Raw genomic sequence first — 101,939 nt, 5'->3', positions numbered from 1 at the left:
TTCTTGTGAGAAGAAACTATGTAGTAGTTATATAATATGATATGTGTTAGTAGAAAGTCTCTGATGTTTTTATTTATCCATGCAAAGTACTGTTGGGAAATGCAGTGGGGGTCTCGCTCTCGCCCCTTCCTGCCTACGCACCCGATGCAGGAGCTTCTCCTCGCACTCAAAGCCGCCGCCGTTTGGAACCGCGCGTCCTGCCTGCATGGCCAGGGGTTGTGCGCGACGGGATCGAGGGGAACCGGCGTGCGTTGTTCTCAGTGGTGGGTTCGGTGTGTGGATCGATTCGGTATCGGTGCTGCCGAATCAGCGACTGCGCACGTTGCCGAATCAGCGACGACGTACGGTAGCTGGGGTCTAGGGACACGGTACATGAGATGCATGGTGCAGCACACGAGGGCACGTACGGCGCACAAGAGAGTGCCGGGGCGCGCGGGCCGGCGGGTGACGTCGTCGTCGTCCTCTCTGCATTTTCCTGCTCCGTTTGAACAAGAGAGTTTTTGCATGTTATTAGCGTGATCACATGAACTAACAGCAGGAGCTAGATGCCATCCAGCTGAGATATGCCGCAGTGTGTCAACAAGCCAACCGTATATATCGTCCTTCCTCCCCAGTTGGGTCAACAAGACTACATCAGCAGGAGAGGAATGCAAAAAATAACAAGGCAATGCATGACAATATAGAATACACCAGAGACTTCAGTTCCACTACACACCCAGTACTACCAAAGTGTCCATGCTAAAGTACAGTAGCTGGAAGGCAAACACACGACTAGGAAATACATCAGGCGACTGACTTTATTACACCAAATAGCAGAGTTCATGCGGAAGCACGTAGCTGAAAGGCAACAACGCACGGCAGCACGACACGGGGATACATCAGAAACTTTAAGGGGGCGTTTTCTTCCCGTGTCTTATTTTTAGCACGTGTCACATCGAATGTTTAGATACTAATTAGGAGTAGTAAACGTAGACTATTTACAAAACCAATTACATAAGTGGAATCTAAACGGCGAGACGAATCTATTAAGCCTAATTAAGCCTAATTAATCCATCATTAGCAAATATTTACTGTAGCAACACATTGTCAAATCATGGACTAATTAAGCTTAATAGATTCGTCTCGCCGTTTAGATTCGTCTTATGTAATGGGTTTTGTAAATAGTCTACATTTAATACTCCTAATTAGTATCTAAACATTCGATGTGACAGGTGCTAAAGTTTAGCAAGCGGAAGAAAACAGGCCCTAACTTCTTTTCCAGTACACTGAACAGCGGAGTTCGCACGAAAGTAGTGGCTAGCTAGCTGCAAGTGTTCCAAGCTCAAGAGGGATAGACGGGGACAGGAGGGATGGGAGGATTGATAGGTGTGAGATGAGGAGAGGTAGGCGTGAAGGAAAGAATATTGCGAGGTAGGAATTCATCTTCAAGCGAAAAGTCTTGCAAGGTCAAGAAGACTTGGCTTTTAGCTGGATGAGAAATACCCACCGGAGCAAAGAGAGGCGAACGGCTATGGAAGAGAGCGGAGGGCATAGGGTGTGGTAGAAGAAGCTCGGTGAGGATAGCGCCGTCACAGAACAGCAGCGCCGCGGCGCTCGCAGCTGGGGCGAGGCTTCAGCCGCTTCCGCTTCTTCCTGCTGCTGGTCGCCCTCAGGCGCCCCGTGGAGGCTGCAGCAGCCGGAGACGGATCGCCGGCGGCCGGGAAGCTTGGGCAGCAGACCGGGAGGAAGCGGTGGCGGTGGTTGGAGCCAGGCATTTTGGTGGCTAGAGGAGAGGAGAGGGAGAGGGGAGAAGAAGAGGTGTGGCAAGAACGGTGGAGAAGAAGGGCTGGCCTCCCTTTATATAGCGAGGAAGAGAGGGAGGAGTAATGGCCGGGGACGGGGAGGGAGGCAAAAGGGAGGAAGCAGGCGTCCGGTTAAGAAATGCCTCCCTGCACTAGTTCTCTCCCTGTCTTTTCTTGAAAGAAAAAAAAGGAGGAGAAATGGTCCACGGCACTGGCCTACAACCAAAGTTCAGGACGGGTAAAAGAATCATGTGATTCTTCAGTCCTTTTTACTGTCTTGAAATCCCGTGGAGGATGTTACCCTGTTACCGCATGCACAACCCACAGTTGCACCTTCAAAAGCATAAACAAATTCTACTAATATCACAGATATATACTGCATGTTACCATCTACCACCAAGCAAATTTTGAGCTTGAACAAATACCTGTGCAGGGAGAAATAAAAAAGAGAAATCAAACATGAAAAGAAAACAGGTAGTGGATGCAAAGGTTGTGTAGATCATGCATGGGTCCGATAGTGCTCACCATTGCTATTTACAAGCTTTTCTCTCTCTTTTTTTCTTTCTTACTATAATATAGATTGTGGTGAGAATCTTAGTTATTGCCTGCATTGAGAGAAACGGATCGTATATCTCCAAATGGTAGAGCTAGCTGATTGGGAGGTCTTAATCAAGAGCTGGACTGTGCGACTGTTCTAGCAATATAATGTGGAACGAAAGAGGTGGGAGGTCGTTGAGCTAAATGACCATCAGTACCCTGCACAGTTACATGATCTATCTTCGATTCAGCTATTGCATGGTACATGGCTATTAGTACCAAGCACAAGCTAAGGGTGCGTTTGGTTCCAGGGATAAATTGGGAATTCCACTTCATCCCGCATTTGATTTGGAGACAGGTGAGACGAGAACATCCCTACGAGGGAATATACCGCAAAGATTTGGGACGGGCTCGTCCCACTTCAACGCCGTCACCTCCCGTCGGACAGGCGAGGGAGCAAGGGCGAGCGTGAAGGGCCGGCGGCGGGCGAGCTCCATGGTGCCCTCCATGGCCGGCGGGAGCGAGCTCCAGGCGAGCAGAGGCCCATGGCAGCGAGCTCCGGCGAGCTTGATCTCGACGACAGCGGAGTGAATTGAGTCGGCGGCGGCGGCGGCCATGAAAGGTGGAGGCAGGCACGGGCGTGCTAGCGCGAGCGAGCTGGAGCTCTGCCACGGCCAGCGCGGGCGAGCTGGGGCTGGATGGAGAAGATGGGGATGGAAGAAGATAATTGAAAAAAAATAGATAGACAATGACAAATGGGGTCCACTTCTAGATGACAGGTGGGGTCTATTTACTGTCGCTAACGATGTCAAAATCATCATCCATCCCAACCTCTCAATCCCTCGTACCAAACAAAGAATTGGAATGGACTCATCCTTCTCAATCAAATACGAAAATGGAACGTCACATCCCTAAAAATGAGGATGGAATCATCCCATCCTATCCCGTCTCCAAACCAAACGCACCTTAAAGGGACAGAAGGAACGCCCAATAAGTTGTTGAATCGTCGAGACAGCCCTTAATTCCTCACTTGGATCGCGTACGTAAAGGTGGAACAGAGCGGCCTGCTGGCAGGATGTGAAGCTAGCAGCCCTGCGTGCCTGTGCCTCTTTATGGGCACGGCAACAAAACGCCTTTCATCCCGGCCGGGCCGGCCGGACGGCGACGCCGTTCGAGCCGCTTGGACTCGCACGCGCCGTCGCCAGCCGGATCGGAGGAGGATTATAGCTAGCGTGACTGCACTGTACACCGGCCGGCACCCTGCGCGTTCGAGTTATGGCGAATGAAACAGGCAAATGGGAGCGTTTCAATTCATGGGGTCCCAGGACCCAGCAGGGTCCCTGCTGCTCTCCATTTACGTGCAGCAACAACGAGCGGATCTGCCGCGTGTTTTAATTTCGAATCCCCCTCCTCTTCCCCGTGGTTTTTCGCGCGTACGTTGGGGGAACGTTGAGCAGATATAACAGATAGCTGTTGCACGGCTAGTTTGCATTATTGTGCGTGCGCGTGCTTGCACCAACATGCCCAACGAACGGTGGCCACATGCATCTTGTTGGGGCTGCCATGGTGAGATCTTGCCAACTAGGGAGTGGTCATCCACGCACCATTTCTGGCAGTAGTCGTAGCAGAAAAGCCTTGCAGACCAGCCAGAAAATGTTGCTGTACTCGGCACCCAAACCGCTCGACGGACGGTGGTTGCCAAATCGGCCATGCCCAACACGGGACTCTAGGGTACCGGACCAATCTCCATACCTTGCTGAATTACTGTGTGCATGACTGGTACGAGATCGAGTAACAGCGTTGGATCGTATCATTGCAAGTTCATAGCTGTAGAGTACTACTGGTCTACTGGAAGAGGTGTGCGAGCATGGGCGATGGGCCGTATGGAAAAGAAAAGGATTGTCTGCTGCGATCCAGCTGCCGTGACTTGTGAGTTGTGACTCTTCAGGGGTTTGAACCTTGAAGCAGTGTGGTTACAGCGTCCGGTAAAGGCCGGTACTGCCTGCAGTCGTATATGCATGGTCACACATCAGGCCACCAGGATCGGAGGCTCAGAGCTATAGTAGGATGCTGCCTTGGAAAGCTACTCCCTCTCTACCACTCAGCTAGCTAGCTACTGGCTAGCTAGTACATACTAGCTGGTGCATCACATCACATCTATTTGCTACAAACTCACGCAACTACAGCAACCGGAGCAGGCAGGAGAGAGAGAGGGAGGGAGAGAGGGAGAGGGAGAGGGAGAGGGAGAGAGTCGATCTCAGTGCATGCATGCCAGTGACAGCACTAATGTAGATGGATAGGGGGTGAGAATCGATCGATGAGCTAATGAAGAGGCCCCCAAGTTTGGGGGGTAGGGGTAGATGTGAGCGTGGATCGCCTGCATTTTGACTTGCACCTTTCTGCTGGCAGCATGCATAGGGTTCGCAAAAGTTACACAACCAAGCAACACGCACTAGCAGCGTCTACTGCTGCAAGTATACACAGCGCCCTGCGCTCCGTGCAAAAGTAAATGCGACCGTCGATGGATGGCCGGCCGGGGCGCCATTGCCCATCGGATAGCTATGATGAGAGCGGTGAGCCCCTCCTTCAATGCATGCCCCTCCCCCACCCCCACTCCTGTGTGCGCGACTGCATGCATTGCATGCACTGCGCTGCCTTGCATTTACGCGCCCGCTGGTCTCTCTCATGCACACCCACAGACACAGACACACAGGACCGGCCATTGCCCGTTCCAAGAGAGAGTGTCTTGCTCACTCTCACTCCCTCTCAGCAGTCAGACACACACACCCATACACATGCACGCACAGAGCTCGCTAGCCCAAGCACAGCCATGCCATCCATCCAAGTTGCAGCGTGGTGTGACTCTCATTGCATTGTCTGCTGCGTTTAATTACCTTGGCTTTCAAAACCGATCATCGAATCCATGGGGACCTGCTGGCAGTGATGATCTTGCATTTACAGAGTCACAGTAACAGGGATATACGGGCACGCAGCGAGCAAGCTAGTAGGGAGCGTTGCGAACAACGACGCCGATCGCAATCTCTGCCGGCCAAATTGCATTGAATGCCCGACGCTGAAGGGTTGGCATGAGATTTTACGGGCCGGCCGGGGTACTGCGTGTGCATGCCTGGTACCTGCGTGCTCATTCATTTGGTCATCTGGTCCGTGGTCAATTGCTCCCTTTCCAGACCGTACGTGCATGGCTTTTGCCGTACCAGCTGGCCATGCATGGACGCATGCTAACTGTGACCGAGGCCGATCCTGCTTCATGAGCACGTACGACGTGCATACTATAGGACCTAGCTACAGCTTAAGGCCGGCCTCATGAAAAGTTTCTCATTATGTGCCAATCATGCATGTTTTGCTAGGCCGGTGCCCGGTGCTGCATGCAGCGAAAGACACATGATGCAGCAATAATTTGATCTCAAAAGCAGGCCATGCCATTGCCATATTGCTGCCATTCTTGCATGTGCTTGAGTGCTCGCTCATCAGCGATCGTCAACATTTGACCTTTCTAGTAATTCCTAGATGCCGCAGTAGATATAGCTCCGATCCTGTCCTGCGCAGCACCAAGAACAATGTCGTCCGTACATACTTGTCACTTTAATTAAGCTCATTTAGGAAGACCTACGACAAGAAGCTTAGCGTTCATTTTGTCCCCCGTACGTAAGCAATATTGGTTTTTCTTTGCTGTCCGGGGGGAGCTTTTTACTCTTTTTTTTCCAGCCGTGCGTCTTTACCAGGCTGTTTTAAGTTGTATTTTAAGTTTTTATTTATCCTCTTCTAATAAAAATTGGGTAAAAATCTTGTCGTTCGTTAAGAAAAAAAAATATAATATTTGGAGATCACAAAATGCATGCCGCGCGCACGTGTAGACGTAGTTCCATCCATAATTTGAGTGAGATGCAGATACCAAAGCTGCTCGACATACCACCTGTGTATGCATGCGCGCACTAGTCGTCGATCGTGCTACGTACGTGCCACTGTGCATCGCACTTCCTTCTCGCTGTCAGAGAAAAAACGAGCGAGATCATCCATGCGGGCCATGGCCCATCGTCGTCGCCGCAGCTCTCTTTTCCCGGGCCTCGATCCCTCGCTCCTCTCACATCGCATCGCCGCTAGCGCTGCGCCTGCTGCATTATGCACGCTTCGGCGCCTCGCCGTACGTACGAGCGCCGGCATGCCTTTCGGCTTCTTCCATGCAGCAGGCGGCAGAAAAGCTACTACTAGTAGCTTCTTCTCTCCCTGCCGGCCGGCCTGCTGCGCGCGCGCGCCGGCCACCGCCGGCCACGACGTGACAACACACGACGCATCTGCTGATCTGCACGCACGCACGCATGACGGATCGGTGGATTGGTGGATGGATTGGATGCTTCATGCATGCATGCATGGATCGGATCGATCGGATGGTTCTTCGATTCGGCGCGACGCAGCCAAGGAGGATACATATCGCACTCCAGAGATCGGCGCAAAGGCCAACCAGATCCAGAAGAACCAGGAGGACCTGCTGCGCTGCGCCTACGTACTCCTACCTAGCTCTCTCGCCTCCTGCTCCGCTCACTGCTCTAGGCTTCTCTAGAGTACGTGTAGCATGCAGTGCTCTAGCATAGCATACCCGTGTACACCGCCAGGTGCCCAGGTGTGTGTGAGTGGCGACAGATCCCAGTGCTGGCCGCGGCTTCCTAGACTGGGAAAAGATCGTGCGTGCAGGTGCACCACGTAACGCTGTACGCATGCACATCCTCGATCGGGGTGCAGTGCATGGCTGCATGCGCTTTGCTCCTGCAAAGCTATGGCCGCTAGCTAGTCTAGCCTAGCTACAGCTAGGAGCTAGACTATGCTTGTGCTGTTGTGCAAGCTCCGGCGTGTGCGCGCGCGATCAGCCGATGCCGATCAGAGGGCGGTTGCGCCTCATTACTGCACGTGCCTACGTACGCCGCAACGCAAGCAGGGAAGCACGTCGATCTGCACGGGCACGGCCGGCCGTTTTGTTTGTTGGGCGGTTGCTAGCTGCTCGAGATGGACGGTACATGCGTTCGTGTTGGGACGAACAGATCGAACAGTGCATGCTGGAGTAATGGAGCTAGTGCGAGCGCGAGCGTGCGTGCCGTGCGTTTGCTGGCCGGGGTTGCAAGGACACGCCCTACCCTATCGCGTCGCGGCGCTCTCGAAGTTCTCGATGGATCGATCTCCTTCCTTGTAACATCACTTCCTTGACAACACCGCATGGCGGGACCAGGGGATATTCACTTCCCTTTGGGTCGATCGTGAGGTCCGATCCATCACGAGTGTTCTTTGCTAGCGTGGTGCGCGCACTCCTACGTATACCGGCACGTAATAGCTACGCTCTGCTGGCGGTCGGATTTTATTGTGTGGACTGATAATATTTTTGTCGTGAAAATGGTCCTCGATCATAATGTTTTATCTGTGCTCTCTTTTTTTACCCCAAAAGGGACGTGTAATGCGGGATATATATTTCTCAACCGAGAGGACATGTCTCCAGTGTATTGATAAATTAAATTAGGGCGTGGGATGCGCAAATCGCACCATCAAGTTTTGATGTGGCTAAAATCGCACCAATCAACTATTTGATAGGGTTAAATTTATCCTGACAAAATTATGCATTTATGTTTTTTTTGCATTTACTATGACAAATACGATTTTTATAGGATAACAAGGTTGCATATGGGCTATGGCATGGTGGATTGGGGAGGGGGGGGGGCTAAGCCCCCTACACCTGTACCCGCTGAATCTCAATGGAGAGAAAGAAAGCGGGGGGAGCTAGGGAGATGAAGTGGAAGAAGAGGAGGGGTAGAATGAAGAAGGGAGATGAGTCCCGTAGTTTACTACTCAATCCTATATCCAGTTCTCACAAAACATGCAACGCTTATTTTTTGGAACTATTCTATTTGAAATTATTTAAAAATTAAACCCCTAGCTAATAACCAAAATTAATTACCTACTACTCTCTCATTTTTCAATACTTCAACATAATACTCATATAGACGTGTACTTATCTTTGTCAAGTGGTGATTGATTTTTAATTAGTAATTACTCTATACACTTTTTCATCCACATTCACACTTTTTTTCATTTAGTATCGCACCTCCATGCATTGTGTTTAGCATAAAATTAATATTTTTCATCACTTCCTCACATACATATATAAATGGTCTACATGATGACACTCATCATGCATGTATACCTTAACTTAGTATTTCTATATTAACAATGACATAAATAGGTAATTTAGAATCATATATTAGTTTATTTTTGGACATTTCTGTATGATGCACATAAAGATAACAACATATACATGGGTAACATTGATACAAATTAGAATGACATTTTAAGTTATGCTTTATAATGATGTGCATGAGTAAATTGGATGAAGATTACGGGATTACTTTATATTATTTTTTATAATTGTAGATCTTGTTAATTTAAATATAGGTTTAGGGTTTATTTTAGAATATCTTCATAATGATAGTGGTGGCTAACTTTTTAGAAAATATAATGGACTAGTGACTATGGTTATTTGAGTTTATATGATTGATGTTTCTGATTTTTGTGAGAATTTCTAAGATTTATCTTTTCTGGTTCTAGCGTGTTGTGAGAACCAATGTGGAGTTTCCAATGGAAAAAAAATATGACCACATTGCTAAAAACTATTATCTTATGCTACCTCTCATTGATTAAATATTCAAACACAATACATATATTAAATATTCAAACATAATTTATATATGGATATATACTTTAAGAACCAATGCGGAGTCTCCAATGGATATATGACCACACTGCTAAAAACTATTATATTAAGCTACCTCTCATTTATTAAGTATTCAATACATATATAGATATATACTTATTATCATCATCCGATTGTGATAGATTTTAGTTAGTAATTACTATGTAACATTTTCATCCATATTTATAATTTTTAAGTTTTCACTTTGCATCGCAAATATGCGCTTGGATTTGTTTAATGGACTCTAAGTTTGAGCTATAATTTTAACATAGAAATCTATATTCTCATTACTTCCTCTATATTTTTATAAATAGTGACACACCATACGTATATTACTTAATTATTATATCATATATGAATAGCGTAAGAAAGAGAAAAATTTAGAATAATATATTTGTGTATATTTTTAATTAAGGTGCTTTGGATTAAAATTTAAGCTTACCTCATGTTATTTTAATAATAGATGCAAATTTATGGGGTTACTTTAAGATAGTGTTTGGTTCATGCTAAGGTAACGTAAATGCAAAGAGAATCAGATTATAGTATATTTGGTGGCGGAATGGGTGATTACCCTCTTTCTTTGGTTGCACTCTGGTAATGTTATCATATTATAGTGAGGTGTTGTATTTGATTACGGTGAGGGAGGAAGGATAACAATCTTGTATAGGTAAGAGATTCGATTACAGTGTCAATTGATTACAAATCACCGCAAACAAACATCCGTAACGGGATTTGTTACCAAACCAAACACCATCTTAAGTTTTTTGTAAGTATCAGTAGTGGGCAATTTAATTTCACATTTAAGGGGTTATTTTAAATTATTTTTATAATGATATAAGTGGATAATTTTGATGAAAATCAGGAGGTTACTTTAGTTTATTTATATAATGGTAGAGGTGGGTAATTTAGATATAGATTTAGGGGGTTACTTTAGGCTATTTTTATAATGATATAGGTGGGTAATTTTTTAGAAAATATAATAGATCCAACTGATTGATGATTGATGGCCACATGTTTTGCTTTTTTTTTAGAATTTCTAGGATTTCTCTTTTTTTAGAGTGTCTCCCTAGGATCCTAGTAGATGGCTTCATCAGTCTTCAATTAGTAATAGTAAGATTGTTGCTTATAATTCTTATAGGGATCGTGTTACTATTCAGCCTGCTCGATAGTCAGCACAGAATCATTATTTGTTTGTTTTACTTTTGACCTTCATTCGCCCATGGTGTGTACCCTCGTTCTTTCTGTTTTAATCAAAATTTCAGTGAAATATTTAAATTAAGCTACATCATGTTTGTAGTCTATATTGTGAAATTTAGTTATTTATTAAACAAATATTTCGTAGACTCTATATTTAGGTATTTCATTAAGTAAGATAGAAATCAAGTTACGAATTTTCGACAAAGTTTCATTTTACATTTTATTTAATTATGCTTTGTATAGACTTTTTTTTCCATCACACTGTACAAACGAGGACACTCATTTTGACTGAAAGTTAAGTACCCAACGGAGGGATAAGGGTACCCACGGGTTCTCACCGACCAGGTTATTGGTCAGCCCTGATAGGTGGACCCGCCCGACCATGCCGTGTCGTGCGGGCTAAGTCACGAAGATACGTGGAGCACAAGCTTAGAGGCCGGGCGAACGGATTCTACCCGGATATCGCAGGATACTTGTTGTAGTCCGACTAAGATTGCTTTCCATGTAACAACCGACTAGAATTACATCCTATCCGACTTGTAACCCTAGGTCGTCAGCCTATATAAGGCTGCCAGAGACACCCCCCGATGGTAACACACCTCAATTCTTCACGGCACATACCAGCAATACAATCCACCAGAACATAGGACGTAAGGTATTACTCTCTGGAGGCCTGAACCTGTCTAAATCTTGCATCTCTGTGTTAGCATTCGAGTTATTGGTCTTGCGATCTCCCCCGCCTACAAATCTACCACCTAGGCACCCTCTTGGTGGACTGCCGGTCACTAAATCTGAGAGTTGGCACGCCAGGTAGGGGTGATCATGAGATCCTCCCTAGCGAGCTCGATGGCATCCCGCTCCGGCATGATCTTTCCTGAGAGCATGAAGGACTTCCTCGCCAACCCGATCCAGCGTCGCTTTGGAAGCATGTCGTGGATTCCGACTCCACTGCCAACTCCACCAGCTCGGCATCCGTCGGATCTACATTGACGGAGCAAGGTCTTCACCTGAGGATCATCACGCCGCTCACTCTGTAGGTCGACAATCTCTCTCTCTCTCTCTCAGAGAGGGTCCAGCACACCCTCGCGGCTACCCGCCCACCCATGAACCTCCGACCTCGTCGTGGGGCTAGATCGCATCAGTAGCACCATTGCTGAGTGCATCAATCTCTTCGAGGCGGCATTATGCCCCGGAAGGTTGGGCCAGGGCCCCTCCCGTGCCCCTTTCGGCCTCAAGAACTCGGCTGCTGTGTTTTCCCAAGAACTCACGCAGTCGTTTCAGATCCAATATGCTGACCCAACAAAACCGACACAATTTGTGGACTACGGCGAGTTCCAGGTCCCTCGCTTCGCCTTAACACTGAACCCTTACGGTGAGGGCGACGACGGAAGCTCTACGTCACTAGATCGGGAAGTCTTCGCCGTCTCCGCTGACGAACCTTCCCATAACAGTGAAACCTCCTCTCAGGAGGAAGGGTGCAACGAAAGGAACCGAGACCGTGGCAGACGCGGCAATAGGAACAGGCACGACAGGGGGGCGCACCTCGCGTCCTGCCGGCACCAAACGGCAGTGACAATGGCAACCAAGGAGACACTCGAGGTCGGCGCAGGCATCCCAACCCTTTTCACGGCGATTTACCCATAACTGACGAGGGCCGCTCGCAGGAGAGGTCAGCTGGAGCCCATCCCGGAAGAGGTGGAGCGGTCACACAGCAACGACCACCAACCTTTAATCGCCAATAGCAAAGCCCGATAAATAAACAATAGCTGTAGTTTGAGCCTGTTTAGTTGCTAACCGTATCTTGCCACGTACGCCACACTTTGCTCGTGCCACAATCTTTTAGGCATGCATTTGGTTTACTCTATAACTACGTAGTCTCCTACCCACTCATGTTTCATGCAAAGCTTTTTTTTTTCAGAGGCGTGGTAATTAACCAACTATCAATTTGCTTGCCAACTAAGGTTGGGTATGAAAATACGAGGCTGGAACTGAAACGACGCGCGAGATGGCGGCCAGCCGCTTGGAAAATCTGAAAGTCCCGAAATGGCTTGGTGTTCAACGGGAAGATCAACACGACATGTGCTTGTATTCGCGCCATTGCAGCAGACCTCGACCTCTGGATTCACCGCACCAAGACGCGCGGCGGACATTGCCTAGCTCAACATGTGGAGCTCGTTGCTTTGTAGTACAGCTTAGCTAACACCTCTCCTACTCTCTTTGTCCTACCTTTACAAAACTTGTATGCAACAACTTGGCATATCAACATAATGTTCAGGTCGGCTCCTTATCTGCCCTAGACCCTTAAAAAAAACTTTGGGCTCCTCTCGTTACGGGCGATGGCCACATGCCCACAGCACAGCGCGGTGGGTGCGTGCGGCATCCGTCCTCCGCCGTCACCGGCTCCTCAAGGCAGCAGCGTGCCGCGCCCGGTCGAGAAGGTGGAGTTCTTTTGAGCGCAACGCGCGTCGTGCCGTGCGAGACTGTGAGTGTGTGACACGCTCTCGGAGCTGCCTGGTGAAGGTGAAGTGCTGGCGCGCTTCTTCCTAGCGTCGTCGCGGTGTGGATAGAGGCGTGCGGGAAGCAAAAGAATCGAGTGGATGGAGGAAGGCCGCCACGCACGCACGGCCCGGCAAAAGAACAGGGCTGACAGTACACTGGGCTGCCACGAGGGGGGTTGCGGGCTGATGGTGCCATCGGGCCATCAGGCCATTCCATTGAGGGGGAAAAAAACGTGACGAGCAACCTGTTAAGTGGCAATGGCAAGAAACCCCAATGACGTAACACACGAGCAAATGGGAAGCGAAATCTTGTACTGGCACTACACATGCTACAGCCATTTTTCTTGCAAAATTCAGGGCAACAGCATCCTGAAGGATGATGGATGCATCATACAGGCGGCGGCGGCAGGTCGAGGAGGAGCCAGAACCCGACGCAGCCGTCGGAGTTGAGGTTCTCCTGGATGGCCAGGAAGTGGAGGCCGCCGCAGGCCTTCTTGGCCGCCTCCCAGGCCTCCGCCTCCTGCGTCGCCGCGGGGGTCTTCTCGTACCCGGAGTAGATGTACCGCGTCGACACCCCCGCCGACAGGATCAGGCTCCCCCTGCCCGTGTCCACCTCCATCGCGCAGATCTCCAGACCGTTCATCCACGCTGAAAATGTATGAGAAAACAAAAAAGATGACACAGCGAACTAGCTAGAGCGCAGGTGTAATTCTTCGAGATTGTCTCTCTTCAACTTTCCAGAATGCAGTTCAAGTGCAGTTTATTACTTCTCCAGAATCAGATACATGTATATAGTTTACCACTTAACCAAGAATTGATGCATCCTAGTGCAAAATCAAGTAAAAAGGTTGCACATATGACATGCCAAAACTTGGAAATATAAACATGTGAGACCATCTCATATGCCATGCCAAAACTTGCCTAGGTGTACAAGAACTAATCTCCATTTGAACGCTCAACATCGCAGAAAGTTACCCAGCTGCATTGCATAGTTCAACAAGATCATAGCAATCGAAGCGACCAACTGATACATGAGTGCTACTTAGAAGACTTCAGGCTTTTTACTGACAGAGAAAAGTTATACACATCATAATCTTATAGTCTATGTATGAGTTATGACTATAAATTTTACGGATCATATGTATTTGCAATCAAGCATTGATCATGAAAATAAAAAATCAATGTCAGTTTGCTACAGCATTTCGACTGCGCTGGGAGCTCCAGATTGCTTGTTAATTTCTGTGTACCTTGGCAGCACATTGTCATCTTCTAAACAAAGAATGTGGCATTTGGCGTTGGCTGAATATTCGGTACGAACTTACCAGCTAGAGGCTTGGCGCGAGACGATTCCACGGCTACACCAGGGACCAACGTGCTGTCATCAAGCTCAAACCCCAGCAGGTCCAAATCGAGCCCCGCACCAAATGCGTACCTCCTCTCCAGTGATTCCACCTCCTCTCTTACAGCTGCAGATCGAAGAAGAAGAACAATCACAATCATGGTCTAATGATCAAGGCTAAGCACGGTGAAAATTTAAATCGAGCTGCCGACCGGAGAAGGGGAGCTGCACGAACGCCCACTTGTCCCCGACGAGGTTCTCCGGGAGCGTGGTGGGGAACGGGTTGTCGAGCGCGAGCAGCGGCCTGGTTCCGGCCTGGAACCCCGGGTGGCGGCTGTACACGGCCTCGTACCGCTCGTCCAGCCACAGCAGCAGCGACACGCACCGCCGGCTCGGCACGGCCTTCAGGCCCAGCTCGCCGCACGCGCGGGTGATGATGGTCTGCATCTGCGACCGGAAGAAGCGGACGCGGTCGGGGAGCGGCACGCCCAGCGCCTCCGGCACGGAGGCCAGCGCGTCGCGGAGCGTCACGCTGTTGATGGCGTTGTTGGGGAAGTAGCGGGTGAACTGGAGCGAGAGCGTGGCGTCGCAGACCACGAGCTCCCACACCTTCTTGCCGCGCGCGTCGAGGATGGGACGCGAGCAGAAGTCCAGCTCCCACTCCCGGATCGCCTCCGGGTCCGCGTCGGGGTCCAGGTAGCACACCTCCGCCTGCGGGTCCAGCTCCTCATCCTCGTCCTCGTCGTAGGTCTCAGCGGGCTCCGCATCTTCTTCGACGGTGTCGGACGCGGCGGAGGCGGCGGTGGAGCTCTCGGAGGAGATGGACCGGCACCGGCACGGCCGCCGCGGCGATGGGCTGACCGGAACAATCGTGCGGCGGCGTGCGTGCGGGAGGGACCGCGCAGAGAGGGAGACCGTGGTGGGTCTCCCTGGAGGGTTAGGGAGCGGGAGGCTCCGGCGCAGGGCGAGGCCGTGCCCGGCGACGATGGCGGTGGCGGTCGTCATGCCGCGCGCGGGCGCCCACGGCCACACGCAGAAGCTAACGTTGCTGGTGGCGTCGCGCCGCGCGGCGTGCCACCCACCAAGCAGTGTGATCTGTTCTCTTCCGTTTGGGCCGTGGGCCGGCCCAAGCCCACGAAGAAGCCGAACAGGATAACGACGACGACCTCATGGAACGGAAAGGGAAAAAAACTAGAGGGTGGAAGACGACGGCGTCCGGACACCATAGAAATAGAGAGGAGGGGAGAGGAGAGGTGGAGGCGGGCAGCACCAAGAATGGCGTGCTCCACCAGTCTCTGCTTCTCGGCGTCGATTCCTCCTCCTCCAGCCTCTTGCTCTTCCGGCTCCTCCCGCTTCCTCGCAATCCAGCATGTCTCCTCTGCCCCGTCCTTGTTCAGGTATGCTCTGGTTTCTTGTTGCCATGTCCCCATTGATGCAGTATTTGCTCTTAATCAATTCATTGCTCCAAATCCCAAATTAAGGTGCTACATGGTTTCAGATGTTATTCTTTCTAGTGATCAGGATGTTGTATACTTGTATTTGTTTCTTACTTTCTTATGCTAGCCCACAGGGCCACACGAACTTAGGAATTTCATTTTTGCACGCTGGTTGAGCAGTTGAACTTTCTCACTGGGGTTGGCAAGTGTCCAGGAGAATAGTACTTTTAAATTGTATCAGTTGGTTTGACTTGTGTGCTGTGCTGATGGCTATGCTCTGGCTGTGGTTTAGTGTAACATCATTAGTACTTGCATTGGCTTAACTGACCTCTGAGTTATATGTTTTTTCTCTCATAGATGGGCAATCCAATACAAGCAATCGGGGCATACATTACATCGGAGAAGCCACGTGCTGGCCTTTGCTAGTGCAGATGTATGCATCAGGCTTTTTGAGTAGGCCAATCTATTTTTGAGTGTTGGAGTACGCTCAGGGTTGGTAGGGCTATGACATTAATAGTACAAATAATGTTTCCTGAACTCTTTATGTGATTTTGATTTTTTTTAGTTATTAGATCAAGGTTTAGTTCTGTTAAGGCCTACTATCCTAATCAGGATGCCATAATGCCTTAGCACTCTTGATTTCATTATGGCATACTAACCCTGGGGAAAGTTATTCAACTTTTTTTAGTGCCAGTTGCTGCATCCTTATTCTATAGTATATTCTTTCTTGGTTGCTCAACTGCTTTTGTCCAAATGAATCAGGCACCACAAGGCAAAAGAAACTCAGGTGCTAATGTTGTGATGGTTGATCCACTGGAAGCTAAGCGTCTAGCTGCTAAACAGATGCAAGAAATTAGGGCCAAAGAAAAGCTGAAGGTGCATTGTTGCTATATTAGACTGTATCATTCTTTAGATTAAATCAATCGTATCTGCTAAAGGAAGGAATCTTCAGGATAAGGGAAAATATCTCTCTTTTGTTTGCACCAATAGTTGGTGATAAAATGGTGAAGCTAGCCTTTTCCCTGTTCATGTGGTCCTGCAATTTCCCCATTCCTGATTTAATTCTTTGAGCAGGCGAAAATGTCATTGCATATTGTGCAGTTGAGGCACCTAACCTAATTGTAAAAAGATATGCAACATGATTTACCTAGTGGACTGTCAGTTGCAGTATTCACATGGATATGCCATATGTGTTATAACTTATATCAGAGATGTTGAAAATCCTTTGTGATACAAGATAGATATGTGTTTATTATTTCCTAAGATAGTAGTTCCACTTTCTGTTAACAAATAGCCATTTTCTCATACAATATCACTAATTAGTCTTAGTTTGTCCTTGAAAACCCATATGTTGCACTTCCCTTCTGAATTCCAAGATCGGTCTATATTCTATATTACTTCATTGTGTTTTGTTACTCTTCAAATTTCAACTGTGGTCTGTTTTTGCAGAGGCGACGTCAAGCAGAAGCGATTAACGGCGCGTTGGCAATGATAGGACTGACTGCTGGATTGGTACTGGAAGGTCAGACAGGAAAGGGTATCTTGGGCCAGGTATTAAGCTGACTGTATGAGGAACTCGGTTTGTAGTATATGCAAGTTTTTTTTATCATAACAGATAACTTAATTTGAGAAATATTATAATGGATAAATGTGATATGTGATGCTAAATGGTTAATTACTTAGAAATTAGAATGTTAATCACAGTTGTACACTACTGATATGTGACTTCGTGCTCATCAATCCCTGCAGCTAGCTGGATATTTGGCGGCTATTTCTAGTTTATTTGAGCAATAGAGGATCATGTTTGGAGATTTATTTTCACATTCCTTGGACACAACAGCTCGTCTGAATCTATTTACTGGATCCATCCAATTTTTTTGGGAGTTAATCCTAGCTGGCTGTGCAATAACACACCCAGATTTGTATGTTTATCAAGCGCTATAGCATGGGCTGAACATTAATATACAGTATAACAGATTTATTCAATGTACCCCAACAATTTCTGATGATGATATTTAGCAGCTGCTAAAGAGCAGTCCTACTCTTGCTTCAGACTCATGCTTCAATGTGAAATGTTCATGTCATCGAGAACTATTTTTCTTCTTTTACCCAAACCATTGAGGTTGTAGTGGAGATGTGGCTTGTAATTAGAAAGTTATGATTGGTTGCTTGTATATACTGTGCTTATGACATCTGCGATGGGAGTGATGAATCTATTGCCTACGCGTGACTTGGTCTCATTTTCAAGGTGTGGGTAGTTCAAGTGTTATTTTGGTATGTCTTCTTGTTGGTTGTGTTCGAGTGTCCGTATTATGTTGTGAAGTTATTGTCCCAATGGAGGCTATTGGTGCAGATTATTTTTGCATGCTACCTGCTACATTTTTTTTTGATGAATTTCTTTTAAATGTTTTATCCAAGAGGGAAGCACTTTAATTTGAGATTGATGACTTGCGAGTTCTTTTTTCCGTACTTCGGTGAATTTGGTTTGAACAAATTCATCTGAATATCTTATACGTTGACAAAATGATGGTTGTAAGAAAGTTTCATTTTATCACTTTGGTCTCATGTGTTTATCTACATCTGGAATTGTTATTATAAACAAGAATACCATCTAGAGCAAAGTACTTCCATACTATGTGGTCATGCTCATGACTCATGATTTGATGTTTACTGGTTCATTCCTTCACTGCTTGCACCTTTTAAATGAATATGAAACTGAATATCTGATTTGCCATCCATAATAGTTGTGTTTGTAACTGCAAGCTAAAAACAGGTATACATTTGATGAGCATGTATATGTCCCTCACATCGATCGCTTTAGGATCCGTCAATGAAACATGGCAGTGGCACATCTTTGAGGATCTGTTTTTACTGGCAGAAAGAGCTGAGCATGTGTGGTACAGATTCACGAGATTACGTGCTTTAGAAGGCTCAGCATGCGCAATTAGCCGGTTTGTTGTGCTCACCTTTAACCAAGTGAGCAAAATAATTCTTTTAACACAATACATGGAGCATGGAAAAACGTGATGTTATCTTAAACTTGCACGAATAAAGAACAGGAAAACAGAATTCTAGAACGTTAATGATATCAAGTTCACCGTTAAATGTAGGAGAGCCCAACGTTCCGGTGACAATTTCCACAGCACATACATGCACGTATTTCAAGACAAAAATATTTGAAGCACTCATTTGTATGAATGTACATCAAAACTCAATGACAAACGCTTTATCGAAACTCAATCCCCCCATACAACTTCCAGAAGATTGGAGCCCCACGTTTCGCATCCATACCATCTGGGCTTCCTGCTATGCAAAGTTCAAAAAAGGAAATGTAAGCAACTGAAACTTGGAAGACATGAAAAAGGGAGAGCTTGACTTTCTGAAAATGAGGGATGGTACAATTTCAGTTCAAAAGATACATATTGCATTCAAAAACAAAAAAAAAGTCCACCAAGATAAGCTATGACTAACCTCCGAACAAATAGGCGTGCTCTGCTAGGGTCCAACACTCCAACCAACCAGCTTAGAGCACTGCTAACAAACATGCAATGACCAATGATGTTGTGCTCTAATATCATGATACCCTCACCATAAAGGAAATGCACACATAAGACCAGAATGCTTCCAAAAGTTCGCCTTCTCAAAAGCACATTAACAGAGTCACATGGAGTATGCACTAAAACAAGACTTGAACATGTAAAATTACCGCTCATGGGCCCATGCCTCCAAGCATTCCACTCATCTCTTTTGATCACATCTGTTTGATCTGAGACTGCAAATGCGGTGAGAGGACCCGCTGGATATTCATGTTACCTTTTCTTGGGAACCTTGAGCCTTTTCCTCTTACCTAGATTTAAGCTAGCCACTCATACTCTTCCAGCATGTCCATGACATCCTTGACGGGACAAATGCAGCCTAGTCAATACCTACTGTTCATAAGATTTTTGGTTAAATTTAGCCTGGTTTCCTAAGGATATTGCTGAAAGTCAAAACTTATTTGCAATTTTCAAGGGCACATCATGTTGCTTCTGAAACTTGCATCATCTCTTCAAATGTGTGAGGAGCAGAATGTATCATGCTTTTAGCGCTAGCAAGGCACTATCACAGAAATGCAGCAGAATGTATCATGCTTTTAGCGCTAGAACTTGCAGCCTTGCAGGCAATCTATGGCAAACAGTAACACTCAAACATAGATTGATCCGTAGCTTTACTATTCCAAGTTAACTCTGCAGCCATTATTATATTCCAAACCAATCAAGAAGCTTCAATTGATTACCAAATAAATTAAAGAAGCTTCAGTTGATTGCCAAGATCATCGGTTCAGGTTGAAGTTTCCAACGCATGCATGCACAATAATTCCTGATGAGCTAGAGATTACTAAAAGAAACTCAAAGCACCAAGACCTTTCAAGCAAGTTGGACACATATGATGGTGCCTGAAATGACAAGTACAAACAGAAAGCATGCAAAATCAGAGGAAGTATTACTCATCAACAATTTCTTCTTTCTAGTTCTCAACTAACCCTGACCAAGACTAAAACCAACCTTGAATTGCACTCATCAAGTACACATCGAACAGGTAAAAGCATCATGCCAATTCGACAATTACCAGGAAAGTTTCAAGGACTGTTCTCACGTGTTGTCAGAAATGCTGCCCAAATCGATGCCTACAGCCCAAGCCACGGCATTTCACACCACTCAGAGAAAAGGATAAATGTTCAAGAGCAATAATTGCAAGCCAAGTAAACTATGTCACTAATGCATATCTATAGAAGAACCCCCACTTTCAGCATCCTGCCATGATTATTTGCCATGCTAGTTTATCCTTGTATCTTAATTGCAGTTGCAAAGATGGAATGATCAGACAGGGCAGCAACAAAGATGATGTATAGAAGAATAGCACAGGTAGGCAGAACGCTAGAACAAGAACAATTTAGAGGTCCATCCTAATCAGGAACATGCCAGTTATTTACTTGAGGAACTTTCCATACATCTTTTTTTCCATAATTGTGCAGCTGAAGAGAAAGTTCAGTAACATTTACAAGCTCTCAACCTGACAAATTTCTAACAATCCATAGTAGGTGCTAAAATCATCTAACTGGGGCCATATATTCTATTGCTGACAGCTCTAGAATTTAAAGTACTCTACATATGATTTAGCACTTATCAAACCTGCAAGAGGTAAATGAATCAAATACCAGTTTGCAGCCTGCACATCTCTACCAGCTTGCTGCATTACTAAAATATATCCCACCGAGACATTCATGCCAAACATTGCAAATGAATCCTCTTCCATATGAACAGTCCCTGCAACGAAATAGAGCATTGTTGTGAGGAATAAAAGAAGATGATTTGCAATAAAACATTAGCAGGATACAATGATCAGACAACCTGCTAGTATTGTTGCAGAAATAATCGAAGAGGAGATGCAACTGCACTTCTATCCCTAGATGGAAAAAACTGCTAAGGCTTCACAATCTCCTCCTGAAACTCTCTTCCTTGTCAGCATACAGAGATGTTGCAAAGGCAAAGGTTTAAAAGGGTAGCAAGGCAATGCTCTTCCTACAGCCAGTCACCAGATTGATAAGATCTAGAAGGGGAAACCTTTGAAGAAAACGGAAGGCGGCACCTCCTATGAATACATGGGTGGTGGCTGGGTTTGTGCAGGTGAGATTGTGGAGCAGGAACCCCCCAGGGGATACGCCATGTCGTCGGCCCCTAAGTCGAAGCTCCACTCCGATGGCCCAAGCCGCCGGATGTGTCGGAGGTGAAGCATCAGCTATGCAGCATCACGGAGACTGTTGTCAGGTCCCATGGGGGAGAGGCAAATTCCAATAAAATCATTAGGGAATATTTAGAACAGTGAGAAGATTGTACCTTAATCGAGGAGAGGTTGTTGTTGCCGACTGGATGACTGTCTCCTGCGGTAGTAGTAGCATCGTAGATGAGATGGGGACGGGGATGGCGATGCACCGAGGCGGGCCACACTGCCACAGTCGCATCCTCTTGGTGCATCACCGACCGCGCGGCCGTGCCCTTCCGCCATGAACGCCGCCGACAGCAAGAGGATCTAGGGGACATCGGAAGGGGCCGGCGTGAAGAGGCCACATCGCCAAGGCCTAGCGGCCGCCCCGCCTCCTCTTGGCCCCGTGTGTCGCCGCCGCCACTAAGCCGATGCAGCTGGAGGGAGGCTAGCGCATAGAGGTCGCCCCGCGCAGCCTTGCTCCAACAACCTGGCATGGTCGCGGACGCGCTTTGTCCCAGCCGTGCCGCCTCCTCGGGGCGAACCGGCACTGCTGCGCCGCCTCGCTCCGTCCGGCCACGCAGCGCGCCTGCCTGGTGGGGCGAGGAGGACGTTCGGGATCTGGAGATGCAGCGCGTGCAGGGGCAGTATGGAGAGGAGGAGCACGAGAGGCCGCGGGCGGGATGGGTGGGAGAGCTCGGCGGAGATGGAGCCGTCGGGGGAGATGGCGAGGGAGCCGGCGGCGCGTCGAGCGAGTGCGTGGTGCGGGTCCGCGCGCGCTTGCAGAAGGTCGGGGGAGGTCACGGCAAGGAGGAGGAGCGGCGGCCGGCGGGGGGCGGGGCCGGTGGCGGATGGGTGGACCTGGGTACTGGAGGGCGGCGGGTGCGGCGGCTAGTTTGGGGCGTGGGTGAGGCGGAGAGGGGAGGAGAGGAAGCGAGCGGAGGGAGGAGCGTATCGGACGGCTCACGATCTCGTTTTGGCGGACCGAAACGTGATACTGCGATGTTTTGTCGCCTTACCAGGTTTTTAAGCTGCAGGGAAAATGAATCCATTAGGAGTGTGATTGGTTCCATGTATCTAGGCCAACCAGGTTCTTCAGATGCAAGGTGTTGATGATTGTTTGTTCGTATTGGCCTTTGGTTCTCCAGATGCAAGGTGTTGATGATTGGTTGTCCGGACTGGTCTTTGGTCTAGCTCATGGGGTGTAAAAAGGATCTTCCAGCGGCTCCGCAGATACAAGAGAAATGAGCGTTTTTGTCACCCAGGCTCGCGCGAGAGCAGCGGGCGCATGGACCTGTGTAAAAACTAACTCGTCGTACATATATGAAGGCAACCAATCAATGTCTCCTTTCATCCAGTTGAAACGAACCAGCAAACCAATCACGCTGGTATTGCATGCGCCGGAACTGGCCAACCATGGCCTGGCTCTCTCGTGCAAGCCAGGCTCACTGGGGAAGCCAACCAATCACCCCTAGATAATGATCCCACTCATCCAGAATTAGAAAAGATTTCTTTGAAACATACCTAGTAATAGGTTTGCGTATCATTACGAGGGTTACGTTTCAAGACTAGAGTTTGAAATATTTTGGAAGGAATGCATATATTGTGTAAGCAAGAGCAATGAGGGTGCTAAACAACTTGTTTCGGAAAATTTCAATTAGGGATGTCACGTCAACCCGCGAACTCTAGCAAGACCAAGTCTAAGTGGGCACAGGGCAACACTTTTACTAGAAAATATTACATACTAAACACAAATAAAATATTGCTGCTAATCTAAATTAGCACATGGTTCGTTGTTCCTTCTGCTTCGAGATTGATATCTCTATCTTAGTTCCGTAGTATGGAGCTTTTCCTAAAACATCACCTGCATGAAATTTTGAAATTTAGAGGAACTTTGATGTTAAATTCTTGATAAACTCTAACATGTGTTCAAGCAATTGGATATCCCTTGCTCAATTAACACACAAAGAAGAGGAATGAGTGGCATGTTAAAAATGGGGTTTAGGAGTTTGTTGAGTTTAGAGAGGGTATTATGACAAGACAACCGCAAGGCAAGGTGGCAAAGGTCGTCTGCTCGTCACTAATCCTACTACTCAGTAACTAATCCTACTATGACGCTCCCAACACAGATCTTGGCTAACCTTCTCACTCCATGGCACCATCCAACTAGTGGTCCACTGCAAACTCACGACCGATTGTGATTCATACTGGTGTTTCGAGAATAAGCATTAGTGGCGCACAATAGAAAAAGAAAGATGAAAGAAAAAAGTAACTCCAGTGAATTTAAATGTTTTTATTGACTAAATGGAGGTGAAATCAAGGGTTTGATCAATATTATCACTTATTTAATAATAAAATGGATAAGTTTTTCCACGATCCTTCAATATGAATTGGTTACTGCTAAATGTCTGTATAGTTTTTAAATGAAAAATGTACAATTGCTAATTGTTATAATACACTTTGAACTTTTATATTCTCGTTGAAATGCAGATCAGCCCTTGTACTTACTCTCCTTTTTCTGCTGGCAAAAGTGAAAAAGGCTAAGGAAATCATCTTTTCCCACCAAACCCAGAATTCCGAAAATGACCCTGACTCGTCAACCCGAATCCACCTAAAATTACGCTTCCCTGCCCTCCCCTCTTCTCCTCTGGCTGCGGCTCGAACTTAAACCCTAGAGCCGCTCCCCCGGCCGCCCTCGCGACCCCAAATCTCAAATCACCCGGAGGGAGCACGCGCTCGAAGGCAAGTATGCTTCAGATCCCCCATTGCTTCTGCTTCCTAGGCGAGCGCCTCTCGATTTTCGTCTCCGTTTCGACCTAATCCATGAGAAATTTGGGGGTTTCCTCGGTGGAGCTTAGTGGTTGCTGCTGCGCCTTGGAGCGGATTTGAGAGATTTTTTGTTGAAATTTCTTTGCCCCTGCAGGGTTTCGCTCATGGCTCGCGTCTACGTGGGGAACCTGGATCCGCGCGTCACGGCGCGGGAGATCGAGGACGAGTTCCGCACGTTCGGGGTTCTGAGGAGGTGAGATGCAGTGCCTTTGCTCGAAAGTGCTAAGCTTCTTTTTCTTAAATTTTGGATGGCGGAAGTGCTAAGCTAGTGCTACTGCGCATATGGTTTTCCCGAGTCGTCTATATGGTACTGTACTACTGTAGTACTGTTAATAGCCTATAGGACTGTATGAGCTTCCTTGTTCTTTCCTTTGCCTTACAAGGATGATAAGTAGTTTGTGGCTTTGGGTATTGTATAGTTTTGCACCGAGGGTGCCAGTGGTACAACAGCAATACAGCAGCCAGTTGCCCACTTATGTGATATAGAAATAAGTAAGGCTAATGTGGTGGAGTGATTCAACACCAGTTGCGTATGTATTTAGTTTGTTGAGTAGAACATGTTTTAGTAGAGTTGAGGCTGTTTCTTATGAACCTTTTTTCAGTAATGCATATCTACTGTTTGAGAAATAGAAGGGAAAAGTGGGATTACTATGTGCACATGTGAAGCACATGGAGCACCTGTAAGGCCTAGTTTGTTAGGGCTTGGTGTTTTGAGGGTTCTGCATGATAAGTTAGCAAGTGCGGTTTTAACTTATCAGTACATATGGGGCTTGGCCTTATCTATTTAGCCTCGCTAGTAGCTCCGTTCAGGTTGTACTAAGCTTAAGACGAACTTTCAGTGCAGACTTGCAAACCCACTTCATGTTTGCTGCTTCCTTAGTCAGTTACTGAGTTGCAGACGTACTTGAGCTTCTTTTCTTTTAAGAGGCTTGTGATTGTCCTTTTATGTAATGCTAGGGCTCCTTTTTAAAGATTAGAGGGCACCTTTTGCTCATTCAGTGAGCTAGCATTAAAGTTATTGTTATGCTGCATGTGAATAAAAAGAACATAGTAGAAAGTACTAGGTGAACATTACGAGTAAGGTGGAATGAACTTGAATTACGATGATAGGGCAAAAGTTGGAACTGTGCAAGTAGGCTAGTAGTTCTGGAGTGCATCCAACATGGCAACATAACAACATTATCTTTTGACCTAGGAATTTATGCCTACAATTTATAAATAAAAGTAAACTGCAGTTGATGTAATAATAGATGATACTCCTCTCATGAAATTAATCCAGAATCACATTTCCTCAATACTCCCTCCACTTGAAATTACAAGACTTATTTCATTTAGTTAGGGCAAGCCATTGACCAACAATTACTCTATTAATTGATAGTTTTTGTGACACAGAATTGATGTCATTAGATTCATATTAGAAAATAGTTACTTATGATTATACAGAGTGATATGTACCTCTGTGCAGATGGGTTATATGTTGACTTATGCAACGATAGGTATATATTCAGAGTGGGAGGATTCCATGAAAGGGTTATGTATGTCTTGTTAAATGTATCAGGTAGTTTTTCTTGCATTTGCATGCCGAAGTGTTATTTCTTGGTTGCTGTTGATTGAGAGTATACTAAGTCAAAAACTTCGATTGTAAAGATTTTTTGTTTGTATGCCATTTTTTATCTTAATTCAGTATTAGATATTTTGTACGTTACATGATTAGAGGAATTCACTTGTACTGATTTTTTTTCAATGCAGTGTATGGGTTGCTAGAAAACCACCAGGATTTGCCTTCATTGACTTTGATGACCGTAGGGATGCACAAGATGCCATTCGTGAATTGGATGGTAATAATCAAGGATGTCTATTTGTTATTTGTATTTTATAAAGACCTTGCCCTTTGCTGTACATCTTTCTCATGGTTAATTTATTCCATTTTTCTGGCAGCAGGTAGTTTTGTTATGAAGAACACTTTTTAATTTTAATTAAAATGTTTTCCTTTATCTCCTCACTTATTTGTAGTATATGATAAAACTTAGACAATAGGGTAACTGCATGTGATTTCCAGCACTTATCACTCTTTGGTAGGAAGTTGCATCTCCAATAAAGTGGTAGCTTATGCAAGGTCAAGTTCTGAAAAAATACTGAGTGCACCTGCTTTTGTGGGTTCTAATGGCATTGGGGTGCTACAATAAATTTGCTTGTATAGTCTTTTCTTCTAGCAAGTGATTTTTTCGTTGGGTCCTTTGGTTCCTTGCTTCTTCTAACAGCTAGCAAGTAAATAGTATTGTTACAAAATTTAATCTGTACTGTTCAGTTACTATACATCTATACTTGATGGTCCCATATGTATTTCTGCTTTGTTGCCTTCTAAGAAGTTAATTGTTGCTCATGTCATGACATGGGAGGAAATTGTCTTTGGCAATATTTGTGCCTGCATTATGATACCTGGCAGTTATATTTCTACCAGGAAATGTACTGGTATCCATTATATGAACTTAGTGAAAAACATAGTGATAACAAGCCAAACTTATAGCATGAGTGGGATGTTTTATATCTTGGTGCTGCCTATATTACCAATGCATGTGTTTACTAGTGACACTCATGTCCTGTCCTGCAAAATGAATACAATTGCGTGACTCTAAAAGCTGCTTGAGTTATCTTAAATTACTAATCTACTACTCTTGAGAAGAATGTTTCAACCATTTTCATTTCTGTTAGTGATTGAACTAGTTTTTACCCTTTAGCTACTGTTATAGTCATATATTTCAACAATTCATGATTTTGTGCATATACTTTTGTCAATTCGTGTTTGATAGGTAAGAATGGATGGAGGGTTGAGCTGTCAACCAAAGCTGGTGGTGGACGTGGCCGGGACCGTAATGGTTCTGATATGAAGTGCTATGAGTGTGGTGAAACTGGTCACTTTGCTCGCGAATGTCGCTTACGGATTGGTTCCGGAGGCTTGGGTACTGGAAGGCGCCGCAGCCGAAGTCCTAGATATCGCAGTCGTAGCCGCAGCCGCAGCCGCAGCCCAAGATATCGGAGGAGCCCAAGCTACGGCAGAAGGTCATAACACCAATCCCACCTTATGCATTCATTCTACTATTCAATAGCTTTTGATAAGGATTCTTCAGAAAAACACCACCTAGAAAATCTAAAACGATGTCTATTTGAGCACAAAACCCAATTCCTAAACGGCATCTGTTTAATAACGGAGGGAATATGAGGTAATGGCTTCAAATACAATTTGTGTGGAGATGTGCAAGGGTTTTCTGCACATCTCCGGTTTTGTGTTTGTTGACCAGTCTAGTCATAGCTATGCTTTCGCTTTGTGCAATTTGCTTAGCAATTCAACTAATACAATTTGTGTGGAGATGTGCAAGGGTTTTCTGCACATCTCCGGTTTTGTGTTTGTTGACCAGTCTAGTCATAGCTATGCTTCCCCTTTTTGCAATTTGCTTAGCAATTCAACTAATACAATTTGTGTGGAGATGTGCAAGGGTTTTCTGCACATCTCCGGTTTTGTGTTTTCTGACCAGCCTAGTCGTAGCTATGTTTTCGCTTTTTGCAATTTGCTTAGCGATTCAACTAGCCCCTTGTACTCACTGATATTTTAATAAGATAGTAGGAAAAATAAAAATGGCATGTGGGAAGAAGCATGGAGATTAGAAAAGTGTATGTCTAGGGATACTGTTGCTTCTGAATTTAAATGACTAGACTAGACTAGATGTATTCGTCACATTCTTTCATAAGGCTACCATGATGTTGATCCAAAGCTTCAAAGGCTGCTTCTTTGCTCTGTTAACTTCAATACAGAGCCTGACTTGCTGTATCATGTTCAACAATGCATTCTTAGTTTGGTTCTTTATCATGCATTGGTACTCTTGCAGCTGTTACGCTGGCCAATGTCGTAACGTTGTATTGCACGATGTCTTGTTGCCACATTACCTGCCTTTTCAACGAGTTAATTTTGTGGTCATATCTGAAAAAGAAACTTGCATGTTTCAGGAGCTACAGCCCACGGGATCGTTCTCCTAGGAGGCGGAGTGACAGCAGGTCTCCACCGCCACCTCGTGCACGGAGTCTCAGCAGGTCACCTCCACCAGCTCGAGCGCGCAGCTACAGCAAGTCGCCACCTCCACCACCTCCGCGGAACAACAGCAGATCGCCACCGCCAGCCCGTGACCTGAGCAGGTCGCCACCACCACCTCCTGCCAGGAGGAGCTATAGCAGGTCCCCAGGCCAGCAGCCCCAGCGCGATGAGTCCCCATACGGCAATGGCAATGATGCGTGAGATCCTTAGCTGCTCCAAGATGCTGGGAAAATGTTAGGGGCCCCAGCATGTTTTTGCCCGGGCGCATCGGTACAACTTATGTAATTCTATAGGATTCAAAGTCTTGCATTTTTATCGTTTCAGTGTTTTTCGTTTCCTGGGAGGACACCGCTGCTGATACAATTGTGGAGGCAGGAGCCTATAACGTTTCTGTTTCGAGTTTTGACTGCATGACTCTGGCCGCTTGTAGTTGTCAAGACAAAGATCTGGTTCCTATGAGATTTGTATTCCTAGATTGCTTGGAATTTGGACAAATTGCTTATCTTGTGCGATGTGTTAACAAATGTTTGGAGCTGAAGCCCAGCAGTTGGCTCGTGATTTCAGAGGGTCACTGCCATGTGGTAGCAAACTAGCAAGGCAGGAACAGCGGGAGATTGTGTCAAAACTGACGCTGCTCACGGCAGGTACCGGTAGCTAGCGGTGGCAGCGACGAGACACCGGTGTCGCCGTTCGGCATGGCACCAGCAGTCACGGGGAACAAGCAGATCTTTCAGTCACGGGTGGCGCTCCAGGACTCTGCCCCATCAGCCCATGGCCCTTCTCCATCTGCAAGTTGCCAAAAGGTTGCCGCACCCGCATTGGAGGACTTTGGATGTGCGCCCGTGTCGAGCGTGCCACTTGTTAAGGAAAAGTCCAGCACAGTGGTTGTCCTAACCCCGGCTCGGCGGCTAGCCGCAACTTCACAGGCACCAACTGACGGCTGAAAAGGATCCATTCATCCAGCCTAATTCCATTGCCCAAATCAGAAGTTTACCTGCGATCTCGTTTGGGAAAGGTAACTGCTCCGCACCTCACCGTTTCACTTCACGTGCTCTGACGTGTCGATTCATTGCTCCACCTTCCCCCTTGTTCGCAAGAAACTGAACAATCTTCCTAATGAGAGGTCAAATTGCTGCACTGTTGGGGGCACTGACGCATGAACAACGAAGTTTTCAGGTTGAAGATGCACTCATGCAAAAGAGAAACACAAACACCTCTAGATGGATAATGTACAAGGCTGGATTACAGAGACGGTGAGGAGGATTGCATGCGTTCCGTGCGAATGCGATTGAGTTCGTGCAGTGCATCGAACTACTGTACAATTATTCATGCTACACGGAGCGCGCGCGTCGCATGCGTTCAGATCCATTCAGAGTCGGCAAAATTAGCGAGGTCGTCGCCGGGGAGCGGAAGAGAGGGGTCGGGGCGGCCGCCGCCGGGTCGCCGTCCGTCTCTCCCTCAGCAGAAGGACGGGACGACGCCGTCGGACGCCGCGGGCGCCGACACCGCGGGGGAGAAGCACGCCCCCTCCTCGTGCTCCAGCGCCTCGTCCTCGGCCTCCGCGGAGCAGCGCTTGGCGAAGCGGCCCTTGATGCGCGGCCGCGTCTCGGCGTAGGCCTTGCGGGACGCGTACCGGATGGTCTTGTCGAACCGCCGGTTCTTGCGCTTCTCACGGTACCGCATCAGACGCGCCTCCCGCTCCTTCCCCCTGCTCACCACCGGCACCGCCGGCCCGCCCGCCGCCAGCGCGTCCGGCACAACCGCCACCTCCGACGACGAGACCTGCAATAAGCGGTTGAAGGCGTCCACATTATCCCCAAGTCCACTCAAAGAAGCCACTTTTTTGGGAGGACGAATCTCGAATTGAACCATTTCGCGGTGTTTGCTGAGGATCTAGAAATCATAGCACAGCCGCGAGGCTTACGCTGTGGTTCATGGAGTGGTCGGGGTAGAAGAAGCCGCCGGCGGCGATGTCCAGCTCGGGCGGCGCGACCGGCACGCCGATGGCCTTGATGCCGTCCATGGACCGGGCGAAGTCCAGGTCGACGCCGAGGTACCCGTCGGAGTCCGCGAAGAACGCATCGGTGGCGGCGGCGCTGTCCTCGTGGCTGTTGTCGGGCTCGGGGAGGAGCCAGGAGGCGGCCTCGGCCTCGTTGCTCCCGTCGTCGTCCGCCCCCACCTCCCCCTGTGCATGGGCCCCCGCGGCGGCCGCGGCGGCGAAGGCCGGGGACGGGAACGGCTGCGGCGCGTCGGCGAGCGCGCCGAAGAAGGGCGCGACGGGGACCCGCTCGTGTCGGCGCGCGAGCGGGTTCGCCGAGTGGATGTCGGCGTCGCAGGCGGCGCAGAGCGCGGCGGCGTCGGCGCGGCACGTGACGGCGGCGGGGGCGTGCTCGCAGACCTCGCAGAGCCAGACGCGCGCGTGGCGCGACCCGGCGCCGTGCGCGCGGGCGTCGCACCCGGGGCACAGGAACGCACCGTCCGCGCGGCAGTGCAGCCGCGCCGGCTCCGCCGCGCACGCGTCGCAGGGCCGCGCGCCAACCACGCCCCAGTACCCCACCGCCGGCTTCTGCTCCAGCTCCAGCTCCAGCTCCGCCGCGGCGTCCATGCCTCTGCTCACGGTTCTGCTCTTCTCCGCTCCGGGTGCGTCACGAGCGAGACACTGCTGCGGGTGTCACGGAGTCTTGGGGGGGTTTTGCGTCGGAAATGGTTGGTCTCGGGGGCGTTAGGTGCCCGCCCGGCGCAGCGGGCGTTTTGAGGGGTCGGCCGGCACGTGGAGGTGCTGGCGGCCACGAGCTGGGCGGCCAGTGGACCGGCGTCCCGTCGCTGTCTCGCCGGGCCACCCACCTTTGTTCGTTTGTCCGATGGTGCTAGATACGAGTACTTCGCTAGCAACTAGATTAGCGGAGTTGCTAATCGTCACTGTAAAATGACCTCTAAGGTAAGCGGCTCCTCCTCCGCCTCCACTGTCAGGCTCCTGTAGCGTTAGAGCTGAAGAAGGAAAAAACTGGTTCCATCGGCTCCTCCTTGATCCGTGAGAGGGAAGGAGAGGAGAGAGAAGAATAGCTCCTATGAATAGTGTTGCTGCTACAGTGTGTGGACAATGTAATGTAGAAGGAGTTGGAGTTGTTCGGAGCCGCACCAAACTGACCTTAAATTCGATACCAACGTAAGACGCCTTCAATCTAAGAGCAGCTCCAACGCCGGGGAAGTATCAACACCTATTAAAGATTTTTCCTCTTAATCTATGTTCCTCTTAATTCATGTTTCACATTAAGTCATTGGTTGAACAGCACATCCACTGCATGTAAAGTATATTTCGAAAGGAGGAAATCTTCAAAAGTATATTATGATCAAAGTTTCTCTTCTCAATAAATTATTAATTGTCATTAAAATCAACATTATTTTAAAAGATATTTTGAATAAATTCCATGTAATTTGAACTTTGCAATAAATTATTTATTCCTACATGATGAACCTAATTTTAAAGGTATTTTCAATAGAAAGAGATGTAATTTGATCTTTCTTGAAAGTAAATTTGATGCTGTTAAAATAAACATCCCCGCTCGCTTCTACTTTTTCCATGTTTGTGGCTGCAGCAGCTGCTGCATGCCAGCCGCTCGGCTGCAGCCAAGTACTCCTTTTTTTTTTTCTTCACATTCAGTTTGAGCATTTTGCATCTGTACACATTTTACTGCAGCAGCTGCAACTCGGCTGCTGCTGCTGCAACTGCAGCACCGCCTAACAGGCTGTTAGTGTTCGTCCATAGAGACTTTGAGTTTTTCTCTGAGTGCACACAAATTTTCTTGTTGTCCTGGCCCTCTTCAACCTCAATCCAACTCCAAATGGCCTGTTCGCTTCAGCTTATTCAGCCGGCTTATCAGCCACCAAACAGTGTTTTTCTCTCACAATAAATCAGCCGTTTCAGCTTTTCAGCCGGCTTATAAGCTGAAGCGAACAGACCCTGAGGTACATCTCTATCTCACAATAAATCAGCCGTTTCAGCTTTTCAGCCGGCTTATTCATCCTTTCACCACTTCTTCTTCTTTGTATCTTTATCATCTTCTTTCTTAACTCAAGTGGTTTCTCTGAAACCCTCCTGCTTCAGTTCTCTCTGGTACATCTCTATTTCTAGATTCATCATAAGAGATAATTTTATATATAATTAGATTTATCACCGTGCTAACTTGCTGAGATGTGTAACCACCTCTACTCTAGCGTAGCCAGATCTTGTAGTTGATGGTATTTCAACAACCTCGTTGTCCACTCCACATCCAACACGATCTTGTGGCCACTATAACTTTTTCTCTGAGCCTAGTAATTTGAAGAAGCCTCGCCAAACGACATCTCTTTTTCCCCAATTAGCCAAGTGTTTCGGGCTCTCATCACTCTAAGAGATTTAGAGCCTGTATGGAGATCCCAACTAATTTTTAGCTACTAAAAATTAACTCTAGGTGCTCCAAATGGGAGGGCTAAAAAGGTAGACTAAAGATTAGCTAGATATTAGTCAATTAGCTCTTTCACTGCAGCTAAAAGTTGCTAAAAGCAACTAAAAGTAGCCAAAGGATGGAAAATGATCCAAACATCCCACCTCCAACCCTATCCATAGCTGTGGGACCATTCCAAAAGGAAGGGCATGATAGTCTTTGCTTTGTACCCGGCTAATGTTTAGGGGGTATTTGGATCCATGGACTAATTTTTAGTCCGGGGTCACATTGGATGTTTGTATACCAATTGGAAGGACTAATTATAAAACTAATGGCATGAGCCGTGGCTAATTCGCGAGACAAATCTATTAAACCTAATTAATCCATGATTAGCACATATTTAACCATGAACTAATTAGGCTTAATAGATTCGTCTCGCGAATTAGTCTTCATTTATACAATTAATTTTGTAATTAATTTATATTTAATACTTCTAATTAGTATCTAAACATTCAATAGGATAGGGACTAAACTTTAATCCCTATCTCCAAACGGAGCCTTAGTCCACGTATCTAAACAAGTTGGACTAATTTTTAACTACTAGCCAGCTAATTTTTAGTCCTATTTTAGTTCCAGACTATCCAAATAGGGTCTTACTTTTGAGCAAACGGGTGGAGAGCTGCATGTTATAAACACTCGAGGGATTTATTAGATTCACTTTCCACCACAGTAAACTTCAACAAACAAACAGTAGTGGGTCTGGGGCCCAAGTTTTCGTCCGGTGACAAGTTGTGTGCGCTCACGCTACCTGTGCACACGCAGATACCCTTCACACTTGGACGTCCTTTTCTTTCCCCTCGGAAAAAGCTTTGGATACAGGCGGTTGGTGTCACTCGCCGTCGCGCCGCTGTGCGACACGAGAGCGCGCGACCCCGATGCCGGATGCGACCGCGACGGGGAGTCGGGGACAGCGTCCGGGGCCCTCCCTGTCCGACCGTCCCCTTCACCCGTGGGCGGTCGCCCCATGCCAGCTGGCGCGTCGTGGTTGGCCGCCGGCGCGATCGCGCTTATCCCCTGCGGATACGCGGGTGACATGTCAGCACGGTGGGCCCCCCGCCAGCCGGCGAATCACAGGCGAGATCTAGATCCTTCGGCTAGGGCCTGGGCCCTCGGGTTCGCACTCTCGCAGCGCGCCAGCGCGCTTGTGCAACGCTGTCCGTCCAGGCCAGCCCATTTGGCGTACCGATGGGCCCAACACCCGTCTCTTTCTCTGCCGCCTGTCCCTGTCTCTCTACGCTAGCACAAAAAAGTGCTTTTAAAAATGGCTTCACGAAAACACAAGTGCGCGCGCCACTAGCCTAAGCAAATACGGACATTGCTCGGCATAGAAAAATGTCTGCACCAGACGCACGTGTGCCACTAGCAAGTACTGAAAGCATGCGTTGTGCTCTTGCTCTGGGGCAGCACACGAGATGGGCAGATGGCCAATCTTGGCAAGTCTAGAAGACCAAACTACTGGAAATTCTGGTACTAATACTACTATATTCCACTATCATCCCAAGCAAAAAGGACAGCTTTTAGATTTCCACAAAGCATGATGACGACCGTCGAGCGCGGAAACAAGAGACGTAAGCAAGTCGAATAGACTAATAACCGAAGCCAATAAACCAACGGATGACTAAACATCGACGGAGCGTGAGCGTGACGGCTCTCAGCTCCGATCGAGCAAGCAGCAGTCACCAGCTTATCCCAAAAGATACGATATCCGGTTCCTGTCTGTTTTGGGAAAGAAGAACGCCCCGGCCGGCCGTTCCTTTCAGAAATCCAGATAAGCTGCTGAGATGGTAAGACTGGACGCCGAGGAAGGAAGTACTGGCACGGAGATTAGAGCAATTCCAATTCTTGCCTGGGCGAATGAGGGCAGCAAGATAGCCAAGGCAAGGCTGGCCCACATGCAGGCGGCCAGGAAACGGCCTGGGGCAACAGATCGTGTGGCTTGGGAGAGATAGTAGGAAGGGGTGAAGGAAATGGAGGGGCAAATCTCCTTAGAGGGTTGAGGGAGGAAGATAAAAGAGGATTGAGAAAAAATAAAGAGGAAATGGAAAGTGGATATGCTGGAGGAGGTTTTTCTCCCCTAAATTTTTTTATGGATAAAATGGGGAAAGAAAAAATGGGAAAAAGGATTGCTCTTGGATTGCAGCGAGCCTGCCCCGGCGACGGTCGGTCCTCCACGTAAGTGGAGACCGCATCCTCGATCCGGATCACACGGACACGGCGAGAGAGAGATAACACACGTACGGATCAGGACAAGTTGGCACGTCGACGTCGCGCGTCGGTGTTGAGCGGCGACTGGCGACTGCAGTGCTTGAGCACTTCAGTTCTCCCACGGCTCTGCGACTGAAAACACAGAGGGGAAGCGAGTGGCCGAAGGGGGCGCCGCTGAATTCGCGCGGAGGCCTCTCTCACAGCCCAAGTGCCTTTGGTCTCTGCCCGTTTTTGTAAGCCAGCCAGCCCATTGGTTCGAAATGTCGCCTTGGTTTATGGGCCGGCCCGTTAGAAGAACATTGTGGACTGGACTCTGCTGCTGAGAGGCGTGAGAACAGCCGCCGCCGCCGCAGCTCCTCGCCGACGCAACCGGCGCCGCTCCTAAAACCACGTAAACCCTAACCCCCGATTCCTCTCCGGACTCCACCAATCTCCAGCTCGATCGCAGTCGGAGCCCAGCCATCCATGGCCGCCGCCGCCCCCGCCGCCGCGCCGCTCGACGAGGCCAAGGCGAAGAGCGTCCTTCGCCAGGTCCGCGATCCAGCCTTGCTGCCCCCGCTGCGGTTTTTTATCCTCTTTTTTGGTCATTTTTTTGAGCAACTGTTCTGAGAAGTTTTCGGTTCGTTGATGCAGGTGGAGTTCTACTTCAGCGACAGCAACCTCCCCCGCGACAAGTTCTTGAGGGAGACGGTCGAGCAGAGCGACGATGGCCGTAACGATCTCTCGCGCCGCTTCATCTCCTCGTTGATTAGTATTTTGTTTGTTTTGTCGGCAATCTGCTGATTTTTTAAATTTTTTTGGGGAACTGTGCAGTGGTGAGCTTGGCCTTGATATGTTCCTTCTCGCGGATGAAGTCCCACCTGGGGCTCGACGCCGCGGTGAAGCCTGAGACTGTGCCGGAGGAGACTGTGCTCGCGGTGGCTGAGGTGCTGCGACGTTCTCCTGTGCTCCGCGTATCAGAGGACGGTAATCGAATCCCTTCCCCTTTCCTCTTTAAAACTTGGTGCTTCGCAATTCAGTGGTGGTGTTTCCTCGTTATACTCTTGATAACAGTAGCAAGGAGATAGATTTCTGGAGCTAAATATGGGAACATAAAGCTTGTGGCTATCACCTTATAGTACATGTACATCTAATAAGGCGATGTGCCTTTGGATTGCTTAAGATCATTGTACCTTCTTGTCTGTTGCTTAATTTTAGCTTCAAATGCTTTAATGCAAAGTTTATAGCTGTATTGATAAGCTGCACTTGTAACAGCAGCTATTCAGTGTGGACAGCCATGTCATTTATTCTGTATTTTTTATATTATAGTGTTAAAGGAATAGCTCATGACATCAAACTTACTGATAGAGACAAAACTACTTATGATGTCTCATTATGTCATGGGACATGATGCCACAGAGCGGTAATTGCTTTCAGATGTGAACTGGGATGAATTGCACTCTTTAACTTTCATCTGAGTATCTGACATAATATGTATAGTAACTTTGTTGCAATATTTTTCAAATGCAGGAAAGAAGATTGGTAGAGCAAGTGAGTTGTTGAAGCCAGATGAGGTCATAGAGCAAGTAGATTCTAGGACAGTTGCTGCATCGCCACTGCCTTACAATGTAAAGCTGGAAGATGTCCAATCTTTCTTCGCACAATATGCAAAGGTGTGTTCTTTTTTCATTCAAATACTGCAGTCAATCTGCTAGTGATTGGTAAAAAAAATGTACTGAAATACGACAAGATTTTTTAACTTCTATTGCCAAAATGTTGTTAAGCATGACTGACTGCTTTAGCATACAATCAATACCAGTATCCGGTCAGATTGCCGTTGTATTATTTGATATTCAGGTCCTCAAACGGAGTGAATGCATTCAATTCTATTAGGATTTTCCCCCTACTGTTAGCTTATGAACTGATATAGTTATCTGGAGTTTTTTAGATGTTATGATGTACTTTTGAAGCTATTATACTGCAGTACATGTAACACAAATAACTATTATGGTAACATTTCTTTTATGTGCTTCTGTCTAAACTCATAGGTGAACAGTGTGAGACTACCACGTCATATTGCAAACAAAAAGCACTTCTGTGGCACTGCTCTAGTCGAGTTTTCTGAAGAAGAGGAAGCAAAAAAAGTTTCAGAGAATACTTTGGTTTTTGCTGGGGTAAACCTGGAAATAAGACCAAAGTAAGCCCACTAGCTTATCATGGTGCATGGTTTCCTTTATGTGCACAAAATGCATGTTTTATCAATACCTTCATCAAATTTGTTAAGTTTTGATCTTTGTCCCCTCTGTTGACTAATGATCAAACCTCCTGTAGCTGCTGTTAGGAACTTGCCTTCCTTTCTTTTGAGTGCTACTGGTATGAAAATATGTACTGTAAGGCACTTTGATATCTACTGTACCTAAAAGGACTAAGTGTTTTCTTGGTTCTTTCTCACCATGAAAGTCTACGCAAGGCAGGTTAATTTACGTTGATCAAGTGAAATATTATAAGGTTGCTGCAGTATAATTATCGTTAAAGATCTGCCAACTAGGAGCCATCTTTAATGTTGGGGTTGTTTGAGTTTTCAAGAGAGAAATTTTTCAGTGTTGACCAATCATAAGCCAGACAAATCCTTTCAGGCATTTGTAAAGTGGACTGTGATGCACCAGAAGAATCAGCACAAAGTTTTCCAACGTGTGCAATAGCCATAAATACAATACCACTGTCTAGCCAAGAGTTGACAAGTGCAAGTTTCTGGATGAATTGTGCTAAATAATCCAAAGTATCTTGATACTACCATTTTTTTACCTATTTTGAATTCGAAAACATTTTTTCCAGATTGTTCATCCGAATTGTTTACATGTTTTCATGATATACAAATTAACCTATATCTTTCATTTTGTAACATGTAAATCTTTGCCTGAATTATGAAGGAAGGAATTTGACGCTGAACAGGAATCTAAAAGAGAAGAATACGAAAAGGCGCACCCTGTCAAGGATAGTCAGGATGAAGGGTGAGTTTCTTACATCCTTTCTAGACTACTGGTGTTGTGTTTCTTTAGTTCAAATAAAAATTAAGAGTCCCTGAAATTTAATTGCAGCTTTCCAAAAGGCCTAATTGTGGCCTTCAAATTGAAGAAGGATATGGCTGAGTCTGCGGTTCAACAAACTAACGAAACTTCCAATTCTGTTGAGAATCCATCAGGCGAGGCATCTGAGAGGATCCCAGATAATACTGATTCAAAGGATGACAAGTCCTCGGACAACATGACCAAGGAGAAAGAGGTAAACATTAAGGAAGCTACAGAATCTGAGAAGTGCACTGGTGATGCCTTGGAAGACTGCGAAAAGCGTGGAGATAGTGAATCATTGAGCAGGGATGGCAATAGTGTTTCTGGCAATGTGAAGAACCCAATCTCGAGGGAGGATCTAAAAGAAGCACTCAAGAAATTTGGAAATGTTCGGGTAATAATAATCCACAACTTTCAGGATTTTGCTTTTGTTTTTATAACATCAGTGGTAGTTTTATTTTATTACCTTTAAATGAAATAGTTTGGGTCTCTTTTCGCTTTCCTGTAGCCTATAATATAAGTTGCAAGTATACCAGTTATTCAAATTCATATATGCTCCACAAATGAAGCCGATAGCTCAAAGTTCAGTTCATGGGTTACAAACTTACACTGCAGGAAAAATCTTTGTTTGCCACTGAATAATTCCCTCTTATGTGATTGTGTTCCACCTCTAATAAAGTGCTTCATCCGACGCCATTCATTTAGGAAATCTGTTCAATTCATGTCTCGCTACCAGCCATCTGGTCAACAGTTTGCCATTAACATGTGAATAAGAGCCATACCCCTACATGCTATTCTTTCGTCCAGCTCTATCTATTTTTGTTGGGACTAATGAATGCACCACAAGTTAATATATAGACCGTCTTACTCAATCTGTGACTGCTGTCTTGGTGCTGCTTGAATCTCTCTTCTCCCTCCCCGTATTCCTTTTCTCTTGCACTTCTGTTATTCTCGGACTGGTAGCTCCTGCTGACTGATAGGTGGTGTCGTACTGGCTACCTCACCATTGCCCTTGCTGACATGGTTTGCTCATCATGGTAATGGCTGGAGACCAATGAGGATAATTTTTAACAGCTGCAGTCGAACAATAAGATGATACCAATAGCGTGGAGGAAGAAACTTTGGAAAACGGTTGGAGTGCAATGAGTAGGCACTTGTTTAGTGGCAGGTCATGGAACTGAGTTATTTGGTGCCAAATAATAGATTGTTTATGTTTTCCATATACTTTCCTTTTCCTTTCAAGATGTACTTCCTTCAGACCAGTTGACTATTTACTGGGAAATGCTTCTGAAATTCGTTAACCTGACAATTTATGGCCACACTGGTACTGAATGAAAATTTATATTTCACTGTATCTTGGAAAGAGCATAGATTCCTGCATGGTGAATTGTTTTTCTTATTAGTTTGAACCTGTCGGCGCAATATATTTCCTTACCATGTTTTTCCTCTTAGTATGTGGACTTCAGCATCGGGGATGATTCAGGATACCTTCGTTTTGAAGATTCTAAGGCAGCTGAAAAGGCTCGCGTGGCTGCTGTACTAGCTGATGAAGGTGGCTTGATAATAAAAGACCACATCATTACTTTGGAGGCTGTGACTGGTAAGAATTTTAGCTTTCCTTTATTTCTCATTGATTTCTTGAAGCTTGAATGTGTTTTTTTACCCCTTTTTTTTTGCTTTAGTAAGAAACGAGTGTTTATTTGGTCATTGATGAGGCTCGAGAAAGTAGCCTATTGTGTTTGTAAAGCTAATAAAATTGTGATATTGTGAAAGTATTTTCCGGACAGGCTAAAATCATTTTTGTATGGCTGATCTTGATATTCATAAAGATATTATCTGTAAGAGTTCAAATAATTTGGCTGAACACACTTATGTTTGACTCAGCTACATAATTGTTTATGATTTTGATGGGTGGTTCTATTCTCATAGCTATTTAACGAATATCATGCTTGCTGTAGAAGTTGTAGTTCCATTTGATGTTGCAATATTTGGTGGGATCAGTTTTTCATTAATTTTCAGTGTAATTCACCAGATAGGAATTATATTTTGTGGTATTAGCCTCTGTTGGCATTGTGGTGTGTCATGTGAGAGCTACTTTCAGAACATGTTCTTTTAGATCCATAATGAAATATCTTACTAGTTGATATTCCCATACAAATTCCTTAGTGCAGCACAGCACAGTGCACTGTGTCCATAAACTGGCTCTTACTCGTGTTTCTGCAGGTGAAGCAGAGAAGGATTACTGGAGCAAAATTCGTGGCATTCAAGAAAATTACAAGGACAATAGAAGCTACAAAGGAAGGTAATATTTTGTTCTTGGTTGACTCTGTTTCTATTTTATCTGTTTATATCTTGTTCTTCTGCACTGTATTATATGAGAAAGTTTACAAAAAAAATAAATAAATAAAATCCACCACACGCTGTATGCTATGCTATTTCTAAAAATCCTCCTCTTGTGGAATCTGACACTAATTTAACTGGTGCCCATGCCAACTGTTGTGATAACACCAAAGCGCTTTTTTACCCAATAAAATTAATATAGTAATTTGCAGTCTTGTTAATGTAACAGTTCTTACCACTTTTTAATTGAAAACTCCCTACTTTTTAGCTCTGTTTTTATATCTGGTGTGGATTCAACAATAAATACAAACTGCACGGTAATTTTAATGTGCAAAATGATGCAATCTGACGGTTTTGGATAGACAAGTTGTTGATGCTGCAATTTTTTATTTGATTATGTTGAAAAGATTCTTTCTCATCAGGTGCTCTTCCGCACAAGCTATCCTCATTGTTATGCAGAAGTTAACTGGGCTTACTCACTTTCCTTTTGTAACTTTTGTAGGGCCGGAAAGAACTACAGGGGAGGAAAGCAGTTCAATGGGAAGCGAGGTAGAAACCCTGATGCTGAGAAGAATTCTAATAAGGCCCAGAAGGTTGAAGCTGCCGCGTGAGACTAATTTAGCTACCGGTAGTACCTCGACTAGGAAGTAACATGCACCATGCTGCTTATCTCCACTAGTCTCCAAGCATCAGAGACTTGTTCTTACCATTTTGGTTCTTTTGGTGGTTTGTTGCGATGTTTACTTGCACAAATTCTGAACATTTGGTTGAGTTTATTGTGATACGAGTGGTCAACTAATATCGTGTATAAAATCAAAACTGGCCTCATGAGCTCCTGGTGCAGGTGTTCTGTTTCTGATACCGTCCTCAATGCTCGCTGGGTTTTGCAGATTGTAAACAAAGAAACACAGAAATAGTGTTTGATTGTACGTGACTTGTTTACAGAGGGTAAATAGATCTCGTGACCTGCTGTTTTTTTTTTTGGGTCCCAAGTAATCGGATCACACCGTCATCAGAATGAGCCTTCACAAAATGGATGTCGCCCTGCTGCCCTGCACCCAAGCGTTATCAGACACGGCTTCGTTTCGTCTGATATTTGCAAAGAAATCATAGACGAGAGTTTCCTTAGAAGGACACGGTCGCCGTGTCTTCCTCGGACTCGGAGTGGAACATCGCGACTGTTGCCCATATTATTTATATACCTGTATATATGCGCTCACACGTGTCGAGTCGTCATTAGTCACAAGTCTTCCTCTTTCGACTGCACGTACGCCATGAAAGCGCAGAAGACGAGCACGAAGACGAGCACGAAGACGAAGAAGAGCAGCGCGCCAAGGCGAACTCCGCCGCACAGCTGATGGAAGAAATCGTTACGGAGATCCTGGCGCGCCTGCCCGTGAAGCCACTCCTGCGGTTCAGGTCCGTGTGCAAGGCCTGGCGAGCCATCATCTCCGACCCCGTCTTCATCCGAGCACACCTCCGCTGCCCCGCCTCCAACTGGGAGCGGAGCCCTCGCTTCGTCATCAGCCCGCACACCCTGGACGAAGTCATCCCCGACGAGCGCTGGCCGAGCACCTTCTCCAACCACCTCCGCTTCTACCAGTGGCAGCTGCAGCAACGCGGCAATGGCGGCAACTCCCCCAAGAAGAACAATGCGGCGACGTTCTTGCACGCGTAGGACTTCGGCGGTGAGTTCAACTCGCTGCGCTACTTCTCGCACTGCGATGGCCTGGTGTTCGCCCCCACCGACACCAGGCTCTACGTCTTCAACTCAGCCACCAGGGAGGCCATCACACTGCCGGACGGTTACCGGAACTTCCTGCGAGTAGGTGGAAGAGGCTGCTGCTACTGCGGCGGTCTAGGGCTGGATCCGCGCACCGGCAAGTACAAGGCAGTCCAGGGCTTCTACCGGTCATGGGAGCCTGACACGAACCTGCGGACAGTCATGGGGATGGAGGTGCTCACCATCGCCGGCGAGGACGGTGAAGATTGGAGGGAGATCAGGAATGATCCTCCGTACCCTGTCGAGAGATTTCAGGGCTGCCGTGACTATTAACGGGTTCTTGTTCTGGCGCATCGCCAAGTGGTGCCCAGAGCCTCCGCGTGGTATCCTGCATCTTAGTCTGGGAGAAGAGGAGTTCGGCATCACCAAGCTGCCGGATTCTCTGGACCCTTCGCTTGACGATGATTTCATATTGGACGTGCTGTACGGCCGGGATCTGTGCGTGACGCGGCCTGCACCAGCGAGACGATGCTGACCATATGGACGTTGGCCGTAGCGGGTGAGGGCTTTGATGAACTCGCTATGGCAGCGGCGGTACTCCATCGAGCTCTCGAGCTCGTTCCCTTGCCATACGATGTCTCTTCCTCCTTTCAGCAATGGGATCATCTTGTGGGAAACTGATACTGTCTACTGCTACGATCCGGCAACTTCCAAGCTGACAACAATATGTGAATTAGATCGCATGAGGTACCAGCGGGTACGCAAGTGGAAGAATCTCTTTGGCTTCAACGTCAGGCCCTTTACGGAAAGTCTCGTTCGGATCACGAGCAGTTGATCATAGCTTTGACGGCATGAGAATAAGCAGCTTGTGCTGCGTGTACCTTCTTTTGTGCATTCACCATTGCAAATGATCGGCTATGTATTGGAAATTGTTGCCAAAAGCTATTTGCACGTGTTGTACCTTTTGAACCATATTATATGGAATGAGTTAAAATTTTTATGCTTGGCTAGTGAATGTCAATCTCTGTACGGTACTTTCATCTTGAACCATATGGTATAGTCTGATCAGAATTCAGAACCATGGATGGCACCTCTTGATTCTTTCAACCTATTTCGCAGCTCCTTTTTGCTTCTTTCTTTTGAGCTGTTACTGAACGTGATACCGTGCAACAGGAAGCGGCTAAATCAGATATCCCATCGATCCATGGGAAGGGAATCCAATTTTATTTTTCATTTTTCTAATTTACCTCAAATGAGTTGAAGTTTCAATCCATTTACTAGAACGGCAGGAGCCCGTTTCATCACTTGTGTAGTGCTGTTCAGGCCGGGTGGTTTCAGTTGCCGATTTGCCGTAGTAAGGAGGGTAGGGGAAATAATAAGAAATAATATTACATCTGAATTCTATGTTTTCTTCAAAAGCTATTACAGTACCAAATGAATCAGGTAGAGTAAAAATTAGCACATCAAAGGGACGCGTAAGGAAGAAGTCCAAGTCACTTAGGTTCGTCATTGCGAGAACTCTGAATTTAGGATCTCATGCATTGATGCAGGAAGAAGATCAGCGGAACATGAAGTGACATCAACACATGGTAAGAGCTAGGTAGGCAAGACGATCTCCATCTTTGAGAGCAACGATGCTGTGAAAGCTCAGATGACAAAGCACATAGCAAAACATCACTACCATGCCCGAAGTGCCTACTCTAAAGGTTTTTTTTCTAACAAACCGACATTGTCAGGAGAGGAGAGGAGGTTTACAAAATCCGAGACGGTCTTGACAATGATTAGGAGTCTTAGTGCACAGTTTCATTGTACTGTTACCTGTCAAGACTGTGAACTAGATAATTATGTCTGTTGAGTGTCATGGGGATGAAACTCCTCACACATATGATGAAATTTCACATTCTCTCTCCTCGTAAAGATCTTGTCAAATTAGCAAAATTGCTGATGTGGTATGGAATTTAATGCCCATAAAACTCTGCATGAAACTTTCATTGAAATTGGCCTTATACGTTCATTCGATGAGAATTACCATGTTGCTGCGAGTAGCTTGGACGACCCAACACGCTTGTGACAAGCTGTGGGGTTCATCAGAGTGGACTTTATATGCTTGAATATACACCGGGAGTCGAGACCCGAGACTTGCCGTCGTTGACCAAGCACGCCAGTTGGTGCTAGCCAACGCGCTGCGCTGATTCCGTAGAAAATGAGACATTTGCGGTGATTCCCTGGCCTAGGAACACGAGGAACGGATAGGTGTCAACTGAGACGCGAGTTCCCAGCGCAGGTTCAACTGAGACTATATATGCCGGAGCGAGTTCAAGTCACCAATCACCACGTCGTGAGGTGTGGCCCTGGTCCCTGGAGCAGGACGTGCAACGAGTCCTGGCGCTGGCGTGACCGGCGGAAGGGGCGCGGGACCGGGGGGAGAGGAGACGCAGGCGCGACCTGTCCAGGCGTGGCCGGTGACCGGCCGGGTCGTCGGTGGAGAGGACTACGTGGCTTCTGCGTGTCGATCCCCCGTCGTTCATTCCACGGCTAGCTCATATCGGCCGCTGCTACGTTGCATACGGCGGCGAGCCGGTGACCTCGGAACGCGTCACACGCAGCGGTGTGCCGTCGTTGTCTTTCCGACCCGATCGACGACACATCGGGGTCGGCCATATATACTCACCGGCGCTTCGCTTCCCGGCTCCCGCGATGCATCCCGGTCTCTGGACTAAGCCACAGGACACGCGGAGTGCATGCGTACCGTGACAACTACTCAAAGTTAGAATTCGCGAGTATCCTTTTGGCACCTGATCTTGCAGTACAAAGTTGATTAATAAAAGATCAAGTTCCAAGTAACTGAAACTCAAATGAGCTTGTGATGCAAAAATATAATAATTTCCTTTTAAAAATATCATTCATAATAGGTGAAAATATAAATTAAAAACAGGAAGAAAGGTCAAAGGATACAAGACCCGACACAATCACCGACATTGACGAACGCATCAGTTAGAGTAGGTTGCGAGTGTTTCTTTCAAACGGCCTTACCGGTAAAACTAATAAAGATTAAAAATCGGCTTCAGCGGAGTTCCAATTTTTTACCTCGATTTGCAAAATAGCTCGTGCTAAAGTGCCCAAACTAGGTAAAGCTGAAGTCAGTATAAACCCTTATAAAACGGTGCAAGGAATCGGTGCTTGTAGACTAAAAAGGGTAGGGTGAATTAGGCAAACTTAAAACTTTAGCCTATGGCTTCCACTACTTTTGCATAAAATATAAATTAGATCATACTATCAAGATGTGCAACTAAGGTTGATCTAGTGTGAAACCCTTATCCAAAATAAGTTTTGCAACCTAGAGCCAATCCTAGCAAGATACTACACTAAGAAAGTAAACGCACACAAATTGCAAGTATGAAATGCGGAAACGTAAGATGTGAGGATGAAGGGAAACGAACTCTTGACACGATGATTTATCCCGTGGTATCGGTAGGCGCTAAGCCACCACCAGTGCACGTTGTTGAAGCACTCACGCAAGAGTATTGCTTTCCGATCACCAAGTACCTTCCTGGACACCCCTTAACTTGCCACAAAGGCTTGACCACTAAGGCTCACGCCAAGTTCCCCGATCATCTTGATGCCGTCTCCACTAAGGAGCTTCTCCATGAAGGAAGGCGGTCTCCACGTCCCCCGCACACGGTCGTCGACGCAGCTCTACACTAAGCCGGAGGGTTGAAGATTTGCTGGCGAGCCACCAAGGCTCCAAGGTGCCAGCACACCTTGTACAACTGTGGTTCACTCCTAGACCGATCACAAGGTAGGCACACCTTGCACTCTCCCTTTCTCTAAGCCTATCCTATCACTAATCACTCTCCCAAGCTTATGCTAAGCCTTTGAATAATCACTTAAACAATTTTGGTGGCTTGGATGTGTTCTTGATGAGTCTTGATCTCCAATAGACTTCTGCACACTCCAACAACTTCAAATGGGTGAGTGGAGGGGGTATAAATAGCCTAAGGACTCAAAGAGCCATTGTTCCAACGGCTAGTTAAAGTAGACCATTGGATGTTCCAATGGTATCAATTTGGGTATCATCGGAACATCCGGTGCTACTAGCCATTGACCTCCCCGCGCCCAAGTTCTTCACTGACTCATTCAAAATTCATCTGACGCTTCATCTGATGGTACCGTTGGAACATCTGGTGCTGAAGGGTTTTTGCCCAATACCTCTCTGGAACTTCGCAAAGTATATATGCTTCGTCCGACACTCCCCTTAGCCTATCATCGGATCATCCAGTGCTACTGGGTTTTCTTTGTCTTCAAATCCTTCTCCCCGTTATTCGTCCGACGCTACTAGAAAAGGGACCATCGGAACATCCGATGGTCTGACTTTGACTTGACTTCTTCACAGCGTACCAATTGCTCTGATGGTTGCTCCGACACTTCTCTGGTGACCATTGGAACATCCGATGGTGTATTTTTCCAATCAACTCGTCTAATGCAAGCACCAAAGATTCCGTCGTTTGGATGCTTGAATATCATAGAATAATCCTAGATACCATGGCTTGGTTACTTGAATACCATAGCTTGGATATCAAGAACACCATAGCTTGGATACTTAAACACCATGATTTGGACCTTGCCATGGTTTGGTTTGCATACTTGGGATCTAGAAAACCTGCGAGGTACATGCTAGACAAAGTATTAGTCTCAATGACTATGTTGTCACTCAATCATGAAAATCAAAACTATAGTCTAATGGGGTCATGTTTGCTACAAACGGGTCCTTGATATAGGAGTATATGTATCATAAACGGGTCCATATCTAAATTACATAGCTCTGCTATTATAAATAAAATATATCTAAAGTAGCCTTCTGATATCCATCTAAATTACCCACCTATGCTATTGTACAAAAATAATCTAAAGTAACACACTAAATTTGCATCAAAATTATCATCATCTGCTATTATTAAAAATAATCTAAAGTAACATATGAACCTAAATTACCTACATATATCATTATAATAAAATATTGTAAAATACACCAATATATAATTCCAAATTACATATTTATGCATTGCTAACATGAAAAATACTAGCTTAAGGTGTACATAAATGATGTGTGTTAACAATTTTCATGTCAAACTTTAGCTTAAATTAAAGATTCAATTAAACATATGTCAAACACGTCAATACAGATGGAAAAATGTATAGAATACTAATGGCTACCTAAAGTCTATAGCAATCGGATAAATTAAAGATAAGCACATATCTGTATGAGTATTGTGTTAGAGTTCCATGTTAAACACATATCTCAGACTAAGGATTGAATTAAGCACATATAAAAATATGAAGGTGCATCCTAAGTGAAAACCACAAATGTGGATGAAAAATTGGATACACTAGCAATTGCGCACTAGATTCAACTGCAACATGATAAAGATAAGTGGATATTTTATACGAGCGTTGTGTTAGAATATTTAGAGAGAGGGTAGAAAGATAAACAATCTTGATTTTTATAGATATAGTGTGTTCTAATTTTTTAATTAAAGTTCGGAAACTTATGTCACTCAAAATTGTGCGCTGATAAACTAGATCTTAATACATATACGCCCGTTTTGTGTCGCCATCAGCTATCAACAGAATGCTTGACGACTCCGGCATCTAGTGAACGCTGGTCAATGAGGCCGGCTACATGCTGCATCATGACAGCAACGAACTCCAAACACCAAGAACACAGCAAAAAGATCACACACACATGACGCATGCACATAGCAACTCAACGATGTGCTCTGCCGCCGAAAAGCTCATCTGCATCGTGCAGTTTCTTCTGCTGCTGTGCCTGCAGGGCGCGCCGCGAGCGCCTGGAGTCGCCGGCGCCGGTGGCGGGATCCTGTCGGTCCCTTCTGCCACCTCCCTTGCGCACTGCCCCACCCGCTGCGGGGACGCCGAGTTCCTCTACCCGTTCGGCACCGAGCCCGGCTGCTTCCGCCAGGGCTTCGAGCTCACCTGCGACACCACCACCCAGCCTCCCAAGCTATTCTGGGCCAACACACTATACCAGATGGTCGGCACCGATAGGACAGACCACTGGTTCGCCTACGCCTCCATCGGCTTCAGCATCACCATGACCCCAGGTACGAGCACCTACACCAGGTCCTTGGAGTCGCCTGCCAGGGGCTTCATCATCGACTCCGACACCCACATGTTCGCTGTTGGCTGCGACGTCGAGGTCCTCCTGTTCGATACCGGGACGAACCTGACCATCGGTTCTTGCACGAGTTCGTGCCCGGGCGACAGGGCGACCATGAGTAACGAGTCGGTAGCTGTGGCCGGGAATTGCAATGGGTTGGGCTGCTGCAGCATCGCCTTGCCGGATTACCTCCAAGGCTTCCGGTTCATACTGTCCAGAAGGGATGGAGTCATCAGAGCACGATCAGATGCGCAGGCCTCCATTAATGTCAAGGTCTTTCTAACACAGGATTATGAATTTGAGACGAGCGACCTTTACTCGAGCTGGATTAACAGAAGTGTTCATACAAGCCTGGAAATTTTCGCCACGGACCAGCCGAGTTGTGAAATTGCGTCTGCAAACAAGGAAACCTACGCATGTAGCCCCGGCAGCTCATGCCAAACTGGAAAGTGGGGAGGTTACTTCTGTTACTGCAACCCTGGTGTTAATGGCAACAATCCCTACATTTTGGATGGCTGCATCGAAGGTTCGTTGTTACTAATTGTCAGTGACACAACTAGTTTTTTTTCACCAAAATTGCAGTTGCAAGTAAGGAATTTATATTTTTGGAACAACTTATATAATCCTTATAAATGCTTAAAAAATATAGAACATTGCTTGTTCCCTCTTTATTTCACTAAGATCTAACCATCTAATTACTGTACTACTTCTTTCTGCTGTATTTACATGTGTACGCTCATAATTTTCCCGTGTCACTCCTTTGTGGAGCAGGTTACAACCCCCATCCTAAAGGAAATTGTAAGAGGTCATGTGGAAACATGTCCATCCCTTTCCCTTTTGGGTTAGAAGAAGGTTGCTTTGCACACCAGAAATTTCGACTTAGTTGTGTGTCAGATAAGTTCGTTGTTCTTAATCGAGAAGATGGCACAAAATATAAGGTGACCACATTGCAAGTAGATGATGGATACCTGGGTGTAACCAGCATGCTGAATGATTCGAGCAGCAGCGACGACGAGGTGGTAGTAGTTCATACCACCGATGGTGACTTCGATTACAGGGTACCAAGAGAAGCCATGAGGAATCTTATTGAGTTCTCCCAAGAATTTGACATCAGGATGAGGTGGGCTGTGTCCAACTTAACATGCGGAACAGCCTCGCAAAGAAGTACAACTTATGCATGTATCAGCGCCCACAGCCAATGCGTTAATGTCACACATGGAACACTATACCTAGGATATCGTTGTAAATGCTTGCCTGGCTTTTATGGGAATCCATATGTCCAAGATGGTTGCAAAGGTCAGTCTCTTTAAGATCTTTGTAACATATGAGTTTCATAGGACTTACTAAAACTTATAGAGATCATATGAAGTTTAATGTTAAAAGTAGCACCCTAACTAACTTGACATTTCATCAAGGTTTGAATCCGTATTCATGCATGAGGATGTAGGCTAGAAGTTATTGATATTTCAAATTTTGAGAAAGGATATAGGGGTAAGCATTTGGACCATTAACAACCAAAGGCTGCATCACTAGCTAACGTTAATGACTGCTTATGGAGAGTGAATTCATGAATTTGAGCCTATATTTCGGATTTAGAGACCATCCCACCTGATCCATTTCCTACATTTTTGTACCAGTACCTCCAACCATCTAACAATGATCTATATAGCCCCATCATAGTGATTTCAGATAACTTGATGATGGCTTACTTCATTCTAGTTTATTTGCAGACATTGATGAGTGCTTAGAGCCAAATAACTGCAATGGGTTATGTCATAATACACCTGGAGGATATTATTGCTCAAGTTGTCCTCATGGTAAAGTGTTTGTACCAACAAAAAGGAAATGTGTTACATCAGCTAAGCAGCACAATCTTCTTTTTGGTGAGTTATACCCTACTTGTCTATATTTCAGCTACAAAAATACAAAATGATCTGGCTGTGGAATTAATGGCATTTGATATGCAAAACAATCGTCTGTGTAGGTATTGCAATTGGAATTGGTTGTGGCCTTAGCTCCATAATTTTGGCACTCTGTGCAACTATAATCGCTAGAAAGTGGAAACAAGGCAGACGAAAAAGAATGCGAAGAGCATACTTTAAGAAGAATCAAGGCCTATTATTGGAGCAACTAATATCTGATGAAAGCACCACTAACAAAACAAAGATATTCTCCTTAGAGGAACTAGAGAAAGCGACCAACAACTTTGATGCTGCTCGTGTTCTTGGCCGTGGAGGACATGGAACAGTTTATAAAGGTATTCTATCTGATCAAAATGTGGTTGCCATTAAAATATCCAAAATTGCGGAGCAAATCGAGATAGATCAATTTATCAATGAGGTTGCTATCTTATCTCAAATCATTCACCGCAATGTGGTCAAACTTTTTGGTTGCTGCTTGGAAACGGAGGTGCCCTTGCTCGTATATGAGTTTATATCCAATGGCACGCTATACAGCCTTCTCCATTCTAATGCTAGTGCCAAATGCTTGTTGTCGTGGGATGATCGCATTAGGATCGCTGTAGAATCATCAGGAGCACTTGCTTATCTGCATTCCGCTGCTGCAATACCAATTTTTCATAGAGACGTGAAATCTTCAAACATACTCTTGGATGCCTCCTTCAGCACAAAGGTTTCTGACTTTGGTGCTTCAAGATCTGTTTCACTTGATGAGACTCATGTGGTGACCATTGTCCAAGGAACATTCGGTTACTTGGATCCAGAGTATTACCATACTGGCCAATTAACCGGGAAGAGTGATGTGTATAGTTTTGGAGTGATACTTGTGGAGCTTCTGACAAGAAAGAAGCCAATATTTATAAATGATTCTGGTATGAAACAAAGCTTGTCTCATTACTTCAGTGAAAAACTTCAAGAAGGAGCTATCATGGAGATAATAGATTCTCAGATTGTCGAAGAAGCAGACCAAGGAGAGATTGGTGATCTTATTTCACTTGCACAAGCATGCTTGAGGACCAAAGGAGGAGAGAGACCAACTATGAAAGAAGTAGAGATGAAGTTGCAGTTCCTAAGAACTAGGAGGCCAAGGAAAGTACATGATTTACCGGGAACCAATGGTGAGATTGGGCATTTGTTCTGCCCACAAGATACAAACTCCCACACACGGCTCGATCTTGTCAATGCTGCCCGTTTGCCCTCCGAAGACACTCGGGGCTACAGCCTAGAGAAAGAATTTGCATCCTCAATCAGTTTGCCACGCTAACTATATGATACAAATGGTCAATAAAAGAAAATCAGTACCTTCTAGGACCCACCCGATCTGTATATCTTTTAACAAAAAATTGTGTAATATTGCTCCCATCAGAAGGGAGAATTTGCTATTTGGTTGCAATATGCCAATGCAATGTACATATACATTTGGTCAATACATATATGGTTAGAGCTTATATTAGACTAGACAGAACTACCTTTCAAATTTAGAATCTGTGATGGATATGCTAGCTTGCAGGTTAGCTAGTTTTGTTTGGACATTTGCATGGTAAAACAATCTCACTTGAACAGTTCCATTGTTTGAAGGGATTTCAAACTGGTTTGAGCTGAACCGGGCCGAATTAACAGGGCAGCCGTATAAATTCTATTCATCAAGTTTCCATTGACCTGCTTAGTATACCGAATAATTACAGTTCCCCTTGGCAAACCATTCAGGGCTTTTATTTCGAGAACGTGCATGGACAAGTTTTTTATTATTAAGAGGAGAAAAACATACAAGCGACCCAAAATCATCCAGGCTAACCTAGACGGCTGACAAAGGAACGTTTTACTCAAATGAAAACAACTCCCTGCAACTCCCTATCATGTTACTGAGGCATGAACCGGTGGTTTTCCAGCTGAACCTAGCTATTTCCTTCTGAACCGTACGCGAGAGAAAGACTGGCTGTGCTGCTGAATTTTTCTTTGAGGAATTGCGCTGCTGAATGTTGGAACACACACCGGTTTCGCTACTTCCACATGCACCAGGAAGTCAAGATCACCGGCAAGTCGAAGCCACACCATAACTCTGTTAGTCCTTGGTTACTTCCTTCCTGTTCTGAATCCACCAGGAGACTAGCTCTGATTCAGTATGATGAGTCTTTAGACGACTGCCGGTGCCGGGATCTAAATTAGACCGAACAGCCATACAGTCCTTTCCCGGTTAAACCCTGCGCGCAGATCGATCCAAGCAATGGCGTTGTTGGCTCTCGGCTGCGACGTCAAGGTCGTTCTGTTCGATGCAGGGGAACCTGACCATCGGTTCTTGCGTGAGTTCATGCCCAGGCGGCAGAGCGACCATGGGTAACGCTACGAGTCGGTTGCTGTGGCTGGAACTTTGGCGATGGGTTGGGATGCTGCAACGTCACCTTGCCGGAGTACCTCCGAGGTGGAAATCCCTACGTTTCGAATGGCTGCATTTAAAGGTTCGTGACTGTTGGATGACGCTGTAATAGGACTACGTAATGTATTCTGCACGTGGTTTCACTGAGCTTTACTCTCCCACACATTTGCTTGATCCCCGCCTCTGCCTCGCTCTTCTGTTCCCTGTCCGACAAAACAAGCAGATCGCATCATCAGCTCTTGCAGATCGCTGGAGTGTTGTTGGTTCGGCTTGCACACGGCACGCAAGTTCATTCACCATAGGTAAGGAATCGGTGCTCGTAGCCTAAGAGGAAGAGTGGGTGAATTAGGCTAACTTAAAATCCTTAGCCTATAGCTCCCACTACCAGCATCAAAATAGAGACAAGATCATGCAATCAAAATAGAGGGCGATGACTCTGGCAACGACCTGAACATTCGATCTGCTATATGCATCCAGTAGCAGCAACGGTGTACCGTACTAACCATCTTTGAACTCCAGAAACACCAAGAAGAACCACAGCTACGCAGCGACGATGAGCTCTGTCGTCGCAGCAATACTCACCGGCATCAAGCTCCTACTGATGTGCTTGCTGTTGCCGCGAGTCGCCGCCGGAGGGGGGATCTTGTCTGTCCCTTCCAATGCCTCCCTGGCTCACTGCCCCACCAGCTGCGGAAACGTCAGCTTCTCCTACCCGTTCGGGACCGAGCCCGGCTGCTACCGGCAAGGCTTCGAGCTCACCTGCGACGACAGCACTCGACCTCCCAGGCTCTTCTGGCCCAATAGCACCGTTCAGATCCTTGACACGAGGTACATGCCATTCGCCTTTTATGGTTGGATCGGCTTCAGCATCACCATGACACCAGGCACGAGCACCTACACCAGGACATGGGAGCCGCCTGCCAAGAGCCTCTTGATCGATTCTAGAAACAACTACATCTATGTTGTTGGCTGCAACGTCGAGGTCGTCCTGTTCGATACTGGGACGAACCTGACCATCGGTTCTTGCATAAGTATATGCTTAGGCGACGAGGCGGAAGCTAGGGACGATGGGCACTGCAATGGGTTGGGCTCTGCTGCATCATCTATTATTTGCCGGAATACATGAGAGGCTTCCGATTCACGCTGTCCCGCAGGAACAACATCGTAGCACGATCTGATGAAGAGCCCTCCATCATCAAGGTTTTCTTAGCACAAGCTTATCAATTTGACACCAGCGACAATTACTCGAGCTGAGCTGGACAAACGGAAGTACTTGGGCACTGATTATTATTGTCGCCACAGACCAGCCAAGTTGTGAAATTGCATCTACAAATAAAGGAACCTACGCATGCAGCAACGGCAGCTTATGCCAGACTGTAGAGCCGGGAGGTTACTACTGCTACTGCAATCCGGGCGTACGTGGCAGTAATCCCTACATTTTGGATGGCTGCGTCGAAGGTTCGTGACACTGCTTTTCTTAACCTTTTTCTTCTCTTAGTTACAAACTGCTTTGTATTCGTCTCCTTTTAATATATAACCAGCAGGGATAAAACCTCCTATTTCATAAAAAAAAAGGTTCGTGACACTGCCACAACCTGTCCTGACACCCTACTTATTAGATTTATATTACAAGGGCTAGAAATTTTAGTGCCCAAACTTACGACGGACTGGAACTTTGAGAGGTATTTATGCCACTGTTCTTCAAATATCACAACTATTTACTTGTGTTATTTTTAATAATGACGTGGATAATTTAGATAAATTTAGAAGTGCATGTTAAGTTAATTTTTATAATGACATGTATGAGTAATTAGATGAAGCTTTTTAGATTATTTTTATAATAGCATGTGTGGATAATTTAGATATAGGTGTAGGGGTTTATTTTAGAATATGTTCATAATGATAGTGGTAGGTAACTTTTAAAAAATAAAAAAACAAATAGTTATGATTATTAGAGTCATAAGATTGCACATAGCTAATAATCAAAACTGTTAAAATATTATGCCCTAAAAAACTGTTAGATATTCCTACACAATACTTATATAAATATATACTTATTATCTTCATCTGACTGATTGTGATATATTCTTTTGAACGAAGTCAGTAGGGAAACCCAACCTATTGTTATAATCTTTATTCCAGATCCATTTAATTTGCTCCCACGGAGAGTTGAACCTAGGCCTACTAGATGCTACTTAGGTGCTCTAACCACTAGGCTAGAGGCCCTTTAACGATTGTGATATACTTAAATTACTAATACTTTATAACATTTTCATCTACATTTATATTCTTTTTTTTACTATGCAACATAGTTGAATTTGTTTGATGGATCCTAAGTTTGAGCTATATTTTTAACATGAAAATTAATATTCTCATCACTTCCTCTATATATTTATAAATGGTGACACACATCATGTGTCTATACTTGATTATTATTTTCTATGTGAAGGCTATAAGAATCAAAGGAAATACAGGGCGTAAATGACTTTGGAGTTCAAACCACAATAGTGTAAGAAATAGACAATTTAGAATCATATATTGGTATACCTTTGGTAAATTTTTTAATGAAGGTGATTTTGATTCAAATTTAGGATTACCTCATGTTACTTTTAATAATAGCATATATATATATGCAGGTCATTTAGATGCAAATTTAAGAGTTACTTTAATTTATTTTTCTTTTTTATAATGTAGTTTTGGGCAATTTAGATGCAAATTTAGGAGTTATTTCAAATTATTTTTATAATGGCATAATTAAGGGGGTTATATTAGTTTATTTTATATAGTGACAGAAGTGGGTGATTTTTTAGTAAATATAATAGATCCAATGCGTACAATGATTTGATTCTTGATGGTACGATGTTTTAGTTTTTTGAGTGAATTTCTAGAATTTCTCTATTTTTCTAGTGTGCGCACTTAGGATTTTAGTTGGCTTCATGTGGTGGATTCAAAAAGAGTCTCCAAGCAGTAATAGAATAGTAAGATTATAGCTAATAATTAATCAATATTATAGGTAGGGTTTTGCATCACTCGATTCATATAGTACTCCTAGGCTCTAATTTCTCCGTTTCAAATTGTAGGTGGTTTTGGTTTTTCTACATTTATAGATATTATTATGCATCTAGACATAACCTATATACCTAGAAAAACCAAAACGACCTATAATTTGGAACGGAGGGAGTATCTGATAGCTAATATAACTAGTACTTTCATATTATTCCCTTATATCATCTGGTCCTCATAATTTTCTTGTGTCACACCATTTTCATTCTTGGAGTATGCAGGATTTGGCCCCAATCCTAGGGGAAATTGTACGAGGTCACGTGGAAACATGTCCATCCCTTTCCCTTTTGGGTTGGAAGAAAGTTGTTTTGCGCACAAGAAATTCCAGCTTCATTGTGTGTCAGATAAGTTCACTGTTCTTGACCAAGGAGACGGCACAAAATATCAGGTGACCGCATTATCAGTAAATGATGGATACTTGGGTGTAACCAGCATACTGAACGATTCAAGCAGCAGCAACAGCGATCTGCTAATAGTTCAAACCATTAATGGCGACTTTCATATCAGCTCCCGCAAAGATGCCATCACGATAGGTTTTGAGTTCTCTCAAGAATTCAACATTCGGATGAGGTGGGCTGTCACCAATTTAACCTGCGAATCAGCCTCGCAAAGAAGCACAACTTATGCGTGCATAAGAGCAACTCCAAGAGGCTGCTAATCTTACCCCCAATATCTTCTTTTAGGAAAAAGAGAGAAAAAATGAACTCCAACAATCCACCTAAACCTTTCCTAATTTTTTAGCAACGCTAAAAAACAGCCTGCCACCGCGTATATTTTAGCGTTGGCGTTCCTCCCCCAATCCTGATTCCCGCACACCCACGCGTCCCTTCCAATGGACCCAATACGATGACGTGGCCTGTGTTTGAAATATTGGGGGCTATTTATTAGCGATCTGCTGTGGACTGATATATTTTTGGGGGAAATTTTTTTTGGGAGAACCCCAATACATAGTTTTGGGAAGAATTTTTTAGTATTCTCTTGGAGTTGCTCTACTCCTTTTTTTATTTAATGAGTTGATATTAAGTGATCACAGCGAATGTGTTATTGTCACACATGGCACACTATATATTGGGTACTGTTGCAAGTGCTCCAGTGGCTTTGACGGTAATCCATACGTCAAAGGTTTTTACGGTTGTACAGGTCTCTCTATCTCTCTGCCATCGTTTTCAAAATCAATTTAAATTTCAGAAACCGTCACCAACACCTGACTGCCTGCCTTTTGTCGTACAGATATATTTTCGCCTGATCAAATACCTACCTCCTTAAGCAAATGCTAAAGCAATAATAAAATATATAAAAAAAATTTACATGAATAATTTATTACATATACGCATGTACGTATCTCTAACCAACAATTTAAATAGTTACCATTACAGAGATTTTAAAGAACATGATGATGGCTCACTTCATTCAAGTTTATTTGCAGACATTGATGAGTGCTTACTGCCAAATGATTGCAATGGAGTATGTCACAACACTCTAGGAGGATATTGTTGCACACACCATCTTCTTTCAGGTGAGTCATCCACATTTCAGTTTTCAAAATGCAGGACGGTCTGGTTGTCGAATTAATGGCATTGGATTCACTATGCAAACTTGTGTCTAGGTATTACAATTGGAATTAGTTGCGGCCTTGGCTCCGTGCTTATTGCACTCTGTGTAATTATACTTGCCAGAAAGTGGAAGCAATGGATACAAAAGAGGATTCGAAGAGCATATCTCGAGAAAAATCAAGGCCTACTGTTGGAGCAGCTCATCTCAGATGATAGCACCACTAACAAAACAAATATATTCTCCTTAGAGGAACTAGAGAAAGCAACCAACAACTTTGATGCAACTCTTGTTCTTGGCTGTGGAGGACATGGCACAGTTTATAAAGGAATTCTATCTGATCAGAATGTGGTAGCAATTAAAAGATCCAAAATTGTAGAGCAAAATGAGATAGACCAGTTTATCAATGAGGTGGCTATATTGTCTCAAATAATTCACCGCAATGTAGTGAAGCTCTTCGGTTGCTGTTTGGAAACTGAGGTACCCTTGCTCGTGTACGAGTTTATATCCAATGGCACACTATATTACCTTCTTCATGCTAGTACTAGTGCTAACTGCTTGCTGTCACGGGATGATCGCATTAGGATAGCAGCAGAAGCAGCTGGAGCACTTGCTTATCTGCATTCAGCTGCCGCTATTCCAATTTTTCATAGAGATGTGAAATCTTCCAAAATACTCTTAGATGCCACCTTCACCACAAAGGTTTCCGACTTTGGTGCTTCAAGATCTGTTTCACTTGATGAGACCCACGTCGTGACAATTGTTCAAGGCACATTCGGTTACTTAGATCCAGAATATTACCATACTGGCCAACTCACTGAGAAAAGTGATGTGTACAGTATTGGAGTGCTACTGGTTGAGCTTATGACAAGAAAGAAGCCAATTTTCATCAATGATTCTGGTATGAAACAAAGCTTGTCTCATTACTTCGTTGAAGGACTTCAAGAAGGAGCCCTTACGGAAATTATAGATTCACAGGTTGTGGAAGAGGCAGACCGCGGAGAAATTGATGATATTGCTTCACTAGCACGAGCATGCCTAAAGACAAAAGGAGCAGAGAGACCAACTATGAAAGAAGTTGAGATGAGACTGCAGTTCCTAAGAAGTAAGAGGCTAAGGAAAATACATAATTTACCAGTACATAATGGAGAGATTGAGCATCTGTTGTGCCCACAAGCTAGAAACTCTGACGCACAGCTCGAGCTTGTCAATGCTGCCCGTTTGCCTTCTGAAGAGACCTCCCGGGGCTACAGCCTAGAGAAAGAATTTGCATCCTCCATCAGTTTGCCGCGCTAACTATATGAAACATATGGTCAATAACAGAGACAATACTGTCTAGGGTGAACCTAAGTTGTTGCACAAAGAAATTTGTAATATTGTTCGGTTTAGACGATAGTATGCTATTTGGTCGCAATACATACATTGGCTCTTTCTGAGCTTGGAACATGCTACTTTTGCCCAAGTTTGAATTTGTGATCAAGATCCGTTCGACCTTAGCGAGCTTGATCTTGCTCCGATCAATTGCGTTGCTCTCGGCCGTCGTCGTTCCAGAGACATCGCGTGGTCTCCAGCTGCTACCAGCCGTTTCCGCCTTTGCGCTCGTCCTCGCGCCGGTTGCCTCCGCTCGCTAGCCATCTCCGTCACCCCTCACTTCCTCGCTGCTACCGGCCCACCCTCCCCTCCCATACCTTGCATGCGAATGCGACCCTATCTGCTACACCCTTGCTTCTCCTTGCTCCCACAAGGCCGCAACCATCGCAGCACGTGGGCAAGGAAGAGGAACGGCGCGCCGCGCTGCAGGGTGAGGCCTGCGGCCATGGCTGAGCGCGCGCGGCGCTTCGAAGCTTGGGCGCACGGTGCGCGTCGCCTGCTCGTGGCTAGCGGAACCACGCTGACGGAGCATTCGCTCGCATCGCACGACACCGGCTCGCGGTGTGCTTGCTCGTCCCTGCTGTCCCAGAAGACGGCGCAGCTCCCTAACCTGTTTCTGTATGCTCCGATCCATTCCCCAGCCACTGCCTTCAGTAACTAGACGTAGGTCAGGGTCAGCTATCTTAGATAATCTGACATCATAGAGCACAGTATGCACATCAGGTGTTAGATACTTAGATGCATGTCCTCAGAAAACAATTGGCTCACTGATATATCATTACCATGTAGAATTGTAGATTTGGTGATGAGTGTTATTTCGATTAATTAAAGCTCATTTGCACTGCTAGCATTATCCATGTCGTGATATGTGTTTGTGTGTCAGTATTCTCCTTTTAATCTACTCATAGCTGTGTATTGCTGCTTCTAATTTCAATGTATCCTCATGCGTACCCTTTGCTTGTTGAAATATAATGCCTTACTGCAGGTTACATTGCATTGTGTCCTTTTTTCGCTTGGGTTGTGCACTGGGCACAATATGGCTGTATAAGTACTTAGCATTTTAAGAATTGGTGCTTGGGAAAGAATTATAAAGCTAGAACACAGGCACTGAAGAGTGAATAAATAGTTATACCAATCACTTAAAACTCCAAATGGTAGAGCTGAATAATGAAATATAATGCAAGTATGAGGAAGTATATAACTGACTAACTTTAAACGTAACTATGAAACATATTTAGTTCCACCATTGTATTAACATATTTTTAAATCAAATTTCAATCTCAACTTGCATGGATTATAATATTTGAGAAGGCAGATAAACAAAGTTTTATTGTCACAAGCGAAATACTGGAGCCTGTCCTTGCAATCCTAAATAAAGCCAGGCCTCTCACTGCTGCTGCCCATTTACAGTTTTACATCAATCATATGGAACTAGGAGTATGTGTGAAAACCGCTTACATGACTCGATACAAAATGTTATTGTACTATGCATGCTAATTGATTAGCTTGTACAATTAAACCGTTATTAACTGATCGATGATCCAGTTCATGTGTTACTAACAAAACTCTTACCTCCATGTGTTGCGCTCTGCTCTCTATAGCTAACCAAAGATTATACTTGTAGGATGCGAGCGGGGATGGGTGGGGTGCAGCGCGTGAAGCTCGGGCACCGGGCGGGGTTGCTTGGCTCGGATGACGCGCCAGCAGACGGTGGTTGTCGGCGCAGCGTTGGGCGAGCAAACTTGCATATGCATGGTGAGCCTCATGCGATAGCAGCCATAGCCAGCAAAAGGAACTCAAGCGAAAGACATTCAGACGGCCACTGGAAGATGACAAATACAAACTGCAAATATAAAACCAAATCAGAGAATAGAATTGCAGAAATAGAACAAGAGGGTAGAGATTGAGGGAAGAAGACAATAAAGAGAGGATGAATCTTGCAGCCAGATCATTAAATTGATGGACCATGTAGCAGGACCAATCGATTCTTGCGAGGTCGCCGTTCAATACTGACAAATAGGCAACGACAGTGAATTCTAGGAGTCGCCTCGCGTGCAAGAGCAAGCTCGGACAGATCGCCCCGCCGCTGCTTCTTATCCTCAGGCCCTGTCCATCTGCCTCGAGCTCACACTTCCTCTCTCTCCTGTCTGTCTGCTTCTCTATCTCTCTCGATCTCCTCTCTCTCACCCTCACACTTCATCTCCTCCTCTACCTCCCCTCCCCCCTCCGCAGCGGTGGGGTGAGGTGAGGCGGTGACAGCGGGCGGCGGGAGTGGGAGCAGCAGCGACGGCGGGCGGAGGCCGGCGGAGTGGGACGGCGGGGCGGAGGGTAGCGGGGTGGGCGGGTGGAGGGGCGGAGGGCGGCGAGGCCGGCCGGCTAGCGGAGGCGGGGTAGAGGGCGGTGGGGCTGGGTGGCGGGAGGGGGCGGGTGGAGGGTAGCGATGGGCCAGCGACGGGGGGCGGGGCCGGGGGTGCGGGCGGGGATTTCTCTTTTTTTTATTTTTTTAATACCTAGGCCCCCTTTAGTAACAAACTACTAGTACCGGTTGTAAAGGAGATTCCCAACCAGTACTGATGGCACATTCCCCAATAGCGAAAGCTGACAGGGGTGGGCGACCGCGGGACATGGATGAGTGAGCTCAGCGGTAAGTTGGGGAAGAAAAGGAACCTTGGCGAAGCTGAGGCCTACTTACTAGCGGGATCCACATGTCAGCCAGCCCACATCAGCAATCTAGTCCACCTCAGTGTGACAGCGTGGCAAAACCACTGTGCAAAATTAGGAGAGGGGTCAAGTAAACGGTTTTGCAAAGGTAAAGGGGGTAAGATACCCAATTTTAAAGGTTGGAGGATCATGTAGTCCAGATGCAATAGGAGGTGTTATATAGATTTTTTTTCAATCAATCACGGTCAGTCCGACCACAATGGAGTGAGGTCGCCCAATGTTTTAGACCAAAAGCGCCTATCGGACACTTGTGATTGTCTGGTCAAACGTGGAAACTTCGAAATTAGCCTCGGCAAAAAAAATTCAATCCGTTCGGTACATTCAAATCGCATGCATGTTAAGTATTACGGCTGGTCCAACTATCATTGAGCGCTTTATTAAACAAAACTATCATTGAGCACTGTTTGGTTTGACGCATTGGGCAAGGGAATGGGGAATTGAAATATTGGGTTTGATGAATCGAGCCATGTTTGTGTTGATAGCTTCGGTTTCAAGACTTCAGGGTGGAGAGATCAACAGGAGGTTGTCCGCTATGATGCTGACCAGAACAGTCGAGCTTGGTTGGGGGCAGCCATGGCGGCTGGCAGAGGAAGCAGCCGTGTCAAATTCTCAGTTGACGTGTGCACCCCACCCCAAATTCCATGTTACAGTGTTCCTCTACCAAATGCACAAAAAAAAAGGGAGAGAGAGATAACAATTCATTTCTCCTTCATTTGGATTGGAGGTCCAACTCTCAGTCCATCCTCCCCAAATTTATTTTTTTTCCCTACAGCAGAGCCGATCTGATTATTGGCTGAGTTAACGTGGGAACATGGGATCACCGATCTGGCGATCTGATTCTGATCAGGGCCACATGCTGGGCTGCTGCCCCAATCACAGTCCCCAGATTCACGTGCCTTCTGGAGGAAAAATAAAAAAATCGCGAGATCACATCACGCATCTGCCTGGGTCCCATCCTCCTGGGCCCCACCGCACCAAGTTTATCACAAAGTCACGGGGAAAATGCCAAAGCCCCCCCTCAGTTAATCCTTTTCCTTTCACGCCGCAACTCTGCTCTGCTCTCTCTTCCTCCGCTCGCCGTCGTCCTCGCTCCTTCCCCTCGCTCCAGCCTGCCTCGGCGCGTCGCGGAGAGGGAGAGCACAGGGCGTCACCGACACCCCCTCGTTCATTCCCAGATCGAAACTCCGTGTAAGTATCGCCGTGAATCTAGCAAAGTTTGGTTCCGTTGCCGTTATCTTTTGCCGTTTCCGATTTTCTTGCTGATTGATTGCGTGAAGCTTGCGGAGGCCTGAAATTTGAGAGTAGGAAGTTTAGAACACGAATTGAGTACCGAGTGTTTTGCAAGATCCACACGGTTCCTGGCTAGATTTATTCTCACCTGCTATTAATCCTGTACAGTACCATTTCGTAGTTTTCTCCGTTGCTGAGTCATTTCCATTGATTGGTGTGCAGAAATATCAGACCTTTGCATTTGATTGGGCGTTGTCTCTGCGCGAGAAAGATAATTTGGTTGTACAGACAAAAAGAGGGAGTGTTGTTTTAGAATTTAAAATAGGGGAATATTTGCTTTGAGAACTGAAGTGGGAGAAAGGCTAGAAGCTTTAGCAGCGGCAATGCTTTGGTCAATGGACCCGCAGGTGGACATCCATGGCGACTGGGTGTCGGCCGTGGCGCCGCAGTTGAAGCTGCTGTGCCTGACGGTCATCGGCCTGCTCCTCGCCAACCCGCGGGTCCAGGTCGTGCCTAGGGCCACCTTCAAGCTCCTGAGCAAGCTCGTCTTTGCCCTCTTCCTCCCCTGCCTGATTTTCGTCCACCTCGGCAAATCGGTCACCTTCGACAACATCCTGCACTGGTGGTTCATCCCTGTCAACGTTCTCGTCAGCACTGTCATCGGGTGCATTCTTGGGTACATAGTGGCCCTGATCTGCCGCCCACCCCCACACTTGTTCCGGTTCACAGTGATCATGACTGGGTTTGGCAACACAGGGAATCTCCCGATTGCGATCATCGGGTCGGTCTGCCATACCAGTGATCACCCGTTTGGTCCTGCATGCGACACCAAGGGCATCGCTTATGTCTCATTTGCGCAGTGGGTTGCGGTTATTCTTGTCTACACTTTGGTCTACCACATGATGGAGCCACCTATGCAGTTCTATGAGATTGTTGGTGAGGGTGATGAGATACAGGAAGAACCTGAGCAGGTCAGCAACTACAGCAGGTCTCTGCTTCATGAGGCGGAATGGCCAGGGATGTTTGATAAAGTAACAGAGCACTCAAAGACACCGTTCATCGCCAGAGTTTTCATGAGCATTTCAGGTTCCTCGCAGAATACGTTTCCTGATATTGATTTTACTGAAGAGGGTACTTCTGGTGCTGGACCAAGCAGTCCGAAGTCTATCAGATGTTTGGCAGAGCCAAGAGTGGTCAGAAGGATCAGGGTTGTAGCTGAAAAGACTCCAATTCAGCACGTCCTTCAGCCACCGACAATCGCCTCTTTACTTGCCATTATCATCGGCATGGTCCCTGTCTTGAAAAATTTTGTGTTTGGGGCTGATGCACCACTCTCGTTCTTCACTGATAGTTTGGATATCCTGGCTGCTGCAGTGGTTCCCTCGGTGATGTTAATTCTTGGGGGCATGCTTGCAGAAGGCCCAAAGGATAATGCCTTGGGTATCAGGACTACCATCGGTATAATTGTGGCAAGGCTTTTGGTGCTCCCATGCATTGGCATTGGTGTTGTGACGCTAGCAGACAAATTGCACCTACTTGTTGAGGAAGACCATATGTACCGCTTTGTGCTTTCGCTTCAGTACTCCACGCCAAGCGCTATCTTGCTTGCAGCAATTGCCGGTCTGAGAGGATATGGTGTTAAGGAAGCATCTGCCCTTCTATTCTGGCAGCATATTTGTGCAGTGTTCTCTCTTTCCCTCTACCTGATTGTATACTTCAAGTTGATGTCTTTCATTTGAAGACAATGGCCATCTATCCTAATATGGCATATATATAGCAACTGTCTTGGGGCAACGATGGCTTGGAAAAGGAGTGCTAGAAGAATGATTTTTTCGGCCTCGTTTCGTATCAGTGATAAGTGTTTATAATTTGGTAGTTATTTATATTTCAGTTACATGTGTTGTTTGAGAACAGGAGATACATTTATTGTCTGTTCATTTTGGTCAATATATTGCTGTGAGTTTCATGATACTATTGCTAGATACAAACTATTGCCTGGATAATATTAGTTGAACTGTATGGTAGTGAATTACATTGTTGCCTGATGCTTAATAAACGAAGGTGATCTGTGTTCACACTTGTGAAAGACTCAATCATCAGGCGACCTTGCTATTGACAACAATGGTGTGATTCGTTATGTGTTGCATTTGACTTTTATCATTGTGCATTCAGCCTCCTGGTGCAAAGCAGTCATGTTTTCTGGACAAATACTCTTTTTGTGCAGTCCATTGAGGCAATAAGTTTGAAATATCCATCCAGAATGTCAAGTGTTAAACAGGAATTTCTCGCGAGCCATCGTCCCAACTGTAGATAGATTACCCTTTTTGCCTCTAAGCAAAAATCTCATTGATTGTAGCATGGAAGATTTCTCTATACATTCTTTTGATTGAAGTTGCGATAACACATGAGATAGTTGCATTTGTTTGTTTAATATCGGGGTGGTTATTTGAAGCATGTTACTTACTCTTATATATTTTATTTATTTCTTTGAAAAATTGATTGAAATTCGAAAATTGTACATATGTATACAGGTGCGGCCTTCAAGAGGCTCCAACCTTATTTCTTTGCAGTGGTGCAGGTATTCTGATTTGTGTAATATCACATAACACACGAGTGCTACTGGTGTTGGTGTTTTAGATCGGCAACCCGCCTAGGGTTACCTTATGTGGTCTTTTGTGTGGTAAGTGCCGTCGAGAATTAAGGAATCAATGGTGACGCAAGGAATACGATTTAAACAGGTTCGGACCGTTAGATCGCGTAATACCCTACGTCTTGTGTGTTTGTTTGTATTGATCTTAGATGCACTTGGAGTTGTTCTGTTTGAGGGGGTCCCTACCCGCCCTTATATGCACAGGAGGGCAGGGTTACAAGTCGGGTACAGAGTTCCACTCGGTTTGCCCCGAGTAGTTTCTATACACACACTTAACTAGTCCGAGTGGGATACGCCTATCCCCTTATCTTGATCATATCCGAGTACGTCCCTTAGTGGGCTGTCTAGGGTCTACTCGTGGGCCTGGGATGCATGCCCGACAAGCCCCCGAGTACTTTATAGTTGTGCGCCACAGTCTCGAGTACTGTGGGCACTATCCGAGTAGTTCGTCGTAGAGGTTGCAGTGTCCGAAGTGCTCGAGTACTGTCGCGTGGCTGTAAGGTACTCTTCTTATTCCTTTGAATTGCTTCTTATTCCAACAATTTTATATGGTAGTGCGATGACAATCGCACTCCATATGGAGTAGCCCCCAAGTCTTAGGTTGAGTCGAAGAATCAGGCTTAGGGTCAATCCTGTTTCTTAGCTGTTTTTACTCTTGGTAAGCTGAAAAAGAAAAATTGGTATGGTACCCGCAGCCCCCGAGCACTTAGGCGATTTTTGTCGTTGAAGTGCTCAAAACCCGTTGAAAAGAGTAGCCGCTGGGTGTTTGAGGCAATTAATCTGCTTTAAACCTTTCCGTTGTGTAACTGACGCTTGGAATCTGGAGGTAGCGGAGATATAATTGGGGGCCCCCTTTCAGTTAGGTTTACACATCACCGTAATAGATTTGCTTTTCTTCCTCCCCTGCTTTTCTATTCCGCATTTGCGCTGTCGCGATTGTCTAGTGCTCCCGCCGCCATTGCTGCTCCCTTGAGAGAGATCCGAGGTTGAGAGCATTTTTCTGAGGTTGAAACCGGCGGATGCGCACTAAGAAGATAGGGAAGAAACCCGAGAAGGCTCAGGGCAAGGCTCCGGCGGCGGGCAAGGTGAAATCAAAGAAGGGGAAGGAGCTGGTGTTGTCGGCGCCGAAGGCGGGACTGACGAACCAGACTGCGTCGCCGCCGCCTGGTGCGACGTGGCAGCATTCGGTGATGAAGGAGGAAGCTGTTCAGGCGCTTGTCGACGCCAAGCTTTTGCAGCCGAAAGAGGTACTCGAGTGACGCCCTGCTTTTGCGAATGCGTGGCAGTTCGAGGAACACCCCAACGAGACGGTGATGCTTGCACATTTTGTGGAGCTGTTTGGCAGTGCCCACCTCCGACTTCTTCAAAGGTATCCTCGAGTACTATAAGCTTCAACTTGTACACTTGAACCCCAATGGTGTACTGCATATGTCAATTTTTGTGCACCTCTGCGAAGTTTACTTGGAGGTTCCTCCTAGCCTTGAACTGTTTAGGAAGTTGCTTCGTTGTAAACCTCAGCCTAGTGCACTTAGGACGGAGGTCTTTTGAGGCGCCGGGTTCCAACTCAGGAACTCGGGCGCGTATATTGAATATAATGTGACTGACTCCCATGGGGAGTGGAAAAAGAGATGGTTCTATATTGGGAACCATAATCCTCGCTTGCCGGTGGTTACTGGTCACGTGCCAAAGCACGCAGAGAACTGGGTGAGCGAACCTGAAGATACCCCGGAGCTCGACCATTTGCCGCACCAGATTACCGAGTTGAAAGCACTCGGTCGGACTGGGATTAACGTGGTGGCCAGTTTTCTCAAGAGAAGGGTTCAGCCTCTTCAGAAACGAGCTCATTCAAGGGGTGAGTACTCAGGATGTAATGACCCATCGCGTATGTCCGCTAAGGATATATCCGACGATGATGTGGAAGCGCTGCTGGCCAAGTTCTTCAAGAACTATCAAGGAGTACCGGTTATTCCTTCAGCTCTTCGTCAATACGATGCTTGGTATGATCCAGAAGTGGTATGGCCCTTCACTTGACTTGTACTTTTTGAACTTTTGGAATATTATTTTGAGTGTCGACTTGTTTTTGTAGTCCTGAGTTCTTGCTGGCTACTTGGCGCAATTAGAAGAAGAAGAATCTGTTGTTGAAGAGTCAAAGGACGAGCCCTCTCCTCCTATGAAGAAACGCCGAGTAGTCCGCAAGATGTGTGCTGCTAAGTCTACCTCGACTTCACCTCCTGAGAAGTCTCAGGGTGCCAAGGTATGTAGCCGTGTACTCACTTGTAGCTGATGAATTTTAACTTGTAATCTTGTGATCACTTTATCTTTCTCAAAAGGCTGGCGATGCGGCACTTGGTGGTGATGAGGCTTCTAAGTAGTTGTGACCGACCCGGGCGTTGGTATTGCGTCTGTTGAGAAGGTGCCAGAGGGGGTGCCGCCAGCGGATGCTGGAATAGCCCCCGAGCTGACAGCCCAAGCTCCGTCGGCTACCACGCTGCCGGTCCCTGACTAGGCAGTCCTGGGTTTGCCTGTCGGAGGGACTGGTATTGCGAAGGAGGTATCGCCAGTAGTTGCTACTGGTTCTTTGTTATCCAATGTGATTGCTAGTGGTGAGTTTTCTTCCTGACTATTTTTTGTTAGTTCGAGTTTGCTGTAGTCTTGACCCTGTTGTTTCCAGGTCTTGGCGAGAAGACAGCGCCAGCAGCTGCTCTCGTGGCGCCGATTACTCGACCACCTGTCACCGAGAAGAAGCGTGTGCGATTACCGCCACGATCAACTCGGTGAGTTGTTTATCCTTGGTGTGCATCTTCGAGCTTTCTTGAAGCCGTGAGATAACTTTATATTTTGATGTAGGGATGCGAAGGAGACTATCCCTGCGGAGGTAGGAGCAGAGTCATGTCCCCCAACTACGCTTTCTGCTCCTTTGGAGGATTTGATTGTTGAAGAAGTATCCGGAGTTGATGCTCGTCGTCTTGGAGCTACCATATCTATGCTTCAAGAGGTGATCTGCTCGGTGGAGGACCCCTCAACTGCTTCGGGTTCTGGAAATGTATCTTTGTCGGTGTATACAGGCGGAGCTCTGGCTGTAGGGGATGTGGAGAAATCCAAGGAACCAACTGCTCCAGGTATGTAGCTGTGGTCCTGGGGTTGTAGTCGTAGTATTGAGGTGACTGATGTTATTCTCTTAGGTACTTCCTTGGGTGCAGCTCCTCATCTTGCGAAGAGTACTCAAGGCCTAGTACTCGGACTTCCGTCTGAGTCAGAGTTCCAGAGAGCTGTCGATGTTTTTCGAAGCTTCCAGGTGTGTTTTCTTTGCTGGTCTAATAGATTTAGTGATTAATGGACTTGATCGATTGCGTTGCTTTGCAGGAGCTGTATGACCAGACGCAAAGGAACACTCGGGCCCTTCAGGAACGAAACGAGCAATTGGAGCAGGAGTGTGCCCGGCTTACAGAATCCTTGAAGGTTCATGAAGTTGGAGCGAAATCCTTTGATGTGGAACGGTCAGATCATGAAGTCTTGCAGCAGAAGCTGGAGAGCCGCTACAAGTCTTTGAATAAAAAGTATCAAGGTGAGTACTTTTCATGTTTTGGGTATGTCTGACTGTAGTCAGTTGTTTTGAACTTGGTCGTTTTTTGCAGAGCTCAAGAGGAAGGAGACTGTTGCGAGTAGTCAACTCCTTGATTGGAGAAATGCGCACGATCGAGTAGCGGATGAAGCTGAACATCTTCGAGCTTCGCTAATGGAGGCACAGGCTGCTTGCGAGCATCAGCGAGACAGGAAGATTCAGAATAGGGTGATGCTTGCTATGGCCATGGTGGCATGCAGAGATCATGTCCAGACCATAGGAAGACTTCGAGGCGAACTCCAAGAGTTAACTGTTGCCGCCGAAGACTTGTGAACGCCATTGCCCCCTTGGAGGAGGACGCAGGACCTCAATCACTAGTCGAGCGCTTGAACGCTGCTTCGGGTAAAGTGGCTGGCCTTTGCAAAGCTATTTGCAAACAAGTCCTTGCTGTGGTCAAGTCATACTACCCGAGGGCAAATTTGTCGGCGGCTGGTGACGGCGTTGCTCTTAACTGCACCGAAGAAGCTTATGCGTAGTACCTTGAGGAGGTGGAGCCAATCGCGTCCAAGATGTCTGAATTTGTATCGTTGGAGGAGGCTTAAACTTTTAAGTACTCTTGTGAGTGGTCGGGTACTCTGAACAATACTTTACCTGATGAATGAACCTTTGTATATATTGTTGTTGTTTGAAGTGGTTGTCTTGACGTGGGCGAGGAGTAGTTCATTGCATCCCGCCCAACCCTTTGAGGATGGAACTCCACCTCGCCCGACCCTTGGTCCCCGGGTCGGATGCGCCCAACCCTTGGCTTAGAGGGTCGGACTTATCCAAGCCCTCGAGACAAGGATGCGTTTTGAGCGCAGACCATGCTTGGCTGGAGTAATTCTGAGTTTTGAGTAGTCGTGGTGTTTGTCGAGTACCCTGTTTTTTGAATTGGGGGTGCACGGGTGTACTGTACTCTTTTTGTCCTTTGTGGCGTGAATGCTTTCACATGATTAAAGTCAGAGGTCGTCAGACTCATCGATCATGGGCGCATAGTAACTCCTGGGTGGTTGGTAGTTGTAGCGCTTGGCTATAAATGGGCCACCTCTGGACGTTGACCCGAATCAAGCTTCTGAGTAGCGATGGATTGCCTTTGGTTGCTGTTGTTTGAGTGTAGAAAACCTTCAGAGAGTACACCGGTGCTAGAAGATTCCTCGTAGATTGAGATCACCTTCCCTCCACAAACTCCAGCGCTCGTAGGGATAGCCACGATGCTAGAAGAATCCTCGTAGGAGGTTTCATCGCGCGCCTCATCTTGCAGCTCGTGATCCAGCGGAGTACGCGGTGGAACTCGCGGGTGATGGGTGATGAGTTCCGCGGTCTTTATCCCACTCACTTAGAGGTGGAGGCGTGGTCGTAGAGTGGGTTGGTTCGGCAAGGCTAGCAAACGAGTAGCCTTGGTTCCCTCTTGGCGCGGTGCGTGGGATTCATCGTTGCCGCTGTCAAGGCAGCGGCGGTACAGGAGTACCTAGTGTTGCTTTGGGTAGAGGACCTGGATATGGCTGCATTTTACGCAGCTTCCTTGCGTGTAGGTCCCACCTGTTGTAGTCGGCAGGCCTGAGCGGCCTTGTGATATTGTAAAAGCCTGAGGCTTAAATGCAGCCCGCCAATAGGCAGTTGCTTGCATTCCTCTTTTATTGTATTTCGAGTACCCGTACTCGTATGAAATCTTGATGTATCTTCGGTCTCGAGTAAAGAATTACTCTACCGCTGAGCCGTTGTACCAGAGCTGGAATGCCTGTTAGGTTGGTAGTCTTGAGTTAAGAATAGTACATCTTCTAGTTGGTAGTTGAGCTATTAGCTCGAGTAGTTGACGAGTTTTTGCTCGAAGCAATTACTCAAGTTCTGCTATGGGTAGTAGCGACAAAGGTGTTCTATATTCCAAGAGTTTGGTACTTGTTCTCCTGAGAGCTCTTGTAGTCTGTAAGATCTGGGTCCCGTAACCTTGGATACGATGTAAGGATCCTCCTATGGCGAATTGAGTTTATGCAACCCTGACGTGTCTTGGATTCGTTTGAGGACCATGTCGCCCAAGTTGAAAGATCATTCTTTGACGTTGCGGTCGTGGTAACGCCTTAACCCGTCAAGGTATTTGGCAGATTACACTAGCGCTGTACATCTTGCTTCTTTTAGACTATCTAGATATGTGCGCCTTGTTTCTTCTGCCAGCTCTTCATCGTATTGTTCGACTGAAGGAGATTGCCACATGACGTCTACGGGTAGTATAGCTGCTGAGCCATATACAAGAAAATAGGGAGAGAGCCCAGTAGTCTTGCATGATTGGGTTCGTAGTCCCCACAGAGCATTGGGTAATTCCTTGAGCCATTTGCCTCCTTTTGTGTTGCCGACATCATGTAGTCGTTTCTTGGGAGCTTCAAGTATCATGCCATTGGCACGCTCGACTTGTCCGTTAGCTCGCGGGTGAGCAACTGAGACATAGCGGACATCGATTCCGCTATTCTCCCAGTACTCCTAGAAGTCATGATTGTTAAAGTTTGACCCTAGGTCTGTGATGATCCTGTTTGGAAAACCATAACGGTGTACGATTTCGTCCAAGAAGTCGAGGACTCGGTCTGCCTTGGGGCAAGTGACTGGTTTGACCTCAATCCACTTGGTGAATTTGTCGATTGTCACGAGTACTCGGTTGAATCCTCCTAGCGCAGTTGGTAATGGCCCTATCATGTCGAGCCCCCAGCAGGCAAATGACCATGTTGGAGGTATTGTGACTAGCTTGTAGGCGGGGACATGTTGCTGTTTAGTGAAAAATTGACATCCCTTGCACTTCCGAACTAACTATTTGGCATCAGCTAGAGCCATTGGCCAGTAGAAACCTGCCTGAAAGCCTTGCCAACTATTGTTCGTGAAGATGCATGGTTGCCGCAGATCCCTCTGTGAATTTCTTTTAGGATTTCTTGGCCATCTTCACGGGTAACACACTTCATGAGTACCCCTGATGATGCACTTTTCCTGTAGAGCTTGTCTCCGACTAGAATGTAGTTTTTTCCTCATCGAGAGACTTGTTCAGCTTGGTTTTTGTCAGAGGATAACTTGTGATCCTTGATGTAGTCGATGAAGGGTGTCCTCCAGTCGGCTTCTATCATCATGATTTCTCGAGTGTCGTCAGTAGTCTGGACTACTGGCGGTGTAACTTGTTTAGGTATGGACGGCTTGATCAGTTCATGTACGAAAATTTCTGTGGAACCTCTACACGAGTTGAGCCCATTTTTGATAACACGTCAGCGGCTACGTTGTTGTCGCGGATGATGTGATGAAATTCCAAGCCTGAGAATTATTTTTCCAGTTTGCGGACTTCTTTGCAGTAAGCGTCCATGTTGTCTTTGTTTCGATCCCACTCGTCATTGACTTGGTTTATAATGACTAGTGAGTCGCCGTACACCAGTAGTCTTTTGATGTCGAGGGAAATTGCAAGACGAAGGCCGTGTAGCAGTGTTTTGTACTCGGCTTCGTTGTTTGATGCCTCCCAGAAGATTTGCAGTACGTATTTGAGCTGATTTCTCTTTGGGGAGATAAGGAGTACGCTTGCACCGGCCCCTTCAAGTTTGAGGGACCCGTCGAAATACATTATCCAGTGCTCGGGCCGCTCGACTGGTGTTGGTACTTGATTTTCAGTCCATTCAGCCACGAAGTCGACCAAAGCTTGGGATTTGATGGATGTCCTTGGTTTGAAGTCCAAGGTCAGAGCTCCGAGTTCAACTGCCCATTTGGAGATTCTACCTGTGGCATCTCTGTTGTGGAGAATTTCGCCGAGCGGGAAGTCAGAGATGACTGTGATGTTGTATTCTTGGAAATAATGGCGCAGTTTCCGGGAGGTGAGCAGGATTGCGTATAAGAGTTTTTGTATCGGTGAGTACCGAGTTTTGGAGTCCGAGAGTTTTCACTGACGAAGTACACAGGTCTTTGGACCTTGTAAGCGTGGCCTGGTTTAGACCGTTCGACTACTATTGCCGTGCTGACGACATGATTAGTAGTTGCTATGTATAGGAGCAAGTCCTCGTTTGGAGATGGAGCAGTGAGTACTGGAGGCTTTAATAGAAAGTCTTTGAGTTGCGTCAGTGTCTTGTCTGCCTCTACTGTCCATTTAAACTTGTCCTGTCATTTGAGAACCTTGAAGAAAGGTAGTCCCTGCTCTCCAAGTCTCAAGATGAACCGATTGAGAGCTACCATGCAACCTGTGAGTTTCTGCACATCCTTGATGCTAGCTGGTGCTTGCATGTTTGTGATGGCAGATATTTGCTCCGGGTTAGCCTCAATGCCGCGATGGCTAATGATGAACCCGAGTAACTTGCCAGAAGGTACTCCGAAGACGCATTTAGTAGGATTGAGTTTCCATCGGAAAGCTCGTAGACTAGAGAAAATTTCCTCCAAATTGGCGATGAGTTCCTCCTGATTTCTTGTTTTGACGACTACGTCGTCCACATAAGCTTCGACATTGCGGTGAAGTTGCTTTTCGAAGCACATCTGTATAGCTCGTTGATAGGTTGCCCCTGCGTTTTTTAGTCCAAAGGACATTGTCTTGTAGCAGAAAGCCCCGAAAGGTGTGATGAAAGCTGTTTTAGCTGGATCCTCTTCTTTAAGGCTTATCTGATGATAGCCTGAGTAGCAATCGAGAAAACATAGTAAAGCGCACCCAGCAGTGGAGTCGACCACTTGGTCGATCCTGGGTAGCCCAAAAGGATCTTTGGGACAGTGTTTTGTTAAGGTCGGTGTAGTCGACGCACATTCTCCACTCGTTGTTTTTCTTATGAACGAGTACGGGATTGGCTAGCCAGTCGGGGTGAAAGACTTCTTTGATGAACCCTGCCGCGAGTAGCTTGGCTAGTTCTTTTTTGATTGCTTCTCTTCTGTCTTGAGCGAACCTTCGGAGTCGCTGCCGTTTTGGAGTAGCTTTAGGATCCACATTTAGAGAGTGCTCGATTAGCTCCTTGGGCACACCGGGCATGTCAGCTGGTTTCCAAGTGAAGATATTGTGGTTAGCTCGAAGGAAACTGACGAGCGCAGATTCCTATTTAGGATCTAGCTCTGTTCCAATCATGGCTGTCTTGGAAGAGTCACCCGTCTGGAGATTGACTGCTTTGAAATCTTGCTCGCTTGCGGGTTTCACCTTGGTGGACCCCAACTTGTTTTCCGGGATTTCGAGTTCGGTTGGATGGAGTTTCTTTGAAGCTGTGAAGACTTGTTGCATGGGACTAGGTGCTTGAGAAGTCGCGGCGATCTCTACGGCTTCAGTGTCGCATTCGTAGGATCGCCGTAGATCTCCTCGTAGCGTTAGTTCTCCCTTGGGCCCTGACATTTTGAGTACCAAGTAAACGTAATGTGGTACGGCTATAAACTTGGCGAGTGCTGGTCTTCCGAGTATGGCGTGGTAAGATGTCTCGAAGTCGGCGACTTCAAATCTGATGTACTCGGTGCGATAGTGTTCCTTAGTTCCGAAGGACGACTTGTCCTAGCGTTATAGCTACGTTTCCAGGTACGATGGCATAGAAGGGTGAATCTGTTGGGGTGAGCATTTCTGTGACGTCGAGGCACATTTTCCTCAGAGTCTTGACGAAAATGATGTTGAGGCCACTTCCGCCATCAATGAGTACCTTTGTCAGTTTCGAGCCTGCCACGACAGGGTCGAGTACTAGGGGAAACCGGCCTGTTTCTGAAAACTTGGTCCATTGGTCCTTCCTGGTGAAGGTTATGGGCACTTCTGACCATTTTAGCGGTGTTGGATCTGTTGGTTCTATCGCCATGATCTCCCTGAGTACGAGTTTGCTGGCTCGCTTGGATGCGGTGCCTGGAATTACGCAAAAAATGACGTTGACTGTCTTGGAGGCAGTCTGGAAGTCGCCTTCCTCTTCTTCGTCGTTGTGGACTTTGTTCTTGCCCTTGTCCTTTTTCTTGCTGTATTCTTTAGAGGGTGGTGGTGCAGGTAAGTCTTGCATGACTCGGCGCATGCTGTAGCAGTCTATCGCCGAGTGTTTAGTCAGGTGCCATGGGCACTGCTTTTTGAGTAGTTCGGTGAAGGTTGGCCCTTCATCGTTTTTACGGGATCCTTTTTTCCCGGAGTTGGTCATGGCAGCAACGGTGTTGTCGGGCTTCTTTTTGCGATTCTGATTACTCGAAAAGTTATTTCGAGTATCATTGTGTCGAGTTCTATCCTGGTCATTGTTGTTGTTGTCGCGTCCACGGTTGCGATGGGAGCCAAACCGTTCTCGCTCTTTGTCTTCTTCATCTGCCCACTATTGTACCATGACTTTAAGGTATTTGACATTAGCTGGTCGCCGTCGACCGAAGTCTTGGTATGTCCGTCTATCGTAGAGTCCGTTCTGGAAACACTCGATGACGTCTGTTTCTGAAATGTCGACTATAGTTGCCTTCTTTTCAAAGAATCGTCGCAAGTAGTCGCGCAAGGTTTCACCTTCTTTTTTGCTTAATTTGGCTCAAGTCGATCTTGTTGCCTGGTCTAGCCATGGAGCCGGCGTAGTTGTTGGTGAAAGCTTTTGTCAAATCTGCCCAAGAGTCGATTGACTTGGGTTTGAGGGACTCAGCCATGTCAGCGGTGCGGGTTCCATGCATATGGGAAAGTGGATGACTTTGGTGTCGTTATTGCCCCCGGCTGATTGGACTGCTAGCGAGTAGCATCGTAGGCATTGAACTGGGTCCTGCTTGCCATCATACTTGGTGATTCCTGTTGGCTTGAACTTCTCGGGTAGTCTTGTCTTCACTACCTTATTTGTGAAAGCAGGAAAGTGGTTGTAGTTGTCGACTTCTCGCTCACATCGACTGTTGAGTATTTCTCGTAGATCACTGAAGTTTGACACTTCGTGGTTCTTCCGAGTAGGGTGAATACTTTTTACAGAGTTAGTGCAGCTGACTTGTCCGACGTCCTTCTAGCATATTAGGGCATTTTGTTTACTTGGGCCTTGGCTGTGTTGCCGAGGTTGGTTAACGACTTCATTGTCGTTTCTTTGAGCATCCTTGATGTTGGCTGCAGCACCTCTGCTGCCTTCTTGATGAGCTGTGATGCGAGGAACAGATGGGATTGGTGATTCTTTGTCGAGTAGCTTGTAAGCTTGCTCTGCGAGTTGTGCGATTAGTCCGTTGCCGCGCTGCACGAGCTAAGCTGTGGCCTCGTTGTCTCCGTCTCGGGGTATGAGCGTTGTTAAAAGATTGATGGAAGCGATTGCTGCAAGTGGAGTGGTATGTTCCTGAGCCTGAACTGCGTCAAATGCTCTTTCAAGGTTTGTGATAGGAATATTTGTAGCTATCGACTGCCGTCGCTCAGCTCGAGTAGCATTGCGCATCCTTCTTTGGTTTCTTTGATCGGAGGTTTCATTTTGTGGGGCGTCAGCTGTAGACTCGTCTTCTGAAATGTTGTCGAGTTGTGCTAATCGCCTGGGGGTTCTGTTCTGGCTAGTACCCGGGTTGTTGTTTTGAGTAATAACAAAGACTTCTCTGTCCGGGTAGTAGCTTCCGGAGCTTGATGTTGCAATCTCTGTGGAACTTTCCTCACGGTTGTAAGTGAGTGCAACGCCTTCCTGGTACGGGAGGTTGTCTATGTGAACGACAAGGCGTGACTCGTAGTCACGGGCAAGGGATGGTCGCATTCCTGGCCAGTGAACGAATCTGCCTTGTGATGTTGTAGTTATTACCAGACCTTGGGCTAGTCCGGATAATGGTATCTCTGGGAGATAGGCCGAGTCGGAGTCGTCATCTTCGTCGTTCCCGAGTTTGAGTTGAATTCGAGTGAGGAAACTTTGGTGGGTTTCGGCTGCATTGCGGAGTCCGTTTGGAAACCGTTTTGGAGTCGAAGTCGATTTGAGGAGCGACTGGGACCGACTAGTCCGAACCGAAGTCGAGTCCGACACGTAGTCGAACTCGAAGTTGTCGAGTTTGAAATTTTGGTTTTTGCTGATCGAATCCTCCGATTTCTTCACCTGAACGCTGACGATTTGGTGCCGGAACGATCCAGCGCCGTCGGCGATGTAGAGTCAGGATCCAAAAACGAAGGTTGCGCCCGCTTCGATGGTGAAGACGGGCTTGATGATGACCGTTGCCATTGAGTTCGCACTGAGAAACTCGACGAACTCCCCTACCTAGCGCGGCAGCTGTCGGTGTTTTAGACTGTCAACCCGCCTAGGGGGTACCCTAGGTGGTCTTTTGTGCGGTAAGGGCCGTCGAGAATCAATGGTGACGCAAGGAACACGATTTAGACAGGTTCGGGCCGCTAGATCGCGTAATACCCTACGTCCTGTGTGTTTGTTTGTATTGATCTTAGATGTACTTGGAGTTGTTCTGTTTGAGGGGGGTCCCTGCCCGCCCTTATATGCACGGGAGGGCAGGGTTACAAGTCCTAGTCCTAGTCGAGTACGGGTACAGAGTTCCACTCGGTTTGCCCCGAGTAGTTTCTATACACACTTAACTAGTCCGAGTGGGATACGCCTATCCTCTTGTCTTATCATATTCGAGTACGTCCCTTAGTGGGCCATCCAGGGTCTACTCGTGGACCTGGGATGCATGCCCGACAACTGGAGAAACACGTTTATGCAAATCTGTACATTTTTGTCAGGTGCGGTAATATATTCGTGGAAAATGTACGAGGGATTCTGAAATCTTTACATTAGACACCTCAGCTCACAAGTGAATGTGGTATCTTCTTGTGGAAGGTTTGCTTCAAGTTCAGCAAGCGTGGTGCGATCTCTGCAAGAAACTTGTGATATGTGTGCTTTGGACCTTCAAAATCACCGTAGGATAGGATGATGCAGGTCAATATTCTAAGACATACTGTAATGGCTTCTTAAGGTATGATACCTCGGAGCATGTTGGAACTTAGATCCAAGTGATCGAGTTGACCAAGGTTTCCCAAGTTGGATGGTATACCACCCTCAAGATTGTTGTGGCTGAGATTCAGCATCTGGAGCTGTCGAAGATTTCCCAAGTTGCTCGGTATGTGTCCACTTAATGCATTCTTTGATAGAACCAGCGACGACAAGTTAGTAAGATTGCCAATAGAGGATGGAATTGTCCCGACGAAATTATTCTCTTGGAGATATAGATGCACTAGACTCCTCAGCTTCCCAATCCATTCAATTGTACCAGTGAGATCGTTTCCGTCTAGCCCTAGAGCAAATAAGCCACGAAGATTCTGTATGATTGGGGGAACTTTTCCTGATAGGCGGTTTTCTCCTAAATATAGAACTCGAAGGTCTGTAGACTTATTACACGATGAAGAAGTACAGTTTGCCAAGGCATACAAGAATGCCCAGCTTTCTTGGTCGCTCGCTTCAATACTGTTACCCCAAAGGTAAAGATCATACAGGTTTGGTAGCTTACCCAGAGAACTAGGAATTCGGCCAGCAAAATTGTTAGATTCTAAACCTATCAACTCTAGCCTGGAAGCATTGCCCAGGGAAGCTGGGATGTGCCCATGGAACATGTTGTTGTCCAGGTAAAAATAATAGAGATTAGGGATGGCATTGCCAATGTTTGGTGGCAACGCTCCCCCTAACTGGTTGAACGCCGAGCTTAGGTATCCAAGAGAGGACAAATTAAAGAGGGACTGCGGTAAATCGCCCGAAAGTCTATTTCTATCAAGACTCAAGTGAGATAAATTCGATAATTTGTCCAGCTCCTCAGGAATGCTTCCTGTGAGCTGATTAATTGATAGAGAGATTATTTGTAAACGAGTGATGTTACTGATGGTTGGGGGGATGATTCCTGAGATATCATTCTGACGAAGCTTTAAGACCAAGAGATTCGAGAGGAGACTCAGCTGAGGTGGAATTTCACCGAATATAAGATTGAAACGGAGGATTAGTGTCCTCAGGCTGGAACAGTTTGTGAGTGCAACCGGGATCCTATCGTGCAGCGAGTTATTGCCCAGATCAAGGACCTCAAGTTTGTGGAGATGGCCTAGAGGAGGCAAAAGGCCAGAGAATGTGTTTGAGGAGAGGTTGAGTTCCCTGAGCAAGGTCAAGTTGCCGAGGGAGGGGGAAATGGAGCCTGACAAGCCATGGCTGCCGAGGTGTAGCGCTACAACACGCCCCGGGTACTTCCAGGAGCACATGACGCCCTTCCACTGGCAGAAAGGGGTGGTTGTGTTCCACGACCTCAAGACCCCGTTTGGATCGCCGGCGATGGCCTTCTTGAAGTCGAGAAGGGAGAGCATGTCGCTGCTGTTGCCATGGACGGTTGAGCCATGGGTGCCCCCGATTCCTCGGCACAGTAGAAACAGTAGTAGCTGCAAGGTTATAAGCATGGTGAGTTTCCTTCAGAATCTACTTGAGGAACTCAACATGGGCACACCAGCCCGGTACCTGCAACAAGATCCGCTGCCGATCAAAAGCATTTCCACATGTTCCATTTGCCTGGTGATCGAAGTACTATATATGAACATGTCAATGCGAAATTGCAAATAGGAGAAGGGGAAGTGGAAACATATGAGCGTGTTCATGGATTTGCCGGAATCTAAGTTGAACAACTGTTTCCAACTAAATCCCCCACATCTGAGCGGTAGATTGTTTACCTGGTAGGGTGGAATTGATCTCCAGCCGTAAGGGAAGAGGCAAGCAAGGGACGCCGGCTCGGCCGGCCGTTCGTGCTCGGTTTTCTCCAGCCTCGACCGCCGATGGAAGCCGAGCAGCTGCTACTCGGAGGTCAGCTGTTCTGCACTTTAAAGAGGTCTATGTTCGTTGCATCCACACCTCCAATTCATTCATCCGCTGCTAGTCTTAGCGCAGCGCCGCATCTCTTGACGGCTAAAGCAGCGACTATCTTTGACCCATCGAATTTTCTGAGTTGGTAGGGGCGTCACAACTAATACTAGAGACTGGTCCAATTCGAGATATATCTTTTGCGGAAGATGGTGCAATTTAAATGTTAAGTTGACCTGATTCATGATTTTTCTGTGTTTTTCGACGGGAGTGATGGTGATCCCTGCGCTGAAGCGGCAACCTTCTTCGATTTGGGCTATATAAAGGCCCAGCTTCTATAGCCCAAAGGATAGTGCCTTTTTCGATTAGCAACGAATGAGTTCCTTTTGGTGTCATCCGTTAAATGTCATCATCGTCAATCAATACTATAAAGAATGAGTTCTTTTGGTGTCATCCGTTAAATGTTACCCGTCATCGATCTCATGCGTGCATATCTTCTTGTGGTATTATGTTTGTCGCGTCAAGTCGACCAGCCATGCATGGTATGTACGATCGCCGGAAGAAATTAATTCTATGCATGTTGGACCTTTAAATCATTCTACAATGATGTAGGTCTACACATTGGACATACAGATACAATAACGACTTCTTAAGATACATATGATACATTGGAGCTTGTCGTCGCAAAGATCCAAGTGGTTGAGTTGACCAAGGTTTCACAAGTTGGATGGTATTGCACCTTTGAGATTGTTGTGGCTGAGGTTCAGCCTCTGGAGGTTTTGAAGGTTTCCCAGGGTGCTCGGTATGTGACCTCTAAATGCATTTTCTGCTAGAAACAGCATCTCCAGGTTAGTAAGATTGCCAATCGAGGATGGAATTGTCCCCATGAAATTATTCTCTTGGAGATACATATATCTTGTAGATTTCCCAGCTTTCCAACCCATTCTTCAATTGTACCAGCTTTCCAGCCTCCCGTACTACTCGCCCCCGTCTCGCCTACACTCGCAGCCGTGCGCTCGTGCAGTCACCTTCGCTTCCAAACAAGAGTTGCTTGTTGCTTGTGAGTTGTGATTTGTGAATCGTCACCTTCAGTACATGTTGTTTGCAAGGAGCGCGACAACCGGGTCCTCAACCATCAGACTAACTGACTAAGCAAGCTAGTGTCAAGCGTCGTGTCAGGAATCCAAGACGAAGCGCGGTCCTGGATGGCAGCGGGAACCAAGCAGCGAGTGAGCGAGAGCAAGCCATCGATGTGGTCATGGACCGTTGAGCAAACGGTGGTGCAGAGCAGCAAGAGTGAAAGCAATACAGGCATGATCAGCACCGAGTAGGCCATACAGACCCACCCCACACCTACACCCACCAATTTTAATCAATAATTCTGACTCCCAATGTCTTGGAACGAAAATTGAGAGGAATATCATGAGTCGTGACCATAATTTTCACGTTTGGTTTAGATACAGATCACGGTCCAGTCATTGGCAATACATTATAGTACATCAGCACTTCAATGGGGAGAGGCAAACTGCAACTTCGAACGTGCAATCTATCTACTACGATCACACAAACATGAAGTAAAAGAGGCCAACTGGAAAGGGATGAATGGAACACAACCGAGAATTTCGGCAGAATTAATGAACCACCTGATTCATTTCTGTATTTTGCATGTACAGCGATGTCTGACAGATGACAATATATACTCAATTATCGTGTACCGAGCAATATAAAGCAAAATTAATCAGTGAGGTTGCCAGGAAACTTACAAAATCGTTTCCACACGTTTTGGGGGTGGAACCTGTGGTTCATACTTTGCTCTCTAAAAAGTAGGTTGACGAAACAGCCAGACCAGCGGAGTCGTAAGTCCGCACAAGCCGCTGCCTCTTTCCTGGCGATTCCATCCAACAAAACTCCAAGTGGAAAGAATCTAACTGGGCGACGCATTTGCTGATGTCTGATGGATATCCCATGTACATTCCACCAGGTAGCAATGTGATTTCATATCCTCCATCAAACTGAAGCAAATTGTTGTTTGCTGATCCTATCCAGTTCACCGTTGTTGTTGTGCTAGTTCCAGATTTCGTTGATTTAGTATCCTATATGCACAGGAGTAGCAATATATTTAAATTTAGTTGAAAAAAGTAGGAATACTGAAAGTGATCAACTGATCATTAAGGTCCTTTTTTATAGTATAAAAGGTGGCACGCAGCATATATAACTTTGTTAGACGTTTTTCTGTTTTTGTAAATAACAAATTTGGATAAGATAAAAGAAAAAGCATGAGTGTGATTTTTTTTTGAAACAGGGACTCCCGTTTATATTGCATTCATGGAAACAACCAGGTCGGTACAGCACAGTTCAAGGCAGAGAAACAGTAAGAGCACAAGCATTCTGGTGCACACAGTGATACAGGGACGGTTGATTAATTCCATTTTCCCAAATTTTAGTTTGAACTATAAACTAAAACAATGGGAGTATTTCCAAAGTGCAAAGTATATATATTTATCAAATCAAAACTATGAAGCATACCTGAATTAGCTTGCCATTGCCATCCATTTCAAGGACAACAACTGTATCTGCCTCAGCAAGGGTTGCTCCATATACCCCGCTCCTCTTAGTCACAGAATGCCCCTCCCATCTTCCAAGTAGTGCGTTTATCCTATTACTGCTGGCACTCTGGTGACAAAGGAATACAGCATTGGGCTTGATTCAGTATGATCCTGTACCCCTTCATATATAAGATCGTTTTCACAGATTTCAGCAATTGAGTAAAAGAACTTACCTCAGGATCAACTGATGAGTCGAAAAGTGGCTGTGACACTATAGATCCCTGCTTTTCATGGAAAACCAGAAGGGTATCGACCACTCCCTTCGGGTCCATAATGTGGAAAGCCCTCACTCGGCCATTGGCTTCAAGGGAGTAAAGACAATTCTCGCATACAATAGATGGCTTACGAGAAGGTATCTTCAAGTTTCTGGTGAAGATAAAATAGATATGTCACACCTCCTAGAAGAGCATCACAAATTAGTAACCTCCTAAGTTTGTGGCTTAGTATTGTTTACTTGGGGGAGTCTTCACCAGTATCATCTTCTCCAAGCACACCAACCCGAAGTACAGTCTCCAGCATTCCTGCAGTCTGGTACCTCAGTGCGAACGCCTTCTCTTTAGGAAAGAATCCTATCTGTACACTAAGCAATATCACTCATTAACTAAGCACATAGACGTACAGAATTTTTACAAGGAAGATTAGAGGCCTACAAATTTCAGTGCACCTGCTGATACTTGTCCACAGTGAACATGTTTGTCTCTTTGATTTTGTACTCTACCCACTCTGGTTCAGAATCCTCCTCGTCAACAATTGATATCCTAGAGGAAGCTTGCTTAATATACAGCCTGCAATCACACAATTTAAAATACATCATTCAGGGCCATAGAGCAGAATATAATGGTTGGTCAAAGGACATAGACAAAAAAATAGCACACATAATGAAGATTAAAACATTACTGATTACATATGAATATGTGGAGACTGAATCGGAGTGTGATAACCGAATCAAACACATCTTTTACATGATTGCGTAGTAAATATCACTGAGACTGAGAGGGAGCATTACGATTGCAGGAGGCTGATGAGGTCGTCCTCTCCGTACGTGCTCACGGACAAGCGCGTGCTAATGCCCTGCAGCACCCTCCCATGCGCGTCGAATTGCTAAGCAAAACAAAGTCGCACGCGCAAGCAACATTCAGCGCAATCACGAATCGGGAAACAGGAAGCCAGGCTTGATGGTCAGAGGAGTGACGGGGGAGAGGGGCGTACATAGAAGGATCCGTTCCATCTTCCGACGTTGAGGTCGAAGAACCTGTGAAGGTTGTCGATGCTCATTGCATCGTCGTCGTCCACCTCTGGCGCCCCCGCGACCGCGGCGCGGGCGCGCAGCCGGCCGCCCCGGAACTGGCCGCCGCGGAGCGCTGTGCGGAGGAGGCAGCAGTGGAGGGTTCGAGGCTGAGGGACGGCGGAGGCGACGATGCGGAGGCCTGCGAAGGTTTCCGCCATGGCGAGTGGAGTGGGAAGCGGCAGAGTGCTCTGTTGTTGTGTTCGGTTAACGGGTTAAGCCTTATCGCCCACCCAGGGGTGATGAAGACGAAATAGTTGTGTTTTATTTTATGCTCAGGCGCCAGTTTACCCAGCACACGTATTTCACGTGGTACACCACTTTATTTGGAAAACGTATTTCCTGGGGCCTGATTGAGATTACGTCTTCCCATAAAAGATGTAATTTCAAATTTCGATTATAGGCTATGAATCGAATACTGAATGGATAGATATTGAGCAGCTTGTATATACTTAGTAGACAAGAATAGTTATATGTTGCTTATTTAATCACCCGTATCTAGATCTGTGTCAGCCCCATCGCCATATATATACGTCGTGTGTACAGATGGTCAGATGGGTAGCCCGGCACTAGCTCATCTCTGGTACTATTTGGCTCGGCACTCTTAGGCACTGGACTATCAGACACTATCGTCTAATCGCCCCGTGTCGTGTCGGGATGTTGTGTTGAACTTCCAGCCCAGACACTGCACTATACCATTTTCAAAGTGCCACGCCAGTTCTAGCACTATGCAACACTTATTCAACTCAAAACTTCATCAATTTCATCATAAATTTATATAGATATACATCGATTCATCCATTTCATCATAAACTCATATAGAGATAGATTAATTCCATCATAAATTCATCTAGAGATATATACATTCTATCTATCATAACAGAGTAATATACATCTATTTTATAGCACTATAAGTTGGGGTAATTGTACCACATAATGCCTGACCAAGAATTGTTACGTGCCTAGGCCAGCACTATGGGCCAGTATGGTCGCCAAAGCACTACCCTACCCTATGTCATATAGTCATAGGGTCGAACCATGTTAGTGTCGTGCTTTTTAGGGCCATGTTTCAAGCTGCCCGTTGGGTCTAGCTCGTCTGACCATCTATAGTCATGCATCATATATAGCAATCGTAGAAAAAAAACTCGTGTAAATTATAAAATTATAAAAAAAATATATCATAGATACAAATTGGTTATAGCGTGAATCAATTATCGGTATTATGAACGACAAAAATACACCAATTTCGTCAATTGAAAAGGCAAAGAACGATTTTCGCCAATTGGAGTAGTGAAAGTTACAATGAAAATCAATAAATTGCATTTTTCATGTCAGCCTAAAATTATTCTTTCATAAGAAAAAAAATCCAAAATTCAACTTTGTATGCAAAGACTGTGTATATTTTACTAAACACTTCACGAATTAGGATTTCTTGCGCCCACCATTTTTCTTTCTTTCAGCTAAGGCAAAGCTTTCTTATGACCGTAAAGGACCTCCAAATTTCAGGACTCTAAATTATACTCAGGATTGTATATTAGCATGGCACCCACACGGGGTTCCAAATCTTGTAATTAGGTTAGGTAATTATGTACTTAGCTATAAAAAAAAAGAAAGACCCACTAAAACCAATACAACAAGCAACTTTAGCCGATAGGGTACGTGCATGGTTAGACCTAGACATCTTTACGTGGTTAGACCTAGACATCTTTACGCATTTAGACTCGGTAAGTGTGACAGTCGCGACAGAAGAAGTCATTCGTCCACATATTCGTCTCCCCACAATGCATAAGATGTTGAGATACCACTTGTTCATCTGACCGTCTCCCACAGGCTACGGTGGCACGGCGTGGCAGACCAACTCACATTGCTTGTATCCTCAATGCCCATTACGCATAGACACATAGTCAGGTAGCAACACACTGGCCACTGCGCAAGTACAAGTTCCATCTTTCGAGATTTGATCTATTGTTTTCTTACAATTTTACCATGTTCCATTAAGCTTAGAATTCTTGTTTCATAATTAATTTATCAAACAGGTGGAAATTTATTCATTTCAATTCTCAACAATCACTATGTGCTCGAGATGATTTGGTTGTGAGAAAAGCTCAATCTCAAAAAAGTGCTCTTGAGTCTTGATAGATTTATTGTAAATAATCTTATTTAATTCTGGAAGGATGGTACTTTTCAATAGAACATGATGCCAGTTTATTGCTTGGGTATTGTGTTTTGGTTGTTTTTGCAACCTAGTTAAACTACGTATAAATGTTCATCCATTGAGGTGGGCATCATGTCGCACTAATACAAAACATGCATTTTCTAACTAATTATAGACAATGTCTCATGTTCTTTATGTTCTTGATTGAGATCCTTATGAACTACCAACCACCGTTTCTAAATACTTGGCAACTTTACTTAAATCACCATTAACAAGGGAATTCACTTTTTTAAGGATGTAATGACCAAAATAGTCTTGTAAAGCTATTTTAGTATTTCTAGAACATTTCTATAATATTCTTATAAAGGTAAAATGGGAAAGAGTATTTTGAGAAACATGAAGTGCCAAATATTTTGAAACAAATAAAGTGGTCGAAAGTGACGAGTATTTTGGAAACAGATGTTAGTATAAACTACGTGGGTTTATCGCAGAGGCTGGATATATTTTTTATTTTTTAAGAAAAAATACATTGTTGTGCTTGACCAGGATCCCCTAATGTTGCCCTCGCAAGAGCACCAGAGCGACTCAAAAAGAAGTTTCTTTGCAACAGTAGAGTCATTACCCAAACAAATGAAGGACAGGATGTAGACAGCAATGCCCACCCCCCCCCCCCCCCCCAAAAAAAAAAAAAAAAGAAAGAAACAACGGTACTCGGAACATCATATGGACGGACAAAAGAAATACGACTCGTAAGAGCTGGGTTAGTCGTCTCTGGTTAGACTCAATATCTGGAAATTACACTGCTCATGTTCCCAATTTGGGACAGTGTTGAGATTTTTTTTTAAAATCGGTTGCGATGCAGGACTCTTTTCGCCGGTATTGAGGATCGAGCTATTTCCTATGAATTCCTCGTTTCCAAACAACCACTCAGTTAACACCAACATATCCTACTGACACTTGCCAGTGCTGTTTAACCATGCCCCGATCGTAAGTTCAGAACATTGGGTGGTTAAGTGCAGAGAAAAGTACCATTAAACTTAGGGCCTGTTTTCTTCCGCTTGCTAAACTTTAGCACCTGTCACATCGAATGTTTAGATACTAATTAGGAGTATTAAATGTAGACTATTTACAAAACCCATTACATAAGACGAATCTAAACGGCGAGACGAATCTATTAAGCCTAATTAGTCCATGATTTGACAATGTGTTGCTACAGTAAATATTTGCTAATGATGGATTAATTAGGCTTAATTAGGCTTAATAGATTCGTCTCGCCGTTTAGATTCCACTTATGTAATTGGTTTTGTAAATAGTCTACGTTTACTACTCCTAATTAGTATCTAAACATTCGATGTGACACGTGCTAAAAATAAGACACGGGAAGAAAACACCCCCTTAATACTGAGTGTGAAAACTCGATGTCGAGAAAATGGACATATGATAACCACCGATTCTTCAACTAGAATACAACAACCAAGCTGCTTCGATTGTGTGAGTACCCGATGTGTCATTTACCTGATGCAACAAGCTGCTTTTCATCCACAAGGCCAGTATATAAACTGGTACAATCTTACAAATGCTGATTCCAGAAGAAACCCAAGCAGCTACAGGTTAGACGAAAGCATTTTGGCACAGCATGCGTGCATGAGATACAGAATAAATAGAATTGGCAAGATAGCCCGCCTTCCGTAAAATAGTCATAACCCGTAATGATGCAGATGCTGACTTCGATTAGTTCCAGGTGTCGACAGGCGATGCAATATCTGTATGAGCGTCAACTGCGCGCCGCAACTCTTCAAGGAAGTTCATCTATAATGCCAATACTCCCCAGCAGGAAATTAGAATAAAGCAAAAGGAGATGTAGGAGGAAATCATGGCAAGAATTTTACTCCAATTCATACCTGATGAGGAAGCTTCAGGTGACCCCATGACGAGCTAGTAGATCCAGAATACATTACTGGTTTATCTGGACAAACATCAAGATAGCGAAGTTAACGGCATTAACATGTGTCCTTTTTTGTTTTGTTGTTTCATACGGCACCACTGACATGGACAAACCAGTATTTGACGTGTCAGGTTGATAAACTGAGTTCATCAGAATATAGTATTTATAACATGCTATTTAAATTCCCAATTCATCAAGAGAAACCTTTCCAGGTAGCAACTAGCAAGTAACATGCCCTAAAAGAACTGTGTTCCCAACTTTGCCTAATCAAGAGTCAAGTATTTGCTTTATCAGCTATTGTGGAGAAATGTAAAGTTTATAGCAACATGCGGACTCACCAGAGGAGTCAATTGTTTGATCATTGTACAAGTTCATTGCAGCAGTCCAACCTACAGAATCATAATGAAGGTTTACTATGAGGTAGCAATTATTAAGTTAATAAAAGAAACAATAATGGATTACAGGACAAGCACCCAACTTGATATTGTTACATGTCCAACACACAAGCAGAAAAACGAGAATGAAATGTGAAAGGTTACAGGTGTTCCATAAGTTGTCTTGCATATGGCGAATTTGAGGATATATGGATACTGGGTAAGCACCCTCCTAGGTAATCAAAGAAGCAAAGGGAAACAATAGACGCTCAAACTTTCTCTTTTTTATGAAACACCGCCTGAACTTTCTTAGTATCCACCCTAAATACATGTATTACGCAGTAGCATGCAGCAACTATGAGCAGTCAAAAAGTAAGAACTTTGTATCAAAGAAATTTTCTAGTAAGAATGTGCAGTTTTGCAGAGAAACATACGGTCACTGAGAAGCTGTGAAGCCTCACTGGCAGAACATCCCTCCAAAGGCACTAATCGTGTTTGATTGTAGTCATTCTGAACATTGCTGAAGAATGTTTCGTGGTGAACAATTGGGGGAAGGTTCTTTAATGAAGGAACATGGCTCTTCTCTCCATCATTGTTGTAGGAGTAATTAGTCTTATCGGCCCTATCTGTTTGGTGGAATAACAATAACAAGTCTCATAAGTAACCTGAACAGAACTGCCTAACAACTTAACATAGAGCAATAGCATATTAAGAGACATGAAACCAATACAAAAACTATAGGAACCAGAAAAGTCAAAATGCAAACATAAGGTTTCTCAAAAGCTACCAGTGATGATCATTCAATAGAACAGAAATAACAACTTTTACTCTTAAAATGGTAGCCACAGATGCTATGTTTGCATGTGAATTTTCGATTTTACATTTTTTTACTGTCGTAAAGAAATGCGTTGGCTAATTTGTTGGTGTGTGAGGGTTCCCACAAGACAAAAATATAAACTTTACTCTTAAAATGGTAACCCCATAGATACTATGGTTCCAGGTGACTTCAATTTTACTACTTCTTTTTTTACTGTTGTAAAGAAACATATTGGTTAATTTGTTAGTGTGTGTGGGTTCACAGAAGAATGTTAGTTTGTTAAAGGATCCTTCCATTCTTATGAATTTGGAAGCAGAAACTATGTAATGGCTGTCCATTTGCAGCAGAGAAAACACAGTCACACAGATGTTAGACTATGTGGAGATTTCTAAACATATTCCTGGACTAAGTTAGGACAGGAGTAAATTTCACCAGCGGTCCTTAAACTTGTCCCGAGTTCTCATCCCGGTCCTGGTACTGTCAAAATGCCCATGACAGTCTTTAAACTTGTCCTGAGCTCTCATCCCGGTCCCGGTACTCTCAAAATGTACATAACAGTCCCTAAACTTGTCCTGAGGTCTCATCTAGGTCCATAAAATTGTCATGAGCTCTTATCCACTAAAACTTTGAGTGGGATTTGAACATGGTTTCAAATTCTCATGAACTTTGGATCAATTTGAGTGGGGTTCAAATCCTAAAAGTTCAAATCCCACTCAAAATCGATCCAAAATTCAGGAGGAACTGAAACCAAGTTCGAATCCCATTCAAAATTGGCAAAAAAATTCATGAAGATTTGAAACCAAGTTTAAATCCAACTCAAAGTTTTAGTGAATGAGAGCTCGGGACAAGTTTATGGACCTGGATGAGAGCTCGGGACAAGTTTATGGAGCTAGTTGAGAGGTCGGGACAAGTTTAGGGACTGTTATGTCCATTTCAAGAATACCAGGACTAGGATGAGAGCTCAGGATAAGTTTAAGGACTGATATGTGCATTTTGAGAGTACCGGGACCGGGATGAGAACTCAGGACAAGTTTTAAGGACCGCCCGTGAAATTTACTCTTAGGACAGTAATTGATATCAGAACACCCAGCTACTGAATCAGATCATATTGGCTAAATTTGTCGATGGTGGGACCTTATGCATCAAACCAACAGACCCCAAAGCAAAAGAGCATGTGCCATCTCCAAATGCAACTGGTTGCATCTAAACAGATGCACCATAAAACCCAGTAAATGGATCAGATCATATCGACTAAATTGGTGGAAAATTATGCAGACAAGTTCCTAAAAAGCATAATCAAATGTAACTATTTGCATTGGAAGGGATGTACCTCCAGACTTCCGCCGATTGTTTGCGCGATTCCTGAACAATAATGAGAATAAAGACAGCCATAAGCAAATAATCATAAGCAGAGACATATACAAAGATATAAAGCTAACGAAAATGTTGATCTCTATACAACAAAACAAGGTTCCAAGCATTAGTTGATAATTTCAACATTCAAACAGCATCCAGATAATGAGAAGCAATGCTGAGATTGCTATATCAATTAACAACTGATGAGAGAAAAAAAAAGAGTGATCAGCCAATGCACAAGATTGCTACAAAAAATTGATTTGCTCTTTAGAGTTTACACTGAACTCCACTTCTAACTGTGGCCATGCGAGATCACAAATGCATGGACAAAGGACAATGACAACATGCAGCAGTTTACAGTTACCAATAAAATATACGATGGTGCCTTTGATGCCAGATATCTGATAAAGTAATAGATGCATGAACCACAAACTGAACAGAGCCATGAAAATTTCAGCAAAGCTGAAAAAATTGCCTATGGGGATAAAACTATACAAGTCACGCATGCTGCTCCTCTACTCACATGCTCAATTGCTAGGCTAGATCAGCATGGTAAAGGATAACGAGCAAATTGAAAATGGTAGCTCTCTCGCTAGTGACATAGATTGCACGTTTACAAAAGCTCCTTTCGTGCTACATCCTCTCTGAGCTAACAGAAAGACGGGCGGTAGGTGCTAACAACAAAAAGGCCAAAGGAAACAAAAAGAAGGATTTTTTTTATCTATGGAGTCTATGTGACAGCAAGTATTCGCAAGGCACACTTTCTCAGGTGCTACCTCAGATCAAGCCCATCAAAGCTGCTCAAAATGATATGCCAGAACACCGCTGACCGCCCAAATCTAAGCATAACGGCCCAAGAAATGCCAAGAACTGGTCGAATCCAACGGGATCCTACCCTCTCCGCAAGCATCACAAGCTACCAAGAAATGCCCCGCGAATCAGCTCAGCTTGCGTCTTGCAGGAAACCCAACCAACCCATGGTGACGCGACGCGAGCTCACCTGTGCACGGGCGGGGTGTATCTCTTGATGGCGTCCGGGTTGGTGTCCGCCATCGCAGCGAGGCCGCCGAGCTAGCGGGGGGAGGTAGAGGAGGAGAGAGGGGCGGTGGGTGCGGCGCCTTCCTCCTTGCCCTGCCTCCTCGCCTGCTGCCCCCGATGAGAGTTGCGAGAGGGAGGAAAGTGGAGGTCAGGAGGATGACCAAGGGCTGAGATGGGGCGCTGATCAGTGGGCCCGGGAGTTGGGTGTGAAACCGGGAAGTGCTCTGCTCACCGATGTCACTGACTCACTGTCGAGTGAACCCGACAAATGGGCCCAAAGGGCTGCCATCGTCATGGAGTTCAACAAGTTTTAACGGTGGTCTGAACAAAAAAAATCACAAGCATACATCGCGCTGCAAAATGTTCTTAACTTCTAATCACATATTTGAGTGAGGTATCTAATATTTTCGTGGAAGTGAACACTCAACTTATGAAATGAAATGGTACGCAGTAAGTCAGCAGCTCAATAATAAACAAAAACAAAAGGTAATCCAATTGAACTTCGTACCCAGAGAACCAAAAAGTCAAATGGAATGGTCCTATTGCGTGCAGCGTAGTTTGAGCCACTTCTGATGTTCCGATCTCATGCTCCCAAATAGCACTTGGGGCGGACCCAGGCCACGATTTGTGCGGGGGCACAACATAACATAAGAAAACTTAGATTCACTAAGCTTGTACACGGTGAAAAAATAGTGGTCGTGTTTGCTTCAAAATGTTAAGTGAGGGTCTCACTGGACCTTATAATGAACAACGGAACGGCTTAACCCTCAAAGAGTTGAGAACGGAACGGCTTAACCCTCAAGGGACGTTGGGTACTTATTATATAGTTACAAATATGATTACAAGACCGTATCAACTACGGTTGGAAACAAAGGAGTCCTACTGGGACAATAGAGTCCTACTCCTACTCCTACACATCACGTATTTCTACATCCTCCTCGATCTTAACGTGCAAAGCTATCAGCCACTTGCAAGGTTAAGATTGTTACAAAAGTCATGAAGCCAGCGCACAAGTTGAGACTTGGTAAAACCATCGGCAACCTGATCATCTGATGATATAATGCGAATATGAAGAAGCTTCTGTGCAACTCATTCACAAACAAAATGATAGTCCACCTCAATATGCTTAGTATGAGCATGAAAGACCAGATTAGCTGATAAATAAGTAGCACCAATATTGTCGCACCATAAGATTGGAACTTTAGATTGTTGAATTCCCAACTCATAAAGCAACGATTGCACCCAAATAATCTCAGCAGTTGCATTAGCAAGTGCCTTATACTCAGCTCCAGTACTAGACTGAGAAATGGTAGCTTGTTTCTTGGCTTGCCAAGAGATAAGATTAGCTTAAAAAAAATAGCAAATCCGCCTGTAGAACGGCGATCATCAGAGCAGCCTGCCCAATCAGCATCCGAAAAAGCACTAACAATGAAAGAAGAAGATCGAACAATACGCAGTCCAACACTCAATGTACCACTGACATAGCGAAGAATGCGTTTGGTAGCTGTATAATGTACAGACGTAGGAGCCTTGAGATATTGACAAACCTTATTCACCACAAAAGCAATATCTGAACATGTAAGCGTCAAATATTGAAGTCCACCAACAAGACTTCGATAACGAGTGGTGGTGGCAGCATCAAGTAGATCACCTATGTCGGATCCAAGTTTCTCAGAAACAGGCAAGGGCGTAGGAGATGCCTTGCAATCTTTAAGACCGGCCTTAAGGATCAGCTCCTGAGCATATTTATGCTGACTGAGAAGAAGTTCACCAGACAAACAAGGAGAGACCTCAGTACCAAAAAATAATGAAGGGGACCAAGATCTTTAAGAGCAAAATTAGCACGTAGCTGAGAGAGAAGCTTCTCAACCGTAAGATTACTGTAACTTACAATAATGATGTCATCAACATATACTAACAAAAATATGGTCACCCCATCATGTTGATAATAGAATAAAGACGTATCAGCCTTCGAACCAGATAAACCAAGCTCCAAAAGTTTGCTGCTCAAGCGAGAATACCATGTCCGTGGGGCCTGCTTTAAACCATAGAGGGATTTATCAAGTTTGCAAACAAAATTTGGAAAATGACTATCTTCGTATCTAGGAGGTTGCTTCATGTAAACATCCTTCTCCAGAACACCGTGAAGAAATGCATTCTGAACATCTAGTTGACGAATGCTCCATTGTTTTGAGACAATAATAGATAAAATAAGACGAATAGTGGCAGCTTTCACCATGGGGCTAAATATGTCCTCATAATCCAAACCATAACGTTGTTTAAATCCTTTACCCACAAGACGAGCTTTATATCTATCAATTGTGCCATCAACACGATGCTTAATTTTATAGACCCATTTGCAATCAATAACATTCTGACCTTTCTGAGGAGAGACAAGATGCCAAGTATTATTCTTCATGAGGGCAGCAAATTCAGTATCCATAGCCGCCTTCCAGTTACTAGAAGCAAGAGCACCATGTAACGAATTTGGTTCAGAAATTTCTGTAAGTAAACCATACCGAACCGTGCTATCAGTGTAAATCTTTGGAGTGCGAATATTATTCTGCAGCCGAGTCCTGAGGCCGCGAGGAGAAACTGGAATAGGGCCATGAATAGGCCGTGGAGGACCTGGTGGGGGAGGCGGCAAGCGCCTTGAGTTGGGTTGTGCAACTGGTATAGTTGAGCCAGCGGCAGGCATAGACGAACCAGCAGCACCAGAGGCCACAGAAGATCCAGCAGCAGCGCCAAGAGGCGACAACGTCGTCGAATCCGGCGCCAGGGAACATCCGGCAGCTGTGTCGGGCGGGAGCGGAGCAGCAAATATAGGTGACTCGGTAGGAGTGGTCAAAGCAGAATCTAGCCCGGCCGTCGACGGTACCGAATCAGCATCGGTAGCCACGCACGTATCAGCATGAGGATCGGCAGCGGGCTCGTCTGGAAGCGAAGAAGGGAAGGCGTCATTATCATATGTGACCACAAAAGGAAAGCACACCATATTTGGAGTTCCTAAACCTGGATCAACATCAGACTGCTCACATGCATCGGTTAGAGGGTTAGTGATATTAGTAATACTAGAGTTCATAACCCCATCATGATTTAGTAAATTTGGGGATAAAAGAAGTATTTCCTCTTGTAGTCAAGAGCCAGCATTAGGACGAAGCTCAGAAAAATGAAAAATATTCTCATCAAAGACGACGTCGCGGGAAATATCTAGGCACTTGTATCCTCATATTACTGTACCCAATGAAGGCACACTGTTTGGACTGAAATTCAAGTTTATGTTTATTATAAGGTCGAAGATTAGGCCAACAAGCACATCCAAATAGGAACAAATAATTGAGCTTCTCACCAAATAGGCACATCAAAGGAGTGGAAAAATCAAGGACACGACTAGGAGTGCGATTTATAAGATACGTGCCTGACAAGAAAGCTTCGTCTCAAAATTTAAGAGGCATAGAGGCTTGGGCTAAAAGAGAAAGGCCAACTTCGACAATATGACGATGTTTGCGTTCAGCGAAACCGTTTTGTTGATGAGCATGAGGACAAGAGACTTGGTGCGAGATGCCAGCTTGTTGAGAAAAGGAATTGAGATGCTGGTACTCACCACCCCAATCGGTCTGCAGAGTAATAATTTTTCTATTGAAGAGTCGTTCAACTAATTGTTGAAAATTAAGGAACACTTGGAACACATTAGATTGGCTCTTATGAAGAAAAATCCTTGTAAATTTACTATAGTCATCAATAAAACTTACATAATATTGATAACAACCAACTGAAGTGGGTGCAGGGCCCCAAACATCTGAAAACACTAATTGCAACGGGAAGGAAGAAACACTAGTAGACTTAGGATAAGGCAATTGATGGCTCTTGGCCTTCTGACAAGCATCACAAATAGAATATGTAGGATCACTACTAAAGGACAACTTATTTTCTCTAAGAACTCGATTAATTATAGTAGAAGATGGGTGGCCCAAGCGATGGTGCCACCTAGAAGTTGTGGATCGGCTAACATGATCAACTTCAGAGATATGCGGGATAGGGTAGAGGCCATTGCGACAGCTACCTCGAAGAAGAGTTGTCTTCGTGCCCAAGTCCTTGACACAAAAGAAAGATGGATGAAATTCAAAAAAGACATCATTATCGGCTGTAAATTGGTGAACAGAAATAAGGTTTTTGTTGGCAGCAAGGACATGAAGAACTTTGTTAAACAAAAAATCACAATGATGGGTATGAAGAGTAGTATTACCAACATGACTAATACTCATACCTTTGCCGTTCACATCATGTATTTGATCCTAGCCAATATAGCGCTCCCTTGATGTCAGAGTGTCCAAAGTATTGGTGATATGATCTGTGGAGCCAGAATCAAAGTACCAATTAGTGTCTATCCCATAGGAAGGAACAAGAAGCCAATTTTTGTGGACCTTATTTGAGTGGTCGAGCACCACCATTACGTGGAGGCACATATCTCATATTAAAATGGTACCAGCAGTCATGAATTGTATGTCCATAGCACTCACACAATTGGCAAAGCGGGCCCTTACCTAGATCAGAAGGAGTAGATACGCCACCACCACGACGAGTTGAAGTCTCAAGGGCGTTGTTGAAGTTGCCACGTCTAGAGAAATTTCCACATCCACATCCACGAGGATTGCCACCACCATGGCCACGACCCCTAGAAGCAGAATTGGCAGAGGAGTAAAACCGGCCCTCATCGGCCCTCTGTTGATTAAGATGAGCTTCATAGGATAGGAGCTGAGCATATAGATCACCTAGGGATAAAGAGTCTTTGACTGAAATTGAGGAGACAAATGAATTGTATTCAGATTCCAACCCGTTCCGAATATGACCAATGAGGTCATCGTCATCAATCTTCTTCCCTGATGCCGCCATCTCATCGGCAATTCCTTTCATCTTGCTATAATATGTAGATGCAGATAGGTCACCCTTCTTTTCCTGAGATAGCTGAGATCAAAGTTGCAAGGTCTTGGACCGAGATTGTGAAGCAAACATCTTAGTAATTGCTGCCCATACTTGTGCGGCGTGTTCATGTGAAGAAACATGAACCAAGAGTTCCTTGGTCATTGTCGACAAGAGGTAAGAAAGGAGATGTTGATCCTGTGCAAGCAACGCTGCATGCGCCGGATTTTTAGACTCTTCCACCATCTTGTCAGCTTTTTCAACACGGAGGATCACAGGGGGTGCCGCCACCGACCCATCTAAAATTCCTAGCAATCGTGAGCCGCGAATCGCCGGGAGAACTTATGCTCGCCACACAAGAAAATGTCTCGGTTCAATTTCTCTGAGATAGGGATCGAGAAGATTGCTAAAGCCGCCAAGGAACTTGTCGACGCCATGATCGTCGACGAAAAAAATGAATACGCCAACTAGATGACTTGTCGGAGAAGGAGGCTCTTATACCATGTAATGAACAATGGAACGGCTTAACCCTCAAGGGGAACCAGGTACAGGGGCAGGCCCACATGTATTCAAGTGTATGCAACTGAATACCCATTATTTTTGCAATTTTTTTTCTATATATAGTGTATCCTATGTATATGCATCAAAAAATAAAAAGAAATTCAATTCAATTGGCCCAGTCGGCCAACTCCATGTACCCCATGTTGGGCCGCTAGCCCAATAGCCCAATTGGCCTAGTTGGTCGACTCCTCCCTCATCTTCTGTTCAGTCCTCTTCCTCTGTTCCTCATCCGGTCATTTGATTCCACTCATCTGCAACCCTAACGGGCAACGGCGCCAGACCGGCAGGCGGCAGCGGTGGCCGGCGGGAAGGTTGGACTGAGGGCTCCTATCCCAAGCTATCCTATCAATGACCAAGGTTCAGTTACAAGAACATACATTGCAATGGGGCGATGTCAACCAAACATGATGAATTTTTCGCAACATATGTGTGGAGGTATGCGCCGCTTCCAACATAAGTGGTTTGCTGAATTCAAGTGGATTGAGTATAGCGTGCAAAAAGATGCTACATATTGCTTCGTTTGCTATTTATTCAAAGATAGTTGTAAGTTTGCTGGTGGACATGCTTTTGTTGATGAAGGGTTTAGAAGTTGGAATATGAAAAGGAGAATTTGTAGGCATGCTGGTGCTATCAATAGTGCTCATAGTGAAGCTGAAGAGAAATATAGATTGTTCATGAGACCTAAGGTATCAATCCGTGAATCCATTGCATCAAACACTGCACAGATCAAGGCTAAGTATCTAGCTCACTTGACATGGTCACTTAAGTGCATAAGATTTCTGTTGTGTCAAGGGTTGACTTTTCATGGTCATGATGAAACAAAGGATTCACTCAACAAAGGGAATTTTCGAGAACTTTTAGCATGGTTGGCAGGAAACTTTGAAGCGGTTAATCTGGTGGTACTAGATAATGCACCACAAAACTGTCAGATGATAGACCACAAGATTCAGAAACAACTCATTGATGCTTGTGCTCATGAAACAACCAAATTTATCATAGATGAACTTTGTGATGGGTGTTTTGCAATTCTTGTTGATGAGTCAAGTGATGCATACCTACAGGAACAATTGGCTCTTTGTTTGCGTTTTGTCAATAAAACAGGAGAACCAGTTGAGCGGTTTCTAGGTCTTGTCCAAGTTGAAGATACTACATCATTGACTCTTAAAGAAACAATTCAGTCCTTGCTTATCAAATATCAATTGCTCCTATCCAAGGTACGTGGTCAAGGGTACGATGGAGCTAGTAATATGAAGAGTCATGTTAATGGTTTGAAGAAACTAATTATGGATGAGTCCCCTTCTGCTTATTATGTTCATTGCTTCGCCCATCAACTTCAACTAACACTTGTAGCAGTTGCTAAGGAGAATACTGATTGTGGTTGGTTCTTTGGGCAACTTTCATATTTGTTGAATATTTTAGGAATGTCTTGTAAAAAGATCCGCATGCTTCGCATTGCTCAAGCTGAATACATGATTGAAGCATTGAAATTGGGTGAAATTGAAACCGGGCAAGGATTGAATCAAGAGATGGGCTTAGCAAGGCCAGGTGATACACAATGGGGATCTCACTACAGAACTGTAATTCATGTTATGTTCTTGTATCATTCAATCAAGAAAGTTCTCTTTAGGATTGGGAATGAAAGTAAAGGGGCTGAGGCTAATGGAGCTCAAACTATGCTCATAGTATTTAAGTCCTTTGAGTTTATTTTCCTGCTACACTTGATGAATGAAATATTTGAATACACAAATGACTTGTGCAATACTTTGCAAAAGAGGGAGCAAGATATCGTAAATGCAATAGATCTTCTGGAGTTCACAAAGGTAGAACTGGATGTTTTGAGATAAGATTCTGGATGGCAAGAATTCCTTACCAAGGTCACTTCTTTTTGTGAGAAGCATAATGTTAAAGTTGTTGACATGAATGGGAAGTGTATTCATATGCAAAGATCAAAGCAATTCTATAGAGGTGCCATTAATTACCACCGGTTTCATGCTGATATGTTTTTGGGTGTCACTGACACGCAAGTTCAAGAGCTTAATAATAGGTTTGATGAGGTAAACACAGAGCTACTTAGATGTATGGCATCATTCAGTCCAACCAATTCCTTTTCTGCTTTTAATGTTGAGAACTTGGTTAAGCTTGCTGGGTTCTATCCACATGACTTTGAATTTGAAGAAATGACTAGCTTCATTTTCAGGTGCACCACTATATCAATAATGTCAGAAACGATGAAAACTAATTTGAGAAGTCTAGCAAAGTTGTCTATGATGCTAGTTAAACAAGGAAAGGTTCCTTGGTATGAAATTGTTTATAAACTTCTCAAATTGGTGCTTGTTCTCCCTGTTGCAACTGCTGGTGTTGAGAGGGTCTTTTCTATAATGAATTTGATAAAGAACAAGAGAAGAAGCAAGATGGGCAGAAATATTTGAATGGTTGCTTGGTCACATTGATCGAAAGGGAATTCTTCGTGCAAGCTAAGGATAAGGACATCATCACTCTTTTTAAAGCATTAAGGGTCGAAAAAGTTGTCCTGTAGCTTGTAAGTTGTAAGCTTTGTTACCATTTTGCTGTTTTATCCTCTATTTATTTCACATGTTGCCACTTTGATATGTTGATCATTAGTAGCTGGTCAATTTCAAGTTGTGATCAATTTTATTAATCAATGATGCTGCCACTTAATTCTGTGTTATAAAACTTTAATTTAGGCTGTCAAAATTTTTTTTCTTGTGATCTGGAATTTGAATACCCATGGTCCAAATCTTGTGCCCGCCTCTAACCAGGTACTTCATTATATAGTTACAGATAAGATTAAAGACTGTATCAAGTACGGTTGGAAATAAAAGGAGTCCTACTTCTACTCCTATACATCACGTATTTCTACAGACCTAACGTAGGTCAACCCCTTTAGACGAATAAACAAAACTGAGTCTTCGTAGACTTTGTAACAAAGCCCTAAAACACTCAAGGGATTTTCTTAAGCGACCAAACAATTGGGTGTTCTATAGACACTTCATTTAAAGAAAAGAAAAGAAAAAAACGGAGCTTTTCGTCGCCACACAAACACTATAAAAATGTTGAGGTTAGCATTCTGTCATGTTCATATCAGAAGAACGATGCACAGAGAGATGATACACAGAATAGAATTGATGCAAGAATCAGTAAGGCGTCGCTGGTTGCTTCCGACAACTCCTTGCTGAAACAGAAAGCTGGTTATACTACACCAGCAGCCAAATTATCGACTAAACTGATAAGAAATTGCTGAAGTGAATTAGTACCACTAAAACACGTTCAGTGAAATAGTTTCCGAATTACTGAACCCAGTTACTCCTTCGGGTTTGTATTGCGGGAGAGGGTGCAGCGGCATGTTCAATACCGCTCGGTATTAGAGAAAAATTCCAATTCCAATTCCAATTCCTAAACCATCCAAACAAGATATTGGGTGAACTCAATACCAATTCCGAATTTTAGGCTTCAATACCTACATCCAAACGGGCCTTAAATAATTCAGTTGGGTGTAGCTACACCTAAGACGTAGATTAGTACATGGATTATATATTTTTAATAAAGTTAATCAAAGTTCGATAAAATTGATTTAAGATAAAACTAAATCGATCTATAATTCTGAACGGAGTACTTTCCTTTTAATTACACGTAGTTTTGTTCCAAGCTCTTTCAATGAATTCTAGACGACGGATTATGCTGTCCTGTTCTAGGCATCACATTGTACTCCCTCCGGTCTCAAGATTACTTACGATTTACACAAAGGAAATAGCCTGATTGGTGATTGCTACTTGTTTTCTCTTGTATGGATCGGATCGTCAAAGTTCCATAAATGGCCAGACGATGTTGCTGCCCGTGCCCAGTGTTGCTGCTGCCCTGTGCCCTCACAATGAAGAGCCAACCTCGTGCTCCAGCAGTAGCCGCACCGCAACTCCAACATGTTCAACTACTCAATTGTAATTTTTTTTAAAAAAAAAAGCATCTCCATCGACATAGAGCACCACTCGCTAGCTTGGATAGACTCCTTATGCTAACTAACTCACTTAACTAACTTCCTCTGTAGATCGGTTCTAACCTCTTTTCTTTCTTTCTATACAGTTTTTTTAACACTATTTAAATATATTTAACACAGTAGGGGAGGCCTTAAAAAAAAGAGTACTACTCGCTTCCATTTATTTTATTTCCTGTTATTTTTTTCAGAAGATTAAGCAGTGTTGTTACTTGCTGGCCCATCTAATCTGCATCTGCAGGAGGAGACTTGAAGAAGGAAGCTGTTGCCCGTCAGCTCGATCGGCGACCCCCTCCCTCTATCATTGTTGGAGGGTTTATTCCCCGGGAATATGCCCTCACTTCGCTGGCATCTCATCCGCAGCTTATATCCTCCCCCGGTCTCGTCTTCCACCTCGGTTCAGATAGGCGCGCGACCGCGACGCTTTCTTCTTCTTCTTCTCTCCAAGCAGAAGCTACCCTTTTTCATACCTATACATCCACCATTTCTTTCCTTCGGCTAGCTAGCGAGTGCAGCTCCGAACTTGTTTTGTTGGTGGTCACCTAACCATGCTCCGGTTAGTGCACGGATCATGTCCATGACCTCATCTCGATCGTGCAAAGGTTAGATGACCATCAGCAAACATGTTCACGAGACATGCAAAAAAGCAAACTGATCTCTACTGAACAGAAATTACCAGAGGCCACGATGAAGGTTTGCGAAGACGCATGGCGTGTTTCGAGCTCCTTCAGCATTACTCTCCTCCGGAGATAGCAAAGGTGGCTGTACCGAATCTCTTCTGCCATCAGTTGAATTTTTGCTGCTCGGCTTCGCGTATGTTTTGTGTGTGCAGTGCAGATGCGGTGTCTGTTTCACGGAGATCCGAGTTATTCTGTCGCTTGCACGCTCTCCACTCCATGGAAAATTGTTCATCGCTCCATCGTCATCATCTGAGATATTGTTGGAACTGTGAATATCTTTTAATTTGTTCCCCAAAATTATTGACAGAGAGACCTATTTGAGGTTCCACGCTCTTTTGTAACAAGATTTGGTCACGTACAGATCGAGCGTGTGTTGATGTGCTCATGACGCAGATGTTGTCATGCTACATACAGTCATATGCAGTCAGTAATACAGAAGAACTGCTTTATATACCTCTCCCAGGCGACTCGGGGGTGATCCGGGCGTCGCCGCCGCCAACCCCTCCCCCACTGGACCTCGTCGGTCGGCACCGTTGCTGCCGGCCAGCGGGCGGCGGCGACACCCGGATCACCCCCGAGTCGCCTGGGAGAGGTATATAAAGCAGTTCTTCTGTATTACTGACTGCATATGACTGTATGTAGCATGACAACATCTGCGTCATGAGCACATCAACACACGCTCGATCTGTACGTGACCAAATCTTGTTACAAAAGAGCGTGGAACCTCAAATAGGTCTCTCTGTCAATAATTTTGGGGAACAAATTAAAAGATATATCACAGTTCCAACAATATCTCAGATGATGCCGATGGCTGGTGTATGCCTCACTGATGCACTGGGACC

At 45.4% G+C, this 101,939-nt stretch overlaps 11 protein-coding genes, 2 long non-coding RNA genes and 1 pseudogene across 20 annotated transcripts; 9 read left to right on the top strand and 5 right to left on the bottom strand.

Moving 5' to 3' along the window:
- Positions 1-12,980: 12,980 nt before the first annotated feature.
- Positions 12,981-15,185, bottom strand: LOC101776123 (protein TAB2 homolog, chloroplastic). The gene is made up of 3 exons (XM_004953005.3): positions 14,316-15,185; positions 14,087-14,230; positions 12,981-13,412 (listed from the first exon to the last, which is right to left on the bottom strand). Exons 1-3 carry the CDS (start codon positions 15,106-15,108, stop codon positions 13,153-13,155), a joined length of 1,197 nt encoding a protein of 398 aa, XP_004953062.1. The 5' UTR covers positions 15,109-15,185; the 3' UTR covers positions 12,981-13,152.
- A 72-nt stretch (positions 15,186-15,257) lies between these two features.
- On the top strand, positions 15,258-17,591 carry LOC101775437. Of its 2 annotated transcripts, XM_004953004.3 has the most exons (5): positions 15,304-15,500; positions 15,897-15,972; positions 16,302-16,415; positions 16,989-17,090; positions 17,289-17,591. In XM_004953004.3, the coding sequence occupies exons 1-5, from the start codon at positions 15,379-15,381 to the stop codon at positions 17,331-17,333; spliced, it is 459 nt and encodes a 152-aa protein (XP_004953061.1). In that variant the 5' UTR covers positions 15,304-15,378; the 3' UTR covers positions 17,334-17,591. The 2 variants fall into 2 exon arrangements, with proteins under 2 accessions (XP_022682064.1, XP_004953061.1); XM_022826329.1 differs by lacking the exon at positions 15,897-15,972 and having other exon boundaries at positions 15,258-15,500.
- A 1,001-nt stretch (positions 17,592-18,592) lies between these two features.
- Positions 18,593-22,277, bottom strand: LOC101775031. Of its 6 annotated transcripts, none has more exons than XR_001164966.2 (5): positions 21,416-22,277; positions 20,930-21,317; positions 19,816-20,845; positions 19,011-19,468; positions 18,593-18,842 (listed from the first exon to the last, which is right to left on the bottom strand). It is a non-coding gene; the product is annotated as an uncharacterized LOC101775031 (long non-coding RNA). The 6 variants fall into 6 exon arrangements; XR_002677929.1 differs by having other exon boundaries at positions 19,011-19,465; XR_002677925.1 differs by having other exon boundaries at positions 19,011-19,974; positions 20,737-20,845; positions 21,416-22,276.
- A 1,597-nt stretch (positions 22,278-23,874) lies between these two features.
- Positions 23,875-28,699, top strand: LOC101774638 (serine/arginine-rich splicing factor RSZ23). The gene is made up of 5 exons (XM_004953002.3): positions 23,875-24,023; positions 24,205-24,303; positions 25,860-25,948; positions 26,921-27,170; positions 28,113-28,699. The coding sequence occupies exons 2-5, from the start codon at positions 24,215-24,217 to the stop codon at positions 28,396-28,398; spliced, it is 714 nt and encodes a 237-aa protein (XP_004953059.1). The 5' UTR covers positions 23,875-24,023; positions 24,205-24,214; the 3' UTR covers positions 28,399-28,699.
- A 655-nt stretch (positions 28,700-29,354) lies between these two features.
- Positions 29,355-30,938, bottom strand: LOC101774229 (zinc finger protein CONSTANS-LIKE 3). Its single transcript, XM_004953001.4, has 2 exons — positions 30,122-30,938; positions 29,355-29,979 (listed from the first exon to the last, which is right to left on the bottom strand). The coding sequence occupies exons 1-2, from the start codon at positions 30,800-30,802 to the stop codon at positions 29,656-29,658; spliced, it is 1,005 nt and encodes a 334-aa protein (XP_004953058.1). The 5' UTR covers positions 30,803-30,938; the 3' UTR covers positions 29,355-29,655.
- A 4,277-nt stretch (positions 30,939-35,215) lies between these two features.
- Positions 35,216-41,202, top strand: LOC101773825 (la protein 1). Its single transcript, XM_004953000.4, has 10 exons — positions 35,216-35,417; positions 35,520-35,598; positions 35,700-35,852; positions 36,396-36,538; positions 36,914-37,062; positions 37,796-37,876; positions 37,964-38,327; positions 39,386-39,533; positions 40,157-40,235; positions 40,776-41,202. Exons 1-10 carry the CDS (start codon positions 35,352-35,354, stop codon positions 40,882-40,884), a joined length of 1,371 nt encoding a protein of 456 aa, XP_004953057.1. The 5' UTR covers positions 35,216-35,351; the 3' UTR covers positions 40,885-41,202.
- Positions 41,203-41,630: 428 nt separating this feature from the next.
- LOC111257986 (putative F-box protein At1g47790) lies at positions 41,631-42,329 on the top strand. Its single transcript, XM_022828609.1, has 2 exons — positions 41,631-41,947; positions 42,029-42,329. Exons 1-2 carry the CDS (start codon positions 41,631-41,633, stop codon positions 42,327-42,329), a joined length of 618 nt encoding a protein of 205 aa, XP_022684344.1.
- Positions 42,330-47,766: 5,437 nt separating this feature from the next.
- LOC101753724 (wall-associated receptor kinase 2) lies at positions 47,767-51,580 on the top strand. The gene is made up of 4 exons (XM_022828607.1): positions 47,767-48,700; positions 48,946-49,470; positions 49,905-50,057; positions 50,159-51,580. The coding sequence occupies exons 1-4, from the start codon at positions 47,767-47,769 to the stop codon at positions 51,394-51,396; spliced, it is 2,850 nt and encodes a 949-aa protein (XP_022684342.1). The 3' UTR covers positions 51,397-51,580.
- Positions 51,581-53,059: 1,479 nt separating this feature from the next.
- On the top strand, positions 53,060-58,416 carry LOC101753313 (annotated as a pseudogene).
- Positions 58,417-62,215: 3,799 nt separating this feature from the next.
- On the top strand, positions 62,216-64,519 carry LOC101773408 (protein PIN-LIKES 2). The gene is made up of 2 exons (XM_004952999.2): positions 62,216-62,400; positions 62,665-64,519. The coding sequence occupies exon 2, from the start codon at positions 62,826-62,828 to the stop codon at positions 64,179-64,181; it is 1,356 nt and encodes a 451-aa protein (XP_004953056.1). The 5' UTR covers positions 62,216-62,400; positions 62,665-62,825; the 3' UTR covers positions 64,182-64,519.
- A 2,179-nt stretch (positions 64,520-66,698) lies between these two features.
- Positions 66,699-70,282, top strand: LOC111257985. The gene is made up of 9 exons (XM_022828606.1): positions 66,699-67,105; positions 67,179-67,346; positions 67,423-67,695; positions 67,764-67,866; positions 67,940-68,211; positions 68,275-68,387; positions 68,456-68,657; positions 68,728-68,882; positions 70,226-70,282. Exons 5-9 carry the CDS (start codon positions 68,076-68,078, stop codon positions 70,280-70,282), a joined length of 663 nt encoding a protein of 220 aa, XP_022684341.1. The 5' UTR covers positions 66,699-67,105; positions 67,179-67,346; positions 67,423-67,695; positions 67,764-67,866; positions 67,940-68,075.
- Positions 70,283-80,950: 10,668 nt separating this feature from the next.
- On the bottom strand, positions 80,951-83,467 carry LOC101773000. Its single transcript, XM_004952998.2, has 7 exons — positions 83,167-83,467; positions 82,964-83,058; positions 82,622-82,742; positions 82,412-82,530; positions 82,131-82,323; positions 81,878-82,024; positions 80,951-81,444 (listed from the first exon to the last, which is right to left on the bottom strand). The coding sequence occupies exons 1-7, from the start codon at positions 83,401-83,403 to the stop codon at positions 81,154-81,156; spliced, it is 1,203 nt and encodes a 400-aa protein (XP_004953055.1). The 5' UTR covers positions 83,404-83,467; the 3' UTR covers positions 80,951-81,153.
- Positions 83,468-86,818: 3,351 nt separating this feature from the next.
- LOC101772592 lies at positions 86,819-91,087 on the bottom strand. Of its 2 annotated transcripts, XM_004952997.4 has the most exons (6): positions 90,890-91,084; positions 89,864-89,895; positions 88,151-88,342; positions 87,681-87,731; positions 87,299-87,363; positions 86,819-87,206 (listed from the first exon to the last, which is right to left on the bottom strand). In XM_004952997.4, the coding sequence occupies exons 1-6, from the start codon at positions 90,940-90,942 to the stop codon at positions 87,129-87,131; spliced, it is 471 nt and encodes a 156-aa protein (XP_004953054.1). In that variant the 5' UTR covers positions 90,943-91,084; the 3' UTR covers positions 86,819-87,128. The 2 variants fall into 2 exon arrangements, with proteins under 2 accessions (XP_004953054.1, XP_022679868.1); XM_022824133.1 differs by lacking the exon at positions 87,681-87,731 and having other exon boundaries at positions 90,890-91,087.
- A 9,698-nt stretch (positions 91,088-100,785) lies between these two features.
- On the top strand, positions 100,786-101,546 carry LOC111256795. The gene is made up of 2 exons (XR_002677038.1): positions 100,786-101,019; positions 101,087-101,546. It is a non-coding gene; the product is annotated as an uncharacterized LOC111256795 (long non-coding RNA).
- Positions 101,547-101,939: the final 393 nt, after the last annotated feature.

Source organism: Setaria italica, chromosome I (assembly GCF_000263155.2).
Source record: "Setaria italica strain Yugu1 chromosome I, Setaria_italica_v2.0, whole genome shotgun sequence".
NCBI lineage: Eukaryota > Viridiplantae > Streptophyta > Magnoliopsida > Poales > Poaceae > Setaria > Setaria italica.
This window is presented reverse-complemented; position numbering and strand designations above follow the sequence as displayed.

Coding starts and splice junctions, on each gene's coding strand:
- LOC101776123 (XM_004953005.3), bottom strand. CDS start 15,108: ATGACGACCGCCACCGCCATCGTCGCCGGGCACGGCCTCGCCCTGCGC. Junction 14,231..14,315: donor CGTGCAGCTCCCCTTCTCCG/GTCGGCAGCTCG, acceptor TTCGATCTGCAG/CTGTAAGAGAGGAGGTGGAA. Junction 13,413..14,086: donor TCGCGCCAAGCCTCTAGCTG/GTAAGTTCGTAC, acceptor ATACATTTTCAG/CGTGGATGAACGGTCTGGAG.
- LOC101775437 (XM_022826329.1), top strand. CDS start 15,273: ATGGAACGGAAAGGGAAAAAAACTAGAGGGTGGAAGACGACGGCGTCC. Junction 15,501..16,301: donor TCTGCCCCGTCCTTGTTCAG/GTATGCTCTGGT, acceptor CAAATGAATCAG/GCACCACAAGGCAAAAGAAA. Junction 17,091..17,288: donor GAAAGGGTATCTTGGGCCAG/GTATTAAGCTGA, acceptor CAATCCCTGCAG/CTAGCTGGATATTTGGCGGC.
- LOC101774638 (XM_004953002.3), top strand. CDS start 24,215: ATGGCTCGCGTCTACGTGGGGAACCTGGATCCGCGCGTCACGGCGCGG. Junction 25,949..26,920: donor TGCCATTCGTGAATTGGATG/GTAATAATCAAG, acceptor CGTGTTTGATAG/GTAAGAATGGATGGAGGGTT. Junction 27,171..28,112: donor AGCCCAAGCTACGGCAGAAG/GTCATAACACCA, acceptor TGCATGTTTCAG/GAGCTACAGCCCACGGGATC.
- LOC101774229 (XM_004953001.4), bottom strand. CDS start 30,802: ATGGACGCCGCGGCGGAGCTGGAGCTGGAGCTGGAGCAGAAGCCGGCG. Junction 29,980..30,121: donor ACCACTCCATGAACCACAGC/GTAAGCCTCGCG, acceptor CGCTTATTGCAG/GTCTCGTCGTCGGAGGTGGC.
- LOC101773825 (XM_004953000.4), top strand. CDS start 35,352: ATGGCCGCCGCCGCCCCCGCCGCCGCGCCGCTCGACGAGGCCAAGGCG. Junction 36,539..36,913: donor TCTTCGCACAATATGCAAAG/GTGTGTTCTTTT, acceptor CTAAACTCATAG/GTGAACAGTGTGAGACTACC. Junction 37,877..37,963: donor AAGGATAGTCAGGATGAAGG/GTGAGTTTCTTA, acceptor ATTTAATTGCAG/CTTTCCAAAAGGCCTAATTG.
- LOC111257986 (XM_022828609.1), top strand. CDS start 41,631: ATGGAAGAAATCGTTACGGAGATCCTGGCGCGCCTGCCCGTGAAGCCA. Junction 41,948..42,028: donor GCGGCGACGTTCTTGCACGC/GTAGGACTTCGG, acceptor CACCGACACCAG/GCTCTACGTCTTCAACTCAG.
- LOC101753724 (XM_022828607.1), top strand. CDS start 47,767: ATGTGCTCTGCCGCCGAAAAGCTCATCTGCATCGTGCAGTTTCTTCTG. Junction 48,701..48,945: donor TTTGGATGGCTGCATCGAAG/GTTCGTTGTTAC, acceptor TTTGTGGAGCAG/GTTACAACCCCCATCCTAAA. Junction 49,471..49,904: donor TGTCCAAGATGGTTGCAAAG/GTCAGTCTCTTT, acceptor GTTTATTTGCAG/ACATTGATGAGTGCTTAGAG.
- LOC101773408 (XM_004952999.2), top strand. CDS start 62,826: ATGCTTTGGTCAATGGACCCGCAGGTGGACATCCATGGCGACTGGGTG.
- LOC111257985 (XM_022828606.1), top strand. CDS start 68,076: ATGCTTCAAGAGGTGATCTGCTCGGTGGAGGACCCCTCAACTGCTTCG. Junction 68,212..68,274: donor CAAGGAACCAACTGCTCCAG/GTATGTAGCTGT, acceptor TTATTCTCTTAG/GTACTTCCTTGGGTGCAGCT. Junction 68,388..68,455: donor ATGTTTTTCGAAGCTTCCAG/GTGTGTTTTCTT, acceptor GTTGCTTTGCAG/GAGCTGTATGACCAGACGCA.
- LOC101773000 (XM_004952998.2), bottom strand. CDS start 83,403: ATGGCGGAAACCTTCGCAGGCCTCCGCATCGTCGCCTCCGCCGTCCCT. Junction 83,059..83,166: donor GATGGAACGGATCCTTCTAT/GTACGCCCCTCT, acceptor TGTTTTGCTTAG/CAATTCGACGCGCATGGGAG. Junction 82,531..82,621: donor CTGTGGACAAGTATCAGCAG/GTGCACTGAAAT, acceptor CTTAGTGTACAG/ATAGGATTCTTTCCTAAAGA.
- LOC101772592 (XM_004952997.4), bottom strand. CDS start 90,942: ATGGCGGACACCAACCCGGACGCCATCAAGAGATACACCCCGCCCGTG. Junction 88,343..89,863: donor CAATCGGCGGAAGTCTGGAG/GTACATCCCTTC, acceptor TCCACCAAACAG/ATAGGGCCGATAAGACTAAT. Junction 87,732..88,150: donor TTCACAGCTTCTCAGTGACC/GTATGTTTCTCT, acceptor ATGATTCTGTAG/GTTGGACTGCTGCAATGAAC.